The following is a 144,179-nucleotide window of genomic DNA, read 5'->3' as shown; positions in this document are numbered from 1 at the left end:
CTTTTGTTCTACAATTTTCTATTGGTGAATCACTATACCTTAACAAAATGACAGGTAATGAGAAGAAAAGTAGTGTCTGGACACTTAAAGACCCTATTCTCTTGGACGTTGCAGTGAAGTCAAGAACTGTCTTTATTCCCTGATCGTCCTGGAGAAAAAAAAAACATAAAAGCCTCAGTTATGGTTTTATTCTCATTCCAGAGAGGAACAGTGGGTTCTTTCTCCAGTCATCCCTGTCCTTAACTGGGGAGGAGCCCAGGGACATATTTTACAGCTAAGTCAAGAGCTTGCCTCCAAATTCAGATTTAAGCCTTGAGCAAAATGAATCACTATCTCACTCAGTTAAGTCCATTATCCAATTACCTAATAAAACTTCACTTCAAAGAAGGACTCATTTATCCATCAAATATTTATTTAGCACCTGCTATATACCAGATGCTGCTTTGGCAGCTGGAAGGGATACATCAGAACAAAGAGAGGTGATGAGGGCAGAGTGGCATGAGGCAAAAGACTCTTTTTTTGGTGGTAAGAAACCTGGGTTCACTTCCTAGTATTTGAATTTATTTTCTGTGCAACCTTGGGAAAATCACCTAACCTCTTTGAATCAGAGGTATAATAAATCCTTCTTGTTTGTTTTGAGGCATATAGTATGGTGGCTAGAAGCCCTAGGTTCAGGCAGACATGGAATAGAATTTCCATTTAGCTATGACACATAGTAAAGTATAACCTTGACTAAGTCACTTCACTTCTTTGAGCTTTAGCTTCCTCACTTGCAAAATAGGCATAATAAGGTATCTCTTGAATGACTGTTGGGATGGTTCAGAGCCAAGCGTAACAAATGAAAGCATTATTTGAAGCTCAAGGGAGGGAGAAGATTTTTCCAGATCAAATTGGAATCTATTCTGAACTTCCTAGCCCTTTTTTGAGGTTAATTCTTTCACTTATTGCTTCATTAGAATTGTCTGAAGCCGGCAGTTGGAGGACTAGAGTCTTTGAACTTGGATTTTTCCATTTTCTATAAAACTAATTGTTGGTTGCTAAAACCCCAAGTGAAAACAAGCTAATTTATGAAGGTGACTTCTGCAGCCTGCTTTTCCTCACCATGGGTCCACCCTTCTCTTGGTGGTGGCGTGGCTGGCTTTCTCTGCATCTGTACAGCTGCTTTCTGTGACTCAGGAGATCACCACCTCTCTTCTCCCAGCTCTGACCCCTCCCAACTTTTTCTATCAGGTCAAGTCAGAGAAAGCATGTTTCTCACAAACTTTCTCCCAAAAACGGGGCCAGAGTTTCCATTCTTTGACTCCACTTACACAGGCAAACACATCTACCAATCTTGGCATGCTGATCTGTGGGCAGCCTGGGGTCCAATGGCCTTTCTGGGCAGGGCACTCTGAGTCAAGAGTGGAAAATGAGAGTTGCTGGTGTCCTGGATCTAAGTGTCCCAATTTCTCCACCCTTTGAGGGTGGAGGCCTCCCTGAGGCATTGCAAAGATTTTCCGTAGAGCAGCATAGTGCAAGGGGTCTCCAAGGGCACCCAGACCTGCCCTGGAGGCAGGCTGATGGCAGAACCATGGCATGGTGATCCTCCCGGGACTCTGTTTCCTGGAGCTGTTGTGCATGGACTTTTAGAGCAGTAGTGGAAGGAGGAAGGAGTCAGAGTGTGTTTGAGGGCTTGACGGAGAGGTGGATGGTGTTGAGGAGGGTGGAGGGGAGAGGTGGTGGCTGTGTCCCTGCCGTCTGGAAAACTGAGACAGGATAGGTAGGTAGTAGTGGTTTAGTCACAAAGTCATGTCTGATTCTTGAGAACCCATGAACTGTAATCCCCAAGTTCCTCTTCCATGGGATTTCCCAGGCAAGAATACTGGAATGGGTTGCCATTTCCTTTTCCAGATCTTCCTGATCTAGGGACTGAACTTGGGTCTCCTACACTGAAGGTGGATTCTTTACCATTGAGGCACCAGAGAATTGTAAAATGTGAAAGTGAGATTTGATTCACTGATGCAACAGGTAGGGGTATTTCTTTTAATTAACTGCAAGGAGATCCAACCAGTCCATCCAGAAGGAAATCAGTCCTGAATAGTCTTTGAAAGGACTGATGCTGAAGCTGAAACTCCAATACTTTGGCCACCTGATGTGAAGAACTGATTCACTGGAAAAGACCCTGATGCTGGGAAAGATTGAAGGTGGGAGGAGAAGGGGATGACACAGGATGCGATGGTTGGATGGCATCACTGACTCGATGCACATGACTTTGAGCAAGTTTTGGGAGTTGGTGATGGACAGGGAAGCCTGGCGTGCTGCAGTCCATGGGGTCACAAAGAGTTGGACATGATTGAGTGATTGAACTGAACTGAACTGAACCCTCAGTTATCATGAGCTTCATGGCACCGGTTTTATAAGGTATCACTGTCAGTGTGTTTTTGATCTGACACTTACTTGGGGGATGGTTCCTAGTTCCTCTCTGAGAGCCACAGCTTCCTTGTTTGTAAAGGAGAAATGATGGTAATTCCTGCTTCAGATCCTGAGTGCAGAAGTCAGGTTGGATGTCAAGATGTACAATTCTTTAAAAACTCTAATCCCCTAGGCAATTTTTAGTCACGTAGAGGAAACAAAATTAGCTGTGAAAAGCCTAAGAAAAAGGAGTAATGAGGCAGTTATATCTGTGTTGGCTCAGGTTCTTGAATGGAAAACTTGGCTGCAAGTGGCCCTCTTTGTTCAAAACAGAACATTCCTCTTTATTGTCTGATTCTTAAAGTGGTCCCTCCCATGGGTGTCCACCGTGATTCCCACCTGCGGAGGCACCAGTGTGTGGACACTCGCTAGGATAACAGATTCCAGCCTGTTAGTGACAGCCAGGTTGTCACCATCCAAGACGGGCTCTTCTGTCCCATGGAGAGAGAATAATTCCAGACTCTGGTCAAGTTTGGGCCAACTGGAACTCTGAAACTAGCTCCCAAATGTCAGAAATACTTGGGGAAGAAGAAAAAAGGTTTGTTCTCTTTGGGCTTTTGATAACCTCTTTGCAATCCTTCTGCTCCTTTTTAAAACAGAGGTTTGTTCTGAATTCATAAAATCATAGAATTTCAGACCTGGGTGGTGTTGGGAGGACTTTGAGTTCATCTAATGCAATCCCTTTATGATACAGTAAAGAAATTTGAGTGCCGAGTGGGAAAGGGGGCTGGCTGAGGTTGCAAAGCTATGTCCTCTTGGGAGGCAAGGCTGGAACTCTTCTTTCCTGCTTCTTAGTGAAGATCCTATAATATATTAAGAAGTGGATCCAAGCCCCCTCTCACCTTTTAGATAACCCTTCCAGGCTTGTAGGGGTATCTCTACGTTAGGTTTCCTAGGAAGAACAAGCAAGTGAGTCATCTATAGTTTTGGGCTTCCTGATACCCATATCTTCTGAGTCTGGGGGCCACCCTGGGGTCTCTGCCACTCTCCCCAGCTCCTATTCAGCTCTGGGACTTAGGCTAACGTGAAGCAAGGAGAAGGAAATGTGGTCAGGGCACAAAATGTAAGGAGACACTTCCTCCTGGGTTGGCATTTGTGTGGTCCCTTAAGAGTGAGGGTCTCCTTAAGTGTTGTTGTTGTTTTAATTAAATTGAAGTTGATCTACACTGTGTTAGTTTAAGGTGTACAGCAAAGTGATTTGGATACACACCCACACACACACTCACATTCTCTTTCAGATTCTTGTCCATTATAGGTTATTACAAGATACTGAGTGTAGTTCCCTGTGCTATACAGTAGCACTTGTTGTTTGTCTATTTTATATATAGTAGTTTGTATTTGTTAATCCCAGACCCCTAAATTATCACTTCCCTCAGGAGAGAGCATGCACTTGCACACCACCATTCCTCTTTGGTAACAACAAGTTTGTTATCTATGTCTATGAGTCTCTTTCCTTTTGGTAAATAAGTTCATTTGTATCTTTTTTTTTTCTTTTAGATTCCACATGTAAGTGAAATCTTATGATATGTGTCTTTCTGTCTGGCTTCCTTCACTTAGTATGATAATCTCTGGGTGTATCCAAGTTGCTGCAAATGGCCTCATTTCACTCTTTTTAATGACTGAATAATATTCCATCACACACACACACACACACACACACACACACACACACACACACACACACACACACACACCATCTTCTTTATCCATTCCTCTTAGTATGGATGTTTAGGTTGCTTCTGTGTCTCACTTTTTATAAATGGTGCTGCTGTGAACATTGAGGTGCACGTATCTTTTCAAATTATAATTTTCTCTGCATATACGTCCAGGAGAGGAATTGTTTAATCATATGGTAGCTTTGTTTTTAGTTTTTTAAGGAACCTCCCTACTGTTCTCCATAGCGGCTGCACCAATTTACATTCCCACCAGCAGCGCAGGAGAGTTCCTTTTTACACCTAGGTTCTTCACTTGCCTCACCTTAATGAGGCAGTCCTGGTCAGGCTTCAAACATGCTGTGCCCTCTTCCACCCTGGGGCCTTTGCTGCTCCTTTTATCCCTGAGAGCTGCATGTCTTCCCTCACTGTCTGGGCTCCAAGATCACTTCAGTGGGAGTTTCCCTGAGGTAAGGCAGCTGTGCTGTTCATTTCTACCTGCTCAGTTCAGCTCAGTTCAGTCACTCAGTCTTGTCCAACTCTTTGCGACCCCATGGACTACAGCACGCCAAGCTTCCCTGTCCATCACCAACTCCTGGAGCTTGCTCAAAGTTATGTCCATTGAGTCAGTGATGCCATCCAATCATCTCATCCTCTGTCGTGTCCCCTTCTCCTCCTGTCTTCAATCTTTCCCAGCATCAGGGAAAGGGTCTTTTCAAATGAGTCTTTTCAAATGAGGGTCTTTTCAAATGAGTCAGTTCTTTGCATCAGGTGACCAAAGTATTGGGATTTCAGCTTTAGCATCAGTCCTTCCAATGACTATTCAGGACTGATTTCTTTTAGGATGGACTGGTTGGATCTCCAAGCAGTCCAAGAGACTCTCAAGAGTCTTCTCCAACACCACTGTTCAAAAGCATCAATTCTTCGGTGCTCAGCTTGCTTTATAGTCCAACTCTCATATCCATACATGACTACTGGAAAAACCATAGCTTTGACTAGGTGGACTTCTGTTGGCAGAGTAATGTCTCTGCTTTTTAATATGCTGCCTAGGTTGGTCATAGCTTTTCTTTCAAAGAGCAAGCGTCTTTTAATTTCATGGCTGCAGTCACCATCTGCAGTCATTTTGGAGCCCAGGAAAATAGTCTGTCACTGTTTCCATTGTTTCTCCATCTATTTGCCATGAAGTGATGGGACCAGATGCCATGATCATAGTTTTCTGAATGTTGAGTTTTAAGCCAAATTTTTTACTCTCCTCTTTCACTTTCATCAAGAGGCTCTTTAGGTCTTCCTCACTTTCTGCCATAAGGGTGATGTCATTTGCATATCTGAGGTTATTGATATTTCTCCTGGCAATCTTGATTCCAGCTTGTGCTTCATCCAGCTTGGCATTTCCTATGATGTATTCTGCATATAAGTTAAATAAGCAGGGTGACAATATACAGCCTTGACATACTCCTTTCCCAATTTGGAACCAGCCTGTTGTTCCATGTCTGGTTATAACTGTTGCTTCTTGATCTGCATATAGATTTCTCAGGAGACAGGTAAGGTGGTCTGTTATTCCCATCTCCTGAAGAATTTTCCACAGTTTGCTGTGATCCACACAGTCAAAGGCTTTGGCATAGTCAATAAAGCAGAAATAGATGTTTTTCTGGAACTCTCTTGCTTTTTCAATGACCCAGAAGATGTTAGCAATTTGAATCTCTGGTTCCTCTGCCTTTTCTAAAACCAGCTTGAACATCTGGAAGTTCATGGTTCACATATTGCTTCAGCCTGGCTTGGAGAATTTTGAGCATCACTTTGCTAGCGTGTCAGATGAGTGCAATTGTATGGCAGTTTGAGCATTCTTTGGTATTGCCTTTCTTTGGGATTGGAAAGAAAACAGACCTTTTCCAGTCCTGTGGCCACTGTTGAGTTTTTCAAATTTGCTGGCATATTGAGTGCAGCACTTTCAAAGTGTCATCTTTTAGGATTTGAAATAGCTCAACTGGAATTCCATCACCTCCGCTAGCTTTGTTCATAGTGATGCTTCCAAAGACCCACTTGACTTTGCATTCTAGGATGCCTGGCTTTAGGTGAGTGATCACACCAACGTGATTATCTGGGTCATGAATATCTTTCTTTGTATAGTCTTCTGTGTATTCTTGCCACCTCTTCTTAATATTTTCTGCTTCTGTTAAGTCCATACTATTTCTGTCTTTTATTGTACCCATCTTTGCATGAAATGTTCCCTTGGTATCTCTAATTTTCTTGAAGAGAAGTTCTGTTGTTTTCCTCTATTTCCCTGCACTGATCACTAAGGAAGGTTTTCTTATCTCTCCTTGCTATTCTTTGGAACTCTGCATTTAAATGGGTATATTTTTCCTTTTCTCCTTTGCCTTTCACTTTTCTTCTTTTCTCAGCTATTCGTAAGGCCTCCTCAGACAACCATTTTGCCTTTTTGCATTTCTTTTTCTTGGGGATGGTCTTGATCCCTGCCTCCTGTACAATTTCACGAACCTCTGTCTGTAGTTCTTCAGGCACTCTGTCTATCATATACCCAAGACTAAGGGCCAGAGTCTTCAGGCACTCTATCTAATACCTTGAATCTATTTGTCACTTCCACTGTGTGATTGTAAGGGATTTGATTTAGGTCATACCTGGATGGTCTAGTGGTTTTCCCTACTTTCTTCAATTTAAGTCTGAATTTGGCAATAAGGAGTTCATGATCTGAGCCACAGTCAGCTCTTGGTCTTGTTTTTGCTGACTGTATAGAACTTCTCCATCTTTGGCTGCAAAGAATATAATCAATCTGATTTTGTTATTGACCATCTGGTGATGTCCATATGTAGAGTCTTCTCTTGTATTGTTGGAAGAGGGTGTTTGCTATGACCAGTGCGTTCTCTTGGCAAAACTCTGTTAGCCTTTGCCCTGCTTCATTCTGTACTCCAAGGTCAAATTTGCCTGTTACTCCAGGTATCTCTTGACTTCCTCCTTTTGCATTCAAGTCCCCTATAATGAAAAGAACTTTTTTTTTTTTTTTTTTAGTATTAGCTCTAGAATGTCTTGTAGGTCTTCATAGAACCATTCAACCTCAGCTTCTTCAACATTACTGGTTGGGGCATAGACTTAGATTACTGTGATATTGAGTGATTTGCCTTGGAAATGAACAGAGATCATTCTATTGCTTTTTAGATTGCACCCAAGTACTGCATTTCAGACTCCTTTGTTGACTATGAGGCCTAGCCAATTTCTTCTAAAGGATTCTTGCTCACAATAGTAGATACAATGGTCATCTGAGTTAAATTCACCCATTCTAGTCCATTTTAGTTCACTGATTCCTAAAATATCGATGTTCACTCTTGCCATCTCCTGTTTGACCACTTCCAGTTTACCTTGATTCATGGACCAAACATTCCAGGTTCCTATGCGATATTGTCCTTTACAGCATCAAAGTTTACTTTCATCACCAATCACATCCACAACTAGGTGTTGTTTTTGCTTTGGCTCCATCTCTTCATTCTTTCTGGAGTCACTTCTCCACTCTTCTCCATAGTTTATTGGGTACCTACTGATCTGGGGAGTTCATTTTTCAGTGTCATAGCTTTTTGCCTTATCATATTGTTCATGGGGTTCTCAAGGCAAGAATATTGAAGTGGTTTGCCATTCCTTTTTCCAATGAACCACATTTTGTCCACATTTTTAACCCCCAGCTTCATTTTCTACTGCAGCCCTCATAACTCCCAACCTGTTTATCATCTGTCCCCTTCATCGAGTATGAACTAACAGCACCTAGCACGTGCATATGCACACACAGAGGAGACCCCCATGCATATCTGTTGGCTGAGCATTTGTATAGGAGACAAATTTCTTTCCCCTTTCAAGATGCTATTTTCTGTTCCATGGAATCATTCTGGCCAAATCTTGAGTTTCACTGCCTCCACAAGAATCTCCTCAAAACACCTGCCTTTAAAGTGCTTTGATGGACCAAGTTCCTAACACACACTCAGACCTCTTAAAATATTTGATTTCATCCAATTTTTTTTATACTAGAAACATTCTATAATCCCACAAACCACTTTCTAGAGGCTAGATGTTTATTGAAATTTTTCTTCATATTTGGCATGTGTTGGGCTTTCCTGGTGGCTCAGATGGTAAAGAATCTGCCTGCAATGCAAGAGACCTGGGTTTGATCCCTGGGTCAGGAAGATCCCATTGGAGGAGGTAATGGCAACCCTCTCCAGTGTTCTTGCCTGGAGAATCTCATGGACAGAGGAACCTGGTGGGCTATAGTCCATGGGGTCGCAAAGAGTCAGACCCAACTGAATGCCTTACACTCACTCCCTCACTGTTAAAGCTCCAGGGAAATGGTTGTTCATCATTCATGCTGGCTGCCCATCTCCCAGATGAAGTTCCTTCCTCTATGTCCTCCCAGGGATCCTCTAGTAGGTCACGGGGACTCCTCATTCCCAGCCCCCATCAGAGCCAGCCGTGCCCCCGTGCGTAAGACTCGCTGTCCTCACAGGGCTTTTCCAGTAGTTTCTTCCTCTTGTATCTTAAGAAGCATTTGCTCAGCCAGACTTGGCCTCACTCTATCCATCTGATATCTCTGTGTGAGGCCTTCTGCCTTAGAGATCTCATCCAGTGTCTCAGCTTCAGCTCCCCCGCCAACCCCAGCCCAATTCTTTGTTTCTAGGCCTCAACTTCAGCTTGGTTTCAAATTGCCTATTGGCATCTCTTTCTGTGAACTCTGCCAGCAACTCAAAATCAACTCCGGTAAAGCCTGCCTCTATGTTCCCTCCCCTTATTCTCCTCCCTACCTCAGTCTCTGTTCCTATCAGAAGTCCAACCATTTCCCCAGACACACGGGAGTGCAAGTTCAGAGTGTGGTGAACTTCTCCTTTCCCACTCACAGCTCACCAGTCATCACACTCAGTTGATTCATTGTGATAATAGCTATGGCAGTACTGGTTAATCTCCTACCTGCCACATGTAGAACAGATTTTCTATAATCTCCAAAAGAAGTCTGTGGGTTTCTTAGTGTACAGACAAAACTGGTGCACAAAGGGGCCCAGGAATTCAGTGGTGTGAAGGGGGTTATCATTTATCCCTCTCTCATGAAGGAACCCTGCTGGTAGGTCAGTCTGTCACCTGTGTGGTGTGCCTTTGTGAGAGCTCTGGCTGTTTCCATTTCCTATCCTGCAGAAAGGATGAAAGAGGTCCTGTGACAAATAGGACTGTCTTTAAGGAATGACTTGGAAGCTGCACATCTCACTTCTGCTCTGGTCCCATTGTTCTGAGTAGACTCACATGACCATGTGACCGCATCTGGCTGCAAAGAAGGCTGGGAAATGGGGCCTCTGGCTCATGGCCATGGGCACCCAGCTAAAGTGAGGTGGGGATTCTATCATAAGAGGAGGAAAAGGAGAACATATATGACATGTATGGTTACCCCCACTTAAAAGATGGGGCACTGAGGCCTAGAAAGCTGAAGCAACCCGCCCTAAGGTCTCAGAATGGTCAGGACTGGCTCCAGGTCTGCCTAACTGACCCCACAGGGCCCCTCAATAAGAAGCACAGGTGTGACCAGTAATAAGAGATATAACTGAGAAGATTATGTGAGCCTGAGCTTTCTGGGAGTATTTCACTAATGAATAAGGGTTTGCAGGAAGGAAGCTGGGGCCTGGCTAGATGGAGGAGAGGGTAAGGGGAATTGTGATTTCTTCTCAGCAGTGGAGTTCTAAGCCATCTTTTGGCTTAGTCACTTCAAATCAACAAACATTACTCCAGTGCTTCTTCTGTGAAAGACTGCATTTGGAGGATGATTCAGTGACTAAATCTGAGCAGAATCATGCTTGAAACTCTTCAGTGTCTGAGTCCCCATCAGCCACCACCCAACTGCCTCCCTTGGCCCACACCCCTCCATGACCTGGCCCTGCTTTGGCCAGAGTGTCTCTCTTCCCGTCCTTCACTTGCATGGACTTAGCATGTGGCAATGCCTGGAATGTTCTGACACCACCTCCTCCTGCATAACATCTCTGTGTACTTCCTGCTGGGGGACTTCCCTAGTGGCTCAGATGGTAAAGACTCTGCCTGCAGTGGAGGAGACCCAGGTTTGATCCCTGGGTTGGGAAGATACTCTGGAAAAGGAAATGGCAACCCACTCCAGTATTCTTGCTTAAAGAATCCCTTGGACAGAGGAGCCTGGAGGGCTACAGTCCATGGCGTCTCAAAGAGTCACACACGACTGAGTGATTAACACTTTCACCTTCACTTCCTGCTGGAGGGGGAGGTTCTTCTCCAGGAAATGTGCCCTGATCCCGTCCTTCCCCTAGCTGGGTTCAGGGATACATGAAGGAATGCATTGCATCCCCTTATAGCCAGACTTGGAAAATGACTACGCAGAAGATGCTTGCAAGTTTGGTGCCTCTGCTGGAATGTGTGCTCCGTGGAGAAGGTCCACAGCTTTCCCATCCTAGTGTTCCCAGCACCTAGTATAGCACAAGGAAGAAAAACAGCTAATCTCTACTTGTGGACACAGCAGGGGAAGGAGAGGGAAGGATGAATTGAGAAAGTAGCATTGATATATATACACTATCATGTGTAAAACAGGCTGTAAAACAGATAACTAGTGGGAAGCTTCTGGATAACACAGGGAGGAACCTAGACAACCTAGCGGGGTGAGATGGGAGGAGGGAGGAAGGCTCACAAGGGAGATATATATATATATATGTATATATAATTAATGACTGATTTGCATTGTTGTGTAGCAGAAACCAACACAGTTGGTTATCCTCCAATTAAAAAAGAAAAAAAAAAAAAGACCACAAATTTCTTGAGGGTGGTCCATGTTTGTTCATTTATAAATTTATTATTTCTTTAAACACAAAAAATAACTCATAATCTGCAGATCAGAGTCAATCAGGCTGCTATAACAAATGCCCACAGACTGGATGATTTAAACAACAGGAATTTACTTTCTCACAATTCTGGAGGCTAGAAGTGTGAGATCAAAGTGTGGCATGGTCGCTTCTACTGAAGTCTCTCTCTCCCTGACTTGTGGATGGCTGTCTTCTCCCTGTGTATGCATGTGGTCTCCCTTCTGTGTGGGTCTGTATCATAGTTTCCTCTTCTTGTATGCCACTTGTCCTACGAGAGTAGGACTCACCCACAGGATGTCATTTTACTCCTCTTTATAGAGCCTTTCTCCAAATACAGACACGTTCTGAGGTCCTGAAGGTGAGGGAGGACTTCAGTATAGGAACTTGGTGGGATACAATTCAGCTCATAACACCAGCATGCATTGTTGTCCTGCAGAGAAGAATGAAGAATAAATGGTGACCAGAAAGGACAGGGGCACATTCATGGGGGCTGTGAGCAGAAGGCCTGGGCACTGTGGGCTTCTTGAGGGAGAGATTGTGGCTCATTTCTCTCTCTATCCCATATGCCCAGAGTGGGGTACAGTTTGTAGAAGATGCTTATGAAACAGCCAGGAGTAAACAAGCAAGCATAGGAATGAGCTAGCATCTGATTTAATAATGCTGCTATTTGGACAGCCTAGCTGCCAGCAGGGTGACTGCTTTTTGTGGTTATTTCGGGTACTCTTCTCCTTGGCAGGGTCAGAGACTAAGGCTCCACGTTTCTCATTTGCCTGCAACAATGGCCATTGGGATCAAAACTTTCCAACCTAATTGAACGTTTGGGGGGTTGGGACCTGCCCAAGGAAAACAAGAGTGTGCTCAATCAAATCTTTTATTTGGAAAATGTTTTTCAGCCGAGAGACCTGGGCCTCATGTCATTGCTAGGCTCTAGGATCCTGTTGCTAAAAGCCAGAGTGGAAATTTAGGAAAATAAAACAATTTAGCTTCACAAACGATAATCTCTTGAATCTGTTAAATCCTTTACAGTTTTTACAAAGGGCTTTGGCTTCCATGATTTCATTTGACCCTCGAAACAGCCCTGTGAAGTGGGTAACAGAGAGGATGGAGTTTCACGTCATGGGTTTCAATCCCAGCTCTACCACTTCTGGGCCTTGAGAACTTGAGAACGGTGAGACATTTCTTTAAGATCAGATTTTCTCCTTTGTGCAATGCAGATGATGGTGCTTACCTTTTATGATTGCCTTGAGGCCTGATTGATAATAGGTTTTGGAAGGAGTCTAATTAATAGACAAAAACAAACCAGAATTTAATCTCTGTCCTCCCTCTCTCTGCTTTTGTAAAATGGAGAGAACACAGTGATTTATCTCATAGAATTGTGGTGAAGTGAATAATGCCCATATAAAATACCTGCTCAGTAATAGGTAAGGCTTTTCTTTTGAGACCCTAATACCTTTTTAAAGAAATGACATAACTAGCTTCCTTCTGAAGGTTTCACACGTTAAATTACCTTTGACTTTGGGAAAAAAAAAAACCTTACAATTTCCAATTACAAGAGAAATTGACAGATATGTAGAATAAACGCCAGATTGGGAATTAAGGGCCTTGGCTTGGGTTTGGTTCTGGTGCCTCTGAGACAGGCTGAGACCTGGGGCCCTTGACTGGAGTGCTTGCACCTGGACAAACATCTCCTTGAGCAACAGAATACAAAGAAACTGCAAGAGACTAAAAATAATTGCATACACCCACAGTTGGGGCAAATTATGAAGCATAAGATACAAAAAAGCCAAAAACCCAACTGCCGCTTCTGAGGAGCTGGAGCAAAAGCAGGGTATTGTGCATAACGCTGTATACTGCATGGCCAAGAAGTGGGGGTGGGCAGACCACCAAGCCACCCCTCCTACCTAACCCACCTATCTGCCCTTACCCTCCACCTATCCACCCGCTAAGGAACCAGCCAATTAAGGAACCAGACAATTCTCCTTGAGAGGGAGCAAGGACACCTGTTTCTTGCTCTCTCCCTCCTTCTGTAGCACCACGAGTCCAAATAAAGCCTTGCTTGAATTCCTTGTCTGGCTTCTTATCAATTGATTAGAGAATCCAAGGACCCAGGATGGCCACACGTTCTTGCTGAGAGCCCTTAGTCACTTTCCTTTTCTGGCCTTGGGTTCCTCCTGTATGCAGTAAGCAGACTGGACCAGATGAATGGGCCTCGTAGTCCTCAAGAATTTATGTTTTGTTTGTAAATTTTTTGCCCAAATCCAGTAAAAATCCTTAGCACTTAAAAGGGGAAATTTAATCGGAATTTTTTTTCTGATTCATGTGCCCTTAACCAAACAGAACCCTGTTTTCTAAGAGCTCTTTGATGTTTAAGTTGCCTTAAAGAGCTTTTTTTTTTTTTTTTTCCAAGGGGGTATTTTAAGTTTTTTTTCTTAGAAACAGGAAATCAGGTTTTGGCAAGTTGGAAAGAAATTCGAAGTCACCAAGGCTTGGGGGGGTGGGGTGGGTGGTGGTGGGGGCAGCTGGTTTGTTTTGAGTGGGAGGAATTCGAGAGGGTTCCTGATTGGCAAGAAGTGGCCTGGGCCACCCTCGCTCAGCCTCCCGAGGGTCTGCCAACTTGAAAGGCTGTGTGAACTTCTGGGGTGGTGACAAGGGAGGCGTGCCTGAGGCAGTTCCCAAGGCTTCGAGGACTGGCTGAAAGTTTTCTTTTATTCCTCAGCCCTGCATCTTCTCTCTCCTTTGCGATATTTGGCAATCACCAAATATCTTAAATGATCTCTAAGGAAAATGTTTTTCACTAGATGATCAACTTTTCTTACCTGAAAAAAAAAAAAAAAGGCAGGAGGTGGAGGGAAAGAAAAGAAAAGAAAAGGAAAAAAACCAAACAGATGAACACAGGATGAATGCCTGTGGCAGAGACAGTCTAATTGCCTCTTTGAAAACTGAAATCTCTGAGTCCAGTGATTTTAACAAGTAAAATGTTGTCTAATAGGCAACTGGGGTGGCGGTGGGAAGTCCCAGGTCTGCCTGCTGTCAGCCAGGGGACTTGGAACACTTAGTTTCCTTCAGTTCTCCGAGGGGCAGTTTCTCATCTACAAGGTGGAGAAATGAGGACTGCTTCACAGCATCGCCCAGAAGATCACATGAGACAGTGGATACTTTCAGCTCCCGAATAGTTGCTCAGCGAATGCCACCGCCTCCCCCCCACCCCCGCCCCGGCCCTGATGATTATATAAGCTGATTTATTGGCTTCAGTGGATGGGCAGTGCTGTGGCTGAAAGACGGGTCTGTCCCTTGTCCTTCTGCAAAATGTTGGTGTGGATGCTGAGGTGGTGCTGGGGGAAAAAGCGCTGGGCTAGGAGCCAGATGACCTAGCCTCTAGCTTCTTTTTCTTTTAAATTGTGGTTAAAAACCACATGATATAAAGTTTACCCTCTTAATTTTTAGGTGTACATTTCAGTAGTGTTAACTTTATTCACATTATTGTGTAGCAGATCTCTAGACCTTTTTTTACCTTGCAAAACTGAAACCCTATACCCATGGAACTGCTCCCCTCCCCCTCCTCACAGGCCCTGACAACCACCATTCTGCTTTCTGTTTCCATGACTCTGACTACTCTAGAAATTGTGTGTAAGTAGAATCATACAGTATCTGTCTTTTTGTGACTGGCTTATATTTCACTCAGCATAATGTGCTCAAGTTTCATTCATGTTGTAGCATGTGATAGGATGCTTATTTTTAAAGGCCGAGTAATATTCCATTGTGTGTGTAAACCATGTTTTCTTTATTCATCTGGGAGTGGGTTTTTTTTTAAAATTTTTGGCTACACTGGGTCTTTATTGTTGCCTGTCGGGCTTTCTCTAGTTGCGGCGAGCAGGCTCCTCGTTGAGGTGGCTTTTGTTGCGGAGTACAGGCGCTAGGTGCTTGGGCTCAGCAGTTGTGTGTGGGCCTAGTTTCCTCACAGCATACGGGACCTTCCCGGACAAGGATCAAACCTGTGTCCCCTGCATCAGTAGGCAGATTCTTAACCACTGGGGAAACCTTGCCCGTGGGTTTTTGGGCAGCTTCCACCTCTGCACTATTGTAAATAATGCTGTAATAACACAGTTGTACACATACCTCTTCAATATTCTGGCTTTCAAATCTTTGGGATGTATACCCAGAAGTGAAATTAAGTGAAATTGCTGAATCATATGGTAATTATATTTTTAGTTTTTTGATGAAACTTCATACTCTTTTCTCAAGTGTACCGTTTTACATTCCTACCAGCCATGACAATTTCTTCATATCCATTCCTACACTTTGCTTTTGCTTTTGTGTGTGTGGTTCGTTTTTTTTAATAGTAGCCATTCTAATTGGTGGGCTTCCCTGGAAGCTCAGTTGGTAAAGAATCTGCCTCCAATGCAATGGGTCAGGAAGATTCCCAGGAGAAGGGATAGGCTACCCACTGCCGTGTTGTTGGGCTTCCCTTGTGGCTCAGCTAGTAAAGAATCTGCCTGCAATGCAGGAGACCTGGGTTCGATTCCTGGGTTGGGAAGATCCCCTGGAGAAGGGAAAGGCTACCCACCCCAGTATTCTGGCCTGGAGAATTCCATGGACTATCCATGGGGCTGCAAAGAGTTGGACACGACTGAGTGACTTTCACTTCACTTCACCTCATTCTAGTTGGTATGAGGTAATATTTTACTGTGATTTTGATTTCCAAATGACCTGACTTCTAATATGCTCCTATCTCTTTTACTTGATGGCCTTGTGACTCTGGTGAAATGTTTATTCTCTGTTTTAAGGGGGCCTGTGGTAGGCTTATCTAGAGTGATGATTTAGATGTAGGCGAGGATGGATGAGCAACCTTCCCAGGTGTATTCACTTCCTAGGGCTGCCTAGCAAAGCACCACAAACTAGTTGGCTCAAACAACAAAAATGTATTGTCTCATGGTTTTGGAGGAGAGAAGGTAAAGTGTCAGTAGGGATGATGTGAGGGAGAATCTACTCTATGCTTCTCTAACTTCTGGTGGTTGTTGGCAACTGCTGATGTTCCTTGGTCATCCCATCTCTTCTTTCATGTTTACATGATATTTTCCCTGTGTAGGTAACTATATCCAAATTTCCCCTTTTCATAGACACCTGTTTTATTAGAATAGGCCTACCCTAATGACTTAATTTTAATATAATTACTTCTGTTAAAGGCCCAATTTTCATATAAAGTCACAATCTAGGTACTGGGGTGTTGTAATTTGGGGGGGACACAATTCAATCTGCAACATCAGGCATCTCGTAGCTTGTATCGACAGGTTATTGGGAACATCTAGGAACTGAAGAACTAGATTTGGAATCACAGAAGATGAGGACCCAAAGGAGGAAGTCATAATTCATTCACCTATTCCCAGAGGCTGGCAGTATAAAAGAAATCTCCAAGCCAGGCCAAAGCTTGGATCTGGGAACAAGAGTAAGATCCTAAGTAAATGGGGGTGGAGTATGTGCTGTCTGCTGTGTTGGTGGCTGTGGGTCAGTGGGTCTGATTTGCAGGCACAGGATGGTTGATAGCAGCAGGCTTTTTGTTATCCAGTGTCAGTCATTCAGGAATGAAACCACAAGGAAGTGCCGGAGTGAGACAAATCTGTTCCCTAGCTTCTGTTTATAGGCTGGTGCAGCCTGGGACTTGAACATATGCTGTGTACAATGGAGTTGAGGGCAAGATCAGAACTGCTGAAACCTACTTCAGTATTCTTCTGGAAAATCTCATGGACAGAAGTGCCTGGTGGGCTAAGGTTCATAGGGTTGCAAAGAGGCAGACATGACTGAGTATGCATGCAGAAAAGTCACAAGCTTGACTAGAGGCTAGATCTTTTTTGGCTTGCAGAGCCCCTGTGATGGCTGTTACTAAAGGTCACCCAAATTTTGAAGGCAGTTCTTGGTCTAGTGCTTATTTGGTCCACCCCATGACATCATGCTGCCTAATGTGAACTCTAGCTGTGGATGTAAAATATGTTCAGTTCAGTTCAGTTCAGTCGCTCAGTCGTGTCCGACTCTTTGCGACCCCAAGGACCACACACGCCAGGCATCCCTGTCCATCACCAACTCCCCGAGTCTACTCAAACTCATCTCCATTGAGTCGGTGATGCCATCCAACCATCTCATCCTCTGTTGACCCCTTCCCCTCCTGCCTTCAATCTTTCCCAGCATCAGGGTCTTTTCAGATGAGTCAGCTCTTTGCATCAGGTGGCCAAAGTATTTGAGTTTCAGCTTCAACATGTAGTGGATGCTGTAATGTGCCACCTAAATTCCCCTTCACCAATAAATGATTTTTCTCCCTAGTGGCTGGAAATGCTCCTGGTTTTCTCTGGATATTGCCCTGGCCTGGAGAGTTTCCTTACCCAAAAGCCATACATCCTTTCTGGGGTAGCAAGCATCCAATGAGTGCTCAATGCAAAAAATCCCATGGATTTTTCTGCAGAATGGGTAATTTTGAAGGGCTTAATTATGAGCTTGCTGTGGGGTCAGCTGAAGTCCGGCTTTTCAATCTACCCAATCCTATATCCTTTCCTTCCCATCCACAGACTTAGACCTTGAGTGTGCCTTAGTGAAATTCATGCATGCTAATTTCCAACTCAGAACTATCTTCTCAAAGAAACTGAAGCACAGTATATTCCAAATAGAAGAGACCTGAACTTGAAGATGAGCATTCCAACACCACAGAGACAGGCCCTGGAAAAAGAAATGACTGTAACTGGCATGTGATTGTGGTCAGAACATGTTTCTCTCATAAATTAAGTAGGGAATGGACAGATCCAAGCTCCAACTTTCAAAGACACATGACTAGGGAACATCTTTTTGGCTTTGATTCAAGATCATGAATATGTGAAGAGAATGGCATTATAGTGGAAAATACTCTAACTGTATATTTGTTTAAAGATATTTCTTAATCAGGGAAGTCACTTTCACCAAAAAGCAGACACGCACAGCATTGTTACATCTGGCAGGTGTGAAAAGCAGTGGTTCAGACAATGTTTTCTGCCCAGCCTGTGGGCCCTGCACAAAGACATGGGCGTTCTTTGGCCCTGGTTCTGTGTAAATGCATCCCATCTGGTGTGAACTTCTTAGCATTTGGCAGAGCTACTTTCTAAGAAAAGAGGAATTTAAGAGGGGCTTTTGCAAAGTCAGCAAGTAGAACTTCCAGCTGTTTAAAAGATGTTTTGGCAGGGTTAGGGGTGTGGGGCACTAATAACTGACTGGAGGTGGGGATGTGATTAGAAATCTCCCACCTGCAGACTTGGAAAAATAGACATGTGCTAATCTTTATTTACATCAAGATGAGATGAATCTTAAGTGTCCTTTACTTTAAATAAAATTAACATTTCTAGGTATTCACAGGTTGAAATCAGGCCTCATGGATAACTGATCCCTATTTTAGACCATAAGAGCCTTAATTCTTTTTTTTTTTTAATTGAATTATAGTTGACGTACAATATTATGAGTTTGTGGTATACAACATAGTGATATTTTTATACACTGTGAAATGATCACCATGATGTCTAGTTACCACCTGTCACCATATAAAGTTATTACAATATTTTAGGCTGTATTCACTATACTGTATATTGCATTCCTGTGATTTTCTTTATAACTAAAAGTTTGTATCTCTAATCTCCTGCACCTATTTTGCCTGTCTCCCCATCCCCCCCTCCCCTCTAGCAACTACCAGTTTGCTCTCTGTATCTGATTCTGCTTTTGTTTCATCTATTTTGTTTTTTGGATTTCTACCTGTAAGTGTTATCATACAGTATCTGTTTTTCTCTGTCAAACTTATTTCACTTAGCATAATACCTGCTAGGTCTATCCATGTTGTTGTAAATGGCACAGTTTCATTCTTTTTATGGTTGAGTAATATTCTATCATGTATGTATTATATATATATTTTCATGTTTTCTTTATTCATTCACCCAGCAATGGACACTTAAGTTGCTTTCATACCTTTGCTATTATAAATAATACTGCAGTGAACATAGAAGTACATGTATCTTTTCAAATATGTGTTTTATTTTCTTTGGATAAATGCCCAGAAGTGGAATTACTGCATTGTATGGTGGTTCTATTTTCAATTTTATGTGGAAATTTCATATTGTTTTCTACTGTGGTTGGACTCTCTGAGAGTGCATGAAGATTCCCTTCTCTCCATATCTTAGAAAATACTTGTTACTTTTTGCCTTTTTGATAATAGTCATTCTGACAATTGTGAGGTGATATCTCTTTGTGATTTTGATTTGTATTTCCCTGATAAGTGATATTGAGCATCTTTTTATGTGCTTGTTGGCCATCTGTAGGTCTTCTTTGTAGAAGTGTTTATTCAGATCTTCTGACCACTTTTTAATTGAGTTTTTTATTTTGATATCAAGTGATATAAGTAATTCATATTTTGAATATCAACCCATTATCAGACATATCATTTGCAAATATCTTCTCCAATTCCTGTAGGTTGACCTTTGATTTATTGATGGTTTCCTTTACTGAGCAAAAGTTTTCGTTTGGTGTACTCCCATTTGTTTATTTTTAATTTGTTGCCCAAAACAAGACAGGTTCCCCCCGAAATGTTGCTAAAACTAGTGTCAGAGAGTTATAGTTTCAAGTCATATGTTTAAGTCTTTAAACCATTTTGAGTTTACTTTTGTATATGGTGTGTGAAAATGGTCCAGTTTTCTTAATACCATTTATTGAAGAGACCATCTTTTTCTTGTATACTCTTGCCATCTTTGTTGTAGATTAATTCACCATATAAGAAAGGTTTTATTTCTAGACTCTGTTCCACTGAGCTACCTGTTTTAATGACAGTATCATACTCTTTTGATTAGTATAGCTTTGCAGTATAGTTTGAAATCAGGGAACATATATCTCCTGTTTTGTTCTTCTTTTTCAAGATTGCTGTGGCTATTTGGGGTCTTTCGAGTTTCCATTCAAATTATTTGTTGTTGTTCTGTGAAAAGTGAAAAATGCCATGGGTATTTTGAATGGGATTTCATCAAGTCTGTAGATTGTTTTGGGTAGTATGGACATTTTAACAATATTCTTCAAATCCATAGATATATTTTAACAATATTCTTCCAATCCATAAGCACAGAATTTCTTTCAATTGTGTCATCTTCAATTTCTTTCATCAATGTCATACTTTTCAGGGTATAGTTTTTTTCACCTTATTGGTGAAGTTTATTCTCAGGTGTTTTATTTTTTTGATTCAATTGTAAACGGAACTTTAAAAATTCTCTTTCTGATAATGTATTATTAATGTATAGAAATGCCATAAATTTCTGTAAATTTTTATCCTGCAACTTTACTGAATTCATTTATTAGATCTAATAGTTTCTTATTTGGTAGAGCTTTTAGGGTTTGCTATATATAGAATCATGTCACCTGCAAATATGGCTTTCCTTTCTTTCCAATTTGGATGCTTTTTATTTCTTTTTCTTGGATACTCTTGCTAGAACTTCCCATACTATGTTGAATAAAAGCTACAGGAGTGGACATCCTTGTTTGTTTCCTGATCTTAGAGGAAAAGCTTTCAGCTTTTCACCATTGAGAATGATGTCAGCTGTGGGTTTATAATATATGGTCTTTATTATGTTAAGGTATGTTCCCTCTAATCCACTTTGATAGTTTTTTTAAATCATAAATGAATGTTGAATTTTGTGAAATGCTTTTTCTGCATATACTGAAACAATCATACGATTTTTATTCTTCAGTTTATTAATATGGTGTATCACATTGGTTGGATGTTAAACCATCCTTATATCCCTGGAACTAATTCAACTTGATCGTGGTGTATGATCCTTTTAATGTATTGTTGAAATCAGTTTACTGATATTTTGTTGAGTATTTTTGCACCTCTGTTCATTAGGGATATTGGGAAGTAATTTTCTCTTTTGATAGTGTCTTTGTCTGGTTTTGGTATCAGGGTAAATGTGGTCCTATGAAATGAATTTGGAAGTCGTCCTTCCTCAGGTTTTTTCTTCTAGAATAACTTGAGGATAGGTGTTAACTCTTCTCTAAATGTTTGATGTTCGTCCATCCTGGTTGCAGCTTGTGTGCTGGGTTGAGGTGATGGGGCTTGGGGTGCTTGCCCAGCTAGTTATGGGTTAGTGAGTCAGTCTTTGTATGGGGTAGGTAGGGCTCAGGGTGCTATCCTGTCTTGGTATTGCTGCGGTTCTGCTGTGCAGAGAAGGGGGACTCAGGGTGCTTACTCATCCTGGTTGTGACTCCATCTCTGTGTAGGGTGGCAGGACTCAGGCTGCTTGCCAAGACTGATTACTGCTTGGAGTGCTTGCAGACCCAGCTGTGTTCTGTGCACCATTTGAGATGGTAGGGCTCAGGGCACTTGGCTGGCTCAGTTTTGGTAGAGCCTTAATTCTTGATAATGCCATTCAATGCTCACAACCTTCCATGGCTGTTCACTGGTTAACAGTACGGTTGTCTCTTGAGTTGAGGGTCAGAATCTTCCATGATTAAGACCCAAGGAAAACTTCAATGCTACCACTAGTATTTCTGGTCTCCTTTTTCCAGTCACATGGGTGATTGTCCTTCCAGAACTTTGACATTAGCCAAGGCCATGAGGTTTGATTTTGCCAATGAAATGTGAATAGAATTGACATAGGTCATATCTAGGTGGAAATGTTAAGACTTGGAGTGTCATTCTTCATGATTCTTCTTCCTTTGCTCCAATGATCATGGAAGTATGCATGAAAGTGGAGGTGCCACAAAATTGAAGAATCCCTGAATGCTGTACCAATGTGAGCAAACTTTATCCTAGTTAGGTACTCAGACTAACTAGGGACTTTGGGCTAGAAACCAATTTTTATTGTGCATTATCATTGACATTTGGGGCTGTTATTACAGTACAGCTTACTTTATTATGATTGATAACAGAATTCTCTCTCTTATTATAGCTTTACCTAAAGCTGCTTTCCTTACAGGGACGAACATGGATTTTGACATCAGAAGACTTACATAGTTTTTACCTTTAGAGGAAGGAGATAAATAACATTTCCCATACACAATAGCTTTTTTGGCTCACAGTAGGTCAACATAAAATATTTCATCTCTCCCTTTCACCCCAACACACCCCAGCCATATCAAAATACTTGTTTTTTGCCTCCACATGCCCACAGACAAAAAAATCTCTCTTGAATTCTTTATTTTAAGCTTGAGTTTTAAATAAATCCCAGTGTTGCAGAGGGCTTTGTTAGAACTAGTCACAAAGCAGTCTGAGGTTTATACATATCAAAAAGGCTGATCTGGGCTTGTTAACAGAAGACTAAAGATTTCTACAAGTCAGAAAGATGAATAGAATAATGTATGAGTTAGGAAGATAACTGATCTAAAACCAAGCTCTCTTACATGTATAGAATGTTAATATTTAATGATAAGTGAACACTTATATCTTTTACTTATAAGACCTCAGTGGTGTACAGCATTTTGTCATTCATTCCAAAATATTTATTAAAGTTTTTATCATATGCCAAGGGCTGTTTTAGGTACTGGGATAAAGCAAAGGATAGGACAGATCAGAATTCTACCCCTAAAGTATTTTCTTTTTAGGAAGGAGAGATAGAGGGTAAAAACATTAGACAATAAATAAGCCAACTACTTTCAGATGGTGATAAATATTATGAAGGAAATAAACACTGTATGGCGGAAAGGAATAGTGTTGTGGTACCTATTTGGTATGGGTCATCCAGAAAACCTCTTTCAGGAGTGATAGGTGTGCTGAGCGCTGAAACTGAGAGCCAGCCAAAGGAATGTCTTAGGGAAGAGGGAGAAAGCAAGTGAGATGCTTTAGAGCATGAAGGGGTAAGAAGGGAAGGCATTGTAACTAGGGCAGTAGAAGAGGGCAGAGGAGAGAACATATGGAATAAGGTGAGAGAGGTAGGCATGGGTCAGAATATTCAAGGTCTGTGGTCTTGTTCTTGGTATGCTTGCTTATTTTCTTTTATTATGAGCTTATATTCATTTTTTAAATTGAAGTATATTTACTGAATATATATTATATATTGAAGTATATTTGTTATATATATATATATGTACTTATTGAATATCTACATGTATATATAATTTTTCAGATTGTTTTCCCTTACAGGTTGTTACAAAATATTGAATATAGTTCCCTGTGCTATACATTATGTCCTTTTTGGTTGTTTCTTTTACATATAGTAGTATGTATATGGGCTTCCCAGGTGGTGCAGTGATAAAAATCTGCATGCCAAACACAGGAGACAGGTTCAGTCCTGGGGGCAAGAAGATTCTGTAGGGTAGGAAATGGCAACTTGCTCCAATATTCTTGGCTGTAAGATTCCATGGACAGTAGAGCCTGGTGGGCTGCAGTCCATGGGGTCACAATGAGTCGGACATGACTGAACATTCATGCACAAGTGTACATAAATTAACCCCTAGTCCTAATTTATCCCCTCTCACTTGCCCCTTTGGTAACCAGATGTTTGTTTTTATGTCTATGAGTCTATTTCTGTTTTGTATATAAGTTCACTGGTATCATTTTTTTTTTTTTAGATTCCACATATGAATGATATCATATGATATTTGTCTTTATCTGGCTTACTTCACTTAGTATGGTAGTCTCTAAGTCCATCCATGTTGCTGCAAATGACATTATTTTGTTATTTTTTATGGCTAATATTCCATTGTGTATATATATACACCACATCTTTTTTATCCACTCATCTGTCAAAGGACATTTAGGTTGTTTCTGTGTCTTGGCTATTGTAAATAGTGCGGCAATGAACACTGGGGTGTGTGTATCTTTTTGAATTATGGTTTTTTCTGGATATATGCCCAGGAGTGGGATTGTTGGATCATATGGGAGGTCTATTTTTAGTTTTTTAAGGAACCTCCACACTGTTCTGTTGAGCATCTTTTTATGTGCTTATTTGACATACACACATAATATATATTATATGTGTTTCTGCTGTGAATGTTCAAATCTTCTGTTGACTTTTAAAAACTGGCTGCTTTGTTTTCCTGCTGTTGAGTTTTGAGAGTTCTTTTTGGATTTCATATACAAATTCATTATCAGATTAGTGCTTTGTAAATATTTTTTCTCAGTCTCTGACCTTTCCTTTCATTCTCTTAACAGTGTCTATCAGTTTATCAGTTTGTTCTTTTATGGATCATGGTCTTATCTAAGAAAAAATCTTTGCCTGATCCAAGGCTACAAATTTTTTTTTCTGTGTTATCTTCTAAAAGTTTTATAGTTGAGGTTTTTAAATTTTGCAAATATTTATTCATATTTTCTTTATTACTTTGTTCATCAAGAGACACTTATTTAGGCTATTTCCCTGTCTTGGCTATGTGAATAACGTTTCAATGAATATGGGGAAACATATCTGTTTGAGATAGAGATTTCATTTCCTTTGGCTATAAACCCAGAAGTAGGATTGCTGGATCATATCATAGTTCTACTTTTAATTTTTTGAGGTACTTATACGCTCTTTGGCATGGTGACTATCAGTTTTACATTCCCACTAACAGTGACTAAGGATTCCCTTTTCTGTGAATTCTTTCCAACACTTACTTCTCTTTGATAATAGCCATTCTAACAGGTGTGAAATAATATCTCACTGTGATTTTGATTTGCTTTTCCCTGGCTGTTAGTGATGTTGAGCACATTTTATTGTACCTGGTGGCCATTTCATGAACCCGTATTTCTTCTTTGGAAAAATGTCTATCCAGGGTTCTTTTCCCATTTTTTAATCATATGATTTGTTGTTGTTTTTTTTTTTTTTTTTTGCTATTGAATTGCATTAGTTCCTGATATAATTTGGTATTAACCTCTTAACCTCTTATCTTATGGTTTGGTATTAACCTCTTATCTTATGGTTTTCAGATATTTTTGAACCTATTCCATATGTTGTCTTTCACTTTGTTGATTTTTTTCTTCTGTTGTGTGGAGTTTTTATGTAGTTCCGTTTGTTTGTTTTTGCTTTTGTTGCTTGTGCTTTTGATTTCACCTACAAAAAATTGCTGCCAAGATCAATCTCAAGGAGACTTTTCCTCTAGGTGTTTTATGGCTTCTGGTCTCACATTTAAGTCTTTAATCCATTTCAAGTTAATTTTTGTGACTGTGTAGTTTAGCTTTTACATTAGATCTTCATGTGATCTACTTGGTTCATTTTTCTATATTCTTTGAAGTATAGATAAAAATTAACTTTTTTGCATATGAATGCTTTAGCACCATTTTTTGAAAAGACTATTATTTCTCCATTAAATTGCCATCTGCTTCTTTGTTAAAAAATCAGTTGGGTACATATGTGTGGTTCTATTTCTGAACCCTATTTGATTCCATTGATCTATTTGTTTGTCTATGATAGTTATCACAGTATCTTCATTATTGTAGCTTTATAATAAGTCCTGAAATTGGGTAGCTATAGCCCTTCAATTTTGCTCTTCATCAAAGTTGTTTTGACTATTCTAGATGATTTCCATTTCCACTTGAATTTTAGAATCAGCCTGTTAATTCCTGCAAAAAATAAAAACCTTTTGGAATTTTTGTTGAGATGTGTTGAATCAATAAGACAAAATGGGGAGGATTGACATCTAAACATCTAAACCCTGAGTAGGATTTATCTCTCCATTTATTTAGATCTTCTTTAACCTCTGTAATTGTAAGTGTATAGTTCTTCACAACTTTTGTCAGACTTAATTGTATTTATATTTTTGATGCTTTTGTAAATGACATTTTAAAAAGTTTCTGTTTATGATTATTTATTGCTAGTATATAGAAGTACAACTGATTTTTGAATATTGGCAATGTATTCTTCCTCTTTGCTATACTTAGTAGGCTTAGTAGTGTTTTTGTATAGAGAATTGTCTAAGTAGATGGTTCTGTTATCTGTGAATAGAGACAGTTTTATTTCATCTTCTCCAATCTGGATGCCTGCTATTTCATTTTCTTGCTTGATTATACTTACAAACTCTGCCCCAGCCCCCAGTACAATGCTGAATAGAAGTAAAAGGAGTAGACGTCTTTATCGTATTCCTGATCTTCGGAGGGAAGACATTGTCTTTTACCATTAAGAATGACTCTAGTTGTAGGTTTTCACAGGTGCCCTTTGTCAGATTGAGGAAGTTCCATTCTTTTCTTAGTTTGCTAAGAGTTTTCAACAGAAATGGATGTTGGATGTTGTCAAGTGCTTAATATTATTTTTTTGCATCTATTGATGGCTATATACATATATTAGTTCGTATAGTGAATTATATTAATTAATTTTTTGAATAATAAAACAACTTTGGATTCCTAGACTTGATTCTACTTGGTCATGATGAATTGACCTTTTTTTTTTTTTTACATTTTTAAATTTTACATTTTTTTACATTTTTAAATTTTTACATTTTAAATTAAAATTTTTACATTTTAAATTACATTAAAAAATTTTTTTTCATATTGCATCTTTGTTTATGTGGCTAATTACATCTAATTTGATTACTAATATGCTTAGGTTTAGGTCTGTCATCTTGCTATTTGTTTTCTATTTGTCCCATCTTCACTTCCTTTTCTCTTATTTTGGATTGGTAATTTTTTATTATTCAATTTTATCTCCTTTTTAACTTTTTAGCTAAATCTCTTTATTTTGTTATCTTAATGGTTTAAAGTTTATAGGGCTTCCCTGGTGGCTCAGACAATAAAGAATCTGCCTGCAATGTAGGAGACCTGGGTTTGATCCCTGGTTCAGGAAGATCCCCTGGAGAAGGGAATGGCGACTCACTCCAGGATTCTTGCCTAGGAAATCCCATGAACAGAGGAGCCTGGTGGGCTATAGTCCATAGGGTCACAAAGAGCTGGATGTGACTGAGTGACTAACAAACTAAGGTTTAATAGTATACAGACTAACTTAGTGTTCCGTTTGGGAACCTGGGGAAGAAATAGAGAAGAGTTGTTTTGCTCTCTTCCCTGGGCCCCATGATCTTTTTTAGTGGACCTAAAGCGCAGGGATGCCTTGGATTCCAATACTTCAAGTGAGTATGGTATACTCAGTGTAAGTTTTGTAGTCAGGAGGCAATTTGTCCTGTTTTTAAAATTCTAGTTAGCTCCTCTCTGACAACTGTGCAAAGAGAGATTATAGAAGAAGTCACACATCAAGAGGAAGCCCCTGAAAACCTACCAGGAAGGTTGATGGAACAGTCTGGAAACACTAATACAAGGGTAGGAGTGACAAGGGTGGCAGAAGCCTGGTTTAGACTTGTCCCTATTCTCCTCCCATGTGGAGGTTCAGTTACTTCACTGCTCAAAAGAAGATGGTCTTCTCAGGTGAGACCTCCACCCCCCTACCCAGCCTAGCAAGTGACATGTATTTGGCATGGTTTGGCACAACTTAAAAGATTTTAAAGTGCTGGTAGTGTGAAATGCTGAGAAATTTCTGGACTGAGTCTCTTTGTTTCCTCAAGAGTTCCACACTCTTCACGTGCAGGTCTTTGCCCGTGTGGTCATCTCACCTTGACGTACTCTCCTCTGTTGCCCACTCCATGTGCCTATTTCCTAGAGATCTCAACTGAAGGTGAATCTTCCTCCAGAGAGTTTTCGCCAAGCTCTTCCTACCCACACACCTGAAGTGTTAGATCACCCACCGTGTCCTTTCATTGTGTCCCCATCTCATCTCAGATAATGTCCTCTTCCTTACGGAGCTTATGCTCCAGTGGGGAGAGAGAAAAAGAAATGACATCTTTTGAAATCTGTTATTTATTCCATGCCAGACCTTGTTTAATGTTCTGTAGATCGCCAGTAATATTGTGAGATAGATAAACCAGTGAGATGGTTAGTAAGGCAGGAGGATGGTTTGCACGGAGAGAACCATGACCTTGGAAGGGTCTATCCTGGAGGGTTTGGTGAGGGATTGAGAGTAAGGTGGTGCTAGTGGTAAAGAACTTGCCTGCTAACACAGGAGACCTAAGAGACAACTTAGACAGAACTTAGACAGAACAACGTAGATGACTTATACTGCACAGAATAAACCATTCTTAGTAGCATAGGGACAGTTAAGGCCTTTCTCCTTCACATCTTCCTGCAGTTTTCCCACCAAATAAGACAACTCTGAATACCATCTATGATATGGATTTATCCTCATCCACCAATCAGGATAATAATGATTGTCTTGACTTCTAACAGCATGTATTAATTTTGCCTGTATTATTGACATTATGTATATGTATCTTTTGTGTCTGAAGAACTCCCATTTTATATGACCCAGGAATTACACTTCTTATATGTTATTATTATTTGCTGTTGTTGTTCAGTTGCTAAGTGTGTCCAACTTCTTGTGATCTCATGGACTGCAGCATGTCAGGTTTTCCTGTCCTTCACTATCTCCTGGAGTTTGCTCAAATTCATGTCCATTGAGTCAGTGAAGTTATCTAACCATCTCATCGTCTATCGCCCCCTTCTCCTCCTGCCTTCCAATCTTTCCCTGCCCAGGGTCTTGTCCAATGAGCTGTCTCTTTGAATCTGTTTTGACTAAAGTATTGGAACTTCAGCATCAGTCTTTTCAATGAATATTCAGGGTTTATTTCCTTTAGAATTGACTGGTTTGATCTCCTTGCAGTTCAAGGGACCCTCAAGAGTCTTCTCCACACCATAATTCAAAAGCATCAATTCTTCGGCCCTCAGCCTTCTTTATGGTCCAACTCTCAAATTCATACTTGACTACTGGAAAAACTATAGGTTTGACTATATGAACCTTTCTCAGCAAATGGAGGTCTCTGCTTTTTAACATGCTGCCTAGGTTTGGGGCTTCCCTGGTGGCTCAGATGGTAAAGCATCTGCCTGCAATGCGAGAGACCCAGGTTCAATCCCTGGGTCAGAAAGATCCCCTGGAGAAGAAAATGGCAACCCACTCCAGTACTCTTGCCTGGAAAATTCCATGGACGGAGGAACCTGGTAGGCTACAGTCCATGGGGTTGCAAAGAGTCAGACACAACTGAGCGATTTCACTTTCTTTCTTTCTAGGTTTGTCATAGCTTTCCTTCCAAGGAGCAAGCGTCTTTTAATTTCTTGGTTGCAATCACTGTCCACAGTGATTTTGGAGCACAGGAAAATAAAATCTGGCACTGTTTCCACTTTTTCCCCTCTATTTGCCATGAAGTGACGGGACCAGATGCAATGATCTTAGTTTTTTGAATGCTGAGTTTTAAGACAGCTTTTTTACTCTCCTCTTTCACTCTCATCAAGAAGCTCTGTAGTTCCTTTTCACTTTCTACCTTTAGAGTGATATCATCTGCATATCTGAGGTTGTTGATATTTCTCCCAGCAATCTGGACTCCAGCTTGTGATTCATCCAGCTCAGCATTTCACATGATGTACTCTGCATATAAGTTAAATAAGCAAGATGACAACATACAACCTTGTCATACTCCTTTCCCCATTTTGAATCAGTCAGTTGTTCCACATCTGGTTCTAACTGTTGCTTCTTGACCTACATCCAGATTTTTTTTTAGGAGACAGCTAAGGTAGTCTGGTATTCCCATCTCTTGAAGAATTTTCCACAGTTTGTTTTGATCCACACGTTCAAAGACTTTAGCATAGTCAATGAAGCAGAAGTAGATGTTATTCTGGAATTCCCTTGCTTTCTCTATAATTTGACAAATGTTGGCAATTTGATCTCTGGTTCCTCTGCCTTTTCTAAACCCAGCTTGAACATCTGGAAGTTATTGTTTCATGTACTATTGAAGCCCAGCTTCAAGGATTTCGGACATAACCTTACTAGCATGTGAAATGAGCACAACTGTGTGTTAGTTTGAACATTCTTTGGCATTGCCTTTCTTTGAGATTGGAATGAAAACTGACGTTTTCCAGTCCTATGGCCACTGCTGAGTTTTCCAAATTTGCTGGCATATTGAGTGCAGCATTTTCACAGCATCATCTTTTAGGATTTGAAATAGCTCAGCTGGAATTCCATCACCTCCACTAGCTTTGTTCATACTAATGCTTCCTACAAACAAAAGACAAAGAAAAATTTTAAGGGAAAAATGGGTGAAGAATAAAATGAAGTAGGAAAGAAGATGATTTTAAATTTCAGTGCTCTTATTTTTAAGTAAAATGTCATCTCTGAGAAAAAGATAATTTTTAATCTAGTGAAATGAAAGGCTCAGAGCTGAAATATAACAGTGAGAAAGTCTGGATAAAATTTAAAATAAGATGAAAGGCTAAAAAATAAAGAATAAAAATATGAAAATGAAAGAGTTAAAGGATAATGATTATAGGCCATGACACATGAAGTAAAAAAGCTAAACAGACCTTTAAAACGTAAAATAGGAATAAAAAAGTTAAAAAATAAAGGTGAAATTTTTAAAAAGTATATGTATGTACACACATATGTTGCTAAATGATTAAGGAAACATTTTTAAAAGAAAATAAAAATTTTAAAAACGTGAGAAGGGGGAGAAAGCATAAAACAAAGGATATAAACCTTAAAAAAAATCATTGGTGAGGCTGAGCATCTTCTGATCACTTATTTGGGCAGCAGGAACTCTGGGAAGAAGTCAAATGATACTCCTAACCCTCCCTCCTTTATCAGCGCAGAGACAACACTCTGTCAAACAGCTGGTGAGGACGTGAGCCTAGGGCAGAAGGTTCAATCTGTGTTCATCCTGGTCTTAGCGTGGGTCATTCTGTGCGTTTGGGAAGAATGCTAACTCAATGGATGAATCAGTGCTTGTAAAGCTCTTAGCATCTTGATGGCACCTAGTGGCATTTGCTAAATATTCTAAAGGATCAGGTTGGTGGTGGTTGGTGGTTGGTGGAGAGAAGCAAAAAGGGCCTCAGCATTTGATGCTATCAAATCCTGCTTCCTAGGAAATTGCAGAGGACTCAGACAATTTTTTGTGAGACTCAATGGTGATCACAAATATATGTTTGTTCCTAAAATGTGTCTAGTGCCACACTAGGTAGGCATTTTCCCACAGATGGTCTCATTTTAGAGCTCACAGCAGCCTTGCAAGTATCATATTTCATAGATTCTAGGACTCCACATTTCCACACACGTTAGCATCTCTAAGATCAAGTTGCATGTTGTATTTTACAATCTATGTGATAAGAGAACCTTATATAGTGGTTTAATTGTTGGTGTGTTTTTCTACATGTATATATAACAATAACGAATCTTACAGTTTATGGTGTGTTAGATTCGATGAAATACAGTAGATGCTACACTGCATGTTTTCCAGATGAGAAAATTGAGACTCCAAGAGTCTAAACAATCTGCCTGACATCACACACTGGTTTGTGTAGAGCCTGGTGTGACATACAGATTCCAAAACTTGTTCTTTTTTTCCCTTGGAAACTCGAGGACTGCAAATTATCTAACCCACACTGGGAAAGTCAAATCCCAGAATGTGAGAGCCGAAACGCTTCCAGAAGATGAATGGGTTCTATGCACCAGGACAGAGGTAGGCTGTAGTCTTGCCCTGACTTTCCACTCCTCCCAGTTCACTGCATTGCTTCATCCCAAAACAGTTTGTTCTTTCAGCATCTTTTCCTGTTTTGCTATTTTTGATTTGTTTAGGTTTGTTTGTTTGCTCTATGCCTTTGTCTTCCTAGCTGCTGGTTTCCTCAGAGAGTCAAGACACCCAGCTGGAGCGAAGTATCAGGCACCCACAGTATATTTCTCTCCCACTCCTCTCCAGTTACCTGACAGCTGGATGGCTACCTCTAGAAATATATCACAGCCTCTGAGATTGGTGTACCAGAGAAGCATCAGCAGAAGCAGTATGTCCACTGTGTTGCCAGTCCAGAAGGAACAATGTTATGTCCTCATGGGAACAGTTTATTTTCATAGTACTGTGATTTAAGCTTAGAGAGAGAAATGGCCAGTTACAGAGTAATTTCCCTGAATATTCTGTTTTCATTGCCTGGCAGTCCTTAGAGCTAAATGGTAATGGTGTACATCTGGAGAAGCCTGGTGGGGTCTCCCTGGACACCTTGGCTCTCTGGTTTCTATCAAAGGGCCTTATCAGTCTTTTTACAAGGGTTTGCAAATGTTGAAATAAGTTTCTGAAGGCCAAGGAAATGCAGAGCTGAGTGATCCTTTGATCCAAGCCCTTCGTTATGTAGATAAGAAAAGGGAGGCTCAGAGGGGTGAAGAGCCTGGCCAGAATCACACAGCAGATTGTGGCCATGACTGCAATCCAGGGCACTCACTCAAGGTCATCCAGGAGTTATAGAAAATGTACAACAATGTTTGGTGTGACTCTTAGGAAACCTCCTTGAGATTGGGGAGGCTGCTTGTCTCCACTATGCATTAGCCTTCTGTTTAGTTTCCTTGTCTCTGGCTGTCCCCTGACTGATTTAACATGTTCATGCTGCAAGATTCTTCTTGGGGGAACTTCTGATCACATCTCTTCCTGTTCAAAAAACTTGGTGACTCCTAAAGAATAAAGTCCAACCTCCTTAGCATTGAAGCTGCTTGTGGTCTGGCACAAACTCCCTCTAGCCTTTACTTTTCCCCACTTACATAGCATGCTCTCTCAGCCTGGATGAGGTTGTAAGCCTGCAACCTTTGCTCATGATTTTCTGTGTTCTGAAACACACTTTCCGAAGTTCTGCTCCTCCTTTAAAGCTGGCTTATCAGGGAGGGTGGTTGGGCTAGATCTGGGGGTGGGGGGCTATGCTGGGGCCTGCCTATTGGCTATTTACAGACTTCTCTGCCCAGTGAAGTATGCAGGCAAGTGGGTACGACCAGGTGGTCCAGGCTAGGGTACTCACTCAATGCAATGTGTAGGAAGGCAGTTTGGTTTGGGTACAGCCTCGTAGTGAATACTTGGTGGGCAGTGGGCATCTGGGCAAGTAATCTGGCAGTGAATGTCAGAACTCCAGTTTCTGGGGTGGGACATTTCAGTGTCAGGTGTTGGAGACACAGAAGCAAGCCACAGAGATGGGGCCTTACCTGCAGGAAACTTGCAGATTGGTGAGTAAGACAGATATTAAGCATTGGTGATTTCATCAAATGTGCATCAAATCCTATGATTGTCATTTCTCAAATACAGAAACTGAGTCTTACTGACGTTGACAAACTTCCCAGGGTCCCTCAGTGAATCAGTTTCAGAGACATCTCCAAGGCCTATGTTCTCATCAGAGACAATTTCTTTTCTGGAGAAACCAGGGGTCAGGGCTGAGTGATAAGGCAATGACTTGCATCTGGAGTAAATATTATTATTATTAATAATGGTCATATTAATGGGAGAAAGTGCTTCTGCCTTTACATGATTACTACCTGCCATGTGTAAGATAGAATCATCCTAAGTGCTTTGCCTATGTTCATTTAAACATCTCAATAACTCTGTGTAGTAGCAATTAACCTCTCTATTTTATAGCTGCAAGAGTTAGAAATGACAAATACATTGTCCAAGATCACCCAGCTATGATGGAGAAAGGTGTTCAACCTAGATCTGTCTGTCTGTAAAATCAATGTTCTTTCCAGTAGACCAGGCTACCTCTCTACCGACATTTGTCTAAAAACCAAAAAGAGCTTCTTTTTTTCCTTCCTGAGGGGGATGAGGGAGAATGAGATAAGGGCTATGTAGACAGTGAAAACTAAACTAGTCTAAATCCTGGGAGTCACCTTGAATTTCTCTCCACGATGCAATTCCCATTTTCATCTTGACTGCGAGCACTTATCCTAAATCCACCCTCTCCCCTCCACCTCCCTGTTACCACCTTATGTTTAAGTCATCTTTCCTAGGAATTTGGCCTATGCACATGGGCAGATGATGGTGCCATTTAGTTTAATGGAGAGGGCTAAGGGAAGGTCAAGTTGAGGGGTGAAAGCATTGTAAATCAAATTTTGTTTGACCATAGTGAACTTGACTGTTTACTAGACATCCAAGGGGAGATGTCAAATAGCAGTTACATATTGTAATCAAGAATCTGACTTCATTTTTAATGCTTGATGGCTGACAGCTTTCAGGACTCACCTATCCATCTTCAACTTTCAAGCCAAATCTGAGAAAGCTGATAAGACAGCCTGGGCACTGGGCTGGGAAGACCTAAACAGCAGTTTCCTGCTTTCCTCCTCTATTTCCCTCTAACTCGGGCTTCTTTACAGCTAAGAGACTCTTAATTCCTGTGTCACAGTTAAGCCCAGCTCTTTGAGACTTCACTCTCCTATGGTTGGCCTGGGTTACGGGTCTGGGACTATGCCTAGGTCTCTCCTCCTAGGCCAACAGCTGTAGCCCTGCCCAGCGTCTCAGCCCTTAACCAGAACAGCATCTAATACTGAACCCTGGTGACGTGGGGTCCTTCCTGCTTTATATTATTATAAAACAAAAAAATTTTATGTAACTTGTAAAAGTTACTTTCCATTTACAGTTATTACAAAATACTGGCTATATTCCTTGTGTTTCACAACTCATCCTTGAGCCTATCTTACACCCAATAGCTTGTACCTCCCACTCCACCACCCCCATGTTGCCTCTCAACCCCCACTGGTAGCCACTAGTTTGCTGTATTTTTTAGATTCCACATATAAGTGATATTATACAGTACTTTTCTTTCTCTATCGGACTTATTTCACTTAGCATAATGCCCTCCAAGTCCATCCATGTTGCTGCAAATGGCAAAATTTCATTATTTTTTTTTATGACTGAGAAGTATTCCATTGTATATATGTAAGTTCAGTTCAGTCTCTCAGTTGTGTCTGACTCTTTGTGACCCCATGGACTGCAGCACAGGAAGCATGGGCTTCCCTGTCCATCACCAGCTCCCAGAGCTTATACACACACACCACATATATACTACATCTTCTTTAGTTATCTGCTGATGGATACTTAGATTGCTTCCATATCGTGACAATTGCAAGTAATGCTGCTATGAATATTGGATTACATGCATCTTTTCAAATTAATATTTTTGTTTTTGGATGTATACCTAGGAGTGGAATTACTAGATCATATCATTGTTCTATTTTTAGCTTTTTAAGGACCCTCCATACTGTTTTCCATAATGACTGCACAGGTTTGCATTTCTACCAACAGTATGCAAGTGTTACCTTTTGTCCACATTCTCACTAACATTTGTTATTTGTGTTCTTATGGATATAGCCATTCTGTCCGGTGTTAGGTGATAGTTTTGATTTGCATTTCCCTGATAATTAGTGATGCTGAACATCTTTTCATATGCCTGTTGGTCCTTCCTACTTTAGATGATTTCCACAAGACCAGATCCTGTTCATGAACCCCTAGTAGTGGTCCTGTTCTATATGAAGAGCAGCTCTGGGTCTGATTCTCATATGCTGACCTCCTGTTTTTTTTTTTTTTTTGGACCTGAAGTAGCAAGAAGTAAAACCTCAGCTCTTTACTATAGCATTTAGCACTTTGTGTCCTCAGTTTTAGACATGTCTGTGTCTCCTAGGGGGTGTTCTCTGAGCCATCTTAGTAAACCCGGTTCGAGGACACACACAAAGCCCCGACAGGCATCGAGCAGGCTGTTAGGAACTGTTTACTGAATAGACACAGAAAGATCTGGAAATGAGCACTCCCTGAGAGAACTGCGGAGGACTCGTGGAATAGCCACAGAAGAACTGACTTCATTTTGAGAAAGAATGGGGAGGTGTGTGGTGAAGGAGGGACTAGAGTACTCTTCTCTTCAACAGTAAATACGGTTTGAAAACTTTCAGGAATGATGGAGTCAAGTTTCCCCACTTAAAATGTTTTCTTTCCTTCCTTCCTTAAGACAAAAGATAAATATTAAATAGGAGATCATTGTTTCTTACTGGGCTACTGAAATAATCACCAAATTATCTCTCTTCTTTGAGTCTTGCCCCTCTGTGATGGATTATCCACTGAGTGAATCAAAGTAATCTCTGAAGACATAAACCAGACCACATCACTCTCCTTTTCAAAACCCTCCTTCCCAGTGGCTCCCAGTCACACTCAGCAAATTCAGTTCCACACGATGGTCTATGCAATTCTCTAGCATTTGTTCCCTCCTTAAAGACTCTGAGGTCTTTTGCCCTTCCTCACTTGGCTGAGTCCCACTGGCCTGCTTTTTGTTCTTTGATTTTACCAAGCTTGTTCCTGTCTCAGGGCCTTTGTACTTGCTGTCTTCTCTCTTGTCAATAATACCCTTATACCTGATTATTGATGACTGACATCTTTGTTTAATTCAGGTCTCATCTCAAATGTCATTTCCTCAGAGAGTGCTTCCCTGATCTCGCTATGCGGTGCAGCAACCTCCTGCCCATTGATATCCATGTTCTGTTTTCCTCCATAGTTCTTATTATCTAAGATATTTATTTATGTCCTTGTCTGATATTTGTTTATCTACTGGTTCATTGTCTGCCCTCTCCGAGTCGGCTCCCTCCTCCATGCTAGAACATGAGCTTTGTGAGGCTGGGAATTCTTGTTTGCTTTATTCTATTTCTAGCCCGTGAAACAGCACCCCGTACGTAGTAAGAATTGATAAATATTTGAACGAGTTTTTAAAGCAATTAAAAAAACCCCTTCATCTCTGTGAGCAGAGGTATGATGTTTATTCCAGAGAGTCCTTATTACCACATCTTCTTGGAGCAGATGATGGTTGGGAGGTGTGTGGTCATTGAGTGATATAGACTGAGTGGACTGGGTGTAATCACAAGGTTCAGTCATTTATAAAAAGACTAGGATGTTTATCTACCAGCACATGGTGAGGAGCTTTCCTGCCTCCTAATAAGTCCCTGTGGTTTAATATATAAGGGATCTTTGTAGATAAATGTTAGGCCAGGAAAGAAGTGGGCCAGAGTGTCCAGTTTTCTCCTGGAATCCAAGTTAAGAGGAATATTGATGAATGCCAAGAAGACATAAATTTACCCTGAGGCTAATAACACTCAGGGTTCAGGACTCCTCACTTGTCCGTGTGCCTTCCAAGGCTCTGAGAGGGACTCAAACAATGTACTTTCATGCTCATATGAACCTGTAGAGTATTCAAAAGTTAGGTATTTCATTTAAATCAGTCCAGGCCCCTGCCTCTTTGCATCCGCTTCTAATCTATCACACTTTGCCTTGTGTTAGCTGGTGTTGGAGGGTTGCAGACATTGCTGGGATTTGCTTGAGGGGATGTTGGGTCATTTAATTGGGGTTTAGTGGGGCTTCCTGAGCGGTGCTAGTGGTGAACCTGCCTGCTATGCAGGAGACATAATGAGACACGGATTTGATCCCTGGGTTGGGAAGATCCCTTGGAGAAGAGCCTCACAATGCACTCCAGTATTATTGCCTGGAGAATTCCATGGACAGAGAAGCCTGGCGGACTACAGTCTATAGGGTTTCAAAGAGTCAGACATGACTGAAGTGACTTATCACGCATGCATGAGATGTGTTGATGTGAGTCACGGTCCCCTCCATGTCTGGTTTAGTTGTGATGGTCATGCTGGCACAGGAAAGTCTCCACCACTATTTCTACTACTCACTGGGCTCTGGCAGGGCCAGAGGTGGGATCCTGGTGTGAACACATGTGCTAGTCTATGGCAGCAGAAATGCATGGACAATGGAGAAGAAACAGTATTTGAAATGTATGGTTGCTCTTGTTTAGTTGCTAAGTCATGTCCAACTCAGCAACCCTATGGACTGCAGCGTGCCAGCTCCTCTATCCTCTGCTATCTCCTGGAGTTTGCTCAGATTCATGTCTGTTGAGTCAGTGATGCTATCTAATTATCTCTTTCTCTGTTGCCCTCTTCTCCTCCTGCCTTCAATCTTTCCCAGCATCAGGGTCTTTTCCAATGAGTCGGCTCTTCCCATCAGGTGGCCAAAGTATTGGAGCTTAGCTTCAGCATTAGTCCTTCCAATGAATATTCAGGGTTGATTTCCTTAAGGATTGACTGGTTTGATTTCCTTGCAGTCCAAGGGACTCTCAAGAGTCTTCTCTAGCACCGCAATTTGAAAGCATCCATTCGTTGGCCTCAGTCTTCTTTATGGCCCAACTCTCACAAACGTATGAGGCCAGAAGCTAATCTGTGGAAAGTATTTACAATTATTAGACCTTTAAAACTGTAAGTGGTAGATCTGTTTATCCTTGGTACCTAGTCAAAATGGAAGTGCGTGTCTACTAAAAGTATATTAACAAGATGGCATGTGCAGTTATAAATGCCCCTTATATTATCTGCACCAAATAGGACTCAGGAACATTCCTGCACTTACAGGGTACAGAACTGTATCAGAACTACCAACGGTGAGTTTGCAACATGCAGTCTCCTAGTCCTGCATCCCATCTTAGTATCTGACCCATCTTATAGTATCTGACACATCTGTTTCTCACAAAACCTATGTTGGCTCCAGAAGAAATTGTACTTAAAATTGTCACTGATGTCAGAAAATAGGCTGCATAGACAAGTACTTCAATGACAACATTTCTGTCCATAGTCACTCTCAGTTGGTTAAAAAATATTTTTGCTTATATAATTATAGAGCTGAATAAAATATAAGTATTAATCACTTTTAGTTTTAGAATAATTCTGTAAATTTTTTTCAGAATTATTGATCATACCTGAATTCAAATCTTGTGAGTGGAAGCCAAAAATGTAAACTGAAAAAAAGAATGTGGATTGAAACTAAATGTCAAAAGCTCTACTATTGTATAACAAAGGTAACTCTAATCTCTGATAGTCAAACCATGAAGATAACAAAATAATAATGACAGCTAAGTAAATACAGATAATGAAATTGATGGTAGAGCTAAAGAGATGATGATAATCAGGACACTCCTAAACAAAAGGCACCAAAGCCAAAGAGAAATGAAAATAGTAGCAGAGAATAAGGTAATTTGTAACCTCAGTAGAGCACACACATAGGTCAGAGGTCAATAGTGGCTTTATTTGGATGAATTCATTATGCCTTTTCATGTGTCTTGTTAAAATGAGCTGTAATCTCATTCATTTGCTTTGGCAAAAGGCAACTTAAAAATTATATAAACCTCTTCATGTGCTATACAAGGTCACTGACATCAAACTGGTCATTGAATGTCGTCAACTCAAAAAATATTTAACATTAGTCATATACAATAAAACTTGAAATGCCCTGAAACCTTATAGCTTGCATATGAAAGAAACTTTATAGATATCCCCCCAATTTAATGGTTATCCTGGAAATTTACATGACATTCTCACTAACAAGTTGGGCTGCTAAAACTTTTTCTAAACTGCCCATAAGAAAAACAAAGTTCAAGGGTCCAAGTTGGAGGAAGAAGGGCTCAATGATCTTTCTGTTCCCTCTGCAGAAAACATTACAAAATTGTTATTGTGTGAAGAGGTGATCAAAGAGTATGCAGCCAAAAATGTAGGAAAAAAAGCTAATTAACAAAAACAAAAATTTGGGATTTTATGGTATTTGTCAGCTTTTAAAAATTTATAGTGTATGGTCATTTATTTTCTCATTCTAAGTAAATATTCAATCTTGAATTGACCTTTAGATTCATAATTCTGTATTCTTTTTCTTTAAGACGGCCCCCACAGGAACAAACCATATGAACTTTAGGCTGCACCAAACATAAATCAGCCTACTCCAGCAGGTGAGAAATCGTATTAATAGCTGTGGCTTCTTTGTCCCTCACGATGGAGAAACATGGGAAGCAAACTTGTTCAGCAGGGTCTGGAGACCAAGGGGTTAGGGATTTCTTATGTAATGTACAAGATAAGACATTTTTATTTGTTGAAACAATTAGCTACCCCTTGACCAACAAGGCAAGGATTTCACCATAAGGCATCACCTGCCTAAATCATTAAAGACAAAAGTCATTTTATCTGTCTGTCTCAAAATATTGTGTCTTCATTTCCTAGTGTAGTGGGTTGTCCCTCCTAATTCAGGTCTACTTAGGATCTCAGAACGTGACCTCAATTGATAACAGGGTCTTTGCAGATCCAGTTGGCGAGTTTAAGATGATATCATAGTGGATTAGGATGACTTGGTGATTCCATGAGTAGGACTCCGTGCTTTCACAGCTGAGGACCTAGGTTCAAGCAATCCCTGGTCAGGGAACTAAGATTCTTCATGCCAGGCCACCTGGCCAAAAAACAATTTTTTTTTCATGTTCTTATAAGAAGGCTATGTGTAGAGACAGACACAGTGAAGAAAGCTTTGAGAAGATGGAGGCAGAGGTTGGGGGAATGCAGGAGCAAGCCCAGAAATGCCTGAGGCCATCAGAAGACTGGAAAAGGGAGGGAGAATTCTGCCTTAGAGTCTTAGGAAGGAGCATGGCCTTGCCAATACCCTGATTTCATACTTCTTGCCTCCAGAACTATGAAAGACTATATTTCTATTGTTTTAAGCTGCCAAGTTTGTGGTAATTGGGATAGCAGACCTCAGAATTTTCTGAGAAAATGGTATACCTTGGGTTAGTGAGGGCAGGTGCTAACGGTCAGTTTCCAGACAGGCAAGCAGAAAAAGCCCCTGTCCTCTATCTCCACATAACTCTGCTGCAGTGGCAAACATTCGTGGTGTTTTACTATGCATTGTTGCTATACAGGCCATGACAGGGGAGGCTGAGATAGTTGGACCCAGCCCTGAACTTATGGAGGTTACAAGCGGGCAGGGAGGTAAAACGTGGATAAAAGCACAGCTGCTTTTGGAAGAGAGAAAGCAGGCAGGGATCCAGACCACATCTTGCTGCCTGTGGTAGCAAGATGGCAGGTTAAGGAGGCACGAGTGGCGGGAGAATAACCAACAGCGAACTGGAGAAGCTCTTTTGTGCAGCAAGAGGGGAGGAGGAAGGGAGAGAGGAATGGACTTTCAGAATTTTCCATGAGGATGAAACTTTGAGGAGAGGAGAAAATGGTGATTTTTTTTTTTTAAACTTTTCGGGAAGACTGATTAAGAAACTTTATTACAGGAAATGAATGCATGAAAATGGTGATTTTTTTTTCAGAAGGATTTCTGGGTAGGTGCAAGATGTCTGGCACTGTGCCTTTGACAAAATCAACTGTACAGCTTTCCACTGTTATTCAGGCATTCAGAGTGGAACTGTAGTTTTTTGGTGTGGTGAATAAAAGATTCAGGATCATGGGGCCTTCTGGATTTGTGTGGGTTCCCCGTGGACATGGATTTTGCAATGAAAGATGGAGTGTGAGTTGGGCAAGGGGTGAGCTGCAACAAAGCAGCAGTTGAGGCTAGAGATGAAGACGTTCTAGCAGGAGCTACTCTTTGTCAGCCTAGGGTTCCCCACAACCTGATGCAAGCTCCTCCCCAAAAAGTAACTTGTAGAGTTAGCACTCTTCTCTGGGGTGTTGTGGCTATAGCTGCTAGTATTTGCTCCCTCCCCTCCCCTTGCCCACCAGCTACAAGCCAAAAGTAACTAGAGCCCACTGACTTTAGAACATACTCTTTTTAGTCTTCTCAAGTCTTCATGGAAATTTTAGCATTCTTTTTCCATTCAGGGGTAACCTCTGAAACTCACCTGCAACTCTTCCTTCTCATTAATTCTCCTTTCTGTCTTGAGAGTGTATTTGCCAATAGGATCTGAACACATCCTTAGTTGCTAATGTGGTATGTTATTTCTAAGACTTGTTTTTTTATAGAGTACATCATGAAATTCAATCCCAGGGCCCAGGTGGTTTAGAGAATGTTCCAAATGGTCTACATATTTGAAAGTAAAGGGGGATAGTCTTAAAAAAAATCCCTTTACATTTTGGCCAAGTCCCTGATGTACAGTTGGACCACATCATAAAAGACTCTCAAATGGTTATGGCCAATGTCATTCGACTGAATCATCTCTCTACCCAGATGATGAGTCTGTGGGATTGAGGCTGTTCCCAAATTCAGAGAACTTTAGACTGCACACTTGGGTACTTGGGGAGTTGTCTGTAGCCACCTGCTTTCTTGGAAACTAAAGAGGAAAAGGCATCTGTCAACTGAGTTCCCTTGGTGCAAGCCCCCACTGACTCTAAACACAACATTTAGTTGAAAATAAGCTCCCAAATGATGTCAGAGTTGGGAAGAAATTGCATCCCGAGCATGGCCGGCAGTCAATTCTTGATTTTTTTGTCTTTCTCTTGTCTTTCCCAGGGAAGCATATAGCCATGGCTCAAAGTCCAGAAAACCTGCACCTTCCACCGCAGCATGGAGTTGGTGAACTCTAGGCTTTCACTACAAGGCAGGGGGCTAGAATTGGCTCAGACCCGGCTCTGTTTCTTAATGGTGATGTAAGCCAGGATGGGTCACTTTGCTCTCAGTCTTTACTTTCTCCGTTTGTAGAGTGAAGGTGGAAAGCCCCAGCTGTGGATACTCCACATCCTGTTGGGAAGGAGATTGCTTTCTTCCAGAGAACCAGTGGTTCTCATCATATATAAGGTATTACCACTTCCTCTAGATGTCACTGGCAGTTTTAGCAGTGTAGTATGGTTCCGAAAGTTCTCTGTCTGCCATATAAGCCAAAATAGACAATGAAAGAGCATCTGCAAGGTCACCATTTCACACAGCTTTGGGAGTCAATCATAGTATTTTCTCTATGTAAGTAGTGCCGCAGAGCTGTGCAAACTGGCAGTAATTGAGGATATGGTAGGAACCACTGTTTCTACATCTTCCATTTCTTTGATAAAGACATTCATCTCAATGATTTTTGCCTCCAGGGACATGACAGTGCATTTGGTCTAATGTTTTGCTAGGGAAGGAGAAGTGCAGGAGTGTTCCCTTGGCCTTTTCTACTTAGCCCCTTCTTCATGGATTAGGAAGCCCATGTGTGGATTCTGTGAGTTCCAGAGAATGTATTTCTAACACTATACTCGAAATCCCAGGATTGATTTGGGCTTTCCACTGAGCTTGCCATGAAACAAAGTTGAATTAAATTCTATTTATCACTTGAGCTCACTCTGTCTACTTGGCTGCAGTAGGTTTTGGGTTCAGTGTTTAAATAAGGCCAGTGATTAGTAATTTCTTAGAAGTATATTTACTCTTTATCTTTTTTTGAAGCACCAGTACCTTGGGAAAAGACAAGGACAATGAGTTGCAGTGCATATCTCCAAAAATATAGTCCTTTGTTCCCTCTTCAAGTGTACTTGGCCATCCCCTCATTCAAGAGATCTTGGTTTTATTCACATATGGAGATTGACTTAGAGACTGCAACAATATTAGTAGCATAATATTTTGGTATCATAAAGCCTAAGATATCCAGGTCCTTCATGAGATGCTGGTTTATTTAGGGCCTAGGTCAACTGCACTTTACACTCTTATCCCTGTAAGTCAGACACTGCAAGATTGCTGTCCGTTATGGTGACCATACCTAGTTTAAAACCATGGATGAAATGCTTCTGCTTGCTCTTTGTCCCACTGAAGTTCCCTCTTTGCAGTGAAATAAGTGACTCCATTTTACCTGGAACTCCTCTTATCAGCATCCCTGACCCATAGAGAGATGCCACGAAGACACTTTTCAGTGATGCTAATACTCTCTTCATCAGTGTAGATCTTGAGGCCTTGGTAGGAGAGTGTGTTCAAATCAACACAACAGTCAGAGGTAGGGAGTGACTGGGTCACACATGATAAATCCACTCTAGCTTTCCTATCCCTCACAGACTTTGATTTCCTTCCTCTACTAATACCAAAGGATTTCCTGAATTTCAACTTTATTTATGTTGTTGCTATGTCCGTGTTTCCATCAACAATACCCATGTGCTCAAACTAGATCTTGAATCCAGAATCCCTGGAAGGATACCCTATCAATAACTCCAGCCAGGTGCATTACGTTCTTCTACTTTTGTCTGAAGCACTCTTAAGATATATTTCTATACTTGTTCTCTGTTATTTTAAGTCAAACTAAGGTTTGACTTTGAAATTGCCTCCTTTCTGTTCTCTAAAGCACTCATGGATTTGACTGTAATTATAAGTCTGAAGAAACCTCCCAGGTGGCTCAGTGGTAAAGAATCTGCCTGCCAATGCAGAAGATGCAGGTTCGATCCCTGGGTCAGGAAGATCCCCTGGAGGAGGAAATGGCAGCCCACTCCCCCCTGAAAAATTCCATGAACAGAAGAGCCTGGTGGGTTATAGTCCATGGGGTTGCAAAGAGTTGGACATGACTGAGCAACTGAGCATGAACACACATATCATGCCAAGTAAAGTCCCACCTCTGGGCCTTTGTACGTGATGTTGTACATGGAGGTTTCTCCTAGTAGCTCATAGCTAGGTCTTTACTTCCATTGAGTTGGGCTCTATCAACATGGTTGAGATAGGACCTGTATTCCCCAGAATTACTATTCCTATCATCTTTTAGGTTAGAATTGGCAACAAAGGAACATCCATGAGATTTGGAAGGCTGGAAGAGAGCAGTAGTCCTTTCTGTAGGAAAGTTTTATGGGCAGTGTTGTTGGACAGACCAAGTGCCTGGCAAGTCCCAGCTTCTGCTCACTCTCTTATCCTCCATGCCCAGATCTTCAGCTGTAACTTTGTGGGGGCAATAGTTACATAGAAGCAATAGCTCCCCATAGACCTTTCCATGAGCTTTATTCATGGTCACCTCCAGTGGCTATAAATCCTTGGCTTCTAGAGTCCATGCAAGCTGCAATTTTCCTTTTAAGTTGGCCCTTTAGGAGGACTAATTAGGGACTCAGCCCCAACTACCAAGTCAGATCTTCACTTTCCCCATTTCTTCCTATATTTGTGTAAAGTCTAATTCCTGTATTTTTTTATGCCCATAATAGTGGGGTTCTGAGGAACCCAGATGGCTACATCTCTGCTCAAAGTTTGCCTAATCAATGAGGCACCTTCTTACCACACTGTATAAAATTAGTGACCCCTTGGGATTTAGCACTCTTTATTTCTTTACTGTGCCTTACTTTTCTTTGTAGCACTTGCCACCAACTGATATATGACATATTTACTTGTATATTTGTTTTGCTGCATCTTTCTCCCTAACTAGAGTGTAAGCCCCATGAGAGCAGGGACTTTGTTATGTTCACTGCTATCTTCTCAGTGCCTAGCAGATTGCCTGGCACATGTGGGTGTTCAATACAGATTATGTATGTATGAATGAGTTTATTAATTTTATTTGTCTATGTTAAATAAGGTTTTATATGACAAAAAGTCCTGCTATTAAAGTTTGAAATAGCTCTATTGGATTTTGTTTTAGGAACTGGGAATATAGAGATGAACATTAGTCTCCTGGCACATAGTAGGTGTTCAGTAAACAGTTCTTATATGGACATGAATCAGTGAATAAGTGGATGGGTGTATGAATAAACAACTTTTACTTAAAGGAACTCATAGTATCCCCAGATATTGTTGGAGAATAGATATCAAGAAATGAGACACTAGAGGTTCACAAAATGTATTTAAACCCAGTGTCAAATGGCCAAATGTAAAAAAAAAATATCGACTTAAAATTTAATATTATCAACACAGAAGAGGCATGTCTGAAAGGATAATTTTAAATATTATTCAAAATTAATTATTAACCATTTATTATTAACATTTTTGGTAGTTAAAAGTATAAATATTAATTTCTCAGCACTTCTAACTATCCCATTTTTACTTAAACTTCTAGAAAAATTTTAGATTCAGAAACTATTATATGACTTCCTAAAGCTATCTAGCAAAAGGACTCCTTCTTAATAATCATGTTAAACATCAATATGTTTCCCTTCATACATGAAAATTTAAAAACATATGAATAGCTTTTATAATAAATATTGAATATTGCAGTACTCTTGCAATACTGACTATATTGACTTATTGATAGGCTATCACATAAAGCACAATAGATTTTTTTTTGCTTGTAAGTTCCATCTATAATGATTATCTATATTTTAAAGTGGTTAACCAGATATTGCAAATTAATTCAAATGACTTGCCTTACTGGAATACTGATGTTATCAGATATGATGCTGACTTACGCAGTCATGCAATCACTGGTCACGCACAAGTTCAGGGACACCAGAAATGACATCAAAAGAGGCAAAACCCAAGGGTAAGCTGAAACTGAAAGGAACATTTGGGCCAAAGCCTGAGACAGAAGCTAAGCTTTCATGCATTCCTAAAATGAAATCTTGCATTTTTTATAGCACTTCGTGTATTTGAGAGGGTTTTTTTTTTTTTTTTTTTTTCCTGCAAACTCTTGTTTTCTCAACACTATTTTTGTTGAGTGTAGACGGGCAGCTATCATTGAACCCATTTAATGAATGAGGAGGCTGAGGCTCAGAGATATGAAGTGACTTGATGACGTGGTAGCAGCCACCAGAGCTGGTTTTCCGACAGCATTTTCTGAAATACTGGGTTTGTTGCTAAGTTTCCTGTGTTCTGGTACCCTTCTCTGTCTTAACCCAGGTTTCTTGAGAAGCAGAACCCAAAATAAGGGCTTGTGTGCAGGTAGTTTATTTAGGAATTGTCTCAGGGAACCCTTAGGAGTGAAGGAAGTACTGAGGAGGGAGGTAGAGAAGGAGAAAGCCAATACAGATGAGCACCATTGAGCTCCCCCTGCTCTGGACAGCTAACACTGGACCCCACAAGACTTCTGAACTGCATATCCAAACTGTTGAGTGGGTGCAAGGAATAAGCATTTAAATACTAGGTCAAGAATGGCCCTATAGGCTTCTCCCACCTCTGCTTTCTGCGTTGCACGCATCGTATGAGAGTGCTTAGGGTTTCCTGTGGACTCCTTACAACGAGGCATCTGAGTAGCTCCTTGGACAGGAAGGAAACAATATGGTGGAGGGCTGATTCTACTGCCATGGTCCTTGGACCCGAATCCTGGCACTGTCAGCTGTGTGACCTTGGGCAAGTTATTTAACCTCTCTGTGCTGGTTTTACTGTCTGGAAAATGGGATGATAAGAACAATCACTTCATCATAGGGTTTATCTGTCTTAACACATGCAAAGTATTCAGACCAATGCCTGGCACAGGGGAAAAGCTCAGTGAGTATTAGACGCTACTGTTGGACTTCTCAAAGTCTGAGTTTAGGACCTGAAATTAACATTGGAAGCACTCCAGAGTTCCTCACTTGGTGAACAGTGACTGATATGATCAGAATTTGGTTTTAGGATGATCAACCTGCCAGGCTGTTTTGGACGTACTCAGAGCCTCTTCCCCTGCAAGTGAAAGTGGGGGCTTTTGTGGGTACTCAGATGTGAACTGAAGCCATGAAATTAAAAGATGCTTGCTTCTTAGAAGGAAAGCTATGACAGACCTAGACAGTGTATTCAAAAGCAGAGGCATCATGTTCCTGTAAAAGGTCTGTATAGACAAAGCTATGGTTTTTCCAGTAGTCATGTATGGATGTGAGAATTGGACCATAAAGAAAGCTGGTGTTGCACCGAAGAATTGATGCTTTTGAATTGTGGTGCTGGAGAAGACTCTTGAGAGTCCCTTGGACAGCATGGAGATCAAACCAGTCAATCCTAAAGGAAATCAATCCTGAATATCCATTGGAAGGACTAATGCTGACTCTGACCACTTGATTTGAAGAGCTGATGCTTTGCAAAAGACCTTGATGCTGGGAAAGACTGAAGGCAAAAGGAGAAGGGATCAACACAGGATGAAATGGGTGGTTAGCATCACCGACTCAATGGACATGAATTTGAGCAAACTCTGGGAGACAGTGGAGGACAGAGGAGCCTGGCATGCTGCAGTCCATGGGATTGCAAAGAGTCGGACATGACTTCACAACTGAACAAGTTGTGAAGGGTCCAACAAATCCTATGGTCACTGGTACAGCCGACTCATGGCCAAGTTCTCCTAGAGATTAACAGAGAGATGAAAAGAACTCCTTGGTGTTGCCTACCTGGCCTCAGTTCTCAAGAATACTGATATCAGACAACAGTATCTCATGCTTTAGGAACTGGAAAATAGAAGGCAGCCTGATGTTCATCTTTTTAGTAGCTTGGCATGGTTGAAGGAACTCAGGTTTACACTTCTAAACCTGTGTCCTGGCTTGGCTTTTGGCAAGTTCTTTACTTTTCTGAGATTTATGAAAGTTATCATGTATAAAAATGGGGAATATGTGTTACACCTTAGTGTTTTTGAAGAATTAATGAGACAGTGCTGTCCAAATGCTGGTCCAGTGTGAAGCTCTCAGTAGGCCTTTAATAAGTAGAGTGTCTTGAAGTGGATATTAGTATGTATATTATTATTACTATTGTTAATATTATTTTATGGGGATTTGGTAAGGGGTAAAAGAGATAAGGTATGTAAATCTCCTAGGATGATTTGTTTTCAACGTCTGGTATGTTGTAGACTCTTAATAAATAACAGTTTGCATCTGTCCTCCCCTCCCAGTGGACTGCTTGCCTTTGCTCCGGGGTCTGGGCTGTTGCCAATGTCGTGCAAGGCTTATCAACTCCATCTCTGGCTCATGGTCCAATAAAGTGTGAGTTTTCTTCACTCCTTGGTTCCCTGGTGCCCAGGATGACTTGCTTGAAGCAGTGTCGACAGCCCCTTTGTGATTCCTACTGCTTTGCCAGCAGCACTGCCTCCCATTCTCAGCAACATGCACATTAGCAGCTGAAGTTTCTCATGGACGCAAGCCTGTGTGATCTCATTTGGACATGCTCCCCCTGTCCATTTCCCTGGCCCATATCAGGAGCATTGAGACAGAACCCATGCCATTGCAGAGTCTTTGCCAAAGCTCTGAACAGCCATCCACTTTAAGAGTAAAATCCATTTTCTATATAGAAGCAAGAACTAGTTTTAAATACCTTTTTTAACATTTGCGTATGGCTTTATATTTTTAAAAGACCCTTCCCACTATTTATCGTTTGTGTTGTGTAAGCACATCTATTTATCTATAGTTGTTAAAGAGTTACCCAGTGGGAATACACAATTTTGTGTTAAAATGTCTGAATCTCCAATAAAGGGATCTTGCAAACTAACTCAGCAGATTTAGATTGAGGAGCTTGTTGGAATCAGCTGAAGCCCTGAGAACACAGGTGACCAGAGAGGTTAGTACAAGAAGAAGTGTCTTTAGAGTTTGAAACAGGACAGCTCTCAAAGGCAAAAGCTTACTGGTTTAGTTTTTTGTTTGACAAATACTGAGCTACAGTAGGGAACAGATAGGCAAAAATTGTTGCCCTCATGGAACATACAACCCAAAGGGGGAGTCAGAAGTGAAAGAAAATAAGTAAAAGAAATAATGTGTTAGATAGTAGTAACTATTAATGAATGAAATCAAGCTGATGGAGTTTATAAATTGTTGGGGTTGGCAGTGTGGGTGTTGGGGATGGTCTCTGTGGTGGCGAGAGAACTAATATTTACCAAGTTTTCTGTCGGATATTGTCACTGCCCTCATGCGAGTGTGACAGGAGGTATGGGCTGCCCCCCAAAGTGTATTGTTTTCTTCTTCCATAGTAAGAGGTTATAGGAAGGACAGATGTGGCCGCCAAGCCGGGCTCTGTATTTTCCAGCCCCATCCTGGAGTCAGGTGTGGTCATGGGGCTAAGTTCTCTCCAGTGCAGAGTGAGGAGAACTGGCATTGACCACACCGTAGGGAGTGCCCTCCTTCATGTGCCCTTGCTCCCTGCCTTTCCCCTGGCTGGGATGACAAATACCAGAGCCGCCTCATGAGGCAGGTGTTACAGACGCCAGATCCAAGGTCCGTCTGAGTGCTTGAGCGACCACGTGGCGGAGAGATGCCCACTGATCTGGAATACCCACTCTGGACTGTTAGTGAGAAAGAAACGTGTGTCTTCTAAGTGCCATTCTATTTTGGGGCATCTAGTTGCTATAGCAGTTTAACCCTATCTGATATGTGGAGCACTCACATAATATATCGGTAAAACTAAATAACATGATTGAGTGCTATATTTTAGACACATGAAATAAGAAAAGAGCAATGGAAACTGAGAAAACGAATGTTTATTTCTTTCAACTTGGGTGGGTTAGGGTCAAGTCCAGAGAGGTATGACAAAGAAGATGATATTTAAGCTGAACTTAGAAGAATGAACAAGAATTCACGTTGGGGAGGAAAAGGGGGAAGGACACTCCAAACTGAAGTCACAGCTGGAATAAAAGCCCAGAGGCTTGAAAGTGCCTATTTTATGTCAGTATGTATCTGCACGTGTTTTAACTCCTGTAGTCATGAAGAAGTGAAAGAACCTGGCATAGTCCTAGAGCACTGTTCTGATTATCTCAGTTTGACTTTATACTATTGAATGTTGGAATTATGACGCAGTAAAAAAGAAAGCAACATGTATGTTTCAAAGCTAAGCATAGCTGCTATGAGTGTTTCCCAAGATTTTTAGGATGGCATTCACAAGGTTGTGAAATATGTTTGACTCTTTTCAAAATGTCTGAGTGTTCTTTGTTATGGGGCTCTAGACAACAGGTTAAGTGTAAGTCTGCTTCTCAGAAACCTGAACTCAATCCCAGTTTAGGTGTTTCTAATCCACAAAGATACAGTGAAAATGGTTAAAAGGATTGCATTTTCAGAGTAGACACAAAGTAACTAGATCCTTCTAGCTAACAGACAGTGTATATTATATTGGGTTGGCCAAAAATTCGTTCAGGTTTTTCCATACAATGTTACAGGACTTTTTTTTTGCCAACCCAATATTAGTAGATACTAGAAAATGTGTATCTGACGTGTGTAACTCAGTCTGCCTGTTTCCTTCTGTGGTTGAAGCAACCACTTCCTGCACTGTCTTTCTGAACTGTGTGTGAGAGACAGCACCTTGATGAGAGTCTGGTATCCTGGTAATCCAGCTAGTATGTGTCCTCGTTTGCCAGACAAGAAATCTGAGGCACGGAGCTCAAGTACTTGTTCAAGGTTATATGATTACTAAGTTCCATGGCAGGAATTTGAGCTCCAGTTGACTCCAAAGCTCATTTTATTAACAAAAACATTCTCTCTTTGCTACTCTTGCACATTTACTTTTCATTTTCAGGCTATGTAGTTTTAAACCCTGCCTAGGTTTTGGAGATATCGGACTATTATTTTTTTGGATTATGTGTTTAATCATCATGTTTTCAAAACCTCCATCAACAACAAGTATTCTTTTTCAATTCTGTCCTTGGGGGCCATGCTGACCTTTCAACGAGCCATAATTTCAATATGAGTGCGTGTCAAGTGTTTTGCAATACAAGGGAATTCTTTTATTTTGGCCAACCATTACCTTACTGGGTCACAGGACACACAGATTATGCAGGATTTCAAGGCATCCATATATCAGCATAAGCTCAGTCTTAATTTTTTCTCGAAATTTTGGTCTGAGTAGTTAAGCTTCATCCTCAGGAAATTGGTGGGCTTCCTAGGAAAAACTGCTTTAATAGTTTGTGTTTCTATCAGGACTGGAGAAATGATAAGGAGGTGCTCACAGTGATTCACTGTCAGCCATGTGTCAGATACCACGCTTATGTTCTTTTATTTAATCATCACCAAAAGCCTATGAGACAAATACCATAATTTCAATTTAACAGATGAGGAATCTGAGACTCAGACTTGTCCAAGGTCATCCAGTTCCTAGAGGGTACTTCTGGAATTAAACTGAAGCCTATAATCCAATCTTTTCATGACATAATGCTTGCGTGGTTAGAATGAATTGTTCTGTTTATATCAATTTCTCTAACCTATTGTTTTCCAGACTGGAGTCATGAAATCAACTTTGTTGATTGTTGTTCACACTTAATAGAATAGAGCAAAAATATTACAGGATGTACCATACTTATCCTATGGTACAAATCTTGTTTTGTGAACTTCTATGTTGAGTCTATATATATAATGTATATACACACACACACACACACACACACACACACATGTATTTAGTTGTGCCTGTTAATGTGACCTGGTTACCTTGTAAAAGTATTTTACCATAGGTTACAGTCGAGAGTTCTCTATCTTCCTCCTCTCATGCTTTGGTCCAGGCACTAAATATCTTGTAGACTTCTCAAGTTCTCAGGTTCAGAACTGCCCTTCCCCCATTTCTTTGCAGCCCTGCTCCTTTTCTGGTGTTCTTTGTCCCAGTTGGGGGTGTCATGACCCATCCCATCATGACCGTCTTCAATAATTGCCACTTTCTTAGCTATCACATCTAATCTGCTTTTTAGTTATAACAAATTTACTTAGGAACTAAATCTTGGAATTTTTTCCCCTTCTCCTCCCTTGCTGTTGACTTTGGAGGCAGGGATACAGTTTAATCCAAACCCGTACCCTACAGCCTTTCTTTTGTCTTTCCCTTTCCCTCTGTCTTTTGCTTTGTTGCCAGAGTGCATCCCTTGTCTTCTGCACTTACTATTGAGGAATAAATTCATCTGTTATCTTATTTAATATGGATTAAAGAATCTGCCTACCAATGCAGGAGATGAGGATCTGATCCTCGGTTAAGGAAGATTCCCTGGGGAAGGAAATGGCAGCCCACTCCAGTATTCTCACCTGGGAAATCCCATGGACAGAGGAGCCTGGTGGATTACAGACTGTGGGGTCACAAAAGAGTCTGCAGGACTTAGTGAGTAAACAACAATGAGCAGACAGCACATCTGACCATATTACCTCCCCCAACTCATATTAAAATGCTTCTATATCTGTGAGTCTGTTTTGTAAAAAAGGTTGTGTCATATTTTAGATTTCACACATCGTGGTATATCACATGGTATTTGTCTTTCTCTTTCTTACTTACTTCACTTAGATTGATAATCTCTTAGTCCATCCATGTTGCTGCAAGTGACATTATTTCATTCTGTTTATGGCTAAGTAATATTCCATTGTATAATATACACATTTTCTTTATCCGTTCATCTGTTTATAGACATTTAGGTTACTTCCATGTCTTGTCTGTTGTAACTGGTGGGGCTGTAAACATGGGGTGCATGTGTCATTTTAAACCTTTTTTATTGGAGTATAGTTGCTAACACTTCAGTTAAAAAGAGAAACCCTTCCATAGACCTCCTTGTTTAGAGCAGTGTCTTTACAGAGGGGTGTATATTTCTTGGGAAGTGCTCAAGGCAATGATTGGGGTGAGGAAGAAAATATTACTTCTCATGTTTAGCTTATTATTAATAATAGAGAAATAAACTTAAATAATTTGCAAAGATATAAGTTCAGTTCAGTTGCTCAGTCATGTCCCACTCTTTTGTGACCCCATGAACTCCAGCATGCTAGGCCTCACTGTCCATCACCACCTCCCAGAGCTTGCTCAAACTCATGTCCATTGAGTCGGTGATGCCATCCAACCATCTTATCCTCTGTCATCCCCTTCTCCTCCTGCCTTCAGTCTTTCCCAGCATCAGGGTATTTTCTAATGAGTCAGTTCTTCATGTCAGGTGACCAAAGTAATAGAGTTTCAGCTTCAGGATCAGCCCTTCCAATGACAATTCAGGAGTGATTTCCTTTATCTGGTTTGATCTCCTTGCAGTCCAAGGGGCTCTCAAGAGTACTTACATCTTACAAAGATATAAGTACACATATATTACATGCATAGATTCATTTCTCTTTTCTTCACAAAGAAGGGGGTGCAGTACAAATGTCTGGCTGCTGTGGTGTGGACCAGAGGTCTGCATGTTGCCTCACTTTCCATGAAAACTCTCTGATGTCAGTTTCCCTCTTCAGATTTGTGTATGGTTATTTTCCAACCCTTTCTCTTTTCATTTATGCTCTCTGAACCTGCTTATTATGCTCTTATATTTTCTAGATTTGAAGATGTATTTTTTTCACATTCTGAGATGCTCTTCATAGTTATGGTTAAAATAAAGTTTTCAGCAGCCAGTTAGGGAAGTAAGTTGTGATAAGAGTAGTCCCTGCCTGTGTGTGTGTGTGTGTATACATGTACACACATACCTGTATGTGTCTACCTATCTTGTCTTTGAAAATGCTCACATGCAAGGACCAATTCCTATCTGTCAATGGCTTCCAGCCAATTTGTGTATATGCACTTTTAAAAACCTTTTTAAAGTGGGTACATAAAACAAAGGGAAAAAAGAATATAAAAATGCTAGCAGCAGTTATCTATGGATGGTAGAATTAAGGTGGTTATGTTTTCTTTATAGATTTCTATGGCCAAATTTTGTGTGGTTCTCAGATAGTGTTTTTTATTATGATATGTTTCATTGGAAGACAACATACTATGTACATGTTAGGTATGTGCCATCCCACTGTGCTCCATAGTGTGGCTGTGTCTGACTCTTCGTGACCCTATAGACTGTGGCCCACCAGGATCCTCTGTCCATGGAATTTTATAGGCAAGAATACTGGAGTGGGTTGCCATCTCCTCCTCCAGTGGATCTTTCTGACCCCAGGATCGAACCCGCATCTCTTGCATATCCTGCATTGGCTGGTGGATTCTTTACCACTGTGCCACCTGGGAAGCCCCACATGTCAGGTATAAAGTGTAATAAATCACACACTCCTGCACCCATCCCTTGGTTTAAGAAAGAAACACTTATTGGTGTTTTTGAAACCCCTCAGTGTGCTTCTTTCCAACATCTTTAATGGTTAAGAGGGAATTCTTTCATATATTTGGATGATAATAATACTTTGCTATTTATATGAACATTTTTGCTATTGATTTATGGCTTGTGTTTTCACTTTTTAAAGCTCTTTTGACAAAGAGAAGCTTTTGATTTTAACATAGTCACAAATATCAGTTTTATTAGTTAACTTCTTTACTGTGGTTAGGGCCTTCTGTCTTGTTACAGAATCTTTCCCTTTGCTAAGATTATAAAGACCTTCTCTACTCTCCTTTAAAGTTTTGAAGTTCTACTTTTTAAATGAAATCTTACTGGGGTATAGTTGCTTTACAGTGTTGAATTACTTCCTGCTGTAGAGCAAAGTGAATCAGTTACACATATATCCCGCTTTTTGAGATTCCTTTCCCATTTGAGTCACCGCAGAACGTTGAGCAGAGTTCCCTGTGTTGAACCGTTAAGTTCTCATTAGTTCTCTGTTTTACACATAGCAGTGTCTGTGTGACAATCCCAATCTCCAATTCATCCCCCCCCCCCAACTCCCCCTTGGTATTCATTAAGTTTGTTCTCTACATATGTTTGAAGTCTACTTTTTATATTGAGGTCCTTAATCCACTGGAATTAATTATCATATACGATGTGAGGTAGTATGAAGTTTTATATTTCCCCCCATAATTTGTATCCAGTAATTTGTACAGAATATTCCTAGCACCATTTATTAAATGGCTGGTCTTTCCTGCACACCAGCAAAGCTGCTTCTGCCGTGAAGCAAGTTTTCACATATTCAGGAAGGTATCTTGGCTTTCAATATTTGAAGCTCAATTTATGAGGGACAATAGCCTTTAATTTTTATTTTTTATTCCATCTTTGTCTAGATTTGGCATCAAGGTTATACTAACCTCATAAAACTAGTTGGGAAATGTTTCTGTTCTTTAAAAGACTTTGTATAATATTGGAATTATCTGTTCCTTGAGAGTTTGGTAGAATTTACTTGTAAAACCATCCATCTGAGCCTGAAATTTTCTTTGTGGGAAGATTTAAAACCAGTCTTCAATTTCTTTAATAGTTATGTTAGTATTTAGGCTTTTAATTTCATTTTACATCAGACAAAGTGGATGATTCCCTTAGAAATATGACACAATAAAATTAAGAGGTCATGATGTTGCATTGTATAATTCAATGAAGGGGAGGAAATATATGAGTATTAGCAAATGGCAAATGAAATCCTGCTATTCTAAAATACTTCTAAAAATGATACTGTCAGTCATAGAAGTACAAATGAGGTCAAGATGTGGACATGATATAATAAACTGTGAGTCACTCTTGTGCTACATATAACTTCTAACGTCCAAAGACGAAGTAGAAGTGTTTTTGGATGCTGAATATAGATGAGACACAGGGAAATTGTAACATAAAGTACTCTATAAAGGTGGGGCTACATATGTGCTATTTTGGGTAGATAGTTTTTGTGCATCTTTATTTAGTAACACATCTTTCCTTTTTATCCCCTGTTAAGAAAGTATAATGAATGGCATGCCTGAAAACCAGTGAACTCCTGGAAAGGGACTATGGTCCCTACTATTTGCGAAAAAGCCTTCATTTTTTCTCATATATATGCTTTTGAGTAAGCAGTTTCTTCTCTTTCTTCATTGCCTGGTGAGCTTTTTAAGACAGTTACAAACCAGCGTCTTCTGTGACAACTTTCTGAATGTTCTCTGTGTCCCTATCAAAATTAGGAGTAAAGAACAAATTTCTGTTATGAGTTATTGAGTCATTCTTCCCCATTAGACCGCGAGCTCCTTGGGAAGAGGCCATGTCCTAATCACTTCCGTGTACGCTGCAGACAGTGCAGCGTCTTACACACAGCAGACAATTACTTTTCAGGAATGTTTATTAGAAGAGTAAGTTGTGCTTATGGTTATCTCTCACTTCCTTGATTCTTTCCTACCTTATCTGTATGTAATCAGAGATCCACGTCAGAAATGAAACTGAGTGTAAACTCTTAGCAGGTCATTTATCTTCCTCCTTCTAAATCCCTCATTAAAATCTGACTATTCAATTTGGTAGCTGGAGGGTGAAGAGGGGGTGGTGGCAGGCTTTTCTCTCTCTCCTGTTTTCACTTCCAGCGAGGTCTCACTTATTCTTGTCTGATGTTGTTGGATTTGATCCCGGTGGGCCTCCAGTAACCAGACCTGTGGTATAATCGCACACCTAATTAGACAACCGTGCAGCAAGCCCTGGTCTCTGCCATTTGAGGGGTGATTTATTTTTCTTTGCTGTGCTCAGGAAAGGAGGGACTGCAGAGTCATTTGCGAGGTCAGCTATTCATGTCCTCCCACTCCCCTTCTCCATTGGCACTTCTCTCTGCAGACCCTGCAGTAGGTGCGGGTGGGTGTGAGGGTGGTCTCCCAGTGTGGCATTCAGAGGGAGCAAGGCCTATACCCCCATCCTCTGTTGAACTCCCTCAACACAGACCTAATGGCATCACTCTCCTACTTAAAATGCACAAGTAACTCCACAAAACTCTCGGCTAATTACCCCTCCGACTTCACTTTCACTTTTCACTTTCATGCATTGGAGGAGGAAATGGCAACCCACTCCAGTGTTCTTGCCTGGAGAATCCCAGGGACAGTGGAGCCTGATGGGCTGCCGTCTATAGGGTCTCACAGTCAGACATGACTTAGCAGCAGCAGCAGCAGTCACCCCTCGGGGTCCTGCTTCTGCTTTGCTCCCTGACCTCACCTCTCAGATGATAGATTCATGGGGAAATTGCTGGGCATCTGGAAAATTGTATAGTTCTTCAAACACAGCTCTCCATTTCCCATCCTCAACCTTCAGCATAGTGCTCTTCTGTCTGGAATGCTATCTCCCTGCATTCTTTCTCTATCCATTCTTCTTTAGGTAGTCAGTTCAGCGTGATTCCTCAAAATTCTTATCTTTGTCTCCTCCTCCTGTAGCCTTCCAAGACCCCTCATCCCCAACTCCAACAACCTGGGATAGATTCCAATCTTTCTTATTCTCATTGAATCCTCTTGCCCCATTATTCAAGCATTAGTATCATATTTTATTGAAATTGTTGACTCGTTGGTCTTATTGTCCCATGAAAGTATAAACTTTTGGAAACTAAAGCAAAAATGCTGTCAATGCACCTAACAGTGTTTGGCAAAGAGTGGGTCCTATATTTTTATTAAATAAATAAATTAGTCAAAGAGGAGTAAGTGGAAAGGAACCCAGATATTGTATAAGATGCAGGAACAGGCCTGGGGAGAGGCTGAGCTGATCATGAAGCATTGGATGAATGGGGAATCACACCGTCCAGGGTCCAGTTTACAAGAGCTCCTAGTGTGCCTTTTAGAAGAAACAGTGTCTGGAGCCACTGGATCTAATGGCTGATCCCAGGGCCAAGATTCCTTTTAGTGAGAAATAATGGAATAATAACCTCACATTCTCCAGTTAGGTACAAATACTGGATGGAAAAGGAACTCGTTTCAAGAGGAACAAGTTGGTAAAACAAGTTGGCCTTCAACACAGTTTGGTGGTGAGTGAGGAGTGATGGACTGAGCAAAATTCAGGGCAGGATCTTTCGAATTGTCTTCTAGTATGAACCCAGGGAATTTATTTGCATTCCAAGGGGGATAGGGACTGTGGGGAGCTGAAAACTGAAATTGGGTTAAAGAGTGAAGCCATTGGATATGCTATTGGGTACCAGAAAAATTGGAAGTGTAACACACAGGGAGGAGGGTGCTCCCCATACTAGGATGAGCGTAGGAGCCTTGTAGGCAGTAACTGCTGGGGAGAATGGATAACCTGCTCCTGACAGCCAACTTCTCAGCAGGAAAGAATCCTCCTGCAATGCAGCAAATGTGGGTTCCGTCCCCAGGTTGGGAAGATTCCCTGGAGAAGGAAATTGCAACCCAGTATTCTTGCCTGAAAAATCCCATGAACAGAGGAGCCTGGAAGACTACAGCCCATGTGGCTGCAAGAATAGAGCATAATTTAGCAACTACACCATCACCACCACCAATAGCCACCTTAAAATGGCCAACCCAACCTGGGAAGATGACCCAAACTCCAGTTAAGAGTCGGCATAGGTGCCATTTCCTTTCTTGGTTCTGAACCAGTTCTTTGACCCATATTCCTATATAGTTCTGGGTTGCTTTGGACCCTCCCTATCTCTGACCTTGATGGGGATCTTCTACTAGCTCAACCTACCTCACTTCCCTAATTTGATCATGGCCCCTACATCCTTGGCATTGATCTCAGGGTCTCTAGGCAATAATTCTGGTTATCCAGCTGTTTTCCCTGCCTCTTGTTGTCTTGGGCAAACATCTCTGCCTGTGCACCCCAATTCCAGCCCACTCTTTCCTCATGTTTTTTCCTTCCTCCCTTCCCAAAAGACTAGTGCAGTCCTCTGGTTGAAAACCAGAGACAGAAGTGGCTTCACATCAGCAGAGATGATGTTACAACATTCCATAACCTGTTTTCTGAGCATGGAACCTCTTCTGAGGCTCCTGCTCAAGGAAGGGATATGGCTGGCCATGTTGATGCCACACACCCCCCCTCCCTGGCCAACACCAGTTGGGGTACAAGCAGGCACCTCATTCAAGGGCACTTGTGTATAGGAAAAGACTGGGACATCCAAATCGTCCCTTGAGAGAGACTCAAAGTATATAGTCAAACAGTGGTGATTGGTTGAATTTGAGTTCAATTGCATATGGTGGCCAAGCAGAGAAATCTGGAGGGTAGAGAAGGTTCGGAGATTCTGACTGGTTCACATAGAAGCTGAGAGACCCCATGGTGGTATCGGTGCCTTTTGATGTTCTGAGCGGTCCAGCTGTGTTTTGTTTCCATGCAATATCTGTGTCTTTCCTTTACTGCTGCTCTGGTTTTTGTTTTATTGTTTTAGCTTGTTTAAGTGTGACCTATTCTTTTTGCAACCAGAGAGCTCTGCCTGGGAGTAAGGATGTGAGGTGAGGTGGAAGGCTATTTGTCAGGTGGGGCTGGAGCCTCAGAACTGAAATTTGGTAGAAATTTGAGATGAACAGGGTGGATTAGGGGAGGAATGGTTTGGCAGAGGGCAGATGCCAGAGTAAGTGGAGAGGAAGACAGTTGCTTTCTTTCAGGACCACAAGAGCCACAATCACAAGCACCCCAATTAGAGAGGAAGGACTAGGACAGGACTTCCATGCTGGAGCTTGAATCATCTCCAGGACCCCTCTTCTTGACTCTCCCCTGAGGCTGGCATGGGGCAGGTAAGCTCTGCACAAATGTTGGTTTTTAATGTGCCAGGTACTGGAACAAGACATGTAGTAATTTGTTAATTCTCACAATATCGTGAAGTATGTCTTATTATAGTTTCCATTTTACAGATGACGAAACTGATATTTAGGAAGGCTAAGCTGCCTGCTTCAAATCATGCAGTGAGAGTGGTGGAACTAGGGTCTGAAAGCAGGTCTAGATGTGGCAAAGCCCACGCTTTCTAGCCTCACTTTGTGTCTCCTTCACCCATGGGTCACAGCATACTGTGGTGTAAGCCTCTCTGATGACTCTCTTGCTTTCAAATGGCTGCTCTAAAAGGCACATAGTTTCCCATGCCCTGCTCCCCTTTCTGTAGCCAGGTCATGCTGGATCCAGGAGGTGTTTTGCGGGCTGCTCTTGACAAATGCTGCCAAGAAGCATTACCCAAATGTGAAATGATTCTTTTGGAGGAAAAATACATGAGTAATAAGAACTGAATTCCAAAAGCAACAAGCATCGAACTATTTTTTGTTCTTGAAGAAATGTTAAACTTGAAAGGGCAAGGCTCTTAAATGCCTTTTGAAGTTCAGGCAATTTTTTAGTCTTTCAAACTTTAAAGGATGAGACCAGCCTTTAAATATGTGGGATGTGTAGAGTCTTGTCACCCTGGGAGGAAAGAATGGTACACAGTGTAGCACTAGGGAAGCCAAGATGCATTTTCTTGGCTATTCCAATTGCCGGGGTAGCTTCAAACTTCTCAAGGGAGGCAGTGAATTTTACTACAAACTCAATTTATTTCACTGTTATTTCAAAAACTGCAGTTATTCCCTGGGTCCACTGGAGCTACTTGCTTGCAGAGGGGGTTTAGCCAAGCTCTTTATTTTTGTTGGGCCTCAGTTGCTCCTGTCAAATGAAGATGCCTGTACCCATTCCATAGGGCCACTGAGGAAGGGAAATAATATAAGGGGTGTAAAGGCTCTTGAATATGTAAAGGGCCCTTTAAATGTGGGGATGATTATCACACATTCTTCTTGGCCACATTTTCTATTAAGGATGTGGTTTTGGCATGCAGAAATGGTAACAAAGAAAGGTCATTCATTCAAGAAATATCCATCATTATCTCTACTACATATTGTTCATCATCATATCTGAAACATTTAACACAGTGACTAAGACCAATACAGAGTCTTTCCTTTCTGGGCTAGAGTCTGGCTTGATATACAATTCATTTGGTGAAGAAGCAGGCAATAGTGAAGGACCGTGACATAATTGGAGATGTAGAGGGGCACTTGGAAGTGTCTTCTCATCCAGATTTGGTGGGGAGAAAATGGTTCACATTCTGGTGCTATTAGAAACTGAATTTGTGTCCCCCTGAAATTCATACATTGAATCCTTACCCCCAGTACCTCAGAATGTGACTGTATTTGGAGATAACTTTTTTAAGGTGTCAAAGGTAAAATTAGGTCAGATGGGTGGGCATTAGGGCAATATGACTGGTGTTCTGGTAAGAGGAGGAGATTAGAACATAGACAGGCACAGCACAAAGGAAGGACTGCGTGAGTCAGAGAGAGGGAGAGAGAGATGAATGCCTGCAAGTCCAGGAGAGAGGACTAAGGAAACACAGCCCTGCCAACACCTTGATCTTGAACCTCTAGCCTGTGGATCTGTGAGAAGATAAATTTCTATTTGTTAAGTCCCTCAGTCAGTGGTACTTTGCTGTGGCATCTTGAGTGGATTAATATAGGCATTAAGACACATTAAGCATACTGAGAAATATAAAAAACCTCAGATAAGCAGATGACACCATCCTTATGGCAGAAAGTGAAGAAGAGCTAAATAGCCTCTTGATGAAAGTGGAAGAGGAGAGTGAAAAAGTTGGCTTAAACTCAACATTCAGAAAACTAAGATCAAGGCATCTGGTCCCATCACTTCATGGCAAATAGAGGGAGAAACAATGAAAACAGTGACAGACGTTATTTTGGGGGGCTCCAAAATCACTGCAGATGGTGACTGCAGCCATGAAATTAAAAGATGCTTGCTCCTTGGAAGAAAAGTTCTTACCAATCTAGACAGCATATTAAAAAGCAGAGACATTACTTTGCCAACAAAGGTCCGTCTAGTCAAAGCTATGGTTTTACCAGTGGTCATGTATGGATGTGAGATTTGGACCAAGAAGAAAGCTGAGTGCCGAAGAATTTATGCTTTTGAACTGTGGTGTTAGAGAAGACTCTTGAGAGTCCTTGGACTGCAAGGAGATCAAACCAGTCAATCCTAAAGGAAATCAGTCCTGAATGTTCACTGGAAGGACTGACGCTGAAGTTGAAGTTCCAATACATTGGCCACCTGATGTGAAGAACTGACTCCATTGGAAAAGACCTGATGCTGGGAAAGATTGAAGGCAGGAGGAGAAGGGGACAACAGATGAGATGGTTGGATGGCGTCGCCGACTCAATGGTCATGAGTTTGAACAAGCTCCGGGAGTTGGTGATGGACAGGGAGGCCTGGCACGCTGCAGTCCATGGGGTCACAAAGAGTCAGACACAACTGAGCGACTGATCTGAAGCATACACTCAGTAGATATTTATTGAATGAATGAAAATGAGACTTAGCTGAGCCTGATCCTTGGGTAGCAGTTATATAGGACAAGAGTGTGTGTGAGAAGGGAAGAGGCATAGCCAGACTATTCCAGGCAAAGGGGGCAGTGTCTGGAGAGAGGGAAGAACAAAATGTCTTCAGCACAACTACAGCATGAACAAGGTAGGTGGTGGAGATGAAGGCGGAGGGCTAGTCAGGGACCTGTCAAGCTGGGCCTGTAAGCCAGGCTAAGGAGTGATTAGAATCCCTCCAGGGCCCCTCCGGCCCCCCAGATAAGATGTAGTTACACACTTTATGCACGTGCTTTTACGTAACATACAACTCAGGGAGGACTATGACCTCAACTGGGCCTCCTAGCTGGCTAGGTGGGTAAAGAATCTGCCCGCAGTGCAGGAGACACAGGAGATGTGACTTCGATCCCTGAGTCAAGAAGATCTCCTGGAGGAGGGCATGGCAACCCACTCCAGTCCTCTTGCCTGGAGAGTCCTATTGACAGAGGAGCCTGGTGGGCTACAGAGGAGCCTGGTGGGCTACAGAGCATAGGGTCACAAGAGTCAGACACGGCAAAGTGACTGAGCACACATGCATGACCCTAACTACCACACGATGGATATATGAATTATTTCATTCAAGCTTCACAACAAACTTATGGGGTTCTGTTATCCCATTTTATGGACGGGGAAACAGAGACTCAAAGAGATTAATTTCCCTAAGGACAGATGATTAGGAGGTATAACAGGACAGAGTTCAGACTCGCTTAGTTTAGTGTATGGGTCTCAGCGTTGCAGTTACACTTCTCCAGGATCTATACGGCTCTGGCCAGGCTGCTGTGGGAGGTCTGGGTCCTCAAGAGTTTAGGTTAGAAGGTTGTCAAGAGTGAAGGCCTTCTATTTGCTGCATGGAATATATCTATGTGTCTGTGTTTGTGCATGTGTGCCCCTGTGGCTGGATTACATGAGAAGAGACATCCAAGGACAGCAAGATTGGAAGTGAATGTCCCTGCCAGGGTGCCAAGGGTGCTGTCAGGGAGCAGGGAAGATGCCCTATCCCAAAGCAAAGCCAGCAGCAACTTCACTGGGATTTGGGGCAGGAGAATACTGCCAGGATGTCAGCAGGAAACTTTTCCCTTGCCCCTCACCGTTCCACGTGGAGGCCTGAAGCACATGGCCTCCCTCCTCACCCCTTACTCCTCCTCATGGGGAGAGGGGCACCCCTCTGGTGGGGGGTGTGGGAGGCTTGCCTGTCTGCCTCCAGGGAATGTGTGCCCTGGCCTGTTCTCAGCTACACCTAGGCATCCTGTCCCGCAGGGAACCAGCAGTTTCCAGCTCCTCTTGTGCCAGGTGGGTAAGTTTAATCTCAGGCTGAAATGTTGTTGACTAGCCCTTTGATCCTATCTCAAGCCACGTGCTCCATTTATCAGCATTAAAGTTAACCTTTTTCTGTATATCTGCCTGTCTCCCATGTTTATCTTAGTTGGTTTGAATTAAGAGAAAAAAGTACAATGTTTGCTGATATCCTAAAGTCCTAATGCATTGGATTAATAATAAAGAGGTGCTTAATGTGGGTGCAGGGTACTCAAATAATGGAGGGCAGAGATTCCCCAGCTAATTCCCCACCTGTGCATTTCTGACCACCTGTGTACCTTTTCTGGGGGGATTTTTCCTCCTCCCAGTGAGAGTGGGGATATTAAGAGACATTCAGGTTGCAAGCCACCTGCTGATTGACTTTTCAGGTAACTTTCCTGTTAAATATTTTTGATATTTTATATAAGAATGCTGATGAAAGAGTTGGATGACACCCTGACTGTTTTATAAAACAGATTTGTATGCAAGTGCTCTGAAAAGCAGGGGGCAGAAGGGTGAATGTAATTGTTATCTACCTCCATAATAAGGGTGTCCAACAAACCACTTCCCTTGTGACTCAGCTGGTAAAGAATCTGCCTGCAATGCAGGAGACCTGGGTTCAATCCCTGGGTTGGGAAGATGCTCTGCAGAAGGGAAAGACTACCCACTCCAATATTCTGGCCTGGAGAATTCCATTGATTCTATAGTCCATAGGGTTGCAAAGAGTCGGACATGAATGAATGACTAAGTATACAGCAAACAACTACAAAACTTCAATGCCTATGACAACAAATGAGCCTTTTTCTGTTGGGAGCTTGCTGGGGATCAGCAAGACAGCTCTGCTGGTCCCATCTGGGCTTGTTCACCTTGTCAGGGATCGGCTGGCTGATGGCTGATCCAGCATGGCCTCTGCTGGGGTTGCTAGGGTGACTCTCCCCTGCTCAGTGTCTCTCATTCTCCAGCACATTAGCCCAGGTATGGCCTTCTGACAACGGCAGGGGTGAAAATGAGCAAAAGGACACACGTGGGACCTCTGTGGTCTAGGCTCAGAGCTGGCACACTGTCACATCCACCTGGCCGTAGTGGTTGAAGTTAGCCACAAGGCCTTCAGGGGGTACACGCAGCCTTTAACAGAGAAACTCCACAGTCAGAAATGATAGGGAGGAGTAAACCAGGGGAATCTCAATGCAATCAATATACCATGGCAGGGATGAGAAGAAGTCCTGGATAAAGCAAGAGGCTTCATATTGGCCCCCTCACCAGGAGAGTGAACTAGATGGAAGAGCATTTATTGTCCTTCCTGGGCTGCCATCTGCCCAGATGCATGGTCTGGCTTTGTGTTTGGCTAGTATTTATTCTGATTGGGCAGTGCCTATGCTGTTTTGGTTGTTGAAGCTTGTGAATATCACCTTCCCTTTATTCACCACTAACCACATTTTAGAAGTTTTTAATTGTTCAAAATTTCTATTATCTATGTCCTCCTGGGTTTGGGTCTCTTTTCTAGCATGGTTTCCTCACAGTATGAGTACGGTTGTCTTACTAAAACACTCCTTCCTCTGCTTAAAAGTCTCCATGGCTTTCTCTATTCTGTATCTGATCTGTCTGTCCATAGCCTCATCCCAAGTAATTGAGATCATTACAGCTGTTTGTTTCAGGCCATGTGTCTTTAGTTGACTGGACCCTCTTCTTAGAAGCTCTGCTTAGTCTCCTCTTTCCATCTCACTCCTCTCATCCATCCTTTGGGGTGTGCCTTAGGCATCCTGCCCTCCAGGAAGTACACCTGCCCTTATCCCCAGCCAGGAGGATGAGGCTTGCTCCCGGGTGTTACTACAGCCACTCAGGCTTCTATTCAGCACAGCACTGACCATGTCCTACTATAATCCTCTCTTTGGCTACCTTCTGCTCCAACTAGAGCTTGGGGTGGTGGGGATGCAGAGACTCTCTCTTATTTGGGTTGGTACCCACAGCACCTCTGACAGAGCCTGGCACACTACAGGTGCTCACTAATGTTTCAGTGAAAATAGATATTTGCATAATTTATAATTTGCTTTTCTGTCACTCAGTCGTGTCCAACTTTTTGTGACCCCATGGACTGCAGCACACAAGGTTTCCTTGTCCTTCATCATTTCCTAGAGTTAGCTCAAACTCATATCCATTGAGTTGGTGATTCTGTCTGACCATCTTGTCCTCTGTCATCTCCTTTTCCTCCTGCCTTCAATCTTTCCCAGCATCAGGAAGTTTTCCAATGAGTTGGGTCTTTGCATCAGGAGGCCAAAGTATTGGTGCTTCAGCTTCAAAATTTATCCTTCCAATGAATATTCAGGATTGATTTCCTTTACGATTGACTAGATTGATCTCCTTGCAGTCCAAGGAATCTCAAGAGTCTTCTATAACACCACAGTTCAAAAGCATCAGTTCTTCGGCACTCAGCTTTCTTTATGGTCCAACTCTCACATCCGTACACGACTACTGGAAAAACCATAGCTTTGACTAGATGGATCTTTGTTGGCAAAGTAATGTCTCTGCTTTTTAGTATGCTGTCTAAGTTGGTCATAGCTTTTCTTCCAAGGAGCAAGTGTCTTTTAATTTCATGGCTGTAGTCACCATCTGCAGTAATTTTGGAGCCCAAGAAAATAAAGTCTGTCACTGTTTCCATGTTTCCCCATCTATTTGCCATGAAGTGATGAGACTGGATGCCATGATCTTCGTTTTTTTAATGCTGAGCTTTAAACCAGCTCTTTCACTCTCCTCTTTCATCTTCATTAAGAGGCTCTTTAATTTCTCTTTGCTTTCTGCCATAAGAGTGGTATCATCTGCATATCTGATATTATTAATATTTCTCCCAGAAATCTTGATTCCAGCTTGTGCTTCATGCAGCCCAGCATTTTACATGATGTATTCTGCATATAAGTTAAATAGAGTGACGATATACAGCCTTGACATACTCCTTTCCCAATTTGGAACTAGTCCATTGTTTCATGTCGATTTCTAACTGTTGCTTCTTGAACTGCATACAGGCTTCACAGGCAGCCCATAAGGTGATCTGGTATTTCTATCTCTTAAAGAATTTTCCACAGTTTGTTGTGATCCACATAGTCCAAGGCTTTAGTGTAATCAATGAAGCAGCCATAGATGTATTTCTGGCATTCTCTTGCTTTTTGTATGATTCAATAGATGTTGGCAATTTGATGTCTGGTTACTCTGCCTTTTCTAAACCTAGCTTGTACATCTGAAAGTTCTCCATTCACATACTGTTGAAGCCTAGCTTAGACAATTTTGAGCATGACCTTGCTAGCATATGAAATCAGCGCAACTGTGCTGTAGTTTGAATATTCTTTGGCATTGCCCTTCTTTGGCCAAAACTGAAATTTTCCAGTCCTGTGGCCACTGCTGAGTTTTCCAAATTTGCTGGCATATTTAGTGCAGCACTTTAACATCTTTAGCATCATCTTTTAGGATTTGAAATAGCTCAGCTGGAATTCCATCACCTCCACTGGCTTTGTTCGTAGTGATGCTTCCTAAAGTCCACTTGACTTCGCATTCCAGGATGTCTGGCTTTAGGTGAGTGATCATACCATCATAGGTATGTGGGTCATTAAGATAATTTTTGTATAGTTCTTCTGTGTATTCTTACCACCTCTTAATATTTTCTGCTTCTGTTAGGTCCTTATCGTTTCTGTCCTTCCTTTTGTCCATCTTTGCATGAAATGTTCCCTTGTTATCTCTAATTTTCTTGAAGAGATCCCTAGTCTTTCCCATTCTATTGTTTTCCTCTATTTGTATTGTTCACTTAGGAAGGTTTTATTATCTTTCCTTGTGATTCTTTGGAACTCTGCACTCAGATGGGTATATCTTTCCTTTTCTCCTTTGTCTCTCACTTCTCTTCTATTCTGTTATTTGTAAGGCCTCCTCAGACAACCATTTTGCCATCTGCATTTCTTTTCTTGGGGATGGTTTTGATCACCACCTCTGTACAGTGTTATGAAACTCTGTCCATAGTTCTTCAGGCACTCTATCAGATCTAATCCCTTGAATCTATCTGTCACTTCCACTGTATAATCGCAAGGGATTTGACTGAGGTCATACCTGAATGTTCTAGTGATTTTCCCTACTTCAATATAAGCCTGAATTATGCAATAATCAGTTCATGATCTGAGCCATAGTCAGCTCCCAGTCTTGTTTTTGCTGAGTGTGTAGAGCTTCTCCATCTTTGGCTGCAAAGAATATAGTCAATCTGATTTTGATATTGACCATCTGGTGATGTCCATGTGTAAACTCATCTCTCGTGTTGTTGGAAATGGGTGTTTGCTATGACCAGTGAGTTCTCTTGGCAAAACTGTTAGCTTTTGCCCTGCTTCATTTTGTACTCCAAGGCCAAACTTGCCTGTTACTCCAGGTATCTCTTGACTTCTTACTTTTGCTTTCCACTCTCCTATGAGGAAAATGACATCTTTTTTTGATGTTAGTTCTAGAAGTTCTTGTAGATCTTCACAAATCCACTCAACTTCAGCTTTTTTGGCATCAGTGGTTGGGGCATAAACATGGATTATTGTGATATTGAATGGTTTGCTTGGAAATTAACAGAAATCATTCTGTCATTTTTGAGATTTCACCCAAGAACTGCATTTTGGACTCTCTTGTGGACTATGAGGGCTACTCCATTTCTTCTAAGGGATTTGCCCACAGTAGTAGATATAATGGTCATCTGAATTAAATTCACCCATTCTGGTTCATTTTAGTGCACTGATTCCTAAAATGGCGATGTTCACTCTTGCCATCTCCTATTTGATCACTTCCAGTTTACCTTGATTCATGGACCTAATATTCCAGGTTCCTATGCAATATTTATCTTTACAGCACTGAACTTTACTTTCACCACCAGACACATGAACAACTGGGCATTGTTTCTGCTTTGGCTTAGCCTCTTCATTCTTCCTGGAGCTATTTCTCCACTCTTCTCTAGTAGCATATTGGGCACCTACTGACCAGGGGAGTTCTTCTTTCAGTGTCATATCTTTTTGCCTTTTCATACTGTTCATTGGCTTCTCAAGCCAAGAATGCTGAAGTAATTTGCCATTCCCTTCTCCAGTGGACCACATTTTATTAGAACTCTCCACAGTGACCCATCCATCTTTGGTGGCCCTACATGGCATGGCTCATAGTTTCATTGAATTAGACAAGACTGTGATCCATGTGATCAGTTTGGTCAGTTTTCTATGATTGTGTTTTTTTTTTTTTTTTTTTTTTCTGTCTGCCCTCTGATGGATGAGGATAAGAGGCTTGTGGAAGCTTCCTGATGGGATGTGGGGAAAACTGGGTCTTGTTCTGATGGGTGGGACCATACTCAGTAAATCTTTAGTCCAATTTTCTGCTAATGGGTAGGGCTCTGTTCCCTCCCTGTAGTTTGGCCTGAGACCAATGGTGATCTCCTTCAAAAGACTTAATGTCAGCATGCTGTACCTCCTAGGACTATTGTAGTCAGGGCCTGTGATAGGCCACTGTTGATCCATGCCTCCACTGGAGACTCCTGGACACTCACAGTTAAGTATGACTCAGTCTCTTTTGGGGTCACCGTTCCTTTCTCCTGGGTCCTGGTGCACACAAGGTTTTGTTTGTGACCTCCAAGAGATTCTTTTCTCCCCAGTCCTGTGGAAGTTCTGTAATCAAGTCCCACTGGCCTTCAAAGTCAAATTCCCATAATATACATCTAGTTAAGCACAGACTGGGATTCCCAGGTGGCTCAGTGGTAAAGAATCTGCCTGCAATGTAGAAGATGCCAGAGATACAGGTTCGATCCCTGGGTCAGGAAGAGCCCCTGGAGGACGGCATGGCAACCCACACCAATAATCTTGCCTGGAAAATTCCATGGACAGAGAAGCCTGGTGGGCTATCGTCCATAGGGCTGCAAAGAGTCAGATATGATTGAAGCAACTGAGCACGCATGCAAAACACAAACTATCCCTCCATTCTCCAAGGAACATGTACATGTGTGCATGCATACACACACACACACACACACAGGCACACTTGCACCATCCTTTCCCTTCACCACCACCCCAGTTTTCCTCCTCTTTCTCTGATGCGTGGCAGAACACATACCCATAGGGTTCATGCAGGGTGCTAAGTAAAGTAATTGAAAGCTTCTGCTTTGATGTCTTTTATTTCAGGAAGCTACTTGAACAGAGGGTAATTATTGCTGTTAATAGCAATAATTTCCCCCTAATCTGGTTACATGTCCTATTTCATTTTAACGATCAGAGCAGCTGTCTTTAAACAAGTCTGGATGAGCCTTTGGGGACAGGGCTTCCCGAGACATAGTTTCCCTGGTCTAATTACTCCACTGCTAGAACCTGTCTGAGGAGGAAGCAGAGGTTGGGGGGCAGGGTGGGGTGAAATCCAGAGTCTTCTACAATACAAAACTTCCTGGCGTTTTTCCACAGCAACTCCATTTTACTATAGGAGGAGAGGCAGGTAGAGCTCACTCTCATCATCTCCCTCACTCTGAGCAGCAGTAAGATGCTTTCTGGAAGCAGGACCACAGCTACAAGTGTGCATGCTTCCTTCTCCTATGCAGCTGATAACATGGAAAGCCACCAGCCATATCGATGCCTTGCAGCCTCTCAGATATTTTTTTTTCTCCTTAAAACTTGCTTCACAGGAGGAAATGAGGCCGCTTCAGATGGTTTCACTTTAAAACAAAACATAGGATTCTATGCCCTGTGCATTTGCTAAACATTTAAGGAGCCCATCGTTGTCGGCTCACTGGTTCAGCAACATCTGCGCATGCTTGCTTTGGTTTCCTGGTCTGGAAGGCATGCTGTTTCACTTAATAACACCAACCCTGGAGCCAGCCCCATTTAGACTTCGGCTCCTTCTCAGCCACCCACTAGGATCTGTGACCTCAGAAAGGCCCTGCATCTTTTGGCATTGGAGAATGTTAGTTCCTTATTTGTAAAATGTGGATAAAAATACCTGTCTTGTGTGGTTGACCTGAGGATTAGACAAGGCAACCTCACATATATAGGTAGTAAATGATTGCTTCTGGTTCTTATTTGACTGGTGGTCTTGGTGAGAGAGACTTAATGAGCTGATTAAACACACCTGGGCAGAACATGCAAATTTCAGAAATCCAGTGAGACAGGAAGCCCGGCCCTTTAGGAAACAATGGATTTCAGCTAAAGTTCATCTTTCTCAAATCACAAAGGAACAGAGATGACCCACCCCTCAGTGGGTAGACTCATGTGGGAGAGAAAAGAATACTTGTGGCATTTTCCCCTTAGCGCCTTGCACCTACCTAACAGCTGTTTTCAATATGTTAACAATTTAGGAAAACAGTCAAACTGATACCTTGGATATTTTAGTGCCATAGTTAGAAAAAGATCTGCAGGAAGAGAAGGGTTGTCTTTAATCGGGTCATTTCATTTGATCCATGGTGGGTTTTATTCTATTTTATTTTTAAATAAAATAAACCTTAAGAAAAATCATTGTTCTACACATACAGTTTAAAAAAAAAATGCATGCTTCCTGGCTTTAAAAGGGCTGGTTCCATAATTGAAGCAAATATAAAATATATAAAATGACAAATGGAAACACATGCTGGCACTACCCAGGGTGAGTTTCTTTTTTGACAGAAAGTATTTCCAGGAACTATTACAAAATTTTCAAGCCACATGAGGCAGTTTGGATAGGATCCGGAGACTATCTGCTTCCTCTTACACAATATTATTAATGTTCTGGTCTACAAATTGAAAAACATGCTTATTTATATATTCATTTTTTTCTCCCAAAGTCTTTTGCCCTGATGTTATGAGGCTATGCGGAATAATAGAAGGAAATGAGATTTTGGAATTGAAGCTTAAAAGCAGTGCCTCATAGATTAGAGGTTTGAGTGATAGTAACTCCCTCTCTCTGAGTTCTGATCCAATTGAGAAATAAACACAAGAGGTGGAAGGATGAAGGTTCTGGCTTCATTGTTGGTAGTGCTGCATTGGATGGCAGGGCTTGGATTTGAGACCAAATAGACTTCTTATCCTTTTCCCCAAGAACAGGATTTTGGATGACACATATAAGAAACTATGAATCTATAGAATGGACAAATGCTTCCGCAGCCTGGTGCGAGAAGAACTGCTGTCCCCCAGCCAGCTAGTTCCAGTAGAAAGAAACAGAGATAAAGGAATAAAGGCTCTTAACCTTGACTGCTTTAGAAACACGAGCCAATGAGAGTCAGGCTCTCACTGTTCAGCTATGAGAGTGATCGTTTCTTCTCTGATTATGTACCATGTAGGGAAGATGGGCTAAAAGTTGACTCTGAAGCAGGCAGTCTTCATAGGAAATATACGGAGAGAAAAAAAAAATGTGACTTGTGTTGCAGTTTTTTTTTTCTCCCTTTAAGCCTTATTTTTCCTATTTAACAGATGAGCTACCTGGATCTTACCAACACCAATTCTCCAACACTAATCTTATGTTCTACAACTCAGTCCTATTCTCACACTAACTATCCAGACTTAGTGTCAGACTCCACAGATTTTAGACTTTAGTCCCATAAGTCTTTCCTTATTTCAGAAGCCAGTAGCAAGTCCCAGATCCCCAGACTGTTACTGAAAGAGGGTGTGGGGTCCGGCAGCTCGCTGTTCAAAAGCCAATAAACAGGTCATGTTGGTGTAAAGGAAAGTTTGCTTTATTTCAGATGCCTGCAATTTAGGGGGGAGGATGGTGGACATCTGTCCAAAGGCTGACAACAGCCCCCATCCCCCACCAAGTACTGGCAACCAGTGAGTCAAGAACTTTTACAGACAGAAGAAGGGGGCTACATGTGGAAACAGCACAGTCAGCTCTGACAGTCATCTTCAAATTCATCGCTGGTGGTCTGACCAGTCATCTTCGTTGTTTTAGGGATTTAATCTTCAGGTCCAGTTTCCATTTGTTCCCATTTCTTTGAGGTTAATTCTCAGAATTATGGCAGCTTATGTCATGGATACAGTCTGGTAACCTGGTCATCATGTAGTTAACTTCTTCACCCTGCTCTTCTAGTATTTCAAAGGCAACATAGAATATCATCTACAGCCTTTGAGAAAGAACTAAAGGACCTTGACCGTGCTTAATGATTACATTATTATTTGGTCTCCTTTGACTGTTTTCCTTTGTTTCTGCATTTCTCTGATTAAACTTATTCTTTGGCTAAAGTTTTTCACAGACAAAAGGCAGGCAGAGGACATGGTTGGAGGAGGGGGCAAGAAACATAGGGTCCTGCTCCATTTCGAGGCTACTGGTACTTTTGTCCAAATGTTAGTCACTCAGTCATGTCTCACTCTGTGACCCCATGGACTGTAGGCTCCAGGCTCCTCTGTCCATGGAATTCTCCAGGCAAGAGTACTGGAGTGGATCGCTATTTCCTTCTCCAGGGGACCTTCCCAAGGTAGGGATAGAACACGGCTTTCCCACACTGCAGGCAGACTCTTTACCCACTGAGCCAGTAGGGAAGCCTTTTGTCTAACTTGGCTACAAATTCATGGTTTCTTACATACCTTCCTACCCACCCCATCCAATAATTCACTAGAACAACTTAAAGAACTCAGGAAAATGTCATGCTTACAGTTACCATTTTATTATAAAGAATATAACTCAGGAACAGCCAAATGGAAGAGATGCCTAGGACAAGGGCATTGGTGGGGGGTGGTGTAGAGCTTCCATGCCCTCTCAGGCTATTCCACATCCCAGCACTCTGAAGTACTCATCAACCCAGCTGCTCTCCAGACTTCACTGTTCAAGAGTTTCTATTCAGGTTTTACTATGTAGGTATGGTTGATTAAATCATTGGTCGTTGGTGATTGAACTCACTCTCTAGTTCCTCTCTTCTCCCTGGATTTTGTGAGGTTGGACTGATCTTTCTGATCAAGTCTGTGGCTGGCCTATTCCTTGAAACCATCTAAGGGCCCAACCTGAATCACCTCATTTGCATAAATTCAGGTGTGATATGAAGGGACTTATAAGTTTTGTAAGTTTGGTTGGAAATCTGTGTAGCTTCACTCTGGGAAATGAATTTTTTTGTTTTTAATTTTATTGAAGTATAGTTGATTTACAATGTTGTGTTAATTTCTGCTATACAGAAAAGTGATTCTGTTTTATATATGTATATGTATATGTATATTTTCTTTTTCATTTACTTTTCCATTATGGTTCATCATAGTATATTGAAAATAATTCCCTGTGCAAGTTAGGACCTTGTTGCTTATCCATCCTATATAAAATCCTATTTTGCATCTGCTAATCCCAAACTTCCAATCTGTTCTCCCCCCATTCCACTTGGTAACCACAAGTTTGTTTTCTATGTCTGTGTATCTATTTCTGTTTTTGTAAACAGGTTCATTTGTGTCATATTTTAGATTTCACGTATAAGTGATATCATATGGTATTTGTCTTTCTGACTTATTTTACTTACTGTGATAATCTCTAGGTCCATCCATGTTGCTAGAAATGGCATTATTTCATTTTTATAGTCTACTAATATTCCATTATTCCATATATATATATATGAAATATATATATATATATTTGGATATATATGATATATATATCTCTCTTGATTCATCATTTGTCAATAGATATTTAGGTTGTTTCCATGTTTTGGCTGTTAGAGTGAATGGTGCTGCTATGAATGCAGAAGTATAGAAGTGCATTTATCTTTTCATATTGTAGTTTTGTCTGGGTATATGCCCAGGAGTGGGATTGCTGGATCATACGGCAACTCTAGTTTTAGTTTCTTGAGGGTCCTTCATACTATTCTCCATAGTGGCTGCACCAATTTACATCGCTACCAACAGTGTAGGAGAGCTCCCTTGGAAATGAATGTTTTGGTATTATGTACCAAAATTTGCTCTGAGAAAGAAATAAGGTGATATTAGAATGCTCTAGGTGATGGAAGTAAGGGTAATCTGTAAACACAAACAGTATAAATAAAATAGAAAAGAATGAATGTATGTCCATTTAGAAAACTTGTAAATCGGAAAAATAACTTTTAAATATGCAAAAATAAATGAACTAAGATGGCTAATATCTTGGTAGAACTCTAGGTATCTGATTAAGACCAGGTCATCTTTAAGTTTTTTTTAAACATATATTATTTACTTATTTATTTAACATATATTTATTAGGAACCTTCTCTGAGATAGACATTGTTCCAGGCAACGGAGTTAGGGAAGCGAAAAGACACTTGAGGTTCCTGCCCTCATGGGGCTTCATGTCAGGTCATATTAATTATCATATTAATAATTACAACCATGCAGTGAATGTTAGCTTTATTAAGGCTGTGTAAATGTTTTATGTGGATAATTTTAGTTATTCCAAGCACCTTATGAGATTGGTACTGTTATTAGCAAAATCTGAGACCCAGAGAGTTTCAGTTAATTGACTGATGTCACATAGCTACTAAGTGGCAGAATTAGGGTTAGCCCTCAGATCTGGCTGATCCATGCTTTTAACCCCTACTTCTTCTAAAACAAGATTTTCTGCTTGAACTTCTATCCTCTCTTTTTACAGAGAAGAGCTTTAAAGCTTAGGGGTGTGTATGTGTAAAATGAATTTTAAAATTCATTAATAAAGTAATGATTGTGGAATTTGGACAGCTGGTTGGAAAATCCAAACAGAATGCTTCTGGTACTCTATTGGCAAGGCCTCAAAGTTTGGTATTAATTTATCTCTCAGATTCTAGATGAGCCATTTAAGGAGGGAGTAGCAGGAAACAGGTGCAAAATTGTCGGCAGGGATGGTAAGGGAGGAAGTTGGAATATCTAGGTTTAGGCAAAGGAAACCCTGAAATACTTGTTTGAAGGGAGAAAAACTCCTTTCTTTGGAGTTGGATCAGGGTTTGTGCCTTCTGCCTTAGAATTCCATGGACAGAGGAGCCTGGCAGCTACAGTTCATAGGGTTGCAAAGAGTTGGACACGACTGAGTGACTTTCACTTCACTTCACTTTAAAGAAAAAAAAAGGAAGGGGGCAAAGAGCTCTTGGCAGTTGTCAGACAGGGGACAAAACATAACCCACCTGTCTGGTTTTACAGAACAGACCTGCAAGGCCAAATGACCTTCCAGCACTTGGAGTGTTCCTGAAAGATGGCATCTGAGTCTGGGGCCGCCGTTGCCCTTAGCTGGGCTTAACTTAAAAAACACCCACGAAGATTTCTTCTTTCATGTAGACTCATATTTGGTTTGAGCTGTAAGACAAGATGAGAAATGATTGGGCAGGGCGGGGGAGGGAATCCGGAAGGTGGGTGGCTGTACTTTCGCTCTGCCCTTCTCTTTGAACTGCAGGCCACACGCTTCATGAATTCCTTCCCTCAGGGCAATGGAAACAAAATTACCTGCCTGAGGAATTACAGAGTGAAAAATGAACTCACAGCCACAGTGCTAGGGTTGCTTCTGACACAAACATTTAATGGGGGAAAGAGGCAACACAAGGCAGGGAGCATTAATGGAGCAGGGGAAAGGGAACATGCATCTGAGAGACAAGAGACCTGGGTCCGCCATCCTGAGTATACCATTCCCCCGTACTGGGGCCTCCATTTCTCCAGAGTTAAAACAAGAGTATTAAATCAGGATCTGAAATTTTCCCAGTTTCTCCAGGAGGAAATTGGATGATTCCAAACCCTGGCAGGAGTCAGAAGGGCTTTCTGGTTCTAGGTGGAGGAAACATGAGCTTGAGGGATAGCCTTTGGCAAGGGGACAAAAGGGATCTACCTATTTCATGTTGCCTGGGTGGAGGGCTGGGCTGGGGCATACAGCAGAGCGCAGGACGTGAGGTCATAGGCAGCTGCAGACCCTTCTGGCGCTAGGAGAAGTTGGATCATGCCCCTTGATTATGAGTGTTTGCCAAAAAGGGATCCGAGTCTTCCTTTTCTTTATTTAAAGTTAGAAATAATTGGCTTCATCTGTATTTTCCAGTCTCCTTCATCAAATCATGAATATAATAGAGTCAAGAGTATAATCTTGATCTTATTTCCTCTCCCCTCCTCTCCCTTCAGCACCACACCTCCCCCATAACACCAAATGGCGATTTGGTTTTTAAATATGAGGACTCCTCTGATGATCTGACCATTTACGGCAAGTTGTAACTCATCCAGGGGAGGCTTGATGTCCTGCTAAGTTCCCTTGGTTGGGTGTCGGCGGGGAGGGGGGCTATCACTGGCTGAGTTGACAGAAACCAGCGTCCAGGTCTTCAAATTTCAAATTCATGGCATTTCCTGGAGAGCAGCATCTCCGAGCATCTCAAAACTAGTTTTTAAAAACTAGTTTCAATCTGTTGTGGACCAGTACTTTAAAAAAATGCAATAAAAATAAACACATGGAGAAATACAGTGGGAAAAACCAGACACACCAATGACAAATCTGAGTTTTCATTATTAAATCCAACAGACATATGAAAAGTATTGTGTTAAATTGCTTTAAATCTTCTAAATGCTTGTTCTCAATTCAGGGGCTGGACCCCTGCTCCTGGACCATACTTTGAGTGACAGGGCTCTATGGTTCCTACTCTGCCTCTCTTCAACCCACAACCAAACACCCTTGAGAGGCAGCTTGACTCAGAGAAGAGAGCTTAGGCTTTAGGGGTACACAGGCCTGAGGTCAAACCCTGATACAGCTTGGTCTTAGACGCTCAGGTTCGTTGATCTGCAGTGGGGAAATAAAGCCGATTGCTTTGAGGATTAGTTCAGTTGCTTAGTCGTGTCCGACTCTTTGTGACCCCATGGACTGCAGCACACCAGGCTTCCCTGTCCATCACCAACTCCCCTTGCTCAAATTCGTGTCCAAAGAGTCAGTGATGCCATCCAACTATCTCATCCTCTGTCATCCTCTTCTCCTCCTGCTTCAATGTTTCCCAGCATCAGGGTCATTTCAAATGAGTCAGTTCTTTGCATCAGGTGGCCAAGCTATTGGAGCTTCAGCTTCATCAGTCCTTCCAGTGAATATTCAGGACTGATTTCCTTTAGAATTGACTGGTTTGATCTCCTTGCAGTCCAAGGGACTCTCAAGAGTCTTCTCCAACCCCATAGTTCAAAAACATCATTTCTTCGGTGCTCAGCTTTCTTTAGAGTCCAAATTTCACATCTATATGTGACTATTAGAAAAACCATAGCTTTGGCTAGACGGACCTTTATTGGCCAAGTAATGTCTCTGCTTTTTACTATGCTGTCTAGGTTGGTCATAGCTTTTCTTCCAGGAAACAAGTGTCTTTTAATTTCATGGCTGCAGTCTCCATCTGCAGTGATTTTGGATCGCTTTGAGGATTAAACAAGGTAAAATGTAGAAGTCTCTTAGCACACAGTGGTTGCTCCAAATGCTCTTTTTCTACTCCACAGACAGATGAAGCCTGAAATTTCACTCCTACTTTGAAGGCACCACACGTGCCCCTCAGCCTGGAGAGGTTTTTGCTCCTGATTTTTGTCCCTCATCCCTTTGACTAGCAACAGTTCATTATCAACCTTACTTGCCCTGTACCCATACTTCAGACACTGTGGCTTGCTTTCCCCCTGATAACTAGAAGCTCTAGGAGGGCAGAAACTAAATCTGTAGATTCATTTCTGTTTCTCCAAACTCCCTTTAAAAAAAAATAATTTTATTAAAATTAAAAAAAAATTATTGTAATGTAGTTACTTTGCAATGTTGTGTTGACTGCAAAGTGAATGCATATATTCCCTCTTTTTTTATATTTCCTTCCTATTTAGGTCATCACAGAGCAGTGAGTAGAGTTCCCTGTACTATACAGTAGGTTTTCATTAGTCATCTATTTTATACATAGCAGTGTATATACATCAATCCCAAATAAGAGTGCCCAGCACACAGTGGGCTTCCCAGGTGGCACAGGGGTAAAGAATACACCTGCCAATGCAGGAGATGAAGGTTTGATTCCTGGGTCGAGGAGATCCCCTGGAGAAGGAAATGGTTACCCACTCCAGTATTCTTGCCTGGAAAATTGCAAGGACAGAGGAGCCTGGCAGGGTACCATCTGTGGGGTCACAAAGAGTTGGACGTGACTGAACACAGCACAGAAATAGAACAGAAATTAATGATTTGCTTAATAAAAATATAGGGTCTTTATTGAAAATCTGGGTTTGAACTGAGGGTGATGAAGAAGGCTCTACCCGAGGCCTGACCAGGTACAGAGCTCAGAAAGTTATAACTGTTACCTTCTGTTACCAAGGCCCACTTGGCAGAGAGAAGCCCTGAGCCTGTGTCTGTTCCCAAGGGGTGTGAATTAGCTACCTCCTGCCGGAGCCTTGAGCTTATGCAGAACTGGCTGCAACAGAATCAGCTGTCTTTTCTTCTCCAGCCACAGAGAAAATCTTCACAACCACGTACAGAGTGTTGGATGGGGTGGGGGTGTGCAAGTGGTGAGGGGAGCAGAAGACAGAATGGTGCAGGGGATGGAAAAGTAGCAAGATGCAGATGACTCAGAATCATAGACCCAAAGAAGGTACATACCAGGAGAGTCCTTAGCGATCATCCAGCTCAGTTTTTTAAGGGATATTGTAATGTCAAGCTTAGATGTATGGTCTCTGGAGCTAGTTGACTTGGGTTCAAGTGTACTCATATGACTTTGGGGCATATTTCTTAACCATTCTGTACCTCTGTTACCTGTGAATAGTCTTGATGATAATATATTATATTTACCTTGTAGATATAAGAACTTAAATGCAGAAATACATGTAAAGGACTTAGGTTAGTGCCTCATACACAATAGCTGTAAGAGTTACCCATGATGTTTTTTTTTTTTTAACTTTATGGGTAAATTAAGGCCCAGACCTTAAACCTTATTTAAGGTTGTGGAACTACATGGTGACAGTCTGGACTAGAATCCCATTTTTTCAAACTTCAGTTTCTGTCCCTCCACCCCTCTGAACATAGATGTACAGTTTTTAAAGGAAAACCTAGCTTGGGTGTGATCTATTGTCTCGCACCCCTTTTACACATAAGGAAACCATCATCCAGAGAGCTGAAGCAAGGGGCTCAAAGTGAGATAGCATGAGGGCCCAGATAGAACAGTCTGCTCCCCTTCTGGGCCATGCAGACAGGTTGTCTATGATGAAAAATGGGGCGGGTTAAAGATAAACATTCTGTGCACATTCAGTCTTTCTCTGGAAGTCTGTGAGATTAGAGAGCCGTTCAGGTTTCAAATTTTTCCTAGGGAATAGAAACTAAATTCAAATGGCATTTTGGCTTTGGAAAATTACAAATTGTTCAGCTTTTGGAAATTATTAGAATTTGATGGCAGTCCTTTTCACTAAGGAGTCTGCCCTGAGGGGACAGGAGTCCAGGAGTGAACCACTCAGGTGGTAAAGGCCTGGATTTAGTCAAGAACCTTTGTACCCAAGCTCTCTGAGGCCTGCAAGTTTCTTTTTCCCCACCACCTTCCTATTCATACATGCATTATATAAGCTATGCATGCACAATAAAATCATTTTGAAAAGTGGAGATGTATAACAACTCCTACTCTGTTGGTATTGTTGGGGAGGGGGTGGTTAAATGAGTTATTTAATGTGAAATGCTTAGAACAGTGCTTGGCAATTGGTAAATGCTCAATGCACCTCTATAGACTCCGTAACCTTTGTTTTCTTCTTTTTTATTGGAGCATGGCTGATTTACAATGTTGTGTTAGTTTTAGGTATGTAGCAAAGTGAATCAGTTATATATATACATACTCCTTTTTCGATTCTTTCCCCATACAAGCCATTACAGAATACTGAGTAGAGTTCACTGTGCTATATAACAGATTAGTTATCTATTTTGTATATATAGTAGTATGTATATGTCAATCCCAATCTTCCAATTTATCCGCCCCCCCACCCTGCCCACCTTACTCTTGGTGATAGTAAGTTTGTTTTCTACATCTGTAACTCTAAGTCTGTTTTGTAAATAAGTTCATCTGTATCCCCTTTAGGTTTCACATATAAGTGATACCATATATTTGTCTTTCTCTGACTTAGTATTGTAGGCTCTAGGTCCACGCATGTTGCAGCAATGGCATTCATTCATTTTCTTTTAAGGCTGAGTACTATTCCATTGGATATATGTACCACAGTTTCTTTATCCATCTTTCTGTTGGACATTTAGTTTGCTTCCATGTCCTGGCTATTGTAAATAGTGCTGTAGTGAACATTGGGGCATGTCTATCTTTTTAAATTGTGGTTCTCTCCAGATATATGCTGAGGGTTGGGATTGTTGGATCACATGGTAGCTCTATTTTTAGTTTTTAAAGAAATCTCCATACTGTTCTCTGCAGGGGCTGTGCCTTTGTTTTAATGACTCTCCAATATGCCATAAGATGAATGTCTCATAGCTATTAGAATATTTATCTACTGTGTTGGTATGATTATTGAATGATTATTTCCCTAGTTTTTTGGTTCTGATATTTCACCATTTTAGACAACTTTTTTTTCCAAAGCAGGGGACTGCAAACTATGTTACCTGAGTCATATCCAGGCCTCTCCTTGTCTTTGGAAAGGCAGCTTTACTGGAACTTAGACACTCCAGTGAAATATTGCCTATGGCTGCTTTTGCCTACAATGGCAGAGTTGCAACAGAGTCTGGTATTTCTACTATCTGTCCTTTCCTAAAAAAGATTTGCCAATAATGATCTTAGATAAGTAAAAAGGTTTTACTTCATTTTTGCATAGATTACTAATACATATATATGCATACATGCATATATCTCGTCTCCATTAGTTTAATTCCTATAACTCTCTTGATACATTCTTAGTACTTCTTTTGAAGAGGGCAGAGTAAGAGAGGGAATAAAGACAGACAGCAGAGCACACATCCAGCTCTAGCAGTTTTGTTAGATGCTGTGGAAGCCATTTGACATAGTAGTTGTTTTCCATGTCTATTTATCAATGTGCTTCTTTAGAATTTTTGTCTTTATGATTCAAAACTGCTCAACGTAAATTTTTGTGTATCATATGAAGAACTTTTTTTTTACGTGGCAGGAATAAGAAATAAGAGGAAGAGCACCGGGTTGGGAGTCTAAGACATGAGTTCCAAGTCTGTTTTTTTCTCTAATTTGCCACATGACCTTGGGCAGATGACCTATCTTGAAAATATTTCCAGTTCACTCCCAGGTCATCTGTGTGGTCCAGGCCCTAATCATCTGTCCTCCTTTGGACAGCTGGGATAGTTTCCTTTCTCCTGGCCTCTCTGTTTCTACTTTACCCCTCCAGTCTTCTGCCTCATCTTCTAAAGATTGTCTTCACTTGTGTCACTTCCTTCTTCAAAAGTTATCCTCGGGTCTTCATTTTGCATGTTTTAATGTCTCTGACACTCAGTTTCTCATAGAAAGAGGATTCAGAACAACAGACTGCGATTAGATTATTGTGATGGTCTTTTGGGATTTGTGATATATTATTCTAAAGATGAGAGGTCTGGTCCCATCCCTTCATGGCAAATAGATGGGGAAACAATGGAAACAGTGACAGACTTTATTTTCTTGGGCTCCAAAATCACTGCAGATGGTGACTGCAGCCATGAAATTAAAAGATACTTACTCCTTGGAAGAAAAGCTATGACCAACCTAGACAGCTTATTAAAAAGCAGAGACATTTCTTTTCCAATGAAGGTCCTTCTAGTCAAAGCCATGGTTTTTCCAGTAGTCAAGTATGGATGTGAGAGTTGGGCCATAAAGAAAACTGTACACTAAAGAATAGATGCTTTTGAACTGTGGTGTTGGAGAAGACTCTTGAGAGTCCCTTGGACTTTAAGGAGATCAAACCAGTCAATCCTAAAGATCAGTCCTGAATATTAATTGGTAGGACTTATGCTGAAGCTGAAACTCCAATACTTTGGCCATCTGATGCAAAGAACTGACTCACCAGAAAAGACCTGATGCTGGGAAAGATTGAAGGCAGGAGAAGAAGGGGACGACTGAGAATGAGATGGTTGGATGGCATCACTGACTCCATTGAGATGACTTTGAGCAAGCTTCAGGAGTTGGTGATGGACAGGGAAGCCTGGCGTGCTGTAGTCCATGGGGTTGCAAAGAGTCAGACACGACTGAATGTCTGAACTGAACTGAAAGACAAGAGATCACTGTCATATGCCTGGGTCAAGAAGATCCCCTGGAGAAGGGCATGGCAACCCACTCCGGTATTGTTGCCTGGAGAATCTTATGGACAGAGGAGCCTGGCAGGCTACAGTCCATAGCATCACACAGAGTTGGATATGGCTGAAGCGAGTTAGCGTTCACTCGTGTTCTAAAGACAAGAGATCACTGTCATTACGACCACCACTGCAGAGAAGACCCCTAGAATTCTGCCTGCCCCCTGCTCCGTGAAACTAGGGCCAGAAATCCCACTCTATAGGAAATGCAAATGCTGGAAGCACTTTTAAAAGTCTTTTCCTCCATCCAAACTTCTGCCTCCTGGCCTGGCATGGTGCAGATGCTTTCACAGGCAGCTAGGATTTTATTCTGTGCCAACAGTCTGCTTGCCCAAGGTTATTTGGCAATACTTGGAATCTCCCACCTCCCACACATCCCTTCTTTCAATGTTCCATTTCTCAAAGGACATTTCCAAATAGACTCTTTTATCGTCTAATAAACCTTAGAAATAGGCATGGCATATATTATTCCTCTATGATAGATACTGAACGGAGGCCCAGAGAGATGAAGTGAACTTTCCAAGGTCACACAGCCATTTGGCAGCCCCATTGAGAGTAAAACTTAGACTTTTATCCTCTTGGTCCTGTGTTCTTTCTTTCTCTACACAAATATTTTTAAATTGCTATTGGTCTTACAAGTTCCCACACCTGGCCTTAAGTAATACTTTTGTGTATGAAGTCAGTCATCTGAGGCTGGAAAAGAAATTGGTGGGGAAGAAATCTCATGTTAATGGCCTTTGATGCTAGACAGGAACCTTTAAACTGAGGGAGAAAACAAGTTACAGATGATATCTCTGCAAAGGAAAATCATGTTTTACTTATTCAAAACAAAGGAAACTGGGCCATGCTACCAAAGTATTCAATTTTAATATATTAATTTCAAGGAACACAAAGACTGTTGACATGAGAACTTTTGCATGGATATGAGAGAAAAATACACTTTATTAAGATTCACAAGCCTTGAGATAATTTTTTTCCTATACCTTTTCCAATTTCTTTTCCTAGGTCTGTATTTATTCTTCTATAAAATGAGAGGGTGGGGATATCACTTATCTTAGCTTAAGTTTGGCTGCTGTAACAAAGAACCCTCCAATGTTAACAGCTCATGACAATAAAGATTTATTTCTTGTTTTCTTGGACCAGCTGTGAGTCTGCTGCAGGTCTTTTTTCCTGGATCAAAGTGGAAGGAGCAGCCCTTCTCTGGCATATGCCAGTCTTGTGAAAGAGGGAAAAAGAGCAAGGCAGAACCATCGTTTATCTATTAAAAATTTTGCTTGGAAATAATGCTTATCTTTTCTTTTACATTTTGATGGCTGCAGCAAGTCACATGTACATGTCCAATGTCAGTGGGATGGAAACTATGATTCTCCTTAAGGACAGGCCCAGTAGAGAAGAGTCTGAATGGAACATGCTTTGACAATAATGCAGTCTACCAAGATGGGGTTAAGTTTAGTGTTTCCAACTATTCCTTGAAGATCTCTGTTTAGATGTCTTACCTCAAATTCATCATGTCCAAAACTGAACTTATCACTTTTCCTTCCCAAATGGACCCCTCTTTCTGTATGTCTTCAATATAGAAATGGCAACACCATCCATCTACCCCATCATCCAAACCAGAACTGAAAGGTTATCCTAGAGTATTTTTCCTTGGTTTTACCTCCTACATCCAATTGTCAATTGACAGAGTCCTGCAGATTCTGCTTCTAAATTACCTCTCACACTCATTTCCTTTTCCATATTTCTTCAATCACTGTCACAATTCAAGCCAGGATAGATGAAAGTCTGATCTACTATAATTCCTCATGAATATCCCCACCTCTAGTCTCTGGCACCCAGTGGGAGGTATGGATTCAAGTGCAGAAGACATAGTGAAAGCCAGAAATTATCATAAGACTAGCAACTTTTTCCTGAATAAATGGTTGGTAAATTTGTCACTGAAAGTATTTTTCTCTTTTGCTTTTTATCAAGGAGGAAGGAATAGGAATCAAGTACACTTAAAAAGAGTAGAGATCAATCCATTAAATATCAGTAAATTCTTTAGTCCTGCATTTTAAAGATATAAACAAAAATGATGGAAACTGCAAGTCTTTTGAAACAGCAGGACTTTCTATTGTGTGAGGCCATGCCTTTGATTGGTCTGTGCACATGGAAATCTTCCCACTTGATGTGAAAATTTGGGGTCATTTTTATTCACTGTTGCCTCTTTCCACACTCATTCCTGGCCTCCAAGAGTCTAGGAGATCTGAAGGGAAAGATAGACAAGGAAAGATGGCAGAAGATGGAGCCTCAGGAATGGTAGATCTGGGAGCAATTAATTCCTGCCATTTCTCTGGATGCTGGTGACGTGAAATGAGAGACACACAGAGCAGGAAGGAAACCCAATTACCAGGGAGTCCAGCTTCCACATTTAATGGTGAAAGCTTGAAGGTTCAGAGCAGGGAAGTGACATGCCTAATGTCACCCAGCAAGTGAGAAGCAAGATTGGAGCCAGAACCCAGGACACCTGCAGGATAGAGTAGACTCTGAACTTAACAGTCTGTAATGGGCACTCAGGCATGCTTAAGGAGAGTCATATGTCTTGTGTGTGACTCTGTTTTTGCATTTTCTTTTTCATCCATTTCATCTTCTGCTGTCATTGACCTTAACATTTGGACTATTTCTAGACACAATAGATGTTTCTAGAACTCTTCACTGGCATATTCACATTTGACTTTAGAGGCAGGCAGGCCACGTTGTTGGACTCTGGCTGGCCTCTGTCCACTCCCTGGCTCCACTCCTCACTCCCTGTGTGACCTCAGGCTGCCAACTTGTCTCTTGGAGTCTTGGTTTCCTCACTTAGGAAACGGGTGTGACAATAATGCATGCTTGTCAAGCTACTTCTTGTAAAAAAAGAAAAAAAAAAGGTTAAATAATTAAGTGGGATTTCCTAGCACTGAATTTGATAATTCAGTTTGTCGCACTTCTAGTGAAGTGCTTGCCCTATGCAAGACACCAGGGCAGCAAAGATTGCTCCATGTCACCCAGCAAGTACCGCCCAGAGGGAGCTTCCCAATAACACACCTGTCTTCTCCACCCACTAATCAATACATGCAAAGTGGCACAGAGGACAGAGAAATAACACAGGGAGGAATCAATTTTTTCTAGGCTCTTCAAAGGAAGTTATACAGGAGAATAAGTTTTGAAAGATGAAACATAACTCTTTAGGTGAGGAACTGGAGTAATTTTAGGGAAATGGAATACCATAAACAAATGCATGAAGGTATGAATGTGTACGCTTTGGGGAAAACTGCAGTTAAAATATAGCTAGAACACAGAAAACGCAGAAGTGGGGAATGATCAGGGTGAGAAATGGGGCAGTTTGGTTTGAGCTCCTTCATGAGGCAATTGCAATGAGAGGCTGTAGGAATAATAATTCAACATGAGCCAGAACACACAGGTGGCCTGCAGGTTAGCCCAAAGATGTGTTTCACTTGAATGATGTGGGGCCTTTATGTAGGTGAGGTGCACACTTTCCATTTCTATTTCTGTCATCTTTCTAGACCAGACCTTACTCTGCTCCTTCACTTATTTTTAATCATTGGACCTTATAGACATTTGAGCTTGAGTTTTAGAGCAGAACGCTGGTGAAATCAGATCTGAATTTGGGATTGGCACTGATGGCTGAACCCCAGGGGGACAATATGGGGTAACTCTGGTGGCTAAGAGTCCTGTTAAAAGACCGTGGCAATAATTCAGTTGAGAAATGATGAGATCCTGATCTGAGGAAGAGGGTACAGAGAGAGGAGGATGAATCTGAAAATTATTTGGGAGGCAGGATCCATGGGACTTGGTAATAAATTAAGATGAGGATACACCAGAAGGGAACACAACTGAAGGGTTTTTGAGGGCAGACTGTCTCATGACTAGTATCCCTGGGGCTCCCCCCAGAGCCTGATGCCACTGGAACCTGCATAAATACATCTTGAATATAAGCATACATGGGTAAGAGATTTCAAATGGTTCTCAGGTTTCTAATTGAAAAGGAGACCCACAGTAGGCATTCAATACCCCTCAGTTGAATGTGAGCAGCACATTTCTAATTCTGGAAGTTCGGGTTCCTATTTTAAACTGAATACCAGTTCCTCAAGGTCCAGAGCCTACAGGAGCCCAGTGAAGGAACCTGTGTGACTTTTGAAGAAACGTAAATTAGAGGCACTTGTTGAGGGGGACGTTGTCTGACATTTCCCTTATGAGACCTGGGCCAAAAGAGTTCAAACACTGAGTGCCTTTGCTTTCGGAGCTGAAAACCAGAGGACATCTAGATCTGCGGCTGCCAGGAGGCTAGGACTTTCTCCCTGTTAAGTCCTTTCACCACTGAAGCAATAACAAAGATAATACCAACAAAATAAATAAGTGCTATGTGGATTGAAGAGATAATACTTCCATGGGCCAAACATTAAAATATCAAAGGTCCAAGAAAAGATACAGTTATGGGCCTTTGATGTACCATAAAGGCCCATTTCACACACCAGTCAGGAGTATTTCAGGGCAAAATTGGAATGATATTTTATGTCACCTCTGAGGCATAAAGGGCACTTTATGAGTCACAGGAAACCAAGTTCTCAAATGGCCGGAGACTGGCAGGTTACCTGTTTGAAATTTAAACACCGACTCAGATTCCAAAACAAAATTACTCCCAGCACCCCTTTCCCAGGAAAAGTTTGCTGAGTTTGTCAGAGTCAGTGGAGTGGGAAGTGTGCCCTGGGGCCAGGCAGATGGAATCCCAATTGCTTCAGTCACTGTGGGGACCAGGGCCCAAAGTGCCAATGTTAGCCAATGGGCTTATGCTTAGCCAGTCACGGTGGGCCAGAGGAGGACCCCAGCCCTGTAAGACTGGGGGAAAAATGCAGTATTAGGCTTTCAGGAAATGCTTGCTGGGTGAGGACTGAGTGAAAGGTTTGCCTCATTCACATCTCTGCTCAAATATTTCTTCCTCAAGAACCCATTACATTCTGTCACCTTGCCCTCTTTTATTTTCCTTCATTGACATAAAATATAATATCAAGAATTGGTGCATACCTTTTGTTTCTTTCTTGTCTCTTTCGCTTTTACATGATAAGCTCCATATGGACGTGGGCTGTTCATTTTTCTCTGCAATTGAACATTGCCTGGCACAAAGAATGGATTTAGAAATGACTGTCCAATGAATGAGTGAATGAATGCCCCTTATTTGTGCTAATTAAGGCCTGTGCCAGATGATTCAGAGCTGGTCCCTTTCTTTTTTAGTACTCGTAGTCCGGTGGGAGAGACAGCTACCCTGCTGTATTGAAATGATTAGCATCAATGTAGAGCAGTGTGCAGGATGCTATGGGGTCCCAAGAAAAGACCTAAGCAAGTTTGCTGGAGAAGGACAGGAAAAGCCACGAGGAAAGTGATACAGGGGCCAAGGTCTGAAGGATGTAGGTGCTAGCCAGAAAGGGACTTTGGGAGAGCGTTCACAGCAGTGGAAATGACTTGTGCTAAGTCATGGCATACCCTGTGATGTGGTTGAGGGAAGATGTATCAAAGGAAGAAACACATGAATGAATAATTTAGCATTTACGACAACTGATTTTTCTTATCATTCAAATAATCAGTCAAAAGAGTGTCTTCCTTCTAAAGTTTCATTTGACTGAATTGTGCATTGGCCTACTTTGTTTTCCTCTGAGAAAATATAAACGTTGCCAGAAACATGGGCAGGATCACATAGAACTCTGGGGGAAAAAAAACAAGACAAAAAAAAAGACAATATATAATTGGTTCTCCTACAAACACACAGCCTTTTAGACAAGAAGAGGACTTCAAGTATCACCTAGTGAGGTGTGCTGAAAAGGACTCATAATTTAAATTTGGAAGGATGGGTTTCAAGGATCACATCAAAATTTACCAGGCAAGATGCTTTATGTTCGTCAGTTGTGGTTTCTGAGCTATGAGAATCAAATGAAAGTACTTTGTGGATCAAAAAATAATGGACATGTGAGAGTAATTTATTACAATTCTTTCTACTCAATTTATTATTTTATTTTTTTAAGACAAGAAAACAACCTCTTTTTTGGTGTACAGTTTTAGGAATTTTAACACATTTCCAAGTTGAAAAAAAAGTGAGAGTTGGTCATGTCCAATTCTTTGCGACCCCATGGGCTGGGTCAGAGAAGATACCCTGGAGTAGGAATGGCAATCCACTCCAGTATTTCTGCCTGGAGAATTCCCTGGAGAGAGGAGCCTGGCAGGCTACAGTCCATGGGGTCACAAAAGAGATGAACCTGACTGAGCACGCACACACAACAATACAACAATAGATTGTGTAACTACCCCCATGATCAGGATATCAAATAGTTCTCTAAGCCCCCCTAGATCGCCCTCATAATCTCATTATCCCCGCCATCCCTCGTCCCTGGCAACAACGGACCTGTTCTCTGCCAGTACCGTTTTATCTTTTGTTAATGGTGAACGGTAGATAAATGGACCCATACAGTATACAACCTCCTGGGACTGACTCTTTTCACTCAGCATTACGCCTTTGATATTTGTGCAGTTTTAGGGTGAGTCCTTATTGCTGAGCAAGATTTCAAAGCTATGAATATATCTTAGATTGCTTATGTAGTCAGTCACGAGGACATATGAGTTGTTTCTACTTGTCGTTGATTATGAAGAGATCAACTCTACTTATTTGTGTACAGGTATTTGTGTGAACCTATTTTTTTTTCTCCCTAGAGAAAATACTCAGTAGTGGGGTTGGTGAGTTGCAGGTTAAATATATGATTAATTGGTTCAAAACTGCCAAATGGTTTTCCAGACTGGCTATGCCATTTTGTATTCCTGGGTGTGTGACTTAGTTTTGAGTGGAGGGTATGTGAGGCCCAGAGAGGGGAAGTAACTTTCTTTCAATCATAAAGCCAACAAGGAAATGTGGGAAAGACTCTTATAACTCCCAGTCCTTCTACTCTTATTAAACTGAGATTTAACACTGTTCATTTCATATAATCCTAAAGAGAAACTCTTCACAGGAAGTTCTGTTTATTGATTTGTTTGCTTATTTATTTGCCTTATTTTGTAGAGGAAAATACGAGAGGATAGGTGCAAGAAGGTAAGTGACTTGCCCAAGGTCGCAGTTGGGGGACAGTTAGACTCCAAGTTTATGCTCTTCCCACTAAGCATATTTCCTTTCAATTGTTGGAGCTTAGGGCCAGAGTTTCATTTCAAATGAATCAACATTTCCAACCTCATGGTTTTGCTACATTACAGAGGAAAAACTTCCATGCTTTCAGAGTGTGAAATGTGTTTATTAATAACTGTTCCTCAATTGCTTCAATTTTCACATTATTAAAAAGCTAAAGCTTGGCTGACTTGTCATCTTACTCTCTCTGCTTGGAGTGGAGATATATTTTTTAACTGGGGCAGGAACTGAGACATGAAAAGAAGGCTTTAGGTCTGGTGCCCAGTGTGCCCGCCAGGCGATTCCATGCCCGTCAGCTTCCTTCCCAATGGCATTTCAGATGTAGTGGCCCTCATTGTTAGCTGGGCTGCAAACACTTTGACAGGACAGGAGACCCATTCTGGTTTCAGCATCCCAGATCCAGTTTCGTGGCTAAAAGGTATTGAGATGGTTTTTAGGTCAAGGCTGTTTGTGTCAGAGGAAAAAACTGACAGATCACTTGCAGAATTCAGCTTTTATGAGACTACTTAAATCTCTCCCAGGCTTAAGTCCCCTGCTTGAGCACTGGAGACAAGGAGAAGGAAGGAAGGAGGGAAAACAGAAAGAAAATAAAGGGAGAAGGAGAAAGAGAGGGATTAAAAGAAGAAACGATGAAAAGCAGAGGGGAACTATAGAGAGAGAGAAGGAAAGATGAGAAATGCTAAAAGGAAGAGGGGAAAAGACTTGAAACTAGTTTATTTTTCTTCCCCGGTGTTTGTTATAGATTATCCTAAACTAACTGGAAGGGAAGAGAGTAATTGGACCAAGCTAATTAGATCTCCATTTGATTTTGTGTTTGTTTGTTTGACTACTGAGTTTATAACTTGGCAGAGAGTTTTATCATACATATTCTGCTAACTGGTTTATCTAAACTGAGATTGAGCATGAACAAAATTGACATTGGATTTGCTCCTTCAGACCACACAGAAGAGGGGTGAAGACCTTTTAAGTAAACACTGATGTCTAGAAGCAGTAGCAGATCTGACAGGGAGACTCATGGGCCTCTTGAAATCCCTGAAAAGCAGAGTTGATAAGGATGACTGGGTTGAGCAAATGTTGACTGAGCCTGCAGGAATGGTATGGTACCCTCCTAAGATTGGCAATTTGCAGTCAGACAGAGTTATTTTATTCCTGGCATGGTTTACTACATTTTGGTCCTCTCTGAGCCTCAGTATTCCTGTTTATGAAACGGGATAATAATGCTTTCCCAATGGGGCAGAGGGAAAGGTGAAGTGAGATAGCAGAGAAGAGGCTTAACAGCAAGTGCGGCTTTTAGGAAGCACTTAGTTCTCCTGTTCCTCCTGGCCTGGGGGTGTCTAGAGCTGTCAGCCAGAACACTTATGATGTGAGATAGACTGACACTGAGGCCACAAGCTATTATGCCCCAAGCATCTATTCACCTTAATTCCCAGGAGAATCAAGTTCTGGGGCTTTAGCAAGGCATCTTTTCTTCCCGGATTTCAGTTTTCCTATTGGTCAGTTATATTCTGAGCAGTGACTTACAATGCTGACCTTTTCAGGTTTTGTAACTTACACTGTCTCAGTTTTGGGGTCCCCGTTGGCATGTCTTTGTTCTGTTTGCCTTTCTGACCACCCTCCCTGGGTCTCTAGTTTCAGGTGAGGTATCACTTTTCTGAACCAGAGAAGAGGTGTTTCTTCTCTGGACTCAGGAGTCTGTGCCCCTCCTAGGGGCTCATTCTGCATCTCTGCAATTACACTGGGAGACTGTCATGCTGCACTGTCTCTGTTGATGTATTTACCTGTCAGAACACAAGCTTCTTGAGTTTAGGAACTTACTTCTATCTGTGAGCTGCCTTTCTAATGCAATACCTACTTGTGTGACTCTGAGCAAGTTACTTAACCTCTTGTAGCTTCAATTTCCTCATCTGTTTCTGGTACATAGTAAGTGCTCAATGTTTATAAGTTATTACAATGTCATTTTTGAATGATTGAATGAATAAATAAATATGAATAAGACACATTCCCTGATATTATGAAATTTGGTCTAGTAGGGCTTGTTTGCATGCATGCTCAGTCACGTCTGATTCTTTGCAACCCCATAGGCCATAGCCTGCCAGGCTCCTCTGTCTGTGGAATCTCCAGACAAGAATACTGGAGTGGGTTGCATTTCCTTCTCCACGGGATCATCCAGACCCAGAGATTGAGCCTGCGTCTCTTGCATCTCCTGAGGCGGATTCTTTACCACTGCACCACTTGGTCTAATAGGAGGATGTGTATAAATAGTTCACAATGAAACAATGTGATATAAAAGGATAAATATATTTTACAATGTCATAGCAATAGAATATAAAAATTAATTTAAAATTTGACCATTAAAGTAACAGTGAAAAGTCAAGATGTATGAAACTGATGTGTGTGTAGGAAAGGATATGGGGAAGAATAGGTAGAAAGTATCATAATAACAAAGACTTGGGCTACAAGAAACTGTGAATGAGAATTCTCCAATTTGCTTTGAGTTTCCTAGCTACCACAGAAAATCAGGCCAGTTTTACATGACAAATCTTTGATCCTGGCAGTAAGATTATCAAGGGATTGCTAACAAAGGCGCCATCAGCATTATGGGAGGGAGGATTCTTTATGGGGTGAGACTGTCCCCATAGTGTAGGACGTGGACCTTCTTTGACTTCTGCCTGATGAACGTCAGTTGTGTCCTTTAGTCACTGTGATGATAAAAAAAATGTCTTCACACTTTTACAAATGCCCCTTAAAGGGCAGAGCTAACTCCAGAAAGAACCACTGAGCCAAACCCATTTTTTTTTTTTTCCATTTTGTTTTAATGAGAGAGGATGCAGAGATTCAGAGAGAGCCTGGCTGTTCCAGGGTCTCACAGATTGGAAGCATCAAAGTCAGGCACTGAACCCACATTTCTTCACTCTGTTTTGTTTTCTATTAATGCTCTGTTTTCCAGTGGGTTTTCTTTTCTTTTTTTTAATTCTGTTGATTTTATTATATTAACCATATATTGAAACCAATGCACCCTTTGCATTTGAAGACTGAACTTTTAATTTCCAATCTGTAAACTGTTATGTTATATGGGAAGACACTGGGTAAAAGCGACCAACTATCTCATGTGCTCTTGGAAGAATAGAGAGTTCTGAGTGAGAAGTCAGAATGCCTGACTTCCTCCACTGAGACTGCGCCAACATGGTTTCCTGAGAATTCCTAGGCCAGACGGTTTGACTCAGTGATTCCAAGAATTCAGACAGAAAAGCCCAGACTCGTCCTTCTTTGGCTGCATTTATCTGGAGATTCTGATGGAAGCAAACTGGGGAGTGGAGGAGGGTCTCAGTGTGTGTGATGATCATATTGTAGTACATACAGTGTTGAGAAACTCCTTGCAGATGCTCCATTAGGTAAGGTGGGGCACGATCTGACCTGGTTCCCTTTGCTAGCCTGGGATGGACCAGGACCTACATATAGCTTGGAGGGGAGATTTCTGAATATAGGCAGATGTTTCTGCCTCTGCAGCTTTAGTCTGTGTGATCTTTATCAAATGAAATTCCCCTCTCCTCTTACTGTAGCCTCATCCTGAGTGCTCTGAACTCGTGTGGTTATGGGAGGGAAACTCATCAGAGGATAACAAAAGCGTTTTTTGCCTTTTTGATGCAGCCATGGTGACAGAGAACACTAGTGTTCAGCAAGGATCCAATTTCCATTCTTCTTCCTGGATACATAGCTACACCTCTTCCCAGCCCTCTTGTACTTATGATGGAGCTGATAGAAGGTGGATAGAAGTGCTATATTCTTCTTTGCAGGGTACTCCACCCTCTCTTCCCTATTCTGTGCAGTCTTGGTGACCACATATTGGAGATGGCAGTACCCCAAAATGTGAGGAGTCTGGATCCTGAATTTGCAGCAAGAAGGCTGTTCCTGAACACTTGATTACACTGGGAGTGGGCAAGAAGTAACTTTTACATCTCAGTGGTTTAACCATAAAACTAGACCTGTTCTAGAAACAGTCGATAGCCTACCCTAAGACAATTGTTAAAATGACCCAGCAGTCTATGGGAGAAGTATATGAATGAATATTGCTTTTATCCTCTCCCAGCCTCCAATCCCTACCCAAATGTTCTTAGAAGAGATTCTGAAAAGAATACTCAGAGCTTATTGAGAATTATCATCTTTGTGCTTCTTTATCTAATGTAATTTGATTTCAAAATCCATCACTACCCCCCGCCCCCAAATTGTAGCATCATTGCTATTTGAGAGGCAAGCAAACCTGTGGTTGGATCCTGTTTCTGGAACTTCTTCTGTGTGACCTTGGGAAGGTCATCTGACAGCTGGGGAAGCCGAATCTCAGAGAAGGAAAGGGGGACTAGTGGAACCTGTGTTATTAAATTGCCATGAAGATTAAATGAGGTCATGGATGTGAAGCCCAGTGCTTGGCACATAGAAAGTGCTCCATAAATATCAGTCCCAACATTCCTCATCCTCCCTGAAGAGTGAGGAGCTTTATTTCCTATCAAAGGAATCACTGAGCACAGGGAATAGCAGTTAATGAGTTGAGAGAGAGGTATGTAGGCATTTCCTGATCCCCTCACCCCAATTGCAGCTCTGTACAAAAGCTCATTTTTTCAAGGCACTCTGGTCTGGAAGAAGGGTTTTTTGGACAGATAACGGGGGCTTCAGTTTCTCTTTAGTATGGCAGTGTTGGGCTGAATGACCTCCAGGAACCCTCTGGCACTGCCAGTATGGAATTCCAGGTTAATGTGGGAAGATCGAGAGACTGTAGAGAGAAAGGCATCAAGGTTAGGGAATGAGCTGGACTGGAGGCTCAGCTGTATCATATAACATGCCCCAGAGGACACAAGCCATGCTCCAAGGCCATACAGAAAAGATTTACAGTCTTGGAACCCATAAATAACCCCTGGATAGTGGAGTCTTTTAAATCTGCAATGACACTGGATGCCAAAATAGGGGAGAAAACTCATTCTTTTTAGAAACTCTAATGTTGATTGTAAACTTTTACAGGTTTGAATTCAGGCTTGTTTTCTTTTCTTTTCCTTTTTTTTTTTCCCCCTCTTTCTCTTCTTCTCCTCCTCCTTGACCTCCTGTTTCTCTCCAGGCTCCTTTCACCACCCTTCTCCTACCCCAGTTCTGGTTTGCCACTGACAACTACTTGCTCACTTTTCAAAAACTTTGCTTCTTTCGTTTCTCTTCTTGATGCATGCATTTTATTATCTAGCTTCCAAACCAACTTATTTAACTTATGTGTATATTTTTACATCTGTTATTTAGCCACCTCTCCAGATACTACAGGGAAAGGGTCAGGTCATTTTTTGCATAAATAGTCTTGGTGATGTAATCATAACACTGATAACAGACAGTGGTTTATAAATTTAGGAGAGTGTGTCAGGCACCATGATTTTAACTACTCTTGCAGACAGTTGAGATTTTGCAGAAAGAAGTTATGGGTAGGGGGCAATTCTGGGATAAACAAGTTGAGAACAAATAGGCTCTTTCCAACACTATCTATAGTTTTTAGGATAATTACAAGTTCCAAGTTTTGGTTGACAAAATCATTAACTCTGACATTCCAATCAACCTTGAAATTGACTCCAATATGAAATTTCAGCCATTGAGAAGATGGTTTTGTTTGTATGTTTTTTTCTTGTTTATTGATGTGCAATCTTGTGATTTTGTTTTTTAGAGTAGAAAGTTAAGGACACAATTTGGAATCAAATAGAGAGTGTTACCGTAGCATTTTATTCCCAAAGTGGCCTTAATAGTGACTTAATAGGATTACAGGGACATTTATAGAGAAATGAGAAATAGAGTGATTGCACCTATATCAGGCCTACTTCCTTCCCTTCTTTTTTTTAAAATACATAGGTTGATGATTTTGACTAGAAATCACAACACCCCAAATTCTTAATACATTATACAGGTTTATTGCTAAAAAATGCTAAATGATTTCATTTTCTTAGCCTCACTGCAACCTAAATATAACTATCAAAATTTATAGATGAGATTGCAATAGTTTTGGATTTCAAAGTGGTAGAACGAAGATTTGATTATTGGTCTATCTGGTTCCAAAATTTCTTTCCACTCTTATGCCCAGAAATTCCTTTTACTTAACTATTATATTGGTTACCCAAAATTGACACTGCTGCTGCTGCTGCTGCTGCTAAGTCACTTCAGTCATGTCCGACAACGTGCAACCCCATAGATGGCAGCCCACCAGACTCCCCCATCCCTGGGATTCTTCAGACAAGAACACTGGAGTGGGTTGCCATTTCCTTCTTCAATGCGTGAAAGTGAAAAGTGAAAGTGAAGTCGCTCAGTCATGTCCAACTCTTAGCGACCCCATGGACTGCAACCTACCAGGCTCCTCCGTCCATGGGATGTTCCAGGCAAGAGTACTGGAGTGGGTTGCCATTGCCTTCTCCGAAAATTGACACTAATGTCTTTGTATTCTTGCAGAATACAAAAATTTAAAGGGGATAAAACTCTGAATAAAGGAAACATAATGTAAATTTCCATTTTTCATTGAGAAAGCATTTCATGGTTTCATTCACTTATTCCCAAGTCACCGCTATTGCTGTATAATCAGAAATTCAGTTATTTTTTCAATTTATTTTCTGAATCTCACACTCTAGACTGTAAGCTCCTCAAGGAAAAAGACCATCTCTGCTTAGTTTACTGTTTTTTATCCAGTGCTGAGGCCAATGTCTGACAGCTGGTAGGTGTTTACATCCTAAGTACTTTCTATCATGTGATTACTCTTTAACTGATATTCAATTAGTGCTTTCCATGTATAATCATAAAAGACCATAAGGCCTCAGACCATTGACTACAACTGAGGAGAGAGGATTAAAACCAGGAACAAACTATTAATGAGAAAGGATCCTGAGAGCAAAGGAGCCTATGGGTACTAGGCTCATCTGTCATAGGCTGTGGAATCTTCCTTGCCATGGTAGGAAATATGAACATGGGTGTCTATTTTATTAGTATCATCTGTCACACGTAGCTTATTTCAAAGCCTTTTTTTTCCTTTTTATATCTTTTTTTTCTGAATCTTTTTGAGCCTAATTTCTGTAATCCACAAGAAAGACAAAATAATGCTCACCTGCTTTGTGGGCTGATGTGAGGTTTAAATTAACAATACCTGTTCAATATGTGGGCTTCCCTCATGGCTCAGTGGTCAAGAATCCACCTGGCAACACAGGAGACACAGGTTCCACCCCTGGGTCGGGAAGATCCCCTGGAGAAGGAAATGGCAACCCACTCCAGTATTCTTGCCTGGGAAATCCCATGGACAGAGGAGCCTAGTGGGGTCCATGGGTTGCAAAGAGTCAGACACAGCTTAGCAACTGAGCATGCACTCATTCAACATGTACTATGTGCTAGATTCTGTACCAGCCACTTTTCCTGCATCACGTTTGTTTTGGGGATCTGAAATTCTGAGTATAATATGTGAGTTCATCACACGAGTTGAGCCCATGTCAAATTCAGCCCACAGTTATATGAAAACTTGATTTTGCTTATGGAAAGGAGCATGTAGCATTAGACTTTGACTCAGATTAAATTTGTTGAGATTAGTATGGTACTCTAAAATAGAAACCAACATGCCTTCTAGTAGCAAAGAAGGGAAGCATAAGACTTCACTCTCTGGAGAGTTGTGATTTAGTGACCCAAATGCTATTAAGAAGTATTTGCTCTGGGGCTTATTTTATGAAAAATTAGGGCCATTCATCCCTACTCTCCAACCTCCTCTTCATCATAGCTAATATCCCCTCCTAGGATGCTAAATAAAGAGGGCTTCCCAGGTGATGCTAGTAGTAAAGAAACCCCCTGCCAATGCAGGAGAGGTAAGAGATGCGAGTTTGATCCTTGAGTCAGGAAGATCCCCTGGAGGAGGTCATGGCAACCCACTCCAGTATTCTTGCCTGGAGAATCCTGTGCACTGAGGAGCCTGGCAGGCTATAGTCCACAGGACCACACAGAGGTTGGACGTGACAGAAGCAAATTAGCATGGCACAGCAGAGAGAAAGAGGAAAAAAGAATTACTGTCTGCTTCAGTTAGAATGTAAACTTTGATCACCCATCTACTCTGTCAATTGTATTCAAGATCTAACTTCAGAGCTTGAAAGATTGCCTGATTCATTGTGTTGATAACAAATTAAAAATACAATAGGAGGAATTAATAGTAGGCTAACTGATACAAAAGATAAGATCAGAGAGCTGGAAGACAAAGCAGTGCAAATCACTGCCATCAAACTAAAGATAAATGAATGAAGAGAAATGAGGACTGTTTGAGACCCCTGGGACCATATCAAACACACTAATTTTCATATTATAGGGGTTCCAGAAGGAAAAGAGAGAGAGTCTGAGAAAATACTTGAAGGGATAATAACTGAAATATTCCCTAACCTGGGAAAAGAAAATCACCCAAGTTCAGGAAGCACAGAGTTTCATACAAGATTAACACAAAGAGGAGCACACCAAGGCACATTATAATAAAAATGATAAAAATTAAAGATAAAGAGAAAATATTAAAAGCAGCAAGGGAAAAGCAGCAAGAATATACAAGGGAACTACAATAAGGAGAATAGCTGATTTTTCTGTAGAAACTCTGCAGGCCAGAAAGGAATGGTATGGTATATTTAAAGTGATGAAAGACAAAAATGTACAACCAAGAATACTCCAACTAGCAAGGTTGTCATTCAGAATTGATGGAGACCTCAAAAGCTTTATGGACAAGTGAAACTAAAAGAGTTCAGCACTACAAAACCAGTTTTACAACAAACGTTAAAGGGAATTCTCTAGCAAAAAAGAAAAGACAACTAGAAATAAGAATATTATGAAATGAAAATGCTCATGGGTAAAGGCAAACATACAGTAGAGGTCAGAAATGATTCAGACCCAAAGCTAGTAGAGAGGTTAAATGACAAAAGTAATAAAATTATCTACATACCCAATAAACAGTTAAAGGACACACAGAAAAATTAGATGTAAAATATGATATCAAAAACAGTAATTGATAGGGGAGGAGAATGCAAATGCAGTCTTTTTAAAAGGCATTTGAAATTAAGACACAAGCAACTAAAACCAATCACATATATAGGTAGTGTGTGTGTGCATGTGCTAGATACTCAGTCATGTCTAACTCTTTGTTGTCCCATGGATGGACCATAGCCTGGATCCCTTCTCCAGGGGATCTTCCTGACTCAGGGATCAAACCCAGGTCTCTTGTATTGCAGGCAGATTCTTTACTGTCTAAGCCATCAGAGAAACTCATGTATATAGATAGATTGTTAATCAAAAATCTCATGGTAACCACAAACTAAGAATCTTTAGTATCTATACACAAAAAAAAGTAAAAGGAATAATACTAAAGATACTGTAATAAGTTCACAAGACCAAAGACATTGAGTGGCTGAAAGTATATAAAAACAAGACTTGTATATATGCTGCCTGTTAGAGACCCATTCAGATCTAGAGATATATGTAGCCTAAAAGTGAGGGGATGGAAAAAGGTATTCCATGCAAATTGAAACCAAAAGAAAATCAAGTAGCTATACTTATATCAGACAAAATAAACTTTAAAATAAACATTGTTACAAGAGACAAAGGAGGACACCATGTAATGACTGAGATCAATCAAGAAGAAGATAAAAGAATTGTAAATATATATGTACCCAAACATGAGCACCTAAATATGTAAGTCAAATATTAATGGACATAAAAAGAGAAATTGACAATAACACAATAAGGGTGGGGGGATTTAACACTCTATTTATGTTGATTGACAGATCATTCAGAGAGAAAATCAATAAGGAAACACTGGCCTTAAATGACACATTTGATCAGATGGCCTTAACTGATGTAGAGAGAACATTCCACCTGAAAGCAGCAGAATGCACATTCTTTTCAATTGCACATGGAGCATTCTCTAAGATAGATCATGCGCTGGGCCTCAAAACAAGCTTAGGTAAATTAAAACTGAAACCACATCAAACATTTTTTCTAACCACAACCCTATATCTGCAAATATACACACACAGAGACAATGGAACACTATCCAGTTATGAAAAAGAATGAAATTTTGCCATATGCAGCAAAGTGGATGAACTTGGAGGGCATTATGCTAAGTGAAATAAGTCAGAGAAAGACAAATACTGTATGATATCACTTTTATGTGAAATATAAAAACATACAACAATGTACTGAATCTAACAAAAAAGAAGCAGATTCACAGATACAGGGAACAAACTGTAGTGGGGAGTGGGGGAGAAACAATATAGGAGAGGTGGACTGGGAAGTATAGATTATCGAGTGTCAGATAAGCTACAAGAATGTGTTACACATCACAGGGCATATAGTCAATATTTTATAATAACTGTAAATGTAGTATAATCTTTCAAAGTGTATAAAAATTTTTTAAAATAAAAATTAAAAGAATTTTAAATAGAAAACCAACATAGGATATGTAATATTTCCAGAGACTGAAAAAAGAAAGTGAAAGTGAAGTCGCTTAGTCATGTCCAACTCTTTGCAACCCCATGGACTGTAGCTTACCAGGCTCCTCAGTCCATGGAAATTTTCCAGGCAAGAATACTGGAGTGGGTTGTCATTTCCTTCTGGCTAACAGTCACGAAAAACTGTTGACATCCCAGGTGCTAAAATGGCAAAACATTACTAGAACCCCATGAAACTGAGAGATGAGAAAGCGGCTACTCTCCTCAACATGGGCGGCTAGTGTGGAGAGATGTAGAAGTGAAGTCACTCAGTCGTGTCTGACTCTTTGTGACCCCCGTAGACTGCAGCCTCCCAGGCTGCTCTGTCCTTGGGATTCTCCAGGCAAGAATACTGGAGTGGGTTGCCATTCCCTTCTCCAGGGGAATCGTCCCAACCCAGGGATCGAATCCAGGTCTCCCACTTTGCAGGCGGATGCTTTACCCTCTGAGCCACCAGGGAAGCCCCACTGCCCAAACCATGGGGATGCAGGGAAGGAGGAGAAAGATGAAGAACTCACCCCTCTCTCGTTTCTGCCCTCTATGATCCTGCCAGCATTTACTGGCCAAACTCAACGGGAAAACAAGAATATTTCCTATAACCTCCATGAAACACTATTCAATTTCCTGTAAACTTCATGAAATAGCATTTTTCTTTTGTTTCCATACAATTAACATCTTAGTATTTAAATGAGTAAAATAGTATACAAATATATCTGAATCTGCTTTAATTCATAAAAACGTACAGACCACTTACAGTTGCTGTTTTCTCATTAAATTTGTAATGGCTGACATATCAAGCACCATAACTGATCACAAACACTGGCATGTATGAGATCACGTGTATGAAGGGAGAAACATTACTAGTGATGATTTAGTTCAGTGATTCTCAAACTTATCCTCACCAAAGGCTTATCTGACTTTTTTCTGCATAGTTGTCAAGTTTCAAAACAAATTCCATATTTTATCACTGTTAATTAGTAAATATAAAAATTAAAAAGAATGGAATGAATTTTCTATTTTAATACTTTAACATTGGTTGCAAAAATTCAGTATTTAAAAGGATGTGGCAAATACAGAAAGGTTGAGAAGCCCTCATGTATTGTATGAACAATTGTATGAATTGTTACTGCATGTTTCTGTGATTGCCCTTCAGGCTCACCACTCTTTCAGAATTCTTTTCTCCTCTGTTCTTCAGTTCACCCCTGTGTGCTTGGAATCGAAGTTCTCTTTAACTGGCCTGGAGTCATGTAATACCCTTACCTTTTGCACAGCAAATATTTTTATATTGTAGTACAAAATGTACTGAATGGGGAATTATCATGACATACTATTTATAGGTACATTGTTTGTAGACTACAAGACTGCATTTAAATATACTGTCATTTTTGTAATAAGAAATATTAACATTGAGATGTCCCATTGTTCACTTGAATACTTTCTAAAGTGTCTATGATAAACTTGAGGGACTTCAGTGTTTTAAGATCTCTCTTTTTTTATTCAGTTCAGTTCAGTCACTCAGTTGTGTCTGACTGTTTGCGATCCCATGAACCGCAGCACGCCAGGCCTCCCTGTCCATCACCAACTCCCGGAGTCCACCCAAACCTATGTCCATCAAGTCGGTGATGCTATCCAACCACCACATCCCCTGTCATCCCCTTCTCCTCCTGCCCTCAATCTTTCTCAGCATCAGAGTCTTTTCAAATGAGTCATCTCTTTGCATGAGGTGGCCAAAGTATTGGAGTTTCAGCTTCAGCATCAGTCCTTCCAGTGAACACCCAGGACTGATCTCCTTTAGGATGGACTGGTTGGATATCCCTGCAGTCCAAGGGACTCTCAAGAGTCTTCTCCAACTCCACAGTTCAAAAGCATCAGTTCTTTGGTGCTCAGCTTTCTTTATAGATCAACTCTCACATCCATACATGACCACTGGAAAAACCATAGTAGTTTTTTCACTACATGGACCTTTGTTGGCAAAGTAATGTCTCTGCTTTTTAATATGCTGTCTAGATTGGTCATAACTTTCCTTCCATGGAGTAAGCATATTTTGATTTCATTGCTGCAATCACCATCTGCAGTGATTTTGGAGCCCCAAAAAATAAAGTCAGCCACTGTTTCCACTGTCTCCCTATCTATTTGCCATGAAGTGATGGGACCAGATGCCATGGATCTTAGTTTTCTGAATGTTGAACTTTAAGCCAACTTTTTCACTCTCTTCTTTCACTTTCATCAAGAGGCTCTTTAGTTCTTCTTCACTTTCTGCCATAAGGGTGGTGTCATCTGTATATCTGAGGTTATTGATATTTCCCCTGGAGATCTTGATTCCAGCTTGTGCTTCCTCCAGCCCAGCGTTTCTCATGATGTACTCTGCATATAAGTTAAACAAGCAGGGTGACAATATACAGCGTTGATATACTCCTTTTCCTATTTGGAACCAGTCTGTTGTTCCATGTCCAGTTCTAACTGTTGCTTCCTGACCTGCATACAGGTTTCTCAAGAGGCAGGTCAGGTGGTCTGGTATTCCCATCTCTTTCAGAATTTTCCACAGTTTACTGTGATCAACACAGTCACAGGCTTTTTTTTTTTTTTATTACCAAACTATAATTTACATATAATAAAGAATGTAAATATTAAACTTTGGTGAATATTCACAAACATATATACCCAAGTAACCACCATCTCAATCAAGATATAAACCCCTGTCACACCTTAGGAGTTTCTCATGTCCCTTCTGAGTCAGTACACTCTATACATATCATAACTAGTCTAGTTTATATTTGCTTTGATTGACTTTGTCTTTCTTCATTCATAAAATTGGAATAATACAGTTTTTATTGATTTGTATTGATCCTCCTTCACTTGTACGCCAGTAAGACTGATGTATGTTAGGTGTCGCAGTAGTTGTTTATTTTACTTTGCTTCAGAACATTGCATTGTATATATATATTGGCATTTGGGATATTTCTAACTTTTGGCTATTTTTAATAAAGTTGCTCTGAGCATCCTTGAATGAGGCTTTTGTTGCACAACTTAACAAAAGTTTTGCTAGTCACATGTCTAGGTGTTGAATTACTCGGCTGCAGACTGCATTTTTTAGTCTTCATAGAGCTGTCCAATTTCACAGTTGTTGAGCCAGTTTACACCCCTACCAACAATGCATAAAAGTTCTGGTTGCTCCACATTCCTGGAAATGTTTGGTATTGTCAGGACTTCTTGTTTTTATTTTTCATTTTAGAAATTCTTGTGGATGTGCTGTGGCATCTCATTGCGGTTTTAATTTACATTTTGCTGATAGCTACTAATGTTGAGCATGTGCTTATTGACTGTTTGGATATTCTCTTTCATGAAATGCCTCTTCAAGGCTTTTGACTGTTAAAACAAGTATCTGTTCTAGTCTTACTGGTTTATGGAAGTTCTTCAAATGTTTTGATTATGAATCTGTTATTGGATATATGTAATGCAAATATCTTTCCAACTCTGTTACCTTTCCATTGTTCCAATGGTTTCTTTTAATAAACAGAAGCTTTAATATTAACAAAGTCAAGTATATGAATCTTTTCCTTTCTGATTAGGGCAGTTTGTATTCTACACAGGAAATATTTTCCTACCACCAGGTCATGAAGATGTGTTTTTAGAGGCTTTATTATTATTTTTTTTGCCTGTCACATTTAGGCCTATAATCCATTTGAAATTGAATTCAGAGTGTGTTAGAGTTCAAGGTTTATATTTCCCTGTTAATATCTAACTAACTTAGCACCAATTATTAAAACCATTATCTTTTCTTCCACTGTACTGCAGGTATCTTTGATATAAATCCAGCGACTGAATATGTGTGCATCTGTTTCTGGAATTTTGTTCCATTGGTTATTGTCTATTACTGCACCAATGCCATACTTGTTTTAATTAATGAAGATTTATATTAAGTCTTTTAATCTAGTGGTATAAGCACTCCAACTTTGTTCCCCCTTTCCAGACTGTCTTTGTTTGGTGTGGCTCTTTGCATTTTCATATACATTCTAAAATCAGCTTGTTCATTTTTCATTTAGTAGGTGTTTGTGCTCTACTCCAAACTCTTCAGATTTCTTTTACTCTTTAGGTTTTCCCTCCCATTCTAACTTCTCTTTGTTTTACTTCCTACCGCCTGAATCTGTGCTTCTCTTTGAAGGACTCTCTGAAAGTTACTGGAGCCACTTTGCCCAAATGTACAGAGAGTTAGAAATGCTTAGAAGCCGGAGTCCTCCTGGAGTTGACCTTAGCTATTGCTAAGTGGTGCATGAGTATGAAAGTCTAGCTTATTTTCCTTGAAGGGGGGGATCTTTGGGGTGTAAGTTGCACTTTGCACTTCCTTGTAGAATCAGGCTGAAATCAGACCTTAGCTTGTTTTCCTCTTCTTCCCTGGTCTACTTATTCATGTTTGAATCAGTATCTTCTGAGAATGTTTCTTTAATAAATCACTTGCCCTCAAATCCTCAACTCAAGGTCTACTTCTGGGTGATCTACACTGAGACATTTCAGAAAAAATTGCTAGGATTTTGACTGAGATTGTATTGAATGTATAAATCCAATTGGGTAGAACCAACAAAGTTATAATATTGAGTCCTTCAATCCTTGAACACAGTATAGCCTTCAATTCAGGCAGAACTTTTTTGATTTTTCTCCATAATGGTTATAGTTTTCCACATATAAAGTTTGTAAATCATTTGTTAGATTAATTCCTGTATATTTGACATTTCTTAAAGCCATTCCAGTCCATTCTAGAGGAGATCAGTCCTGGGTGTTCATTGAAAGGACTGATGTTGAAGCTGAAACTCCAGTACTTTGGCCACCTCATGCAAAGAGTTGACTCATTGGAAAAGACCCTGATGCTGGGAGGGACTAGGGGCAGGAAGAGAAGGGGGCAACAGAGGATGAGATGGCTGGATGGCATCACTGACTTGACGGACATGAGTTTGAGTAAACTCCGGGAGTTGGTGATGGATACGGAGGCCTGTTGTGCTGCGATTCATGGGGTCACAAAGAGTCGGACACGACTGAGCGACTGAACTGAACTGAACTGAAAGCCATTATAAATTATATTCTTAAAATTTATTTTTTAATTATATATTGACCTTATGAATTTATTGGTCATACTAAATTCACTTGTTAATTCTAATAGTGTGTCCATAGATTCTTTTAGGTTTTCTACATATACCATTAATGTCATCTGTGTATACTGGTCTTATTTTTTCTTTTCACAGTTTTGTGCTTTTTCCCCCCTCTTCACTTTGCGCTTGCTAAGATTTTCAGTACAATACTGAATTGAAATTTTGGTAGTGCAAATAGCAAATTTCACTCCACTGGAGACCAACGCTATGTGATTTCTATAGCTCAAACTTGCAGCTGAGAAATATTGCAGGAATAATATATAATCTCAGTTAAAACAAACAAATTTTATGCATTAATAAAAATTTGGTATCAAACCTACAAAACATCTATTGTCACTTGAGAATCACTGACTTGGTATATTTAACAATTAGTGTATTTACCATCATATTTACCAATCAATGTAACTTTCAGAGACTAAGGATGAAGCTTTTCAGTTGTTCAAATTTTATAACATTAGATTCAGCACTCAACATTCTTGTCTGCTAATCTGTCTTACTTTCTCCATAACATTCCCAAGTGGACTACACAAACAGTAATAGGACAAGGAGCAAATAATTCTAGTTAATAATTGCCCAAGTGTTACATTTTCTAATGTAGGAGTTTTTTTTTTTTTTTTTTTTTTTTTTTACAAGGAATCCTTACTTACACAAAATCCTGCTCAGATGAACTCATCTGAGTGACCTGCAAGTTCAGTCTCATACCACTTGTCACACCTGTGTTTTGTTTCACATTTCAGTGATTTCCCCAGGGGCTATTAGATCATGGATCATGCAAGTCTTATTTGTTCATTGTCTCTCCTATATAGATCCTGGTATCTACCTAGTGTAGATCTACCATTTATTGACTCCGAACTAGTATAAGAGAGTTAAAGATCTAAAATATTACTCCATCTATGTAACACATAGCCCCAGCCCACTCATTCATTGTTCAACCCATCGACAACTATTTCTGTGAAGACATACTATCTGTCAGGACCTGTGATAGCTGTTTTCATTTTCTCTCAACATCCCTGCAGAGTAGAGATTATTATTGATATCATCCCCATTTAATAGATAAGTAATCTGGGATAAGGGTATGGCAGAACTTATATCCAAATTCAAATCTGTTTGAATTCAAAACTGAAGTTTTGCAAAAAGCTAATTTCAGGCTAAAAGAAACACTATGGTGGATAGGAGCCTTAGTGGGTATTTGGTATTGATTTAGAAGATCTCAGTGGGTGCTGGGATACAGCACCGGGAAGGGATTTTTATGGATGATTTTAGAAGACAAGATTGTTAAGTGTCAGATAAATGCTCCAGATTTCAGGGGAAAAAAATTGGAAAGAAATTTCTGATGAGAGTAACTGTCCCATAGAAGAACTGCAAACTTTAGTGCCATGAGCTAGTCATATTATTATTCTGGGACAAACCCAGTGTTAAGGTATGAATACCACTGATTACTAAGATGCCCAACCTGCTTTTAGGAGTGTATAGTCTTGAGATGGAAATAGCACACTGTTCCCTAATTACTCACTTATTTTTATTTTTAACTGAAGTGTAGTCTATTTACAATGTTGTATCAGACTCAGTTTATTGCTTCGGAGGGCGGTCCAAGTTTCTACAGAGACACAGAGGTAGGGGCATCTGTCAACTCCTTCCCTGCAGTGTTTTTCTTGAGAAATCTGGATGTAGTGAGAGAAGAGTCTGATAGAAAAAATAGGAGAATTCTAGATGGAAAAGAGGAGAAGGGCATTCTAGGCACAGGCCCCTGTGAAAAAATCTAGGCACCTGAAGTGCTGCCGGGTGTGTCTGAGCAAAATGCTAGTAGCTTAGATGGCTGAAAGGTTAACATGGACGTGACTAGGCAGTGACCTGGACAAGCAGACGTCAGATCTTGAAGTGTCTCGGCAGACCTCCCAAGGAGCTAAGACTTTTTCCTGCGATACACAGAGTGGAGTTCTAAGCCAAGACTTGCCCATACCTGCCGGTCTGTCTCCTCTGTACCTCCCAGTGTTTCTGGGCTAGTTGTGCTTCTGGCCCCAGGGTGGAAAATGTGTCAGTTAATGATGAAAGCCGTTCTTCTCTTCAGGCCTGTAAGGGCTTCCTGGGCACACTTTGCAGAAAGAAGTCCTAGCTGTTGCTGTCAGCAGCTCCTGTGCCTCTCTTAGTCACAGAGGCCTCATCTCAGGTGGTTTTCCCATCTCTGGGGTGTGCCTGCCTCAGCATCACTCAGAACAACATCACTGTGGCCTGGTGCTCTGCTGTGGTAGCTCATGGAGGCCTGCAACCCGTCAGAGATAAGGGAATTAGATGTGTCAGGCAGAGGGGGGCAGGGCCTTGGGCTGGGACAGTTTCCATGTCATTTTTTGGATCCCAAGAGTGTTTGCAGAAAAATTAAATTTTGTTTGCAAAGGCATGAGGAAGGAACTCCCTGAGTCCCCTCACCTTCCTCTCCCCCAACCTCACCTCGCCTCGCCCCAGGTCATTCATGTATTTATCTTTGCTTATGACTTTGAATATGTTACAGGCAGTTTTGCTTTTTAGCTATGGTACCAGTGAAGTTATACTAATCTGTTGCAAATCCTCTTCTGGCTAACTTTTCCAAGCCTTTAGCAAGAGTACATATCTGCGGAAGGAAAGGGAAGGGGAAGAAGGTCCAGGTGTTTGGGGCACACACTGAGGGGCACGTGAAGACTCGAATGTGATTTGTGTGGATGGGCATTTTAATCCTCCAGTTCATGGATATTTAACTGGGTAAATATCTTTAGCGGGGAACCTCAGGGTTTTGGAAAAATTCCTGTCCTTCCCCACCCCCAACCAATCCCTTTTCCCCTCTAATGAGTGACTGTGATACTTGTTCTTCTTGTATGTACCCTGCCCCCAGACCCATTTTACCCTCCTCTGACCTCCTGTTGACCCATGAAGGTTGACATTTATAGATCACATGACCAAGCTCTTCTGACCTGTGGCTTTCAGTTAGTTTTGGCCAATGAGAGGCACTGACATGAGATCAGGGTGGAAGGGGAGAGAGGCTGGGTACTTTAATCCTACCCCCATCTCCCGCCACCTGGCCATGTCTATGGAAGCTGTGATCCTCACTGAGACTGCAGCCCCTGCTGGGTCAGCTGTCTTCCCTGGCCCCTGAGTCTCTGGGCTCTTGTAATATCATCCCCTCCCAAGGTCCCTCAGGTTTGGGGCTGGCAGTGCCTTCCCGTCACGGTTGTGCCTGGTTCCCTGATCCCTGACCACATCTCTCAAGAAGGCCTTTTCCTAAGCTCTGTTGGGTTAAATCCATCTAACTGTGCCTCTTGTATCCTGCCAGACCTAGAGTGCAAACGTGGCCAAGCCTATTCATTTTATTTCCCCAGGATCTTTCTCTTCTTCCCGCTACGAATAAGTCACTTTATTTCTCAGTTGGATTTGCGTGACAGCCTCTTTCCTTCCTGCCTCCAGTCTGGCCAGCTCCTTCTCATCCTTATGTTACAGTCAGACTGTTCGTTAAACTGCAAATGCCAGCACATTACTTTCCAACTTAGAATCTTTTTATGACTTTTCCCTTCTCTTCAGATCAAAGCCAAACTCTGCCTGCTTACGAAGTCCTCCATGGCGTGGCTGCAGCCAGCCTCACCTTCCACGTGCTGCCCTGTCTCACAGACTCTATGTTCCAGCTATGAGGGAGCACTGTCCTCCTTCCATGACTGTCCAGCATGCTTCCACTGTCCCAAGAAAATGGCTGTATAAGTAATATTTATTGGACATGAACTATGTACTGGGTACCAGGATTTTTTTTTTTTTTATAATGGATGTTGTTGTTTAGTCACTAAGTCATGTCTGACTCTTTTGCAACCCTGTGGATTGTGGCCTGCCAGGCTCCTCTGTCCATGGGATTTCCCAGGCAAGAATACTGGACTGGGTTGTTATTTCTTTATCCAGGGGATTTTCCCCACCCAGAGATCAAACCCACATCTCCTGCATTGGCAGGCAGATTCGTTACCACTGAGCCACCAGGGAAACCCTTTTAATGGGTAATTCTATTTAATTCTCACGGCAACCCTATGTGACATATAATATTACAGTCTTCATTTTACAGATGGGGGGTCTGGGGGACCAATCTGTGAGGGAACTTGCCGTTGTCACTCAGTTGGGAAGTGGTGGAGGCAACCTGGCTCCAGAGGGTATAGTATTGTCAGTGGGGCCATGAGTCCCAGCTCACAGGTCGTCTCCACTGAGATGTTTCTCCTGATGCCCTTCAGCTGAAGAAGGCATCCCCTCCTCTGGGTTTCTACAGAATTCTGTCCCTCAGCTCAATCTGGTATACTACAGCTGGCAATGTCCTGCATATGGATGGGACCAGGGACTGGGAGAAGGATCCTTAAAGGAAGGGCATCTGCTTCCTGGTAGGGCAGGCACCGTGCCAGGGCCTGGGCACACTGTGTGGTCAGTAATTGGGGAACGGGTGGGTAAATGAATACACTTGGCAGTGTGGCCATTTAGTTCAAGCCTGCATCTGTGTGTATCAGAAGAGGGAGGGTTGGCTCTAAGGACCTGGGAGATTTTTTATCTCTTTACTTCTTTACTAGTTTATTATAAAAGGATATAGATCAGACACAGCCAAATGGAAGAAATGCATAGGGCAAGGTAGAGTAAAGGTGCCCCAAGTTCTGTACTCTCAGAATGAGCTACTCTTTCCAAACCTCCACATGTTTATCAACCTGGAAGCTCTCTGAACCTCTCTGAGGTTTTACAGAGACTTTACTACACAGGCATGAATGAGTAAATCATTGGCCATTGGAGACTAATTCAACCTCCAGCCCTTCTCCTCTCTCTCCAGAGGTCAAGGAGGTAGGACTGAAGGTTCTAACCCTCTAATTCTGCAGCTGGCTCTGCTGACAACAAGTTCCCATCCTTAAGTGGTGGTGGTTCGTTTAGTCACTAAGTTGTGTCTGACTCTTTGCAACTCTGTGGACTATAGCCCACCAGGCTCCTCTGTCCTTGGGATTCTCTAGGCAAGAATACTGGAGTGGGTTGCCAGTTCCTCCTCCAATCCTTAGGTTGGGTTCCCTTATTAACATAACAAAAGACACCTTTCTAGCTCCCATCACTTCAGTTCAGATCAGCCGCTCAGTCCTGTCTGACTCTTTGCAACCCCATGGACTGCAGCACACCAGGCTTCCCTCTCCCTCACCAACTCCTGAAGCTTGCTCAAACTCGTGTCCATCAAGTTGGTGATCCCATCCAACCATCTCATCCTCTGTTGTCTCCTTCTCCTCCTGCCTTCAATCTTTCCCAGCATCAGGGTCTTTTCCCTGAGTCAGTTCTTCACATCAGGTGGCCAAAATATTGGAGTTTCAGCTTTAGCATCAGTTTTTCCAATGAATATTCAGGACTGATTCTATCACTTAGGAAATTCCAAGATTTTTAGGAGCTATGGGCCAGGAATAATGGACAAAGACTCAATATATTTAATATATTTATTAAAGTAAATCACAGTATCACAATAATAAAAATGCATCAGTAACCAAAATGGTTAAGAACATGTATAAATAGACATTGAGCTGCTGCTGCTGCTGCTGCTAAGTCACTTCAGTCATGTCCAACTCTATGCGTCCCCATAGACGGCAGCCCACCAGGCTCCCCTGCCCCTGTGATTCTCCAGGCAAGAACACTGGAGTGGGTTGCCATTTCCTTTTCCAATGCATGAAAGTGAAAAGTGATAGTGAAGTCGCTCAGTCGTGTCTGACTCTTAGCGATTCCATGGACTGCAGCCTACCAGGCTACTCCATCCGTGGGATTTTTCAGGCAAGAGTACTGGAGTGGGGTGCCATTGCCTTCTCCAGATATTGAACAGGAGTACCCTTTTCTTTGAACAGGGAAAATAGGCAGGAAGCCCAATTGTGGAGAGCTCACCTATTTTTATTCTTGGTTTTTCCATTGCCTTCCTTCTACAAGTGTATTAGAAATCTATTGGAGAGAGAAAACAATGAAGTGTTGCTTTTTAGAAATGACTATGAAAGCTTTTATCACTGCTATACCCCTAAGAGCCTAAGCTCTATGCTTTTTGAAATTTTAGGGACAGTGGGCCTATAATTTCAAGATACCTTAAATAGCAAAATTTGAACCACATATTCCAAGTACCCTTCTTAGAAAATCTATTTAGATCAAGCTTAAAAATCACCACCAGCAAATCATTTTCATAGCCTACATGGCAACTGAACTTTTTTCTATTTAATTTTTCAGCACTGCTTTATTATGAGACATAGGTTGCAAAAAATAATAAACTATTTGTATTGTAAGCTGAACAGAATGAGAACTGTACAGTAGATTTGCTTCAGTCCCTTCTGAGGATAGCAAGAAAAATAGGCATTTCAACTGTGCCTTTAGAGTCCCAATCAGGTTGGGGGAAACAAATAGCCCCAGGTCATTCACCTTAAAACCTAAATAAAGAAAGAAACAATCGGCCAACCAGAATGGAGAATTGGTATAGAACTGAAAGGCTCAAGAGACAGTTTTCTATGATGGTTAACCTGGGGTATCCTGTAATGCACAATAACGAAGTCTCCTTTGTGTACAGTTGGGAAGGTCCCCTGGAGGAGGAAATGGCAATCCACTCCAGTATTTTTGCCTAGAGAATCCCATGGGCAGAGGAGCCTGGTGGGCTACAGTCCATGGGGTCATAAAAAATCAGACATGACTGAGTGACTAATACACACAAGATATAATTTTGTTTTTCTCTAATTTCTGTCTTGTAACCTGGCTATCAATATCAGTTCAGTCTCTCAGTCGTGTCTGACTGTGACCCCATGAACCGCAGCATGCCAGGCCTCCCTGTCCATCACCAACTCCTGGAGTTTACCCAAACTCATGTCCATTGAGTCAGTGATGCCATCCAGCCATCTCATCCTCTGTCGTCCCCTTTCTCCTCCCACCTTCAATCTTTCCCAGCATCAGGGTTACACGTGGCTAGTCATATCTAATTCCTTCCTATGATTATTCTGAGGTGATTCTTAGTTTCCTAGTTACTGTATTTATTTTTATTAAACTTTTAATTTGGTATTGGAATACGGCTGGTAAACAAAGTTGTGGTAGCTTCTGGTGGACAGCAAAGGTACTCAGCCTTGCATATATATGCATCTATTCTCCCCCAAACTCCCTCCCATCCAGACTGCCACATAACTTTGAGAAAAGTTCCCTGAGCATACAGTAGTTAATGTCATTTGTTGCAACATTGGCTGGACCTAGAGATTGTCATACTGAGTGAAGTAAGTCAGAGAAGCAGAAACATTGCATGGCATCCCTTAGGTGTGTAATCTAAAATCATAATACAAATTAACTTATTTACAAAAGAGAAACAGACTCACAGACTTAGAGAAAATGAGCTTATGGTTGCCAGAGGGGAAGGATGGGGGGGGGGGGAAGGGATAGTTAGGGAGTTTGGGATGGACATGTACATACTGCTTTATTTAAAATGGACCTGAGAGATTTTGTTTGAATGTTGAAATTCATTGAAATTTACTGAGAACCTGTCCCATGCTAAGTCTTGTTTTAGGCACAGGATAAAAGCAATAAAGATAATGATGTCTCTCCTGCACAGAGATTATGTTCAAGTTTTAATTACTATATTAACAAACATTGAATTCAAAGGTGAATAAAGGGATAGAAATAAATCACTGCCTGAGATGATAGTCTATAAAGAGCAATAAAGTAGTGTGATAAAAAGTAGTGTCAGGAAGATTCCCTGGAGGAGGAAATGGCAACCCACTCCAATATTCTTGCCTGGACAGTCCCAAGGACAGAGAAGCCTGGCAGGCTACAGTCCATAGGGTTGCAAAGAGTAGGAGAGGTCTGATCATGTGCGTACACACACACACACACACACACACAGGAGGAAAATGACCCTTGTGGAGGTGATGTTTGAACAGAGGCTCACAGGAGACAAGAGAGGGTGTCCTGAGAGGGAGTAAAGATGCAGGCAGGGTCTTGAACAAGAGGAACAAGTTTTGCATGTTTGGGTGAGAGCAGGACCTTCAGCGAGGTCAGGGCACTGGGCCTAGAGGGAGAGGTTGGAGTGGTCAGATGCTGGAGGGCATTGGAGATGGGGAGGAAGTTTCACTGTATTGTGAGTATGAGGTGAAGACATTGTTGTTTTTGATCAGGACAATGGCGTGATCTGATTTTCATAACAGAATATGCATTTCTGTCTACTTTGTGAAAAGTACATTATTTCAACTCTCAGGATCTCTAAAACTCCCACTATGCTTAGGGTACCTACCCTCAATTAACTAGTTAGTAGTAATAATGCATGCTAAATTTCTTCAGTTGTGCCAGACTCTTGGTGATCCCACAGACTGTAGCCCGCCAGGCTCCTCTGTCCCTGGGATTCTCCAGGCAAGAATACTGGAGTGGGTTGCCATTCCCTTCTCCAGGGGATCTTCCTGACCCAGGGGTTGAAACTGCATCTCTTATGTCTGCTGCATTGGCCTGTGGGTTCTTCACTACTTGCACCCCTGGGAAGTAGTAGTAAACATAATAACAAAACAATGACCATACGCACCTAAAGCAGATACTAGTAACTTCAACCACGTACTTTACTTTTATATTACTATAATGTAGTAATTTTCTAGTTATTGAACATGTCCTATGCGTCTGAGGAATATTTTTTATATATTGAATATTTAACTTCTAGGGATGTTATGAGAATCAAACAAGATGATGATTTTTTTTTCCCCCACTTGGAAAAGGAGGGTGAGTGCTGGAGATGCTGAATGATCTTCCTAAGATCATGTACCTGGCAAGTGGGACCAGGATTCAGACTGCAGTCTGTCTGCCCATCTCTCTATATTCATTCCATTCTGCCCCATCACTTTCTATGGTGCAAACACCAGCCCCAAGTTCCACCATTTTGGTTACCATCATGTGGAGGCATCAGAGCAGAGGCACTGCTAACATTAGTGTGAAGCAAGTAGTTTGCTTAATTCTCTCAACAACGCTGTGTGAGGGACATTGCTATAATTATGTCTATGAGCATCCTTGATTGACAAGTATGGACAGTGAGGCTTAGAGATGTGAGGTGGCTTGCATGAATCACAGATGCAGCATTGGAACCCAGTTCTGTCTGACTCCAGAGCCCAGGTTCCCTTCTCTACACTAGTGTTTTCCAACCAAGTTTTCGACAATGATGGACATGTTGAGCCACTGAGCACTTTAAATGTGGCCAGTGCAGCAGAGGAACTGAATTTTTAACTGTATATAATTTTAATTAGCTTAAATTGAAGTAATCCCATGTGGCTAGTAGCTACAATGGTAGACACCTTAACTTACACCATTGAAATAAAGACTCCGTTTATACTACTTGCCTGTCTCTCTTTGTCTTCCTCCCACCCTCCTCCTTTTCCTTACTTTCCTTACTGGCTGAGGACCTACCATGCAGAAATCAATGGGTAGGTGGGGAGTTGGGGGGTGGCAGAGCAAGAATGATCAGCCCCCATGCCTGCTCTGGCTTCTATTCAAGGTGGGGAGATTAGATATGTGCATAAATAACTAAAAACTCAGAGTTGAAGGTTGAATGTTCTAAGTGCCCCGAGAGACGAGCAGATAAGAGGCAAACGGATAAGAAGGTTCATCGTGTCTCCTTTTAGGGCTGTTGGTGGGGGCATGTGTGCGAGATAACCCACGTGAATGTGCATTAGCAGTAACGAGCTTCATAAATTGTCAACTGCTCTGTAGATGCAGGCCATCAAAAACAACATTATCTTAACCTTGTGAGCTGGTAATATTCCAAGGGTCTGCATCTGTGATCTCATTTGATCTTCACAGGATCCCATCCCCTATCTGAGATGTGGAAAGTGGGTCCTCAGAAAGGGTGAACACCTGCCTGTAGACATTCAGTTGGTTGGGACGGAGACTGGAGTACTTCTTTGGTTTCCTGACCCTGAAATCAGGGCTCCTTGCCACCCCCTTGCTACCCTTGGCAGGTTCTGTGAGTCACTTTAGTCATCCACCCTAATTACTGGCACCGGCCAGCCTCCTAGGGATACAACTCCTGGGCTTTAGGCAACTCTGCTGAAGCTGGCTGGATTGTGCTCCAGCTGCACCCCTGACCCAGGGCAGGCCTATTGGATGCACCAAGGCTTTTGTCATAACAGAGGATGTGCCAGAGAATGAGGTCAGTGGTGGGGCCATCCTGATGTGGCTGCAAACGGACCCCGATTCCACAATGTTGAAGGTTGTCCAAATGCACAGGCTTCTGAGGGACCCATCAGCATTCCTGGTGTTTATTCCTCAAGGATCTCAGCCCAAGAGAATTGTAAAAGAGATGCCTTCCAATCTTTCACCCAGATCTCTCTGTGTATAGATGGGAAGATCAAGGCCCAGAAAGGGGGAGAAAATATGTACAGCCAAGAGCCAGTTAACTCCCACTTCTGCTGTGTTGACACTATTTCTTGACTCCCAAACCGTGATTCCCAGCAAACCATGTTAGATTTTTCTTCAGGGTTTGCTTTGACAATTTAATACAAAAGAAAACCATGTGCAAACAATTGTGTAACTTGCTTTGTTGATGTCCTCCCGAGATGACTGCTGATGTCTGACCATGGACTGAGAGGGTCAGAACTCAGAGGCTCATCCATTAAAGCCTCTAGGTTACAAAAGTCTTAATAGAGAGATTTGTGTCAATTTCTGGTGCCAGGAACACACAACTTGAAAAACTTTGAGGGGACACCACATCCATTTGGTACAGGGTCTCTCCTCTGATGATTCTGTTCTGATGGGGACCTGGGGTAGCACATACAGGGAACTATTGTCCCTGCCTCATTTTGAACTTGAGTCCATCCTGAAGGCTGGGAACAAACACAGCTCAGCTTGCCTCTTCAAAGCCTAGTTTTACTTCTGTTTCCTCCAGGAAGATGTCTCTAACTTTCCCAGCACCAGTTCCTCATTTCCTTCTTCACTTTTTCATTGTCTGTCCCACTCCACTTTGACCTTCTATTGGATGCAGAACTCCAAGGAAAGGGAATTAGCATGTCTTGCACACCTGCTCTGGGGCAGGATTTGCATGCTTATCTCATTTAAGCCTCTCAACAACCCATGAAGAGGATGTCATTATCCCTTTCTCAGAAGGCAGGGTGCTAAGTCTCAGAGAGGAGAGGTAGCTTGCCTAAGACCGCACAGTGCATACCTCATTAATTTAGTCAGTAAAATTTTATTGGGCACCTGCCTTGCCATGTACCAGGCACTGCCGTAGGTGGAGCGAAGCCCTTTATCTCATGGAAAGCTTATGAACCAATGGGAGACACCCACAAATAAACAACTTGTATCTGTTTCACCATGTCTGGCACTTAGAAGTCACAAAAGTGGGGGGCTGGAATCATCTCAAGTCTCATGCAATCACACGTCTCGTGAATGATGCTGGTTTTCAGGTTCCTTTCTACACCATCACATCACATGGGCTACTTTGGGCTCCCTCACTGCCTGGTGATTATGTTCCAAGATTAAGTGTCCCCAGAGAGAGAGAGAGAGAGAGAGAGAGAGAGAGAGAGAGAGAGAGAGAGAGAGAGTGCGGGCCAAGTAGAATCCATATTATTTTTGCTGACTCAACTCCAGAATGAATGAAATAACATTCATTCTATTCATCAAAGTACTCACAAAGTCCAGTCCAGCTTCAACAGAAGGAGAAACAGATTCTTCCTCTTAGTGGAGAGTGGCCAGTTTTTGGAAGAACTTGCAGGATTGAACAATCTTGCATTTGTCAGTTTGAAAAACATGGTCTGTCACAGGTCCGGAGGCAGTCGTGATGGGTCTGTTCAAGAAGACATAAGTAGACTATAGGGAAAGTGCTGTTAAATGAAGCAAACCAAGGAGTGCAGAAAGGAAATCCCACTTGTCCAGAGAGTCAGGGTGTTAGACATTGGATTCCCAAAGGAGATATTTAGAATTTGGGTACACAAAGTTTATTAGGGACCAACACTTGTGGAAGAAAGGAAGAGGAGGCAATACCAGGAGGAGGGAGAAACTGAACTGTGATAGAGTTCCAGCTGCAGATGTGTGTTCAGGAGCAAATTTTGCTTATCAGACTTGTAACTTGTCAGGTCAAAATGACTGGACCTTTATATGCTACCTTGCATAATCATGGGATGTAGGCTACTCCAGCAAGGGCATGACCTTGAGTGAGACTGGCCTGGCCTCAGAGCTAAGGCAGACCCTGAAGGAGCTGCTAACTGGAAGCTGTCTGCTGACAGCACTCTCCTGAGCTGGGAAGTAAGTTTTTCCTAGAAGAGGGTCTGTGTGATGCATCTCTGGGTATACCACAAGGGGGAGCACTTTCCAGTTAGCATATATTTCTGGTGGTCTTTCCTACAAGGGGGTTTCATAAAATACACTTCTGTATTTAAATATACCACTCTGCGTGTTGCAGTCCATGGGGTTGCAAAGAGTAGGGCACAGCAACTGTGTCCTACACAGCTGCGACTGAACAACAGCAACAATACCACTCTCCGTAAATTAAATGGATTTCCGTGTCTTGCAAGCCAATATACCAGCCTAAGGCTCTGGGTCTCAGTTTCTCTACTTGCAAAGCAGTGGGGTTGGGCGGGCTATCTCCTTTTGAAGTTCTGTGATTCTTATCCACTGGGTTGCCACCTTTTACATAGCTAGCCCTGCAGTAAGAGGAACACAGTTCACTTGTTGAGAGTCTCTTATCAGATACAGACCCAGACAGACACAGTCTGGTTTAGCTGTTCATGTGATTTATTCACCCTGCTCAGAAGAAAGCGCCAGGTGATATCTGAGCTGTAGCAGCAGCCAGCTGGCTCACAACACATTCCAGGTATAAAAATAGAATTATCAGAGGTTGGTGCTCCTTACAAACTGATTTCAGACTCTAGGAATACCAAGACGTCCTGGAAAATGTTGGTAAACTCAGTTCCTCAATGAGCCTCCAGTTTCTCACTTGGCAAGTACAATGGGGCTAATGGCAGAAGATTGTTGAGGGCACTCAGGAAATGGATGCTGGTCAGTTCCAGAAATTAGATTATTGGCCCCAAAGTCCTTCAAAAAAAGTAGAGATGTATAGACTTGGACAACACACAATATTGGAGTTGTACAAACCAAGATATCAATTATAGAATCTTAGTCTCTGTATGTTTCCTTACCTTAAAAATGTATGTAAAAGCTATCTCATAGGCTTATTCTGAATACTGAAAAAATAATGTGTTATAAAGTATTTAGAACAATGCCAGGCACATTCTTGAGTGGATAACATTAGTGTCAAAGAGGAATATAAACCTTTATTTTCTTCTTTCTTTTTTTAGTTACCAGTGTGCAATATAGTGATTCACAATTTTTAAAAGTTGTACTCCATTTATAGTTATTATAAGATCTTGGCTATATTCCTTGTATTGTGTTCCATATCCTTATAGCTTCTTTTATACCTAATAGTTTATACCTCTTATTCCCCTATGCCCATCTTTCTCCTTCCCTCTTCTCTCCACCCCACCCCTAACCAATAGTTTGTTTTCTATATCTGTGAGTCTGCTTCTCTTTCATTATAGTCACTTGTTTGTTCTGTTTTAATGATTACATATATAAGTGATATCAGAATATTTGTCTTTCATCTGTCTAACTTATGTCACATAGCATAATATCCTCCAAGTCCATTCATGTTGCTGCAAATGTAAAAAAATTCATTCTTTTTTATAGCTGAGTAGCTCAGTTCAGTTCAGTTGCTTAGTTGTGTCCAACTCTTTAAGACTCCATGGACTGCAGCATTCAAGGCTTCCCTGTCTATCACCAAATCTCAGAGCTTGCTCAGACTCATTTCCATTGAGTCAGTGATGCCATCCAACCATCTCCTCCTCTATCTTCCCTTTCTCCTCCTGCCTTCAATCTTTCCCAGCATCAGGGTCTTTTCCATTGAGTCAGTTCTTTGCATCAGGTGGTCAAAGTATTGGAACTTCAACTTCAGCATCAGTCCTTCCAATGAATATTCAGGACTGATTTCCTTTAGGATGGACTGGTTGGATCTCCTTGCAGTCCAAGGGTCTCTCAAGAGTCTTCTCCAACACCACAGTTCAGAAGCATCAATTCTTTGGTGCTCAGCTTTCTTTATAGTTTAACTCTCACATCCACACATGACTACTGGAAAAACCATAGCTTTGACTAGATGGGCCTTTGTTGGCAAAGTAATGTCTCTGCTTTTTAATATGCTATCCAGGTTGGTTATAGCTTTTCTTCCAAGGAGCAAGCATCTTTTAATTCCATGGCTGCAGTCACCATCTGCAGTGATTTTGGAGCCCCCCAAAATAAAGTCTGTCACTGTTTCCATTGTTTCCCCATCTTTTTGCCTTGAAGTCCGGATGTCATGATCTTCTTTTTTGAATGTTGAGTATTAAGCCAGCTTTTCACTCTCCTCAATCACTTTCATCAAGAGGCTCTTTAATTCCTCTTCTCTTTCTGCCATAAGTGTTGTGCCATCCACATGTCTGAGGTTATTGAAATTTCTCCCTGCAATCTTGATTCCAACTTGGGCTTCATCTAGCCCGACATTTCACATGATGTACTCTGCATACAAATTAAATAAGCAGGGTGACAATATACAACCTTGATGTACTCCTTTCCCGATTTGGGACCAGTCTGTTGTTTCATGTCTGGTTCTAACTGTTGCTTCTTGACCTGCATACAAATTTCTCAGGAGGCATGTTAAGTAGTCTGGTATTCCCACCTCTTTAAGAATTTTCCACAGTCTGTTGTGATCCACATAGTCAGAGGCTTTAGCATAGTCAATGAAGCAGAAGTAGATGTTTTTCTGGAATTCTCCTGCTTTTTCTATGATCTGATGGATGTTGGTAATTTGATTTCTGGCTTCTCTGCCTTTTCTAAATCAAGCTTGCACATCTGGAAGTTCTTGGATCATGTACTGTTGAAGCCTTGCTTGGAGAATTTTGAGCATTACTTTGCTAGCATGTGAGATGAGTGGAATTGTGTGGTAGTTTGAACATTCTTTGGCATTGCCCTTTTTTGGGATTAGAATGAAAACTGGCCTTTTCCAGTCCTGTGGCCACTGCTGAGTTTTCCAAATTTGCTGGCATATTGAGTGAAACCATTTCACACCATCATCTTTTAGGATTTGAAATAGCTCAGCTGGAATTCCATCACCTTCACTAGCTTTGCTTGTAGTGATACTTGCAAAGGCCCACTAGATTTCACACTCAAAGATGTCTGGCTCTAGGTGAGTGATCACACCATCATGGTTATCTGGGTCATGAAGATCTTTTGGTCTATATCTCTTGTGTGTATTCTTGCCACCTCTTCTTATTATCTTCTGCTTCTGTTAGGTCCATACCATTTTTGTCTTTTATTGTGCCTACTTTGCATGAAATATTCCCTTGGTATCTCTAATTTTCTTGAGGAGATCTCTAGTCATTCTTTCGTTTTCCTCTAATTTTTTTCATTGATCACTTAGGAAGGCTTTCTTATCTCTCCTTGCTGTTCTTTGGAACTCTGAATTCAGATGGATATATCTTTCTTTTTCTCCTTTGTCTTTCACTTCTTTTCTTTTCTGAGCTATTTGTAAGGCCTTCTCAGACAACCATTTTAGCGTTTTGCATTTCTTTTTCTTGGATATGATTTTGATCACAGCCTCCTATACGATGTTACAAACCTCTGTCCATAGTTCTTCAGGCACTCTATCTATCAGATCTAATCCCTTGAATCTATTTATCACTTTCACTGTATAATTGTAAGGCGTTTGGTTTAGGTCATGCCTGAATGGTCTAGTGATTTTCCCTACTTTCTTCAACTTAAGTCTGAATCTGGCAATAAGGAGTTCATGATCTGAGCCACAATCAGCTCCCAGTCTTGTTTTTGCTGACTGTATAGAGCTTCTCCATCCTCAGCTACAAAGAATATAATCAATATGATTTTGGTATTGACCATCTGGTGATGTCCATGTGTAGAGTCATCTCTCGTGTTGTTGGAAGAGTGTGTTTGCTATGATCAGTGCATTCTCTTGGCAAAACTTGGTTAGACTTTGTACTGCTTCATTTTGTACTCCAAGGCCAAACTTGCTTGTTAGCCCCAACCACTAATGCTGAAGAAGTTGAAGTTGAATGGTTCTATGAAGATCTATAAGACCTTCCAGAACTAGCACCAAAAAAAGATGTCCTTTTCATTACAGGGGGCTGGAATGCAAAAGTAGGATGTCAAGAGATACATGGAGTAACAGGCAAGTTTGGCCTTGGAGTACAAAATAATGCAGGGCAAAGTCTAGCTGAGTAGTATGCCATTGTGTGTGCGTGTGTGTGTGCGTGTGTGTGTGTGTGTATGGGCTTTCCTGGTAGCTAAAATGGTAAAGAATCTGCCTGAAATGCAGGCGACTGTGGTTCAATTCCTGGGTTGGGAAGAGCCCCTAGAGAAGGGATAGGCTACTCACTCTAGTATTCTTGTCTGGAGAATCCCCATGGACAGTGTCCATGGGCTACAGTCCATGGCATCACGAAGAGTCAGACACGACTGAGTGACTCAGCACAGCATATGTACACACACACACACACACACACACACACACACACACACACACACCACATCATCTTTCCATTCATGTGTTGTTGGACAATTGGGACATCTTGTCTTGGGCTTTTGTTTGTTGGGATTTTTTTCATATTAATGATTCAATTTTATTACTGGTACTTGGACTGTTCACATTTTTTATTTCTTTCTGGTTCAGTCATGGGGTACTATACCTGTCTAAGAATTTGCCCATTTCTTCAGTTGTCTATTTTATTGGCACATATTTGTTCATAGTAACTTTCAATTATCGAGTCTTGATTCTCTTCCAGGCATTGTGATGTTATGAACAGAAAGCTATCAAAACATGCTCTAACCTCAAGGAATTTTGATATAGTAAGGAAAAAAATTATTATTCTAGTACAAACTCTGTCACATCCCAGCTAAGTGACCATGAACAAGTCATTTCAATTCCGTGGGCCCCAGTTTCTTCTAAAACAGAGATAAGTCCACTTTGCTCATAGGCTTGGTTGATGACTCTATGAGATAATGTGTATAAAATGCCTGGCTCAGCTGCCATTTGTTGAGTATCTCCTATTACACCATGAGCTGTGATCCACCCTATTGGCCTTCACTTTTCCTTGGGCTACTCTGCAGGGGAGACTCCTAAACACCCTGAAACCACAGGAAATTTGCCCACCCTCTTTGGCCATTTGGCCTGCTTTATATTTTATGGGACATTTTAAGGCAGAAGTTTGAAACAACAGTGGACGAGGAGCCAGGAATGAATAGGCTCAAGACCATGCTTTGCTACCTTACAGTTCAAAAAATTAAAGTGCCCCACAGATAGCTTCAGTGAACCGACTCAGTGAACTTGAATTGGAGCAAATTCCGGGAGACAATGGAGGAAACAGGAGCCTGGTGTGTTACAGTCCATGGCGTTGCCAAGAGTTGGACATGACTTAGCAACTAAATAACAGCAACAATTTTAATGTCGCCATTTATTGAGGGGAATAAAATTTGGAATCAGGCCCCCAGGGCTTACAGTACTGACTCTGTCCTTAATGTGAAATCTGACCCTGAGCCTCAGGTGGGGGCCTCAGTTTTCTCATTTGGGCAATGGCTCTAAGCTATGCCTGTCATGGGGTGCTGTGGAATCCATGAGATGGTGTTGGTAACCTATTTAGTACACTGCCTGGCTTAGAGAAGGTGACTAATAGTCACCAACGTTTGCTACAGTAATTGCAGAACATGGGCTCAGTAGCGCGGCTCCTGGGATGTAGAGCTCACGTCCTATAGCTGTGGCCATGGGCTTAGTTTCTCTGTGGCATATGGGATTTCCCCAGATGAAGGACTGAACCTGTGTCCCTTGTGTTGGCAGATGGATTCTTTAGCTCTGAGCCACCAGGGAGGCGCTATAATGCTGCTTTACATTCGCCACGTCAGTGCCTGACACAGGACGTGCTCAGTATAGATGGTTCTGTTCCTCTACAGATAAATGTCACTTTCCATCCTGGCATCATTTTTGCAGAGTATTTCTTTTCTTGTCAACTTTAGTCTGACTTTTTCTCTCCCAAGGAGCTTAAATCCTCTCCCTGAGTCTAAAGATTATTTTTCCTGATTGGGGCACCCCACGCCAGCTGTTCCCTTGGGAGGGTCACAAGGGAAGCGAGGCATGTGTTTGTGTGCTGAGGTTGTCAATGGTCTTGTGTCAGGCCTAGGGACCCAGGGCATATGGTCACCTGGCCCCATCATTCCAGATCACTCATGGCTTTGTGGTTGCCATGAGTGGTTGCCTTTGGTAATGCATGTAGAAGGAATGAGTAAGTCTCTTGTACTCTCTCTCTCTCACACAAACACAGGCACACACGTGTGCAAGTTCCCAGTGATTCACATCCTCTCATAATGACAGCTGGATGACCGTGGAAAGCTGGATGGCTCTGGGAGTGGGGGCCAGTCAAGTGCATCTCTCAGTTCCCAAAGTGATCCTGTGGTCGCAGTGACTCATAGCTCAAGATGCAGAGAGAGGGAACAAGAGAGAATCATGATCGGTTTGGCTCTGGCAAAAGATCTTGGAAGCTCTGGAGCATGAAGAAAAATCACATTTCTGGGCCTTTGAGAGAGCTATGAAATTCTCTAAATTTTAGATGAGGCTGTCTTCTGGGATCAGTCATCTCAAGGAGAGAAGTCATTTTGTTACTAAAATCTACACTGGAATCATAATAGCTCATCATGCTATGCATTTGTAGGCTCCTGGTCCACCGAGATCATCTGGCAGAAGCCTTGAGTTCAGTTGCAGAATTATTTCCCAGCCTGGGCTCTTTCCAGTCCACAAACAAGGGTTTAACCATCCCCAACCTGTTTTAAAAGGTGCTAATAATTTCCAAGTGTCTTTTGGGTCCTCTGTGGGCATTCTGTATGTTTTCTTAGTTAACCCTGTCCACTCCTGCACGAGACACATGTTATTGTCCTTGCCTCTCAGAGTGTATAAGACTCTGGTTTAAATGATTCATCCAAGACCTGATGGTGGCAGAGCCAGGAACTGAAGCCTCGTTTTTGTTTCCAGAAACTACACTCTTCCTGCTGCAGCACGCAGGCCACAGCTGTGGTCCTTCCTCCCATGACCTCTGCAGTCCTGTGTGTCAGACCCTCTACTAGCCTTGGTGTCTCATCACATGGTCACCCGCAGCGTGGCCACCCAGACACAACTTACAGAGATGAAAGGAAAATGTGGTGAAGGGTGTGACATTGGGCAGGATTCAGGTTTTCTCAAAGTGAGGGGTTTGGTCAGATAATCTCTTGGCTTCACTCCTACTTGAATGGTTTAGAGAAGGGTTTCTCAGTACAGGCTGTGCATTCAAACCTCCTGGGAAAACATTTCAAAAACACCAATGCCCAGGCTTCTTTCTAGAGACTTTGGTTTAATTGGTCTGGAGGGGGGCCCAGACACAAATATTTTTTAAAGCTTGCCAGGCTTTAAAAATGGGCAGAAAGGCTTGGGTCTTCCTAGTTTAGAGTTTCCTGACCTTTCCACTCTTCTGTCTTATTGCTAAAAAATCATTGACTCACTGCGCAAGCCAGAAACTTGCAGGTCAACTTTGTGCTCTCCATGGTAACATCCAGTCTAACAGGTCCTTCTGTCTCCGCTCTTCTCCATTCTTTCCTGCTCTCTTCTAAGAAGTCACCATTATCTTTCTCCTATGCTGTTGAGATAGCCACTCCGGTAGATCCTGGTGGTTACCAGTCACCATCATCCATCTGTCTTCTTGTCCTTATGAGAAACTTGATTTTGGGCACAAATTCATCTCTCTCCCATGTGGCTAGGGGGATGCTGCCACCACCCCTAGTTGAGGGATGGAACCTAACAAAGCCAGCCTGGGCATGGTACACCCTTAGCAAATGTTGTTTATCTAGGTTTGAGCTTGTGACCTTAGTGGCCTAATTAAACTGAAAGAAGGGGAGGATTTTTAATTTCTTCTGGAGGTAGCAGAATCTTCCTCTCCTCTGCTGGGTATGAACAAGGAATCATACAGACCAGGTTTCCACTGTCAACCATCCTGTGACTATCAAGGGAAACAGCTTTAGGGTGACGTGGTTTGGAAATATATATGTCCAATTATAAATATTTATCTAATATATTGAATGTAAATTTACCTATACAACATGTCATGCTAAGGTTGTTTCCCTTACTATGACATATAGTAAATATTATATTACATATATATTTTATATATAGATTAATAATGTGTGTGGAACATATCATATCAGACATGCAATAAATATGCAGTGAATCAGTGAATGGCCTCGTTATCTAGAATCAAGTCAGCCTGGGTCACAGTATATCTGGAACAGGTTTGGCAAGCTTTTTCTATAGAGGGGCAGTGTATATATATTTTAGGCTTTGTGGACTGTATGATCTCTGTTGCACTTGTTCAGTTCTGTGGCTGTGGAGCCAAAGTAGCCATAAAATATGCAAATGAATGAACCAAGCTGTGTTCCAATAAAACTTTATTTGTAAAAACAGTCAGTGGGCCTACTTTGGCCTGTGGGCTGTATTTTGCTGGGCTATAATACAGGGGGGAGAAAAAGGTTGGATCAGATATAAATGATACATGTTTGTCCTGCCTGTAGAACCTCTGGCTCCCATGACAGACATCACTAATCAATTAAGCCCCACTTTCAGGCAGCTAGACCTGCATTTGCTCTCACACACCTCAGTCAGCACAATCAATCAATTAGAACTGAGTGCAGCCTATTTGTCATCCCCCTGCCTAGATAATGTTCTTCATTCCTTACAAAGCCCTGGGGTTGGGAGCTCACAGGTCTGGGTTTTAGACTTGGGTTTTCTGCTAGTGTTCCGTGTGACATCATTCCAGATATTTTCTTTCTCTGCATCTCATTCATTTCTAATGGTGGGAGTTTTGTTGACAGCAACTTGAGAGATGACCTAGGCAAAGATTCCTCAAAAAAAAAAAAAACAGCCAGCCTGGTTTTACTCTGTGTTTGCTGTGTGGTCAATGAAGCAAGGAAAAATAATTTAAGCCAGTTGTGATAATAGAGCATTAGAACCTGGGCTCATATTTTTTCCTTTCCACCTTGCTGAGTTACTAAGGGCAGATCACGGCTTTAGTGGCAGAGAATGGCTGACATCCCATTCCAGAGTGCCACCTTTCCTCCCATTGTGCCACTTGTCAAGTTCTCCAAATATGCCCCTTTCACCTTCCATTTCAACATTATTTTCCTTCTGAGGCTCCTGACATGTTTAATTCCTTGGCTAAGCCCTCTCCCCGTCCAAATGTCGCCACCCTTGTCATACAATTTATTTTCTGGACACATATAAAATCAAGACTGAACATTTTTCTCTGCTGTGAACTCTTGAGAAATAGCCTTTGGAGCAGCCATCCATCACGGTGGCAATAATACTCGAAGAGCAAATTCTTTTTGATTTGTTTAGTATTTCTCATTCTAGATCAGATTTCATCAAGTGCAGCCTGTGTCAGCGAAAAGTGACCCCTTTGGGCATGTATCTATTCTTGTCAATCAGTCAAGGAAAGGGGAAAGGAAATGACCTGAAGCACCTACCATGTGCCAGCCTTGGTGCTAAAGGTGGGTAATTAGTCTCCATTATGCTGATGATACGATGGGCTCAGGGAAGTTTAATGACAGAGATAAAATTGAAGTGAGTCTTCAGATGCCTAGCTGTATTATTCAGGGTTCTCCAAAGATATAGAAAATGTGTGTGTGTGTGTGTGTGTGTACATTTCCTCCTATATCTATTTTTCTTCCTATCTATTTATCAACTATTGAGAGATTAATTTTAAGGAAGCAGTTATAGGGGCTAGAAAGTCTGCAATCTGCAGGGCAGCCCGGCTGGCTAGAAATTCAGTTAAGGGTTGATATTGCTGTCTCGAATCTCAAATCCTCAGGGCAGGTCAGGAGATTGAAAATTCAGGCATGGTTTCTATGTTATAGTCTTGAGGCAGAACTCCCTCTTCACTGGGAAACTTTGATTTTTACATTTAAGGTTTTTAACGGATTGAATGAGGCCCACTTACACTAAGGAGGGTAATCTGTTTAAAGTTCACCGATTATAAACATTTATCATATGAAAATCAAAAGACTTTCATAGCAGCATCTAAACTACTCTTTGCCCAAACAACTGGGTACCATTGCCTACCCAACTGACCCATAGAATTAACCATCGAATTAATCTACTCTTCTATTTCTCATACTCCCTCAGACTCTGACAAGCTCTGCAAGAGAGCTTAAGTTCTCTTAGATTTGGTTGATTATTTAGAATGCACTCAAGGGCCAACACAGGATCTGGAACTTGGGGGACTCTCACTGAATGAAGGTGGCAAATGGCACCCTTCCACCAGGCATTTTGATCTTGCTTGAAGGGCTTTTCTGGCTCTTCCGTGCTCTGAGGAAAAGATCTGAATGTTCCAACATGCCTTCTAAGTCCCTCTGTTGTGGGGTCTCTGCCACCTTCTGCAGCCTCCTTATGACCACTCATCTGCACACGTAAGTGTTCTAGCTGCCATAACTTGATTTGTCATTTCTAATGGCCAATCCTCTGTTTTACTCCTCTGCTTTCTCACATACCATTTTCTCTCATAGAAGCACACTTTCCCCATCTATCTACTGCCTGTTCTCACAAGAGGAACTCTGAGATGATCCCTTAGGCCTCAGCTAAATTACAATTTTCTTGGGAATCTTTCCAAGTCCACAGTGGGGCTCTGATCTGCTAGGACTTAGCTAACCAGAGGACTCATCACACTGACTGCCTGGTTAGCTGTGAGTTTTATATAGACAGGGATGAGTCTCATATCCCTGGGCCTTTAGTACACGGAGTAATGTCTGACACATGGTGGATATTTAATAAATATTTGTTCAATATCGAGTGAGAAAGAAAAATACAACCTTTGATATTCTTTGTCTTCTTCTCAGTGTTTATAGGATTTCCCCCCTCCACCCCCGCCAAGTAAATTACTGTCTGAATGTGAGTTCCTCCAAAAACCCATCATTATATCATAAATGTCCCTTATGAGGAACAATTGAAGAAGCTAAGAGGTGACCAGCTCTTCTCACTGGAATTCATGTCAGCCACATGATATGCTCTCTTCTTAGAAGTGGGATCTGGTGTGCTGGCCTGGGCCCAGGTCATGAAGGATGCATTTAGAGGTTGAATGGAAACATGGAATCATTGCCCCCATGGACTTGCCCTGACGCTACTTCAGGAAGACTGACAGGCGGATGACAGGTACGCACGTTCCAAATTACTTCGAGGTGGTCTCAGCCCCATTTACTGTCCCCAGGAGTCCAATCCAGAGTTTGATGCAGACACATTAGAAGCACACATGAAGACAATGATGTATATGTGTTTAGTCTGAACTTGTCCAGCATGGCTGCGTCACTGCAGAGAGCAGCTGCCTTGGAAAGAGAAGAAAGATGGGGGTGTTAATCATCATGGCAGGCCTGTTCTTACCCCTAAGCCTACCTGCCAAGGCTGCAGGACTGGTCACCATCTTAGGCGCCTTCATGTCACCCTTCTCTAAAAATGACATAGATGTCCTCTGCATTGGAGAAAACTTTAGGAATTCAACTCAAGTTCATTTACTTCAACATTTCCAGAACAGCTATGTTTTACTTGTTTAAAAAAAAAATATTTGGGGGCACTGAGGCTCAAAAGATGAGGAAAACAATCATGAGCAAGGAGAGAGAGAACTTGTCCTCAAGGAACTTAACTGTGCCATGCTGAATCTGTGCTCAGAGAAGGCGGAGCGGATGCTGCTCCCCATGTGCCCAACGAGGAGCGCAGCTGGGCAAACACTGAATTCACACCCAACACTCAGCCGAGTATTATACATCCATCTCCCAAACAAACCTTTCAAGAAGGTGTTATTCTGGTAACAGATAAGGAAACAGCCTCAAAGTCCTTGGGAGACTTCCCAGTTTAAAGTCAGGAAGCAGTAGAACAGAGTCAAACCAAGGTCAATCAGCTGTAAAGCCAAGCCTGTTTCTTACAGCGGTGCCCTGCTTTTAGTATCTGAAGCATCACCGTGACGATGATTGGTTGTTTATTTATCTAAGTCTTATAAGAGCAGTGCATCCAGGACACACAAAAAAGGAGCATCTGGGCTGAACTTGAAAGGATATGTAGGAATCCATCATGAGGAAAATGCGGGGAGGGATTCTAGGCGTGAACACAGCACTGCATCTGGAGTGTTGGATGACCGCTGGGGTCATGAGGTGGAGGGGCTGAAGGAGGGGCAGGGAATGAGCCTGCTAAGGGGGAGATGAGCTAGTTGTGAAGAGGAGTCTTCACAGCTTTCCTAGAGGACGGAAGTCATCAGTTATGTTTAAACAATAGAGTGACATAGAGGCAAGAGTAAGAAAGAGCCACAGAGGTAGTACACAGGATTGGCCAGTAGGGGGTGACAGAGAGTGAAGAGCTGGGAGAGCATTAGGAGGCCATTGCAGTGAATCTGAGAAATAATGAGTCTGTTGTGGACCCATTGGCTGGGGCAGTCTGATGTGTTCCGTTGGGGAGCAACTGATCAGGGGTTACTTACTAGTTTGTTAGGTAGAAACACTGTCCCCACATTTCTCTTATATTGCAAACTCCTCGGATAATGGCCGAATTTATTTTAGCTACATGAGGAAACAAAATAAATCACTCTATTTATGTAATTATAATGACGCTGTAGGGGATACTGGGATGCATAGTCCAGATCTCACCTCTGTGTGCAAGAAATTATTCCTTTAGCTGCTGGGAGGGCTGCCAGCAGACAGCCCTCAATTCTTCGTCCTCTTTGAGGATTGCATCAGCTGAAAAGAATGAAATATCCCTTTTGAGGTCATACTGCCTTCCTGGGGCAGCCACATACAGTTATGTGGGTAGGGTAGGGTATAAATGCTTGGTCCGCTTCCCCTGTTTTGGTGTATCTCAGAAAGTCCCTCCCCACTTAACAATGGCCGAGACCTCTGTTGAAACTGGGTTGCCATCCACATCTTCCTCTACCTGACCTTGTCCCCTTTCCTTTCATTCCCTTTTAGGATATGGGGTTCCTGAAAGCATTCCCAGATATAATTCATGCTTGCACACCCCCATCCCAGCCTGCTGCTTTGGGGACTATCTAGCTGTAAGTGACAATTGCAGTCAATGTTATTTTTTGGTGCCTGACACTCTGAGAGGGATTTTATGTACATATTCCTATTTCATTCTTAACCATAATCGTGGGTAGTATGTAGCCCTTAATAAAATTACTATACCGGTGTGGGGGCACCAAAGAATTTTCCTGTGATCCTAGGTAAACTTTAATCTTTCCTGGGAGAAGTCAGGACAGGGATTCCTAACCTCTTTAGATGTATTAGAAGCTGAGGCCTACAGAGAAATAATATTCCTCAGATCTAGGAAAGTTGAGGAATTGTCTAACTTTCTAATCAATTCACATAGATATTCTCATTTCTGCTCACGTTTTTTTAACACGTTATTGACCGAGGGATTTTTGCAGAAATCAATGCCTGTGACCAGTGATTTGTTATGTGAGTGACTATTGAAACACTCCTGTCAATAGTTTTCATGTGACAAGAGACACATTAGTATGTCTCTGGCCAATAAGTCATTAATATACTATAGTCCAGGCAGGCTAGGCTGGACCTGGGATTTCTGTCCCTTGGCTGGAGCGCTGGGCGTTTATCAGTCGCTGTTGTTCAGTTGCTAAGTCGTGCCCTGCTCCTTGTGGCCGCGCGGACTGCAGCACGCCAGGCTTCCCTGTCCTCCACTGTCTCCCGGAGTTCGCTCAAGTTCATGTCCATTTATCAGCTGGTGCCCACCTTGTACACGCTCACTCCAAATGTGTTGCCCAAGATGCAGTGGCAAGGAAAGGCTCTTACACGACATCAGTGTCAGGGAGCCCTTTAGCATCTTACTCAGGGGTTTCAAACTGTTTTCTACACAGCTGCCTCAGGGGCTTGAGAAAAGAATAGGAAAAGAAAAAGAACAGAATAGAGAAAGTGGAATAGGTTCTGAGAGGGAAAGAAAAGCTAAGAGGTTAGGGAGAAGAGGGGGTGGTGGGCGGGAGAGAGAGAGAGGGAGGGGCGGGGAGGGCTGGTTACTCTAGGAAATAAACAACGGCGACTTTCCTGCCCATGAGGCAGCCGGTTACTTGGAGCTTTGAACTCCTCAGGACAGTATGCTTTATCATCTGGAATAATAAACGCAGACCTGGTGGCCCAGGGAGCAGGCCAGCCGCAGGCTAGGGGTGCAGCTCCGTGCCCCACCACAGTGGGCAGCCCGCTGTCTGGGTCTGCACAAAGGAGCCCAGGAAGGCATCCTCTGGGAGGCACCGGGGCCAAGAGGGCTCTCAGCTGGTGCTGAGTGAGCTTTTCAAAGTAAACAAGGGCTCCAAGGGCCGGGGGGACCCTCCTGTTGGTGGTGCTCTGATGCGATGTAGGTCCTGGAAGGAGCTTGGTATTTTTAGCCCTCCAATTGCTTTGAAAGCAAGAAAAGGGGTAAGAAACAGAGCCACAGCATGCAATCTGTTATTTTTTTAGGACATAATAGCTAACAGCTCCAAAAACATTCTGGATGTGCTCCACAGCTCATCAACGAACACATCACTGCACAATGAGAGAAAGATAAACACCACATGTATTAGAGTGCTGACTGGTGCTGTGGGGGGATAGGGAGCCAGCTCTGCACTTGCCTCACCTGGAGCCAATGACAGTCACTCACCTGCTGGTTCCTTGGTGCATCACCACCCTCCTCATTCCTTTAAAGGAAAGCATTCTGGTTCGATCAGACGCAAGTTCAAGTCCTAGTTTTCTAGGCCACTAAGAGGTCATGGGAATCCTGTGGGGTTGAGAGTCAGAGACCTGCAATGCCCACTTGCTTGCTGTGGCCTTGGATGAGTTACATGGTCCCCTTGAACCTGAAAAAAAGTGAAAGTGTTAGTTGTTCAGTCGTGTCTGACTCTTTGCCACCCTATGGACCGTAGCCGCCAGGTTCATCTGTCCATGGAATTCTCCAGGCAAGAGTATTGGAGCAGGTAGGTGGATTCAAAAGTTTCCTTGAGTTTTAACACTAAACAAGCCTTCAGAAATAGAAGTAAAGAAGGTTCCCAAGAGGCCAGGTGAGTCCCAGTGCTCCGCACAAAATAAATACTTGCTGAGTAAACCAGTGAATAGGAGGTACAGCAGGGAGTGATGGCCCACTTTTACTTGCAAGTGTAGAAGGAATTGGACGTTCTCCTATTACGTGCTTGGTTGCTCAGATGGTAAAGAATCTGCCTGCAATGCAGGAAACACAGGTTCGATCCCTGGGTTGGAAGATCCCCTGGAGAAGGAAATGGCAACCCACTCCAGTATTCTTGCCTGGAGAATTCCATGGACAGAGGAGCCTGGTGGGTTCCTCTGTCCATGGATTTGCAGAGTCGGACACGACTGAGTGATTAACTATCACTTGCAGCTTTGTAATTTCTAAACCTCCTGAAGGGGGAATGAAATTTTAATCTAGTGGTGGCAAACTGAGGCAGCCAGTCCTAGGAGCTGGTGGATGAGTGGAGAGTAGACTGCTGTGGGGGTAAGAAAGCAGGGAACCAGCCAGCGTGTATGCGAGTGTGAAGCAGTGCTCACCCTGCAGGGAAAGGATACTGGACTAGGATGTGGAAGACTTAGGCTTGCCAGCTGCTTGCATTGGAGCCTTCAGGCAGATCTGCATTTCCAGAAGCTCAGTCCCTCTTGGTGTTGATCCTTCCTTCCCCCTCTGCCTCAACTGCAGTGCTGCGGCCCAGCCTCAGTGCAGTCTGCCTTCCTGCCTGTCCAGGGTGATCCTTCCAGCCTCCTAACTGTCTCACTGCCCTTCAACCTTGCCCTGCTCCACTCCACTCTCCCCCAGGGTAAAGATCAGTCAGGCCACTGTCTAGCACACAACCATCAACTGTCCCTTCGTCTCAAGCTGATGTTAAGCTTTCAAGGCCTCCCTGAGGTCTGGCCCCCATTCATGATTCCAGTGTCAGCACCTGCATTTGCTCTTTTGCACGCATCTTGAGGTTCCAGCTGCGTTGGTCTCAGAAGGCTCCACCCTTTCCTAGACATGTGCACTTTCATATGGGTTGGTCTTCCACACATGCTCCTCCAAACCTCATCTCAAGCATCTGCTCTCCCTGGAAGACAGAGCTCTGGAAGACCTCTTAGAACAAATTGCTTCCCTCTGTACACAGCCCCACTCCAGACCCCTATTGCTTGAAATACTCATTTGAGGAGATGGGCAAAAACAGAACCCTGAGAGAGCCAGGTTGTGGTCAGAGCAGCACCCCATGGCTATCATGGTTATCTGTGATTGTCAGATGATTAATTTATGGATGTATCTATATAATAGGGATATAAAGATCCTTCTCTTTTTAATCACAGGGCTATTGGAAGGTACAAGCAATGCAAAAATATTCTATAGAAGGTAAAGGCTGTACACATTTGAGGGTTTGTCATTATAATGATCTGATTCTAGAAAGAAGAGCAGAAACAGAATTTCTTCCACTGTCTTCTCACTCCCTCTCTTCCTCCCTCCCTCTCCTCCTCCTTCCCTTCCTTCTTCCCTATTCCTTCCCTTCCCTCCTCCTTTCTTGAGTGTTTGGCATTGCCCAAAGCCCAGAGAAATACTGAAAAACATGGCAGACAAGATTCCCTACCCCCACCCCCCCCATGAAGCATGTTTTCTGTTAAAGAAACAAATACGGCAAACAAATAAGCATAGTGACTTTGATTAATGAGTGACCAAGGGAAAGCAGAAGCGGGTACCACAGGGTACCTGGGAAGAGAAAGTCTTCAGAAACTAAGCAGCTGTCCACTCCCTCCCCCCACCCATCAGAGAGGGCAGCTATGAGCTGTACTATTTGGACTTAGAGTATCAGAGCTACTTTGTACCTTTAAGTTTCCTTCTGTGCAGTATGAGATGATTCCCATCTTGATGGAGAATTGTGAGGACTAAATTGCTAGGCCTGGCTTATGGCTTCCTAGGAATGATCTCCTGTATAAAAAGTTTCCCCACCTCCCAATAATAGAGAGAGCTTTTGTGAGATCTTAAAGGAAGGGATGTGCAACCCAGGCCTTGTGTGCAAAGAAATAGCGTCTTCTTCCCCAGTGAGGGAGCACACACACACCAGGCAACCCATTTTTCTCTGAAGCTCTCTGCATGGATTTCTAGAACTTTCCCAAGCTCTGCATCATGACTTCTTATGATCAACTGTGTTGTGGCTAACTTGGGGCCAGTCACTTTACCTTTCTCAACCTGTTTTTCCACCTGTAAAAAAAGGACTGTTAAAGTAGAAAATCATCCTTCAGTATCTTCCAGTGCAGGCACTCTCTGATTTTGGTTTGAGAGCACTTTTACTATGGGAGTGTTTTGCCTCTCCAGCTAATGAGCTCTAATTAGCTTTGTCTATATCTATTATAAAAGCTGGGAGCAGACACTCCCTCCTTTGTGGGCCAGACTGAGGTCAGGGGTGGAGTCATGTTCCTCTTGTCAAGTACAGTCCTAACTGATGCACCAGTCCTGTGACAGACCCTAGACTAAAAGAAAAACCCCACTCCTCCCCCATCTCCTGCAGGAGGCATCACTCACTTCATCAGTGTTTGAGACCTGACTTCCCTGAGGCACAGAACTGGTGAACAAAACAGGACCTGGCTCCTGTCCTCACTAGGCTGCCATTCCATCTGGGGAGACAGCCAGAAATGCTACCAAGTAAGCCAAGACATAAAGAAAATACTGGTAAATTGTGATCAGTGCTATGAAGGTAGACAGCAAGGGGCAGTGACTGAGAAAAATTATGAGAGAAGCCATGCTGCATAGGAGGATCAGGGAGTCTGTCTGACTTGTGGACAAGCTTGTAGAAAACAGTACACATTAAATCATGGAAATGATAATATGGTGCTGAAACCTTTCTGGGAAGAAAGTGGAAGAAATGGTGAACTCTTTGCCTGGGAAATTTAAGACTGTTGAAACAACTTGCCCAACATCTTGAGGTGGGTCATAAGCAAACCCAGGCTAGAATCTGGAGCCAGAAATGTTTCTTTTGCTTTCAAGTCTTTATCTTACTCCTTTTATTCTGCTGTCTTGGATCACTTCCTCTCCATTAGACTGCCTGGCGGGGGCAGAGTTGTCTTCAAAGAGACAGTCTTTGTGTCTTGGAAGAAGAATCAAAGGTCATCGAAAAGAAAACATGTGTCATACTAAAAGTGTCAATGCAAAATTTAAATTATACCATGAGATTAAGCTTCAAGCACTTCTGCTCTTCAATGGGTTCATCTACTGCATAGGCTTGTTATGTGCCTGGGGGACTAGTTGGAAAGCACTTAATAGATTGTAAAGTACTGTACAAATGCTAGGAATTATTGGATACCTGACCCCCACTCAGAGCCAGTGAAGACTTTTACTCTTTTACTTTTGAAAGATCACTTCTCCCATCCCCTCTTTTCTCTGAGAATTAGAAAAGAAGAGTGGTTTAGTTCTGGAGTGGTGAGAGCTTTGACAAAGTGCTCTCTGCTCTTTATCTTTTATCTTTTCTGGGGACAATTAACTGCCAGAAATGTGTCACTTTAAGCAGTCTTCCACATCTCATTTGGATAAAATGAATTATTACCTTACCATTCTGTGCACTTTTCCCCCTTGTCTCTTCCAAGAATGTCTGTAACCAACTTGACAAACTATTGATTTCTACCAAAGTGATTTCAACACCTTTTAGACATCAGAGACCAAAGAGGTGAGAAGGACTGAAAGCGATGAGGAAAATCAGAAGTTTCTCATGGTTCCAGATCCAAAGCTTCCTCCAGGCAGCCTTCCCAGGTTTGCTAGCAGCAAATGAGGATTTACTCAATACCTACAACCTGCGCATGGAAATCATGTAGCTCCTATTTTGTTGTTGTTGTTGTTTTTGTCCTTTCAGTCAATGACAAAGGTCTGTTCTGGGTATTGGGGTTGCAATGATGAGCCCTATGACTCAACAAGCTTTCAAGGCATAGATGTAAATAAGTAAATATAAGTAATGGCATATGGCAGAAGTGGTAGGAAATGAAAAGTTGTAGGAGTGTAGAGGAAGCAGGGGGAGATGACTTCCTGCTGGAGGGATGAGGAAAGAGCAGACCTTAATTTTGGATCCTGGAGAAGGTTGTATTTGAGCTGGTCCTTAGAGGTCATATAGATTGAGACGGGGTAGCAGATGCAGGTAGAGAAGATTACATCATCCAAAATGAGGTTGTTAGCACATTCCAAGGCAAGAGAAAGCAGGAACTAAAGAATAAAGAAGAATCTTTTAGAAAGGAAAATAACCCAGCTTGCCTGCTGCATACAATACATGACAAAGATATGAGTAGATGTTTTTACAGAGAAAAAATTTCGGACTTTGGTGAGAACCTTAATTCAAATTTAGGTCCGTGTTACCCCATTAACTAACTGTAATCTTGAATACATCTCATCACCTCTCAGAATTTAGTGTATTTCATTCAGTATGAGAAGAATAATGCTGTCATTTGGAGTGGTGAAGATTTTAGGTCCTATTTTCTGTGAAGGAGCTTGAAAGGGTGCTTGGACCAAAACATCAGCTCATACAATTGAGAGTCTTATTTGGCTCTCTCAGCAAAGGGCTCAAAGCTATTAAGGATAGGCATGAAGCACAGCTGGTCCTAGCTGGTCTTGATATTAAAATCTGGGCAAGATGTGTAGTCTTTTATACTATGTGTTTTTGGCCATGTAACTTCAAGTCTGGACAAGGAAATGGAGGCTCAGAGAACTGGAGATTGTTGATGAAGAAGGGATCTTCTCTTCTATTCTTTCCACTTTCTACCTTGATCTGCAGAGGAGAGACTGTCCCTTCTATGCTCCTCTCAGGGAGACTGACTCACTCTTCTTCCACTCTCTTACATACTTCTCTCTGAAAAGCAGAATCTAATATACTCAGTGCCAATGGAAGGACAACTCTGATCACTTGCTAACAATTCCCATTTTCTGTTGTCTGTTCTAGATTCTCCCTGTGTAACTGGGTGTATCACAGGAAGAGTGTAGGTCATATTGCTTTCAGATGGAAACCTTAGCCCTTTCAACTGTTAACCCTTGACAGTAATTTTGAGTTATAGGTCACAGGTTTTTGTTTCTTATCCCTTTGAGATGTGGAGTCAGTTTCTTTATCCCTGTCATCTGGATTGGCTTTTTTACTTGCTTTGGCCAAAGCAAAGAAAAAGAAGTGATTGGAGAGGTCTGAGTCTGGGCCTTAAGAGATGTTACCTGCTCCCCTTTGTTCTCCTGAAACCTTGTGACCTCCATGCACAGCCAGGCTGACTTTTTGAATGAAAAGAAACCAGTGAAGAGAGGTCCCAGTCATCCAAACCAGCCCAGTCAAGGACATCAGAGACTGGCCATCCTCTGGTTGCCCTATCAAATGATGCATATAGATCAGTGAGCTCAAACAAGATCAGCCAAGCCCAGCCCAGATCAGTAGGACTGCTGAGTGGACCTGTAGTTTTGTGAGCAGTAACAAATGGTTATCATTTTAAGCTCATAAATTTTGGGGTTGTGTAACAAGAGCTACCAGATACACAGGATGATTACATGAATTTTAAAAAGTGATGTTTTTTTCCCGTTTGGTAATCTTTGTGCTCCAGAAGGAAGAGGGCTCTTTGGTAACCTGAACCACTACAGAAATGATAGCTTCATTTTTAAGGTTGACTTTAAGGTAATCTTATGAGGCTACCAGGTATGGCCACACAGATTATGTATAGCAGTATTCTAGGGGATCAATGCACATCCTGGCATGTATCATATGTATTCTGTGAAGCTAAAGATGACCTCTGGATTTGTGCAACGCGGTGGCCCTTAAAATTATTTAAGATAATGTGTGTGAAGTAGTCTCTGGCATGTAGCTGATACAAAGTAAACATCCATTTTATAGTCATTTCTTGGTATTGAAATATTTTACTGTATTGAATTTTGTGATTATTAATACTTCATTATCAAATAAACCCCCATTTTCCCATCAGGAAAGTGTACAGAGATTGATGACAGGTGAGGTGAGCACCATGTGAACTTTGAGGCTGTTTTTCAGATGGACGCATGGACACCCTGTGACTCAACAGCTAACACAGACCTTCCCGTCAAAGGGAGCCGAAACCATGCCTGAGCGAGCTCCTCTGGTGAAACTGGGGATGTGGCCCCAGGAGTGCAGGGAGGCAGGCCATCAGTCAGGCGGCTGCATGAGCAACCTGAGAAGCAGCCCATAAAGCTGCCAAAGCTGCCCTTTGCTTTGCACCAAAGAGAAGGCAGAGGCAAGGCCTTTGTGCCCGGAAGTTCTTGCTTGGCAGGAGAGCGGCTGTGCTGTGTTCTGAGTAGGACGGACCTGAGGAACCTAAACAGTTGATGTCCCATAGAAGTCACAGATCAATCTTGTGATTTGAGATAAAAAGCAAGAGCATAGAAAACTGAAAAATTGATGTCTATTTTTTCCATTTATCATCCTCCCTGCCTCTTACTCAGCTCCTCATCAGACTTAGAGCTCCTACAGATGGTCCTAGAGTAGAATTTTACTTACTCCCAGTGGAGCTCTGGAAATGGCACTTAGGTTGGGAGAGACTGAGTTCCAGTCCTAAATTTCCTACTCATCAGCCAAGTTACCTTGAACTCTGATACCTGAGTCTTATCCCAGAAGCTCTGTTGGAGCAGCCTGGCCTGGGGCTTGATGTGGAATCACTTAACAGCTGCCTAGTTGATTGTCCGCTGCAGCCAGGGTTGAGAACCACTGAATTAATCATTTTAGGCTTTGGATCCCTCATCTGTCAAATGGGGACAGTAAAACCAACCTACTTTGTGATGCTGTTGTGCCATCCAGTACAGATGGATAACAGATGGGAAAAGACAGTTACTTATTTGGAAGAATCCTATCCCTGTGGTCTTGAGCCAGGTATATGAGGGCTTAAGGACCCACTGTGTCCGTTCTTTAATCACCCCTTTCAATACCAGGACTCAGCCCTGCTGGTAGAACCAGCGTAAACTTGAGGAATAGTGTGAGTTACATTCAGGATGTCCTGGTCAGAGGAAATAGTACATCCTACCAGTCACCAGTGAACTGGTTATATTTGCCCTCACATTCCTTGTTTGAGTGGTAAGCAAGTGGTCCTTAAAGGTAATTAATATTGTATTGCCAGTGAATAAATGAAGAAACAATTGTGCCCTATTTACTCAGCCAGTGTTAGGATCTGGGTAAGGATGGGAGGGAATGGGGAAGGGAATGAGGTGGGTGGTGCATACACCTGCATCCTATTTCCATTGATTGATTTGGACATGCCAGCCTGCATTCGCTCAACAGACATCTTTGCTAGGTGTCAGGATACTGAGGTTATTCAGACTCTATCCTTGCCTTAGAGCTGTTCACAGCAGAAGGGAGAAATCTGAGTTAGTAGTGCTGTTAAATGTCCAGTGGCCAGGACTCATGTTAGTAGTGATGTGGGAGAGCAAGGCAACGTTGGTGCAGGTGGAAAGCCCGGGGAAACGTTCTTGGTAGAACTGGATTTAGCTCACTAATCAGGCCCTCATTGGCATCCTTTGAAATTCTTACCTAGCACATGTTTTAACCGCTTTGGTTCCAGTCTCATTTCCTAATCCATTTCCCCCCAAATATGCTCCAGTGGTGTCACCCTTCTGCTCAGCTGCTATTCTCCCTGCCCCCCAGGCTGTTGTTCAGTCACCCAGTCGTGTCCAGCCCTTTGCGGCCCCGTGGATTCCAGCACGCCAGGCCTCCCTGTCCCTCACTGTCTTCTGAAGTTTGCCTAGGTTCATGTCCATTGCCTCGATGAGGCCATCCAGCCATCTCATCCTCTGACAGCCTCTTCTGCTCTCAGTCTTTCCCAGCACTGGGGACTTTTCCAATGAGCCAGCTGTTCACATCAGGTGAAAGTACTGGAGCTTCAGCTTCAGTCCTTCCAATGAGTAGTCAGGGTTGATTTCCCCTGAGACTGACTGGTTTTATCTCCTAGCTGTCCAAGGGGCTCTCAGGAGTCTTCTCCAGGACCACAGTTTAAAGGCATCAATTCTCTGGCTCTCTGCCTCCTTGATGATCCAGCTCTCACAACTGTACGTGACCACTCGAAAGACCATAGCCTTGACTATATGGACCTTTGACAGCAGAGCAATGTCTCTGCTTTTCAGCACACTGTCTAGGTTTGTACTAGCTTCCCCCACCTGTTACTACCTGCAAAATAAAAGCCAGCTTCCTTATAAAGGTACTCACAGCCTCCCTGGCTGGGACCATCCTTCTTTCCAGGCTTGTCTGCCTCTACAGGCCTGCTTGTGTGGCCTTGGGCTCAGCCCACCTGGAACTAGTTGACACTGCCCTGAGACTCAGGTTCTTTCACACCTGAAATGTTTTCCTTTTCTCCACACCCTCAGTCTCTTCATTTTCTCACCAGCCTGAACTGTTTGCTATCCACTCAGTAGTCCCTTTCATGTTTGTGCATAAATTGTGTCCTCTGTTGAAATAACCTTCCTTTTGTCTTTTGTCTGTCTGAAAAAGTACCTTCTAATCTTTCAAAGATGAATTCAAATCTGTCTCCTGGTGAGGCTTCTGGTTCCCCCAGTGGGGATCATTTCCTCCTCTGGGCCCCATGTACACAATGAGTATCTCTGTCTCACTTATGGCAGCCGTGTGTAATGAGACAGACAGAAGTAGGCAGTGTATCTTTGCCACCTTGGGGGACTTAGGTATTAGAAGTTCATTTTATTTACTTCTCTATTTAGGCCTCTGTTAGGGGAAAGGGAACATGCCAGCTGGTGGCTGGTAACTTAACTGGATTTATCTTTATATTGATCTTTCATTTCCCTGGATTTAGTGTCTAGCTCTCTCTTGGGATCAGATTTCATTTCCAGACTAAGTCAGTCAAACAGGAAATCTCTTGCAATTATTTGCCTGACTTTTCAATGTTTTATGCAGTTTACAGGTTAAAAGGCTTGCAGTCCAAGGGATTAAATACACAAAAGGCTGACCTGCAGCAGTTGAGGAGAAGAGCCAAGGACAACCCACGGTCAAGTCCTTGGAATTTTTTTTTTTTAAAGACAGAAAATTGAGTTATAATTTAGTCCCACTCCCAGGACACAATTTTCTGATTTTCTTTTTTTCCCCATACTTTATAACCAACAATGCCAAAATAAATAGAATTTAACCTTGCAGTTGCAAAGTATAATGGACTAGAAAGAGAATTGGTTATCAGTTTTTTATGAATCACCGTGAGGTCCCAGTCGTAGAATTGTCTTCTCAACTGTGAAACAAGGACTTACACAGGCAGTCTCCAAGGTCTCTAACTTAAATATTTTCAATCATTTCTTTCTTATGTGTGTCACCCCTCGGCTGTAGTCAAAGCATCCACCGTGGACCTTGTGTCGTCTTCTCTGTCGTCTACCAGCTAGCATCTTGAGAGTCCCTTGGACTGCAAGGAAATTCAACCAGTCCATCCTAAAGGAGATCAGTCCTGGGTGTTCATTGGAAGGACTGATGTTGAAGCTGAAACTCCAATACTTTGGCCACCTGATGTGAAGAGCTGACTCATTTGAAAAGACCCTGATGCTGGGAAAGATTGAGAGCAGGAGAAGAGGATGACAGAGGATAAGACGGCTGGATGACATCACTAACACAATGGACATGGGTTTGGGTGGACTCCGGGAGTTGGTGATGGACAGGGAGGCCTGGTGTGCTGCGATTCATGGGGCTGCCAAGAGTCAGACATGACTGAGCGATTGAACTGAACTGAACTGAATGAACATTTTCTAAGTATGACTTCTCCTAGTAGACTCCAGTATGACTCCAGACCTAGTAGAACATTTACTATTCCCCCCAAATGCCACACTGATCCACCCTTTATGTTTTGGTACATGCTGTTCTTTGCCTCTTGTACTCTTTATGATCTCAGCATTTGGCAAATTCCTACACAGCGATTCCCAGATACAGAACCATAAGAGTCCTTGTTTGGCATTTCCTAGGATTCTGCATCAAGTTACCTTTTCTGATAACCCTGTTCCTGCATTGATCTCTGGTTTGGATATTTGGCCTTTGCTCCTGTTTCTGTTATTAGACTTAGGTCTTGTTCTTGATACCATTTTTGGTAACCTTTAGGGGAAAAAAGTGAAACCCAAATATGGAAGTCCTTGCTTGTTCCTTCTCCCAATAGCAACCATAACCACTCTCCACCCTCATCCATTTAACTACTCTTCCTCCAAATAACTGAGCTAAACCTTCAGAGGGGCTTCTCTCCTGCTCGAACTTTCCCCTATTGCCAGTTACTGTGTCTACCCTCTGTCCTCTGCCCTTTCCTTTCAGCTTTGCAAATGGCTGGATCCTAGAAAGTGCACATTGGGCCATTGTCACCATACCTGGCAGAAGTCAGTATCCACTTCATCTAAAAACGTACAATATTTAAGGGAATTCTGACTTCAGGTTTTAGGAAACCATGTCCTATAAAAGCAACCACACTAAGCAAGAGACTCAAATTTAAAGTTCCTAGTGTTTCTGGAACCATTTTCTTTTAGAGTTTTATGACAATGTTATATCCTTGGTCAGAAGCATAGATCCTTTGTAGCATGTATGTTACAAATCAGCTGTGTGGTGAGATGCAGCGCACACCAGTCCTGCACATTTATTTCTGTACCACCATGGGTAAGGTATGGAATCTCCCCGACCACCAGTGTCCTCATCTGTAAAATGATGGCCTTATTTCCATCACTGGGACCTTGTGGGGAGTACATGGGGTTAGTTATATCTGAAATCATGTCCTATGGCTTCCCACCATTAGCTCCTTTACATTCTTTCAATAATAGAGCCTGTTCCTGGATCTAAAACATGAATTTCATTCTGAGGAAGGGCATCTTAAGTTTGAGGATACTAATTGGTTAGGAGGAGCCAGACCAAAGTGGATCCTTGAATACCCATGAGAGGAGCTCACCTTTTTGAAACTTCACCTTCCTATTGCCTATGACTCTTACAGTCACAGATCTGTCTTAATTTGTTTGCATAGCCATCCAATCTCAACATGTTCTCCCTGAACTTTTAACCACAGAGATCTTAGGAGACCTTTGCTTGAACTTCTGGGGGGTTCTGCTTGAACTTCTGCCCTAGTAAAGGGCGGTGGACCTTGGAGAGGGGGTGTTTAGGAAGTCCTTATAATGGACTAGTCTCTGCTGGGAGGATTTCATGGTGATTTATATGCTATCTCATTTAATGTCTAAGGAACTCTGTGTGTGTGAGTGTGTGTGTAGTTACTGTGGTTACAGCTGCAACTATTATTATAACTTCTGCTGCTATTACAATTATTAAAATATCTTTAATATTAAAGATAATTGGGATGTGTCATAACTGAGTGGTTTAAGTCATGGTCATTGAAGCTGGGCTGCCTGCTTCAAAGCCAAACTCAGTTTTCTTCTCATATAATTGGAATGAAAATATTTACAATACTCATTGTACGAGGTGGATCTGAGAATTAAATGTGTTAATACAAATGAAACGCTTAGAGAATAATTTGGTCAGAGCAAGTACTGTATAGGTTGTAGCTACTGGTATTATGTAAGTAGTACTGTTATTATTAAGATTCTTGTGTGAATTCAGGACTTAAATTTCAATATCAGGCTAAGGAATTTAGCCTTCAGTTGATACTGAGAGTACACAAGCCCTCCAGATGCCCAGTACTGTGTGCTGTGTACTATTTATAATGTATACTCACTCATAGCCAGTTACAGGGTTTTCTTCTCTAGA

The sequence above is a fragment of the Muntiacus reevesi genome, chromosome 1 (assembly GCF_963930625.1).
Source record: "Muntiacus reevesi chromosome 1, mMunRee1.1, whole genome shotgun sequence".
Taxonomy (NCBI): domain Eukaryota; kingdom Metazoa; phylum Chordata; class Mammalia; order Artiodactyla; family Cervidae; genus Muntiacus; species Muntiacus reevesi.
The sequence above is the reverse complement of the archived record's forward strand: the minus strand, read 5'-3'. Positions refer to the sequence as shown.